We start from the raw sequence: 111,624 nt of genomic DNA on the forward strand, positions 1-111,624 counted from the left end.
TGTTATCAGAATATAGGAGGCCTTTGCCATGGCTTCTCCAGGCTGGAGTTGGTTGTAAGATGTGCCTTCTGCTCCAGTACGTCCCTGGCACCCTCACCTTTGAAGACAACATAAATTTTGCTTTAAATATGCACTGGCAGATCAATCCTCTCTGTATTTCTGATCATATAATGCATGCAATTCGACCTGCAAGATATACGGATTGTAACACTTTTATAAATCAGCCTTTTACAGAGTACATCCTGCTCCTGTGAGCTAACCTTGTCTTCGGAGCTGACAATTCCCAACATCATCGCTTTGAAGCACTGAAACGGTGAGACGGCAGTCTACTGAGCTAGAATATACCTCCGAAAATAAGTATATAAATACTGTACAGTGCAGCTGAAGTTGACTTATGAAATAGTCAGGAGTTAAAATCTTGATATTATTAGCAAAAATAATTAGACCTTTAAAGCCAAGAAGCCCTTAGGCTGTCGTGAAAATCATTGATGTAGATTTCAGTTGGACCAGGAAAAGCATCTGTATTTCCATGATGGTGCAATCATACACAGAAAAAAAAAAAAATCATAAATTCGATTTTCCTTACCTGTAGATAAAAAATAAAAGCGATTTTGCACCAGCTGCATGAAATGCTTCCTAGTGAAGCGTTTGCATTTTAACTTTCAGTTATTAGTGATTCAACTTTATATCGCTACGTAAAAACTCCTGTTTTTTCACATACAAAAAGAAAAAAAAACCCAAACAAACAAAAAAAAACAAACAAAAATCCCCAAAGCAAGTCCTCATCGGGAAGGCTCTGGCAGCCTGCGAGGGTGGCTCCTCTCCCGGGCGGCTCCCGTAATCCGGGAGCACGGATTTATCCCAGCGCCCTCCCCAAATAAAGCCTTTTTTTTTTTTTTTTTTGGTAAATAAAATGACTAACGAGCTTGGTTGCATCATCAAAAATAACATATTTTTTAACGGGAAAAGACTCGCGGGGACTAAAACCCGCAGACGCCGGGAGCAGCACGGCGGCACCGGCGAGCAGCGCCGTCGCTGTCGCGGGCTACCGGGGTGATGTCCGCGGCCATTTGAGCCCCCAGCCCGGCTCAAATAGAGATGTGCGTACATATATATCTGATAGATAGAACGCGGTATGGATATATAACGAGCAAACCTCGCTAGCAGGCTGCGGGGGCACGGCGAGCCGCGCCGGGCGGCCACCCCCGCCCCAGCGCCGAGCAGCGGAGCCGGCGGGAGGAGACGCTCCGCACCCGCTCAGCGGCCGCGGGGCAGGGCCCGGCCGGGCGGGGCGGGCAGGGGGACAGGCAGGGGGACGCGGCTCCCCCCTCCCCCCCCCCCCCCCGCGGTACTTACGCTGCCGCGGCCGGCCCTGCCGAGGGGCGCGGAGCGGGCGCGGAGCCGCCGCCACCGCCGCCGCGCGGGAGCGGCGCCCCCTGGCGGCCGCGGGGGGGAGCGGCCGGTGCCCGGTGAGGCGGGATCGGTGCCGCCGGCCCGAGCCCCGATGTCCTTTCGCTGGCCGCCGCTCACACCGCGCCGTCCGTGGGCTGGAGCGGTCAATTAGCGCCGCGGAGTCAATGGCCTCACGGTGCGGTGAGGGCGGGGGGGCAGCGGGAGGCGCGCCTCCCCCCCGCAGCCGGAGCCGGAGCCACCGCCGCGCCGCACCGGGCCCGCTCCCGTCCCCGGGCGCGGCGCTGCCCGCGCAAGGAGCCGCCCGCCTGCCCCCCCCCGCATCTGGAATCCGCAATCAAGAGCCCAATTTTGTCATTTGGAGACACTAATTATCTAATCACGCCACGCTGCGGAGCGTACTTGTCTGCCCAATTAGCTAGGACAATTATTAAAATTCGGAGGCCTAATTATGTCTCAATTTAATGCTGGCGAACTCGCGTAGAGAGCAGTAATTAAAATCCTCTCCTTGGCTCTGCCTTGAGGGCAGCGGCTGATGAGGACCTGTCAGGGGCTGCGCCGCACCGAACCAGCCAAGCGGAGTGTGCAACATGACCCCGCATTGTTAAGTGTGTCAACATATTAACCTGAATTCCCTTCAGCCCCCGTAATCGCATTTGGTAGGAGGAAGAGAAGGGGCTAAAACATGAAGCATTTTATTAAAAAAACATAAATTCTTTTTAATTAATGCTGTAAGAGATCTGACGCGGCTTGAGCTACCAAATGCTGCGAGTCATATAAGGCTGGTGCTTCTAATTACCGGCAAAGGAAGGTTTGTTCTTCCCTGTTAAAAAGACTTCCCTCTCCCCTCATTTAAAGAAAATGATCTTTCTTTTGGGTAGTGTATTTTTTAAAACCCAGCTAGTTGGCTTCCAGTGATAAAGTTGATTACCAGTTTTTTGTTTGATGATGGAGCACAAGTGAATATTGACTTCTGCGAGAATCAAACAGAAGACCGGAGGCGTAAATAAAACGGTCAGGATTTAACACTTGAAAGAAGTTAATAAAGTTGAAAATTAAAAATCATAATATTGGGATAATTTCTAAATATTTATTTTTGCTCAGCTCTCAAGTTTGATAGGAAGTCAGTGTTAAAACACAGACAGACAAGAACTGGAGTTAACCCCGTCGGCTGCGTTCCCGCCTGGTGTAGCACAACCTCCTGCCATGGACGAGGACCCCCCGAGCCAGGCATCCCACCGCAATGGCCACCGCAGAAAGAGGACTGGCCTCGCCTGCCGAAGCGTTCCCCTTCAGCACGTCCCTTTAGCAAACCTTAATTCCCGGGGCAGGGAAGGCCTGCCTGCTGTGCGGGAGGGAGGGAGGGAGAGGGCCTCTGCTCCCTCTGTGCCTGCCCTACATCTTGGAAACGGCCCCGCTCCCAGCCTCCTCGGATGGCAAACCGAAGTGCAAACCTGTGTTCTGGCTTGTTCCAGTGGCTGTCAGCGTGTTTTCCTCTTGTCAGCAGCAATTGACTGGTCAGGTTCACCCTTGTACAGCGACTGTAACAGCTCATTGACAGACCAGTGACCCAGCCGGACCCGATAATGGAAAACTATTGATTTCTGTGGGCTCAGCAGATCTAAAATGAATGCCCAATATAATGTCATCAGCTGTCTTGGACGCTGATAAAGAGACAAAGTATCAAAGATGTGCTGCCTATCTTGACAATTTACTTGCCAAAAAAAAAAATTCTGGATACAAACAAACAACGAAGTGGCCTTTCTCAGTTTTTCCCCTAATAAGCAACAAGCAATCAATGCCTGGGTCAATGCTGAGAAACCACAGCCCAGATGTGGTGGGGACTCCGCCTGCCCTTTTAACCAAGGCGGCCCGTGACAGCCCCTCCAGGTTTTAAACACTTGCCACAGACGAAAAGCGTGTAGGTGCGTGACACCAAACTCCACACCCATCTACCGGCCTCCCCAGAGCGGGTAACGTAAGAGGCAGAGAGGCTGCCCGGAGACGTAACCCAACGGGAGCCACGGCTAACTCCTACCTACAAGAAAGCAAAAAAGCTTGAACAAGCCCGTGACGCTTGAGCTGATCACACCCCCCTCCTGTGTCACAACAAACGCCTGGGGCTGAGGAGGACGTTAGGTAATAACGATAAATCCTAGTTAACAAAAATCTGATAACGCAAGGTGAAATTTTAAATTCGTACAGCAGCCCTCATACAGTTGAGGTGTTCACGGATAAAAAAGTACGGCAAGTCCAATTGAAATTTTGGGAGATCAATATTTAAGGATTTGCAGAATTGTATGGGCTGCTTGCCATAAGCAATTCTGTGTATATGTTTAGACAGGAAGAGACACTGGTACGGCAGCCTTCGTGGAAAATGTTTAACTCTGGGGGAAAAAGCAATAGCTCAAAGACTGACTTCTTTAGTCTTAGGGAATCAAACCCTGGGCTGTCCTTCCCGAGCAGACCATTCCACCCTTACCAGCACGAGGTCTATGGGAATTAGGATCAGACAGATGCTGGTTTTCTGTGGGATACCAAGCGCTTGCGGGAGATGTTTCACTGTGCCCCAAATCCCTTCTGTAGGGCTTGGAGCCTTCCAGAACTTAACTCCTTCCAGATTAACCAAGTTTCCTACAAGGGGTGGAAGGAAAGAAGAGAGATACTTACCCTGGCAGATGCCAGCACACATTTAATTCAAGATCTAATACCAGTGGAGATGAGAACAGCTCTGTGATCCCGGCGAAAAAATTCAAGTGACCTTGGGGAAATATTTCGTTTAATTATGAACAACTGGTCAGTTTTATCACAAAAATACCAGGCCTTCTTGAATGCGTTTTCATCTTTTGTAGCCTTCTGCTCAGTGGTTTCTCCCCATACGTGCCTCGTACCCCTCGCATCGTTGTTCCGTCCGTGACATGCACACACGTATGTATTGCCTTCACCTTCCCCCGACAGCAGGCCCAGCTCTGTGATGGGCTACATACACTCGTCAAGAGGAACTGACTGCACGGATTACGTTAACATGACTGCGGCTGAATACATTTCAGTTTCCACATACTTTCATTTTCTACACGCTTCCCACTGCGTAGCCTTGGCTCCCCCTCCTGCAGACGGCTCCCGAGCCCACCTACCTCCACTCGAGCTTTTACTTCGTGTTCAATTTCCATATGTTGCTCTCAAGCATTGCTCTTCTTGGTGTCCCCTCAGGGCCTGATCCTGTGAGACTAAGTGTGCCGCACCTGAGAAGTGTTAAGCAAGGCTGTGCGAATTGCTGATTGAGCTTTGGGTTTTGCTTTTTTAATGACAATTTTAAATTAAATGAAATGTGAACTCTGGCAGCTTCTTGTTTTGTTTATCCAAAACAACCCTCCTGAACATTTTCCATTAGCTAGCATGAGGAGCTGAAATCCCTCCTATCCGTCTCGCGGAAGAGTTTTTCAGAGCCCCAGAACCTCGTGGCTGATGCTCAAACCCAGATGTCTTGTCCCTAGAGAGGCAGTTCTCCGCTCCTCTTCCTGCCCGTTTCTCGGAACCCCAAATCTGGTGTTAAGCCAAGCGGAGATAACATCTCCACACTACTCCCTCCCTAAGTACAAAGAACATGTTCAGGCCCTTGGATAGCAAGCTCCTGAGGCAGGGATTATGCTCTGTAGTATTACTGTTGTCATATTTTCCCTGTTGTAATGTTCCATGTACATTTATGTCATTTATAAAATAAAATTAACAGACGTATTGGAATCCACAATGGCCCAAAGAGGGGAATAATAGAAGCAGAGTAACCATGTACATTGGCTTCCTACAACTGTGCTCTCTGGGGTGACCCACTCCCAACTAGCAGATGAATAGTAAAAATGAAACACAATCCTGAATATGTAAAAAGTATGGCAAAGCTGTCCACAGTTCCCTTTCACTTAGCAGAGACTTCACAACGGGGTTCAGCTTCTCTCTGTCTGAAGACGTTGACACCCCCCACCCCCCCCCCCCCCCATCCTCACAGCACATCTCCCTTCCTTCCAGTGAGTACCAATAACGAAGGCTTAGTACTGGTACGACCTGCTGGCTCGTCCAGCCACCAAGAAAGCATCCAAACACAGTCATCCGAAATGAGCCACTGGAAGGCTCGTATCAAGTTGTGATCCTTCCCCGAGAAACACCACACTGACTTGTACTGACTGCACTTCCCAAAGATGCACTAGGGCACTAGCTGCCCCCTCGTTTTCAATGAAAGGCATCAATGGAATATAGACTGCCACTTTTTTACTAAACTGTTTCTAAATCAGTGTAAATATCTATTTTGTAGTGTTCGGTATTTCAGCAGTGTGTTCAGGCACCTGTCTACTCTCAGGTCCGAGCCTGTCGTACCGCTTCGGTGAACTCTGCTGTACTGGGAGTTGTTGTCACTGGCAGGATCACAGCGCGCCGCTATGGCCTGAGATTTTGCCGGCAACTGTCCTCCAACAAAGCTCAAATCGTGGTTTTTAACATTTACAAATAGGTTTGTGCAAATAATTGATTCTGCTGTAAAGCAACTGAATGAAACTAAAATGAGCAAAAAACCCATGTTCAGATCAATCTGAAATAATATTTTCCAGTTTTCTTTGCTGAAACAAAACAAACTCCATACATTTTGCCGTGAGGAAAGTGCTTTGTTTCAGCCAAAATGCTTCACTTCGGGCACTTGCAACAGAAAAAAAAAAAACCAAACCACAAAGGAAATAAGAGGTTGGATTCACCACAGCTGCTGTCATTCCCTTTTTATCCACTAACCCAGTAATTAGGGCAGTGACCCAGGATGTGGGAGATCCATGTTCAATCCCTTCTCTGCCTGGAGGGATTTGAACCTCCATCTCTCATCTTGGAGGAGAGCGTCAGAGCCGCGGTGCCGGAGGGGACCCTTCACTGCTGTCTCCTTTGGGCTCGGTCCCTCCTGGACGGGTGCTTCGTGTCGGCTGGACACCGCGCGGGGCTCAGGTGCCCCATCTCACCCAGGGCCAGCCCAGCTCCCAGGGTCCAGCGTCACTCCTCTACCTCTGCCCCGCGGCTCGGCGAGCGCGGAGATGCTGTGTGCCAGGTGGAGGAGTTTCAGCAGGTTAGACGGCTCTCAGATACACTACACCAACATGTTTTAAGGTATGTCCGTAACCAGATCACCGAGGTGATCCCAGATCTGGGTATCAGTCCCCTAAGGCAGAATGGGAGCCCTCCTCCCTAGATACATATCATAATGCCAGGGCTTTTCCCCAGTAAATAAGCAATATGCTAAAAAAAAAGAAAAAAGAAAAAAGAGAAAAACAAAAAAGAAAAAAGAAAAAAGAAAAAACAAAAAAGAAAAAAAAAAAAAAAAAAAAGAAAAAAGAAAAAAAAAAAAAAGAAAAAAGAGAAAAGAAAAAAGAAGAAAGAAGGAAAAAGAAAAGAGAAAAAAGAAAAAAGAAACAAGAAAAAAAAGAAAAAAGAAAAAAGAAAAAATGTCTAGTTCAGATAAATATCATATTTCTCTAAGCCTAAATCTCTTCCCACTTTCTAACAGCACTTTGCTACAATTTTCAATTACTCCCCTAATCAATTTTTGTCTATTATTGTAAATTGCCTGTGATGTTAGGAAGGATTGACGTTAAGAAGGGTTTCCTAATATGAACTTATTACTTTCTTGCTATCTTTTTTGTACCTTTTAACCATAATTAGTTTCATAAGCAGCTTACACTCGCTCAGGAATTAGTCATACGATCCTGAGTACAGAACTGAGCATGTCAAACGTCCAGCCTTACGCATAGCTTTGCAGAGAACCTTTGCACACGGTAGTTCATGTGCATCATTTCCATATCACCAATGAGATCAGCCAAAGTCCTTTTTTTAGTTAGGAAAATTTGGCACCTCAGTGCTACATTTTTGCCAATTTTTGAATGATCTTCATAATTTTAATAATGCTATTTAAAATTATTTTCTACTACATATTTCTATTGGAAAGAATGTCCTCCTTTATTCAGTTTTTGCTCTATTGTTTCTAGAAGGTAAATAAATTATCTGGCACTTCTTATGAGCAGACTTTGATTACCGAGAAGTCCATAATTTCTCAGTATTTGATAACCTTTTATTAGGGCTGACCTCTGGGGACTCTCCAGACAAGTGGCCACACGAAGTCAGAGTCGGAGAAGAGGATTCACCCTTCCAAGTGTGAGAAGGACTCCTTTGTAATGAACATTAAAAAAAAAAAACCCTCTACTTTCATCTTGCTTTAAGAACCTCTAGCACAGCATATTTACGGAATAATAAAATAGGGCTTCATGCCTTTTCTTCTCATACATCAGTAACAAGATTCTCGTATCACGCCTATATGCTCTGTACACTATAGAATTTACTCTATCTCGCTTCTCATAGCTAATAGTCTCAAATACACTAAATGAAAGAAATCTTCTGATACTCTTCTCACATGAGAATTAAATCATGGCACAAAACTGGCTGAGAATATCCCTGTGACAACTTCTGTCCCCTCCTCCCCGCAAGTAACTCTTAACCAGTCTCACCCTGGCACGCCGCTTGTGGTGCTCATTTATTGTTGCCTAGTATAAACCATCGCTCTCATTATTATTTATTTGTATGACCAAGAAGAAACTTCAAATGAAATCCCTAGTACCAAAAGCTACGCGGATGCAAACCTAAGATGCTTCCCTTCTCAAAGAGCCAATACTCTAAAGAGATGGTACAGCCGGGGGGCGAGAGAAAGGAGCAGGGCGTTTGCCAGCACAGACATCAGAGAGCTGACTGCGTGCACACATAAAAACACTGCTTCCAGAATTAACTTGGTCTCTCCTTTGCACTGATTTTAGAAAGGATAAAAAAAACCTGCACAGTTACTAGAGTTAGCAATTAAAACAGTGAATGAATGGCTCATTCTGGGGAATAACATGAATCACAATCCATCAAGGTAACCTCAGACCTTCATCTCCAAAGTCATCAACATCTGGGATTTTTATACCCACTTAAGTCAGTGGGAAAAGGCTACTGTAAATTATCTGCATTTCATGTGCATGTGTGAATGGGTGTGTAAGTGTGTGTATATATATATATATCATTGTTTCACGTAATTTTTGTATCAAAAATACATTAAAAGGTACAGAAAAAGGAACAGCCTTTCTTCTCACAGTATTTTAATCTGAAGTTGTGCAAGAGATGAGAAAACCAAGGTCCCATGTTATTTTGAATCATGAGAAGGGTTTTTTTTTTTGTAATGAAGGCTCACAGCAGTTGCAAACACTAAAGGAAGCCGCACCAGTCCAGGTGCCCTCAAGCCCAGAGGCGCAGCCCAGTCTGCAGACACCTAAAGCCCAGCCCAAGGAGGGTGCGCACCTGGCTGTGGGCACAAAGCCCGTGGCCCCAGCACGGCCGTCCTCTCTAGTCTGCAACACTAAAACCACAACAAACCCCCATCTGTTCCTCAGGAATCCTCTTCAGTAAGGAGACAACGCGGGTGCTGAAGAGTCACGGCGCAGATTTATCGGCGTCCCGCCGCCCTCGCCAGCCTGCACCCGTCCTTGGTGCAGGGAATGCCGGGCAGCATTCCTGCAGCAGGGCTGGCACTGCATTACAAGCTGCCCTCACAAACAGATCCAGAAAGGAAGGAAATCCCCGCTCGTCCAGCTCCCTTACATCTCTACCAGTTAGCCCAAATGCAATTTTCACCTGATTCAGGATCATGGCCTAGGAGTCCACCCACAGAACCACAGGCAATGCATTAGTGTGATCCTACTAGCATCCTGCTTTGAAGTGAAGTGTAAAACATTAACGCTGTCACTGGCTAGTGACAATCCCTGCTAAGAACTCTCCTATTCCTAACCCCATATGGGGCACTCTTAATTTAGTCTCACTTGGAGCACCAGATGCTCTAATTACATCATCCTGATCTTCTATAAGGTGTATTAGATGAACAAATGCTACATCTGTACCAGTGACAAGTATTATTTTTAATTGCATCCATGATGGTTTCATTTCAAGGTTCAAGAATCTTCTCCAGCAGGCCCATTTTATGTTTTTACATGACCCAAGAGCCTTAGTGAGGAATTCCTGAGATACATTCACTTGTATCTGTTCATGAAAAGTCGCAGGCACATAAGGCCATGAACATTTCTTGCCCATCTGCTCCATAAATTTTTCTGTAAGGCTTATTGCAGAACACAGTAAATGAGTTATACGTGGTCAGCTGTTGCTTTCTGGTTTTGCTGCAGTGATTGCTCAGTATGTTGCAGATAGAGCCCGTATCTGCATCAGCCTGCTTGATACGATCTCTGTCCCAATGAAACTGTTAGGTACAGCATCTGAATTACTGTATCTGCATCATCTCTTAATGATTCATTTACCCCAGTCATACACAAGTGCTGAAAAGAACCTTGAGGTTTGTAAACTATTATATTGTAATATTACAGAAAAAAGATGTTTTTCCCTTAATCCTGATGACATATTTAAACACAGCCCAGGACAAATAGAAATCCAATGCCCTGGAGACTGATTATCCAGCACTGACAATTTTCCAGATTACCCTTTCTCGTTCTCACAGTTGGTATTTGTATCATTGCCTGCCTCCATCCTCTTGGAGTATAAAGAAAACTTCTGAAAAGTAGTTCTCTACCAACTTTCTTGAAGAACAGCAGCTGTAACATCCAACGTGATGAGTGGCTGTTCAGAAATAACTGAACATCTCAGTTGCACTCAGAAGTATGAGACAGAAAGCCAGTATCTCCACCAGCTGAGACACTCAGTGTCAGCCCTCTCATTTACTCCAGATCACAGACAGTAGAACTTAAAGAGCTAATCTGATTCCTCTCTTGATGCTACTCATTTCAGAGTATTCATTATGCTTGAAAATCAACATATAAAACCAGTGAAGTGTAGGTTAAAGGAAAAAGCACAACCTAAAATGAGGAAAACAAGCTCACGTTCTGAGCAGCAGAAGCAGCAGCACGGCCACCCATTAAACTCCACCAGGCTCCACATTTGTTCCAGAATAGTTCATTTCACAAACGGGATTTGGGGCAAAAAAAAGGAGGACAAACAAGATGGTGTACCTTCTGCTCCGCAAGCATCGCCAGTCGTGGAGAATTTCGGGTCCTCGTCTCCGCTCTGCCTACTGTTGCCTTAGCACAAGGGAATACGCAGGCAGCCCTCAGCGTAGGTATCGCTGGGTCTGTTGGCCATTGATCCTCTCTGACCAATTCACTTCCCGAATTTCTTCATCATCAGAATACCATCTGTGACCAAGACTCGTTGCCTTCAGGAATTTCACATGATGAAAGCTTTTGCTGCCTCAGCCAAGTGGGGCAGGAAATCTCTCTTCTTCTTTTCGCCTTGTTTGCGCTGAGCATGAGCAAGCAGAAGACACACGTCAAATGGATTTGGCTGGAATAACTGTTCTCGGTACTGAGTGTTCACAGCAGACCTGAGGAGATCTTTCTAGACAGCTCCAGCAGCAGCTAACATCTGCTTTACTAACATATTTGGGCATTCCTCTCTGTTCAGGTGAAGTACTAAGATTTCTGCAACTCCAGTATCTCGTTTGCCTTTAAATTGTGCCTTGCGTCCCCATAGTTTGTCCTTTACATGGGTGAACAATCTGAAATCCACCTACTTTCTGAAAAAAACCCACTTAATTTAAATATTTACATTTAAATTAAAAATATTTCACTTATAGAAACTGTTTATAGAATTGTGATGTCTTTAAAGTATCCAGTTACTTGTTTATTTCACAGAATAATTTTGACTAACAAAACTGTGCGGCCCAAATAGAGACAAATAGAGGCAATATTGTGGCTATGTATTTATGGCATGCAAGGGAAAAAAGCTAATTTTTTAAATGTGGTACTATCAGAGGGAGGGAGATGTAAGGGGACAATTCCCATCAGAGCCAAGACAAGAGCTGACAAGAAAAGCAGAAAGAGAAGTGACTGAGATCCATTCTCAAAGAAGTTGCTTCCCAGGAGCAGCGCAGGGCGGCTTGGGCTGGGACTTGAGAAGAAGGAGCTGCCCTGCCTGCTGTTAGCGATGGTCTCCGTTTGAGGACCAGCGTAAGGTAAATACATCCCTTATGCTTTAAAGGACAGCCACACACACCCATGCCAGACGCGGGGAACACGTAATAGATGGCATGGGAAGTTTAAAAGCGGAAGCAAATGAATCCCCCCCATCAGTCACACACTGATGAGAAGAAACCAGACAATTACCAAAAAAATAGAGTTCAAATACGGGCAACAGGAAAACTAGTGCCTTTTTAAAGGACTTAAAAGCAGAAGTACTCTGCCAAATGGAAGGTATGGAGAAAGAAAGCCCAGCTCGCGTGTCCTTGCCACCGCTGGGCTTCTGTAAATGCAGATGCATGTGACACCTTTACTGACTTTCTGGAGCAAGAGCGTAATGCTTCTCCACAGCCCACGCTGCCCGGCACATACCTTACCCACGGCGCTTGTGAGCAAAAAAAGTACGTGAAGGAGATTTATAGGTATGTGTCCAAAACACACTATATCTTCGGTTTTAATCTCTTTTAAATGACACACTCCCACACGAGGTAAAATTAGGGCCGTATTCAAGCTTTTGCCATGAGAAGAAGCTGTGCCTACGTTAAAGCGAATTTGGTGTGTCCCACCGGGTTATGTGTCCCTCGCCGGGCCGCGCTCCCGCAGCCCGAGCCAGATGGCCGGTGCAGAAGCCTCTTGCAGGAATACATCCCTACAGAGGAGGACGTTGCACTGTACTGGGTGACCAGGCTGTCACTGAATGCAACTCCGTCACGGTATTTAAATCACATTAAAGCTTTCTTTTATTACATACCCCCTTGTGATTTTGCCTGGCTACATTCTAATTACCAGCCTTGCTGCAGCACACGCGGGTTCCACTGCTCGCCCCCCCTCACGTTTTATGGGAAATGCCTTATTTTGCACAATCCTAATGAAAATGCTGCAGTGAGATAACTCTCTCCTTTTTATCTTGCATTTCCCATTCTATTGCATAAGCGGTTCTTTGTGTGAGAGACAACAAAATATTCAGGTTTACATGCATTTTTAGAAACAGCAGATACACCTGTTAAGGCTCCCCAAAGTGGTTTACTCACTTTTGCTATTTTCTTACATAATACCTGATCTTGAAGTATCAATATGTTTTTCCCTGTCAGATGTCAGCTGCACTTGTTTTTCAAAAATACTACATTTTGCATTTCTTATTCTCCACCTACTAATTCCTCAAATAGAATATCTTAAAGGAGATGTGTTTCACTGGTCCACAGCACCACCGCGGCCCTTGGCCGTGGCTTTGCCATTCTCCATTTTCCAATTACAGCACTAACTGCACTTAGGCGACACATGATGATTTCATACTGCCTTGCTGTTTTCATAGCTTTCCTGTTGAGCCAGATCAAAACCATTTTGACTCTTAACCAAGGCAAAGTACCAACGCGGTGAAAGGCTACACTTATTATTTCATTTGATTTCATTCCTAGGTACAGAACTGGAGACGGGTCTTGATAACCCATGTGGGCAGAGATCACCTTCAGGTGGGAAAGTAGTTCAGATCTGCAGGGTTATGAGGGGTAAGAAATCTCGCCTTTGCAAGTCTTCTAGAATTAACACAGACTTTTAACAAGAACCTTTCTAGTTAGAAATGACACAACTAACACTCTCCTGGGGGCAGGGGAAAGAGACTGAGAGAGAAAATACATGCAGGGAAAGCTCAAAAAAAGCAGGGAAAGTGCTCAGATTTTCTCTGACGATAAACGAGCTCCCTGTGACAGCAGCGAATACTGGCGCTGGCTGCGGGCAGCACGTGCTGCCATTTGCTGGCAGCTGGAATAGGAGGCAGTTGAAGCTCTGAACGCATCTGGTTCAATTTTCAGTAACCGCTCAATTTTTAGTTTGATCCCAAACCGGTCAGAGCTTTCTCTCTGTGCACAGTAATTACAGCAAGAGCAGAACAGATTTTCCAGCTTCGGTCAAATTCCTCAGAGACAGAAAGCTGAAATAAGGCACCTAAATTCAACATCAGCCTTGACTGCTTGAGGACGGGGAGCTCTCCCTGGCCATTCAGGGATCTCTCCGAGACCAGGACACTAGCTAAGTGCCTAGCACTAGACAGTCAGGATTGCCATTTTCAGTCTGCTAAGGTAGTGAAGATGTCTGAAATCTGGAAGTCGAGAGCAAGACAGGCACCTACTGCTTCAAAAAAGAAAAAAAATAAAAGATCTGTTCACTGTAAATCTGAGCGCTACGGTAGTAGGTATCATATACATCTAAACAGCAGATACTCTTGTGTAACATACTCGTTGCTTTCAATTTCTAAGGTAACACGATGAAAACGTAGTCTGGACCATTACACAGCTTCCACAGCCCAGCGCACAGCGCGTGTTACTGCAGGAGCGACTGGAAAGCCGGGCTTCCCGCTCTTCTCCCCACCCTTTATGAAATTCTGTGCCAGCTGCTGCATATTGCAGGAAATTACAGAAACCTGCAGGTTGCCGATTTTGTTTGCTGCTGGCAGTGTGGGGGGTGACTGCTTAGACACTCTTGGTGCATTTCCACTTACAAATCTGAAATCACAGTTTAAGTTCCTAAGAATTTCATGCTAGCTATCTCATTCATCATTTACTAGTAAATGGACTGAGATTCTTGTCTCCAATATGTTTTTACCAGTTTTTAAGAGATATCCCTGTTTCCCCTTGCTCAGAGAAGCTAACCAGCTGCTTATTCACAAAAATCATTCAAGCAAACGCTCCATTTTCTAAATAGAATCATAAAATCATTTAGGTTGGAAAAGACCTTTAAGATCGTCGAGTCCAACCGTTACCCTAGCACTGCCAAGCCCACCACTAAACCATGTCCCTAAGCACCACAGCTACCCAGCTTTTAAATACCTCCAGGGATGGGGACTCAACCACTTCCCTGGGCAGCCTGTTCCAGGGCCTGACTACCCTTTTGGTGAAGAAATTTTTCCTAGTATCCAGTCTAAACTTCCCCTGGCGCAACTTGAGACCGTTTCTTCTTGTTCTGTCGCTTGTTACTTGGGAGAAGAGACCAACCCCCACCTGGCTACAGCCTCCTTTCAGGTAGTTGTAGAGAGCGATGAGGTCTCCCCTCAGCCTCCTCTTCTCCAGGCTAAACAACCCCAGCTCCCTCAGCTGCTCCTCACAAGACTTGCGCTCTAGACCCTTCACCAGCTTTGTTGCCCTTCTTTGGATGTGCAAATAGTTCTACGGTTTCAGAAAGGCTGTCAGGAAAAAAAAAAAAAGAAAACCCAGCAACCCACCTTTATGCGGACAAACCAGAAAGATGGTACAAGATGTTCGCTTTCCCAGATGGGCCCATGCTACGTAAGGTAACTCATGAGGCAAGAGTTCAGCTCCCAACAGCGGAGTCAACTCCAGAGTCCTGGCTTGGTACCAACTGTATAACTTGGGATGTTTGTTCTGTGCAATTTCTTTTCCAAAGTCACTCTAAAATCAAAACACTCCCTCCTCTCCCTACCACTTAGGTACAGACAGCTACTGTCTCCATATAAAATAAATCAGAAATCAGGCCATTAGCTATGCTTTGACGAATACTAAGCAATGCTCTGTGTTCATAGTGATATAGCTTATAGGACTTTCCCAAAAAAGCTTCATCACTGGTAGCCAGCGGTAAAATAAAGTCCTAAAGAAAGAGAAGGATGAAAAATGAAGAAGAAAAAGCAAATGTGGATAGAAGCAAAAACAGAGGAAAGGGAAAACAAACCAAGCTAGGCATGAAGATAATGAAAACGGTCAGGTTAGCAGCCCAGTGAGACGCGGCTAAGTACCATCCCCAGATGGGAACCTGGGCCTGAGGGCAAAGAAATGAGTTTGGGATCCTGGAAGAACACTCACATTCTGGGTCAGGGTCTTCAGTCGTTTATTAGCACTCGTGGTCAGCTGCAGTCAGAGAACACTGGGTTTAGTAGCAGAGGTTATATCAATGAGAAGAGAATGTTATAAAACGACGGATGTCAAATAGTAAAGACGAGAGATTTTTTGGAAGCAGTGGATGGTAATCCCTACATGAACAGAGCCTGGAAAATTCAGATTTCAGTACCAAATTTGTGACTGAGGCCATATGTGGGAAGAGCGGCTCATGCGCCTTCGTGACAGGACCAAGTATCTATGGATTTATACACGGCACTTAAGAAGCATCAGTAAACATACTCCAGATGGCAAAGGGAATGGGTACAGTTGACTTTCAACACAAGAAATGGGATTTAAAACCTCTTTTCCCTGTCACGGCCTATTTCTTTAACAGTTTGGGGTTAAAACTTACTCCTTGGCTGTTCAGCTAAGGACAATATTTGCCCTAACCTCCTCTCCGCCAGGAACCCAAACGCACCCCTGAAGATTTGGAGGCACAGCGAATGTAGCCATCAGCTGGATTTCAGAGACTACAAAACAAGTGTCAACCTCAGGCTTATACTGTCTCCCCCTGTTTGCAGTTTCTGTTTCAACCTATGGGTTTTTGTTTGCTTGCTTGTTTTTAAAAGATTTTTTCCCCTGCTTCTTTCTCCTACTTCCACACAATTGTTTTTTTTTTTTTTTTTTTTCAGGGAAGAGACAGATGAAAGAATTATTTCTTGTCAGTAAGACATGTACCTGGGTGACAGGCGATTCCTTATTTGGTTAAAACACAGGTTAATGGTGTTAGCTTGCATTCTGCTTTATCAGTCGCTTCTTTTCTGAAGCCGTTTCAAAGAGCACAATGGAATTCAGAGCTTCAGTGTTTGTTGCTACAGCAGTGAGGATGGATTTGGATGAGTTTCACAGTTTCACAAACATGATCACAGCTGCTGCTGGCTTAAAGATACATAATCCAATGTTTAAAGATGTGAAGTTTCCAGTTTCCAATAAACAGATCTCTTAAAAGCGGTAGATTGTACTTAGGAACATTCACCGTAAACATCATGTAAGCATGTTTCATGTTGCAGGTCTCTGACACAAAAGCAGAGGGATTATCATCATCACTTGGTACGTAAACCTCGGCTCTTACGAGTTAAAAGTGTACTTTTAAGTGAAAAAATAAGATAGAAAGCCCAACAGTGTTGATTTATGCAACATGTATAGTACAGACACTTCGGAAGCCGTGAGAAGGCTCCAGGGCTCCCTTTGCTCCCCTGACGGACAGTAAGAATCGTCATTTTGAGGTCTCGGGGCTCACAGTTACCAAGGATGCTATTTGCTCGTGTTTCAATGGTAGTAAAAGTGTGCAGAGCCTGCATAAGAAAGGTCTTTCAGGGCTTTTATAACCAACTTTGCCTCCACCTAGAGAAAAGCAACCCTACAGGGATGCATCTATTCCAATTTTTATTTCTAGCCAAAATAATAGCACGTCAGTCTTCAGGCAAAACATGCAAGCCATCTTTGTAACCAGAGCCGCCGTTCTGGCACACTGGAGCTACCGGCGCTTGAGCTAAGGCAGCCAGAATCCCTTCCCCGAAGGGAAAGCGCCGCAGCTGCACCACCGCTGCCAGGCACCAGCCACTTGGTTCTACTTGATGCACTTGAGTATTACGATGAAGTTTTATAAAAAGGCTGTTAGCTGACATGTTCGAATCTTAATAGGGGAATAGGGCACTAAAGTTAGAGGGATTTCTTGCTCTGCTTTTCTAAACGCAAGTTTATCGGTCTATAGTGCAACCAGAAGCGAGCAGTGCTCAAGAGCAGTGCCAAAGTATCGACTCTAGCAAGACAGTGTGGAGGGAACCCCCACTCCAGCCCTTGTTTAAAACAAACAAAAACCCCAACGCTCTTTTACACTAATTTGATCAACTTCTGCATTTTGGTTCTTACAGCGTGCGTGTGTGCGAATGGTTGAGGCACGGCAACGAATCCTTTCAAGCTGCAGCAGGAGACTGCGGGGAACTGCGGAGGGCCAGGTAGACGGGGTTTTGCAGAGTGCTCTGGGTCCCAATACCCTCTTCTCCCTGCCTCACTTCTCTGAGTTTTCAGGCAGCTACAGCCAGCAAAACTGCCCTCTTTGCCTCACCATGCGACCATCCGGGTTAGGGTGGAAGTCCCCAGTTTAAGCGACGCACGCCACGCAGCTCACCTCCGAACAACGGGAAGGACACCAAGAAGCCTGCGGTGTTAAAAAGGAATGTTTTATTGCAAGAGATTACAGATCTGGCACTACAGCCAAAATGTTTCCATTACATCAAAATTGCTACCCATGTTTCAGGCAACAGCACCTACAAAGTATGGTGGATTGAAATATCTGAAATCATAATGCAGCCAGCTTTTTTAAATAAGTACCGCCCTAAAAAGATTTTTTTAAAAACAAAGTCAAAACTATATAAACCGATTTTTTTTTTAATATGAAACTGATGTTTTAAGTATCCAGGCCATTAACTACTGTGATAAAAAGTGGGAAAGTCTGTTAACCATAGCGCTTAACTAAACAGGCTTCTGTCACAGCCCTTATCATTCGGTTAAAAGCAAGTACCTTGTATTCGCTGTTAATTTTTCCACATTTGTTCAGTAAACATTTATCTTCTGTAGATTTTCAGAATCAGACAGATTTAATGAATAGCCCCTCTTTAAAGCACTATTGACATGCAGGATAATCCAGAACCACAACTGGCCCGGAAAAAGCATCGGTGTCAAAATCGCTTTGCAGGAAGAGATCTCCCCATCTCAGTCCCGTGACGCTGACCTTTCGAAACTTTGGATGGACGCACTTCTCGGAGCCCCAATTCACGGCCCGCATTCCCCCTGTGGTCCACTTACCTCAAAGACCTTGGTGATTTCCCTGAGCGCGGCTGAAAAGGTAGGACTTTGAACAGGCACATAGCTCAAACACGAAAAGTCCGGCCAGGACATAAACCCCAACTGTTACAATCCCCATTTTGGCACGCGAGGTGCTTGTTCTCCCTCCCCAGTGGCTCGTGTTAGCTGTTGCCTGGTCTGTGCTTTCTCCCCCACGGAGAAGAGCCAGCAGCTCATTTCCTGACACCTGCGGAAGCAGAAGCTGGATCTGCGGGAAGAGCCGGACCGCCTCAGCTTGTGGGAGAGCAGCCCCCCTAAGACAATTCACACAGCCCATATGAAACAGGACGCGGCAAACAGGAGCCAACGCCCAGGGATCTTTGTGAGCCAACATTTGTTATCCACTTGCCTCCATCTCCCATTTTCCACGCGTACAGCCCAAACACACTACCACTTGGCAGTGGCTACTGCAGGCACCTTAAATTTGCCTTTCCAGCAAAAACTTCTTTTCAAGCAATGCAAACAAGAGTTTTAATTTTTTTAAGATGATTTGGAAATATTACTGGGACTAGGGGATATAGGCAATCATCTTACAAAACGTGGGGGGTGGTCTTCTACAATTTCCCAGGCTTCTCTAAGCATTCTGAAAATGCCTTCGTAATTTTCCAGAGGCTACAACTTAAGAGAGCTTTACCAGAAACTAGGGTCGCTCCAGGAACACATAAGATTGTGATAAGGAACCAAAATCAACGACATGAAAATGACTACGTCACCGCAGCCTTTAGCCCGACGCAATCTAGCCAACGTGAACAGACTAACGCTCGTGTTTGTATGTGCAATTCTGGAAGTCCAGCTCTTTAGCACAGACTGCCATAGAGCCTCCCAAGCCACACATCGCAAAACATGATTCATGTAATAAAGTGGCTGATTTAATTAACTCTCTTCTACCAGATTATTTAGTATCTCTGTAACTCTGGAAAGGGGGGTTTATATTTCCTTGTAAATAGTGACAGGAGATCTGTATTTCCAAACAACAGAAACAAAAAAAACCAAACAGCCCCACGTGAGGACTAGAGGCTAAAGAAAGCTTAAGGGTACTCTATTATTATACATATAAAAAAAAAATCATTTGTCCATATCAACCATATATGCAATTACTTTAATAATCAAAAAAGTTCTAGAATTTCTGTATATATTTCAAACTATATTGTCAAAGGTCCGATGCAAGCAGGGCGCACAGCTCCAGCGCACCCCCAGTCAGAAAGCCTGCCGCTGACAACTGCTGCTCCTGATCAAAAGAATCTCATTTTGGAAACTACTCAGGCCTACAGCTCCCTGCTCTTCAGACACAACCTTGCATTTTAGTGTTACACAAAGCAGCTCACTATTGGGGTTTAACGAGTTAAATAGAACGAACCAGGTTTTTTTATCATTATGAACCTAATAGAGTTTTTTGCTACTGCTAAATTCCGCACGGTATGGCTTCACCTTACAAGCATTCTTAACAACACTAGATAAATGTCATTTGCACTTAATTGATTTTTCCATCTGTTAAACAGCCACAAAATATGGTGCTCTCACAGGCACCTTTTTTTGGTGAGAAGGGTAAACAAGCACTCTATTAAAGCATTATAAACATTCAAGGTGATTTGATCACTTCCCTCTATTCTGTTTCAACACATTGCTGTGAATCTTCCATTTTCACAGCGTATAAAAAACTCCCGCAATCATCTACAAATTTAGAAATGTTAGTCTGCATACACATAATTTGTCTGCAATACACTTCAACATCCCAGTTATCTTCCCTAAAATCTCTGAAGTATTTTTTCTCCAGCCTTTAAACGTACCGATATAGACTTTCCAGTTAAGAAAAAAAAAGGGGGAATAAATTTTGACAATAAAGCTGAAGTTATCTGTAGCAACTTGTACAGTAAACCACCCGACAGCACCAAATTAACGATAGCCTCGACAGAGCTGGGATGGCCTTGTCTCAGGACTGTCCTGCCCAGCTGCGCATTTTTAGCCCATCTATTTTATCAGAACATAACAAGCCTCGTGTGTTAACTCTGAGCTGCGCGCATACAGGAAGACAGACATTTATTCATGTTTTCCACCAATCAAATGTAATGCGTCTGTGAACAAGTCAGTTTATTGCAAGTAAATGTACTTTTACTTAAGATCATGAGAAGATTCTAATCCCAAGCAAGACAAATCAATTTCACAAACTTAATTCACACAATGCAAATAAATGCTTCACATTATAGACATTTAGATTTTCTTTAAACCTTTTTATTTAGAGATTTTTCTGGTAAGGAGATATACCATAGGAAAGCAATTTCACTGGCAGTGAGGTATGTATATACTCTACCAAAATACTCCTCTTGTTTTAACTGCTTTTAACTTTATTTACATATAAAGAAAATATCAATGCATATCCTTGGCTTAACTACAGTATCTGTTACCCTATATGAGTAAAATGAAATGTTACTTGCATACAAAATTGATTTGTAGAGGAATCTGATTCGATTTAAACAAAAATCATGTTCTGAAGACAGTTTAAATGAACAAACACAATTCAGCATGACCAAGACACCTGCACCATATTTCCATCCTCACAGCACATTTATTTCAGTAATTCTGTAAGTAGGTCCTTAGCATGAGCATAGTGTTACAGTTTTCATACATATAATCACATCCAAAACAAGCTCTAAAATTTAAGTTGTAAACATTCTCTTCATATGTAGAAACATTTCAATCTGTGTTCGAATTTTCTAAAATGATCAATCTTTTAAACAGAATTATAAATGAAAAGTCTACTCTAACCGTGTAGTGAGCAATGCTTATTAGTACATTTCTACAGTGTTAAATAAAATAGTAGAGAGGCAAACTTCTGTAAGCAAGTCAGACTTTAAGTAAATCATCATAAAGAAACAAACTTGTTAACAAAAAGATGCTTTGTAATAAAGAAAGTTGGATTGAATCTACTATGATACAAAAACATAAGGGTAAATACCATCTTTGTTGACAAGTAGGAGGTAGCATGGATGCACCGCTTTATTGTCAGTGAGAAATGCAACTGAAGTAAAGAATATTTCCTTACCACAAATTTCCAGTATTATGTACATATTTCTCTTAGAAATTTGTTTAAACAAGTTTCCCTCCACTTTTTAGTACAAAAAGCCTCATGTGATTTAAAAAAAACACTTACACACCTAGATAGAATAGTACTAATTGCCCTATTTGAATGAAACAGTCTCTTGAACTATGAAGTACATGATATTTAATGCCCTAAGTTGAGTAAATTGTATTAGCAGTTCTTGGTATTATACAAAACACTACATACATACAAACAAAATATAATAATATCTTATTTTACTATGTAATTCTTTTTGGAATAAACAGAGCCTTGATTTGGGTAACACTGAAGAGAACATGGTTTCTTTGTTTTATTAAAATCTGTCTTTTAAGTACCCATGTGCAACAATTTAAAAATGGCTGCCATACATGTAATGGTCTTGTATTGATAGTGAACACAGTAACTGACAAAAACGTAATAAACCTTAAAAACACATCTTCCACCCTATATAAAATATAAAGACTACTTACTGTAACTGTTAAGTATTCAATTTATTTTGATGTTACTGTAATCCACTTCCTCTATTTTTCTGTCTTTAGCATTTATAAACATAATTTAGTGTAGCAATTTATTTTAAAAAATGACAAAGTATTTCAAATTTACATCCAATTAAAATTTAAACTGTTTCCTTGTTCTATGATGCTGCTTCTGCCATCAGTAAAGAAAATGAAGTTTCAGTAATTGAAGCAGGCTTTTTAAGTAGTGATGTGACTTCAACCATGCCAGCTCCAGTCCGTGGAAGATTTGCGTTGACAATGTGTCGCTGCAAGTGCTTTATCCAGTCTTCTTGAACAGACAAAGGTCCTCGAAAGACCAGACCACAAAACCTATGCAAATATTAAAATTATTCCATCAAGATATATCTAGCTCTACTGAAAAACTATAAAATAAAGACATTAAGTGGAAAGTCTTAATTTTCTTGACGTTCATTTCTACATATTTTAGCTGAAAACCTTAGTAATTGAGTTAACTTACAGTAACTGCGAGCCCCAAACCCCTGCAGTTTATACAACTTGCACTCTTACATTTTTAACACTAGCAATAATAATCTGTTGTTCTTACATAAGGTTTCTTTTGAAGGACAGAATATTACTCAGACATGACTAATAAGATTTTAGCTAGAGAAACAGTTGGCAACCTAATACCTGAGTATGACTGATTCAAGTCCTCTCATTCAAATTAATGAAAATAGGCAACTGCTTCCCCTCCTTATTATTCAATTTAATCACAAACACATTTACAGGATACAATCTTAAATCTTCTTATGACTAAAATTAGCAAGCTCTTAACAATGTGTTCTTTCAATTAAAATAACCCTATGTACCTGCATCTGAGTATGTAAACTTCATCAGCACTATGAGGTAATGGCAGCATTTTTTTCTTGCTTCCAGATCTTGACCTTGACTTCTTTTGCTTACAGTCTAAAGCTAAGAAGAGAGAAATTTCCATATGTGAAAGTGATACTTCAATAAGTGTTAACCAAACAGAGATATTTAGTAAGCATCCCCTATAGCAGTAGTGAAAAGACATCTACCTCCTTCTTATTCTACATTTAATTATAATGTAAGTCCAAAACAATTACAGTGTGCTCTAAGAAATTTACTGGCAAAACACATTAAGCTATTTTTTTAGTTTAGCACAGTGCTTGCTCTTTAAAAGACTCGATAATTGACATTCAGCATTAAACTGTTGTTTTAGTATCAGCAAGCATCTACTGACCTATTGCAGAATTATACAGAAGCAAAGCACCATTGGAAATTCCCTTTCATGCATAAAACACTGTCAAAATCTTGGAACTTGTTTTGTAGTTCAAGTACCATCATAAGTCCACTCATGTTCAACCAAGTTACAACTTCACAAAGTTGTAGGTAGCTTTCAGCTAATACAATCAAGAATTTCTAGCTTGAATAAAACACCTGCCATTTGTTTTCAACATAATGCAAAAGTTTGTCCTTTTATTCTAAGAATTTCAAATGAAGCTTCCCCCTCACTCCTATCTGAATTCTAATGCATCTTACAAAAATATGTATTAATGCTTGGCAGTGGGAGCTGGTATTAGGACAATCAACAGGGATGGCAAGGCCACTTCTAAAATTCAGTCTAAGCATTTGAAACTATGTATGAAAATAATGTGTGTGAACAGAAAACGCATAGCAAATGGGTTCAGTTAGCATTGAGGTCTGTACCTCCCATAAACAGATGTAACAGGAATCTCTAACAAAACCTGGAGATTCTAAGAAGCAGCCAAAGCTGGGGGATGAGGGGATTAAACTGAGTTAATATTGTTATGATGAAAACAGCTGATAAAGCTCAAGAAAATACCCAAGAAGTTTGGGACTGCTTGAACTGAGAAGTATATCTAGCTACACTCTACTCCAAAACACAAGACACTGACACTAAAACTCCACAGAAACCTTAAAGACAGTAACAAGTGGTATTCTTGATACCAAAAACGCATAATGCTATGCTACTGAAGCATCTTAACAGTAAAATTAAAAAAATTGTTACACTTGTCTAAGTTTTGACTCCTGCAATATAAAACAGAAGAATAAACCTCTTAGTATTCTGAAGCGTAAGACATCATCCGGTGAGGCAAAACATGTTGATTTAAAGAACACACAGTCTTGATTGCATCCTTCATTTTTCTTATGTCCTCCAAATGAGCACCTCTCAAGCTTTTACCCTGTAGCCAAACTTGTAATTTGTAGATACACCAGACATTTCCCAGTTCCAACCCCAGATTTAAAGATTCCTACAGTATCTAGAAAAATTAGAAGGAATTTTTGAGGTTTGAATGTACCAGAGAATGAATCAAACAAGTAGAAAGCAGATACCAACCTAAAGAGACTTCCTTCAAACCCTGGGTCAAGCCATCATTAGGAAGATGAGGCTCAACAGCACTTTTTGATGGCAACAATGAAAGCCTGGATACAAAGGCAGTAACCCAAGGTGGCGGGGGAGAGAGAGAGAAACGGCCAAGATAACTTCCGGAAAAGGTAAGGGGTTCTTAATGCTTTATGCTCTCATCAAAAGCATATTCTTCATATAATTAGGAGGAAAAAAAGGTAACTATCTTTCAAGCTGCAGGAACTACCAGCTAGTATAAATATTTTACATGCCACAACATCAGTAACAACATCACCAGAAATGTAAGCAGATAAAATACTGAAACCCAAACACCCATTCTCTGAAAAGAACTATTTGCACGAGGGGTGACTTATCTGAAGCAGTTATTACAGCAAAAGCTTTGCCATTGCCGATTTTGCAGAATATCATGGGAAGGAGGGAAACAGAAGTCAGTATTGTCCAAATGCAAACACATCCATGAGTTGCATCTGATGTCAGTTAGTTGATATGAGTTAAAAAAAAAAAAAAAAGGCAGTAGACAACAGCCTCCTTCTAGAGAAGCCTACATGCATCAGAAACAATAACTAGCTTATTTCCCTCATTTTGGCAAAATTAAGACATTCATTCCCATCCATAAATTTGATTCTACTCACATACATCCCAAGCATTCCAGAGAGCTTTCACTTTCTTACTAGACCTGAATTGGTCTTCTGCAACAGAGTTCGTGAAACCTAATGGGGGGTGTGGGGGGTGTGTGTGTGGGGGTAATCTTAAAACAACCCAAAAAAACCAAACCCCCTCCGAACTACTGTGCAATCAAATAGACAGCCACACAAACAGAAACTGCCATAATGTACCAGGAGAGAGAGTTTCTACTTCCTTGAAAGGTACCTTTTTCAAGAACAATGAGAAAACAAGGAAAACAAAAGACCGGGCATCTTCTCTGAGCCATTTACAATGGAGGCTCTAGATAGAGAAATTACAAAGAACAGAAAATATCACACTAAAAGACAAAGAAAAACAATCCAAATCACTCAATGCATTCTCAGAGTAACTTAGCTAAGACTGGAAGTAGATCTGCCCAAGCAAGAAGCCGTTACAAAAGATAGAAAATACTAAGAATACTAAACCTGTGTTCTGCAAGGGGTATTTTTTGTTCCCTTTGTCTTTTGACCTAGTGAACATATTTCTTCACATTTTAGGGGGCACAAAGCAGCACAAGTACATTCTGAAGTTACTCCAATGAAGCAGGAAAGTAAGTGGAGAAAGAGTAACATCTGGGTAAAGCAGATTGAAAACCGTAATTCCAGCACCAGTTATCAGAGACATGTACCAGTAACTGCCACATTAATTGAATTTTTGGCTATCCAGAGAGTAACAAGTTTAAATGGAAGTCACATGCACACACTTAAGTACTCTGTTGATCTGACGCGTACAAGCACTTGCAAGCATCAAGTAAGTCACACCATTGCCTCACCCATAAGAAAGCATAGCTATGTTCTGACCAAAACTCAGTTACTGTTTTTTCCAATGCTTTTACTGTAACAAAGCATGACCTCCTCAGAAAGTACATTTTTAGCACTTTCAGGAAGAGACCAAGGATAATTTAGCTCTAGTAAGCTGCATGGAAATTGCAGCAAATTGCCAGAGAGAGGCAGGAACTACCTACTCATTAATGCCCACTTTGTGGCTACCACAGCTCCCAAACTACCAAACTATCATTTGTCATTCTCCATAAAGGCCCAATTCTTTTTGGAAGAAGCCTCCTTCCTTCAAGTTTGGCCACCTGGTGTTTCCTAGTTGCTATTCCAAAAACTTTTTGTGAACAACCAGTTACACCACTTCATCAAACCTCTGATACAGCACGACAGAGAAACAACCCATTTAAAACAAAAGACAATCAAACTTTGGAGGAATCTCCTTGATTGAACTCAAGTTCAATTTCAGAGCACACTATTTAGAAAAAATATATGCTAGGTAAAAAGGGTGCATATAAAAACCTTCTTTACCTCTGTGACCGCTTATCAAGAGCACAAGCAGACGGAGATAGGAGGCTAAAATGAGCTTGCCTAAGACAACATGAATTAGAAAAGTCACAATTAAAGGTCCTTCATGCCATGACATTTGGTCTGAGGTTCAAAATTAAAGTGCATCTATGCTAATTTGCACGCTCCGCTTCTCGACATCCCCCAACATGGAACACTTCTCATTTCAGGAAGACTGAAGCTGGGTCTTTATTCAGACTTCATTACTTTTGTCATAGCGTATATAAGCTAACACAAGTTGAATAATTGCACGCATAAATGGATCTAATTAACCATTTAAAAACACTGCCAATTAAAAAGTAAAAAAAATAAATTATCTTTCTTGTATATTTATTCACTAACTTTTCAAATTCAATCACTTGCTATCTATCCTCATCATTACTGCAGAGTAAAATGCATTAAAAAAAACCCTCCAGTAATTTGCTCCCTGAAGGATTTTATAGGATACTAAAAATTAGCTCATCATGCCAGTTGATGAGTTATGGAAAGCCAGTGGATCTCAGATGTCTGCTATAGTTGCATATGCTTCCACAGTAAACCTCCCGAAGCTACAATTTTGACAAAGCAGTATTAGAAATTATTTGGAAGCATAGTGGCCGCATGAACTGCTACCTCAGTCATATTGTTGGCTCAAAGGCCAGACTCCTTGCTCTGTATTTTATTGTTCTCTCCCAAACTTCTGAAAAAGCAGTCTCCACCTACAGAAGCAAAGACCAAAGAAGAGAGTGGTGATTCCCAGAAGATGACAGCCGGTAAGAAGAGACCGAGTATATGAAAAGAGTCAACAAAGAGAAGATGTAAAAAGCCAGGGTGCAAGAGAGTATCAAGAGACTTTAGCAGGGGAAGAGAGGCCTAGAGAGAAGAAAAGGAAGGAAGCTGGATATACACATGTACCAAGAAGAGCAAGATGCATTTTGAAGATTTTGCGTAGGTCTGTCCAATGCTCTAAAGATAATCAGAAGAACAAAGCAAGTTTGCCACATGCTCTGAGAAACACTAATGTGTTGCTACTCATCAAAATGGGTATAAAAGGAAATTAGCATCTACTCAAGATGAGCAATTAAATCATTACACTGGACTGCATAACAACAACAACAAAAAATTAACGTTCCAGTCAGACATCTGAAGACCATCATGCAAGCACTAATACAAAAGCAAGTAACTATCCAAATGAACCTAGACAGGCATTTGCTATACAGCGGATCCATACTGTATAACTACAGACACAAATTAAGTTTAATAAACACTAACCTCGAACAGCCAACAGCCTAGAACGTTTCACTTCTAGGATGTTCTTCTTGAGTCCATTCTCAAAATTTACCATTATGCTTAACTATGTCTATTACACTGCTAAAACTGCCAAATTGCATTTAAAAAAAAAATAGGGTAAGATTTAACTAAATGTGATCAAACTACTGACTCTGAAGAAGCTGGGCATCTGCTGGAAAAGCATTATGATAATAGTGAATATCAAAAAACATGTGCAGACAAACCAAAAAACTGAGCAGAAGACTAGTGTGTAAGCTAATGTAGCACTAGGAAAGGTCTCACTTTGGCGACACGCAGAAATTACTGTATTTCTCTTACTAAACAGTAGCGCCTAGGTAGCTCCCATAACAATTGCCAAATAAAAGAATTACAGCATTCATGTTTACACACAATTATTTAATTACAGCAAAAAACCGAGACAAATATTCGACCAATGTGATTTCTTTTTGGTAGCTATGTTTACTTTAGAAGATACAAGAAAGGCTTTGTGAGAACAGAAGAAGGAACCCATATAAACGTATCCTCATTGTCTCCATACAGGTTCCAGGCTGAAGCCAAACTGAAGACATCTCAAAATTACTCTCAAGTGCAGCCATTTTTTAATAAGAAAAACCGATTTCTCCCCAAGAGCAACACTCATAGCAAAGTTTAAAACTAGTGTGCACTAGTGAAAGCTTGCATTAAAATCATTCTCTTCACAAAACTTACAATATAAAGTGGAGTATCAAATAAAACCACTGTTTAAAAGCATATTTTTCTGGTCTACAAGCCTTGCATTGAGCTTGCACAAATGAAAAGTCAATAAGCAAAGTTTACAAACTTCTCAGAGTTACAACAGTTTTAGCGGCAATGACTAAATTAATACAAATATACATTGGTTGCATAGTGTTATAGCTAGCACTTAAGTCTCTCTAAGTCACTGGTTTCAGTGAAAGGCCTTTATCCACATGGTACAGGCTATTTATCTGGCTCAGCTCCAGCTTCTGAGATCAAAAGATTTTTTTTGTAAAGTTTTGTTTCTAACCTTTTTTTTAAGCTTTGTTCCTAACCTCATTTTGTTTCTAACCTAATTTTAAACAAACTTCTAGGTCCAATGATACAAGACAGAGTTTTCTTCCAGTTCCTTTAAAGGAAGTGGCAACTGTACTGATGACTATGCTACTGCTTTGCTAGCAAAATACTTTTCGTAAAGAAAACAAACAAAAATCCCTGAAAGCACCTTAACAAGCTACCTTCACTTTTCCCATTTAGCAAAAGGGAAGCTGAGGTACAAAGAGCTTGTCCAGGATCCAACCTGTGTACTATCCTGTTTGCCACAGTGCCTCCTCCACTGAATTTTTGTTAAGATTTCAATGTGCAATTTAAATATATAGCTATTGAAGTATATTTCACCAGTAGGTATATAAGCAAAGTAACTTACCACAGGGCTAATATCAAACCACAGCAGCGGTAAATGAAGTCCACTATCACCATCTGTCTACCGAGTAAATATGAAAACTTTCAGAATCACTACCTAAAGACATACACTCCTACACAATGGATATTACTGCATCTGCTGACTTCCTTCTAAATCTACTTCGTTATAGCATTAACTTAGTATAACACAAGACCTGGCAGCCACGGGCCCAGTTTGTAAAAATATTTCTTTTAGCCTTCTGCAGAGAAAGCCTGAAACTCAGTTTATTTGTCATTCTTAGCATAATGAATTACATCTGCAGATAAAAAAGGATTATGCATTTTTCCAAAGCATTATGTAGAAGTCTGTGCTTGTTGACACAGAAAACTGATGGTTGCCCTTCTTAATTACTGAATATGCCAGACTTCATATCTCCAAATTTTCCTCACTGTATTCCATCTCTGCTCCCCAATTTGCTGTTGATCATACAAAGTCCCACTAATCTCAGCAATAATCCAAGTAAACTCAGAAATTGCCTACAGCCAAGCAAACTGCAGGTCTCTGGAAATGAGTCAAAATATGGAATATTAGAGGAATTTCAAAATGAAGTGTGTTTTAATAAAAAACATTAATAGCAGTGCCAAATGCTGTACTATACTCACTCCATGTCAGACCAAGTAGTTTTTGGGTTGTGAGCCAAACAAGAAATGAAACCAACTACATACAATATGTTGTTAGAAATACACAAACTGTAAAATTACTTGCTTTTCCTATTTTAACTACAGTATTCTTAGTAATTATATGTACTAGATTGTAAAAATTACTTTTTGTTTGTTGTGGGGTTTTTTTCCCCCTCTCATTTTTGAGGTACTTTTAAACATTTCATTAGAAGGCCAATTAGCTGGTTTGGAAGTTGTGATATTGTAGAATGAATTTAAGTGACCACCTTTTAGTTTTGCTTACATACCTTAAGTGTTGGATCCAAAATAAATGAGTAAGAATGAAAATCAGACATGAGAGTGGACAACAGCAACATACCTTTTCTTACAAGTTGCTGAAGTTTTATGGCAAGTAAATTGTTTACCAGCAGAAGCTTCAAAATTATTTTGAATTAACATATGCTTTTGTCCAGTCTGATGAAGAAAATGTATCATAGACAGACTTGCTTTTACATCTGTAACAAAACATACCTGTCCCAGTCAAAAGTCCAGCACTCTTCTTTCGTGCATAAGCGCGTAAGTGGTTGGACAGGCTAACAGCACTTGTAAACGTCGTATTGCAATGCACACACGTTCTAAGCTTCACAGGCATACCTATCATTCAAAAGAAAACTATAATCCAGTTCTCTCTTCAAAAAATGAAATTCTCAAAGCGTTGTAAAAAGTTTTCTGCAATAAAGATGGTTTAAAATATATTCACTGCATTGACGCAATTGTTTAGTATATTAGAAGGATCCAAGTTAACCGTTATTAGTTTTCCATGTAGTGCTTTAAGCCAAACCATGTTATTTGAAAAAGAACAGAAAGGAGGCAACTTGAGCCCATTAGGCTACTCTGCATTTAATACCTACTGTCAAGTTCCTACAGATCTCCACATTATGAAGCTCTAATCCCAAAATGCAATCCTGCAATTTGAATAGCACAATTCTGTTGAGAAATTTCAGAGCTTGCAACATTTCCAATAAAGAGAATTTAAAAAGTCTAGTTGACAAAGTGGTAATAAAAGTGTTTTACCCGTAAGACTGAAGAGCTCAATACTAAATTAGGCTGCCGTTGAAGGCTCAGAGAAAAAGGTGGTAAAACACACGACTGAACAGCTGTTAGACAAAACATTTTGTTCAGTGCATTTTCTATTCATTACTTTAGATGCGCAATCGATAATGAAAGTTAATGATTTGAAGTTTTTTGCTAAAATCTTTGTGCTAAATAAATCATCAACAAAGCAACATGCTATTTATCACAGGAAAACAGTGAAACAATACTGAACTCCTCACTTACCAGACAAAGAAACCATTATAACTTATCCCCTGCTCAACTTCACTGTAATGTTTCTCCCTTCATTTTACCACAGAGGTATTGTTTTGGTCAACTAATATTTCAAGTTCTCTACTAAAAAGTGATTAGAAGAATAAATAAAAAAGCTAGAACTACTCAGCTGGAAAGCCTCTGTTTGCAGGAAAGAAAGAATCCTATTCTCCAGCAGCCCACAGAAGACATGCTGCTTTTTCAGGCAAGTTATAGAAGAAGAACACCTGGTTGGTAAAAACCTTTTTAAAAACTGAAACCAGAATTGGAAATATTTGCCTTTTTAGGAAAAACAGAAGAATTTCAACTCGATGTTAAATAGTTTCTTATTAACTCAACTGGCACAGTGCGTTAGTTGTCAAATTCTGTTACCTCAGCCACAGATAATTATAGGGCCCTATTCGTAACTGTTAGTACTCTGCAAGCATATGTTTATTTTTACCTGGTTGTTCATCACAACCAAACAGATGCTACCTAGTATTCAGCAGTAAGTATTAAACGGAAAGCAATACACAGTGACAGGTTTGGCAAGCTATTCCTTTAGCATTGTTTTCAAAGCATTAAGCCTGTCAAAGATACACTTCCTTTATTAAGCAATCTCCTGTCTTAAAGGACAACCACAGACGTCCAGAAGACATTAAATGTAATTCTGTTCCACCTCTACTATGTCATTTTAGAAAGCCACCTTTGTTAAGAAACTGATTGCCACACTTCTGTAGTCCCCTAAAAGAACATCTGAGCACATCAGATTGTTGTTGTTTTTATTTGTTTAAAGACAGACAAGAATATAGGTGAAAAAGTACTAGGCACTGCCAGTTTTACTAACCTGCACTGGCTAATAACAAGAAAACCAACAGAACCAAAAAAAGTCAGGGGTATAAAAATAAGATCCTGTTCCTCAATCTAAAGAATCCTGTAGCATTATAAGGTGGTGTCCAAACAAGAAACGAGTAAATGCAAGCTCTACATACACATTAAAAAGGATGTTGTAAGAATTCCCCAAGACTAGAAATAACTCTTATGTGACAAGTAGGTTAAAAACATCACTCTAAAAACCTGCTCTATTAGTATACAGAGTATCTAGGAAGTTGATTATAGAATTGTTTCATTAGCACAATTCTCAGTGGAGGGGCCGTATCGGTCAGGGGCTGTGCATTAGAAACCTGCTGGCTACAACTGCATTCCAACAAAGCTTGAACCAGCACGGGTCTTCACTCAGGATAGAGAGGCACTAAGCAAGCATCAGTTTCTCACAACAACCGCAATTTTGAAACCAACAAGAATTAACCTATGTTATAAGAGTATGTTTGCCTGAAACCATCAAAATTAGTTGACAGTGATTCACCAATTTGGAATATTATGCATGTATAATGATATAAACAGTTCTGTTAGTTTGAGCAAATGCTGCTTTGCACAAACCTCAAAGATTTAAATGAAGTAGTTCCCAAACCAGCTGTTCTAATGCCCAGAAACAGGGTTACAAGCCCAAACATTTCAGAACTGTTAGTCTACCAAATATGCATGGACACTTCAACTTGTTATTGCAGGATGTGTCATCTTCCTCACTGAGGCTCATTTTGCGTCCGCTTTGAATTTGTATGCCCAGCCATATGCAGAACAGAACTATGTTCCATGCAAAAACCCCTCAGTGCTGCTGAGGTGCTTGTTCACCTTACGAAAAACATGTCAGAAAAATTTGCTGTGCTACCTCTTGCAGTCAGTGTCCTCTGGAAACAAAACAAGAATTAAATGAACAGAATCCCCAATAAAATACTCTGCACTTGTACATTTTCTATGAATTAAAGGATTCTTTGGAAATGTTGTCAAGACAGCTAGAAACATCTTCTTACCTGACTGCATAGTCAAGTCCATTTTTTGTGGCTGATACATCAATGGACTGTCTTCATTTAATGGAAGAACACATTTCTGAACAAACCTCTTTCTTGCAGTTTGATTATGAATCTTTTGAGGAGAAATATCAGGATTCCTTTCTTCTCCTAGCCTCTTATTTTTCAGGAGTTCTATCAGTGTAAGTGACTGATTTTTTTTTTCATCATGTAGTACTGCTTTTGTTTCATCACATTCATTTAGGAAACTCAGCCCTTCTTCCTCTGACGCAGACACAGATGTATCTTCAGTCTTTAGGCCATTATGGTATGCTTCAAGAGGTATAACATTCCGAGATAAAAAGTCATCATTTGATGCAAATTTCTGAGCAACAAACGGTCTGGGAATAATGCGTCGACTGTTCAAAGCCTTTAGGATTTTTTCATACTTCTCTTCATTCTGCATCATCTCATTCAGAACACAGATTGGAGACTTGTGTGCGTCCCACTTGGTTTTGCCAAGCCTCTTCAGGTGTCCTCGCACATGATTTGACAATCCAATTTTAGTATCAAACCAGCCTCCACAGAGCTGACATGTATGCTCAGAGGAAGTTTCAGATTTCTCAATCGCTAGAAAGAAAATAATTTTTATATTTTTTGACAATTATATGCATTTAAACATTACAATAGCAAATCACAAGGACAAGAGAGGCTTTACAACAAGATAAAGCAAGCCTTGTTTAGTGCTCAGTAAATCTGTTCGTCCCTTCTACTTTATACCCAAATTAAAAAAAACCAAAACAAAATAACCCCACAAAACAACTTACCTTTTCTAACACGTTTAACAGGAGTTCCCGTTCCAGTTCTTTTAAAATGTTGCATTTTGTCACTTGTTGCTATCTGTTCTGGTGAAACAACATGACGGGCTTCGTAGCTTAGTCCAGCTCTGTGAAGATGTCCTCTGACATGATTGGACAACCCAACACCTGTTTCAAAGGTTGCTGGACAGTATGGGCAGGACTTCTTTTCAAGCGACAAATCAGTCCAATGGAAAACTGAATTATGCTTTGGCAATGCTGATCCTACATTTTCTAAATTCTGAGGATCCTGCAAATCATGCAGGAAGTTACTACCCTCAGCATCTTCATAATACTCAAAATAAAAGCCATCATTCTGCTCATAACTAAGTGAAGATTTATCACCAGCTTCATGATCTTCCATTTTACCTTTGAATATGGGGAATAGGTTTACATGCTCCTGATTAATATCACTGTAAGATTCATCCTCCACAGACTGTGTAGTGTAATCACATAGTTCAACATTATCCCATGAACTTTCATCCTCCGTTTCATAGCTGTCTTTTTTTTCAGCAGAGTTAAGTTTCTGTAAAACAACAACAGTCATTTTATGCAGAAAATCTGGATAGCAATCCAAATCATCTCCTGTAACAGAGCCTTCCCTCTTGGATTCTTTAACCACTCTTTTTACAGCTACATGCCTACGATCTTTACAGCCTTCTGCCCTTTCGCAATCAAGATTATTTGAATCCATGACAAAACAATTATTACGGGGACTACTTGATGAAGAAAATAAATGTAAAGAACTGACAGAGTTGGACTCTTCCTTTTTTAAATGCAAAGGATAAGAGTCACTAGATTTTTTAATCATCCTGTAGTTTTCATATTTGCGCCTATATAAATAATTACCGCTTGTTTTGACACTAGCTTTCTGCTTTGCTGCTTGATGAAAACATTTAGGTTTCTGGTCAATGCTATTTCTAATCAAAAAGGTCTTGTTTGTAGAATTTAGATTGCACACACTTACAGATGACTGTGAAACGCTTTTCCGAGCCTTCTGTATCCTGTAGGGTCTCTTGTGAAGTTTTGCGAAGTTACTGGACTGTGAAGTAGAGCCAAATGATCTTTTTACATCCTGTTTTAAAGCAGAGTTCTTTGGAAAAGTAGAAGATTGTTTGATCAACTGTTTTGTCCTGCTACCAAAATCTAAAGATTCTTCTATTATGCTGCCTTTTCTTTTTTCTAGTCTAAGATGGCTACCAAAGGGATCAATGCATGATGCTGGGTGCAAATATTCCATGTGTTTTTTTAAAATGCTTCTAGCTGAAGTAGTAAATGGACACATCTTACACATATATGTCGATGACTTTTTTGAGGATCCTAAATACGGATCTTTCAAGGATGCCTTTTTCTGCGTTTTCCTCTGCGACATGTCGCTACCGATAATTGAACATTTGACTACTGCTCCATGAGCAATCCCTCGATGGCATTCCAGTTCATTTTCTGTCACAGCCATGAAATTGCATTCCTCACAGCAATAATATCTTTTATCTTTTTCATGGGTCTTTGCATGCTGCACAAACGTTTTGGGACAATTGGTACCAAATACACACTGAGGACACTGTAACCGTGCACTCCTACCCTCATCCTGAAGTTCTTTCAGCTCACGGATTTCTTCCATCAGTTTCTGCCTTCTTTCCTGGTGAATTATCATATGTTTTAGAAGTGAATTACGATCTCGAAATGTCCTTCCACATTCCCTACATGCATAGGGCCTGGGGACATTGAGATGTCGGAAATGACTGTTCCCATCTAAATGGTACATCATATGCCTATGCAGATGTTTCTTCTCCCTAAAATTCACATTGCACTTTGTACAGGGATAAAATGATGGTTCATCAGTACTGAAAGTAGATGGCGATTCAGAATCATTCTGTTCACATTTATTTTTTAAAGTATTGGAAAGAAAAGTGCTAGTGTGAACAGGAGAAGTATCTTCTGCACAGTTACTAGTGGGACTATAAATGAGCTGCTGGATAGCATCAACAGCTTCCAGCTCTTCATCTGTGGACTCAGGCTTTACTTTACTCAATGAATATTTTTGTGGTTCTACTATTTGTAGCTCCTCATTCTGCTCTAAGAAGTCAACATTTAATAGTTTTGATTTACTAGGAATACAACTGGTATCACCAAAACAGTCTTCAGTATAGCGTGTTATTTTACTAACATCCATTTTCCTTTTTCGCTTTTTTTCTAAGCCTACTTTACAGTGAATGGGAGACTTCTCTATTGTTTCTTCATTTGTCATAAGAAACTGTATAAACTCCTTTTGTGGATCCCAGCTGGGATCACATCCCGATCTAAAACCACCTGTACCTGAGGAAATGCCTGTTAATGTATCGACACAATCATCTTTTACTAGCAAATTTTTATCATCCTCACAAACTTCTACTTGGCCTACTAAAGTGCTATCTACACTGTTTCCTACTGATTTCTGTGAATCACAACCAATTGAAGCAGAGGTAGGTAGATTTTTAATGGAATGAGTCAGGTTCTTAGCATGTGCTACATCAGGTAACAAAAATAAAACTTGGTGCTGACTTGATTTCTGTGTTGTACTCTTTGCAGGCAGCTGAAGATCATGAACCACTGTCAAAGTTGAGCAGGAATCTGTGTGATGACCTACAGGCTGTCCAGTGGTTAATGAAACACTGCCTTTATTCATAATGGAAGTCTTAGTTGAGGTGGAGTGTGAAACTGGTCCATTAACAGCAGTTCCTCTAGACAAGATAAAGTTTTCGCTAGAAACAGTAGGAGCACCAGTGTGTATAAATAGAGAAGTCTGGCCTCCACTTAAGGCTTTTTCAGATCTGTCCCTCGATAGCTCCTCAGGCAGAGTCAATGTATTGTTCTTCTGAAATGATGTGTCGCTCTCTTGTGGTTTAGGAATGCCACGTTCTTCCTCAGATATGAAATTATCATCACACAGGATTTCTTCTTCTTTAGCACCAGTGACTTCAGTATTTATCTCTAAATCATCCATATTGCTGGTCTAGCCATTAAGTACATTTATACTAAAAAACAAACAAACAAACAAACAAGAAAAGAATCAGGCAATCACAGAAATAAATAATGGTAATCTTAAATTTACAGTTTTTTTTCAGGGTCCCCCTTCTTCACACTGTAATCTAAAAATATGTTTTGAACTTGTTAAAAATGTATTTTTTTATTTAGGATATTCAAGACATGTTTAAAATTAATCAATGAAGCATTTAAAAAAAATTATACTTCTTTGCTATGCTGTATTAATAACCATACAGAAAACCAGTCACTGCCCAGTATCCCAGTTCAAAAAAGCCTGAACACATACACGCAAGCAAGATGGGGGAAATGAGATTGTCAAAAACTGTGCAAATAAATACATTCTATGTATACATTAATATAAACACAGAGTTTATCTTAAGTTGTTTCCTAGAAGTAAAACAAGTTAGGAGTAAAGGCTACTCAGACATCTGCTAGTCATTTCAGTGATTTTTTTTTTTTTTTAAACCATACTTCCCTTTAGCACCTAGGAAACTAAAAGAATCTTTGTGTATTTTGAAGTATGACTTTTTTCAAAGCGCTTGAGTACAACTGACCTGATGCTACACAGAAGCCTGAAGAAGCGTTTACTTTGGTATTAAAGGAGAAAACACAACTAAGTTGATTTTGAACACCTGATTACTGATAGAGACATAGCAAAGGATCAACTCACTGAAGAAATTAAATGTCTTCCCATTCCGTTCTTATAAAAGGACTCTCCTTACTTTAAAATAAATAAATAAATCAGGTCCTGCTTATGTTATAAGACCATTTTAAATGATAAACAAATAAAATAGCATCTTCTCGAAAAAACCCCAAATTAGAAAGAAACATTTAATTAGGATTTACCTACCAGACAAAATCACTATGTTGAATCCAGAGCATGACAACAGTAGCGTCTATTAGTACAGAGAACTACTACATATTAATTCCCTCTGAGAGGCCTTATGTATATAAATATGCCTTTCTACAAGTGACTTTCATTCATACACAAAACCATGTACCCAATGCTTAGTGTGTGCAAAGGAGTTGCCTACATATGGAAATCAGTGTGTAATCAACAGGAGTGTGAACTTAAGTCTACCCTGGCATTTACCTCTTGTATGGGTCCTCAGAACACAGTAACCATAAGGCATTAAAACACGCATCTAGGAGCCAGAAACATCTACCTATATTTTACAGAAATCACATATTTTACCCTTAAAGAGTACTATTCGCTTTGATCTTTTGGGGAATTTGATTCCTGCCATCACATACTTAGTTTCAGTTACTAATTAACATTTTGAATAGAGCTCAGTTAAAAGGAGTCATTACCTAGACTCTTTGAATTAAGCTGTTATAACTCACAAGTAATATCCATGGCTCCGTGCAATGGTCCTTCATCGAAATCAAGGAAGACCACGCTTGACATCCTTTTTTCCTAAGGAGAGAAAACAACCTGGTTAAACACCACCACTTTCATCTTTATACATCACACTCTAAAATGAGTCCAGCATTTCTATTAGTTTTTCAATTTAACATTATGATAGGTATCCACACAAGTCAAACCTAGCTACGGCCTCGTGGAAATTCTCTGTTATTGTGCTTGTTTTGTTTCAAATGGGCAAAAGGACTAAACAAATACTTTAACCTCCTTTAAGTTTGTAAAAAACAAAGCTTAGTGTAATACAACTTGTTTAGTATTTTGAAGATAAAAATAACTATATTTGGAGTAGAAATAAAATGAAAAAATTCTGCCACTAAATAAATGTTTCCTTTGCTACTCAATCATTGAACTAGCCAATTTAAAAATACAGCAACTCTCATGTCAGATGCATAATAAACGCTTAAAGTGTATGAACTATTTTATTGTATTATTTATCTGTAATATATCTTTATGCAAATGTTCTACTAGACACCCTAGTTTCTCATCTTCCCACTTCTTAAGATTTTTGCATTTCTTTGCTGTTTTGAGATGGGTCATTTTCCACCATAATAAAGACTTCCAATAAGATCACATTCAAAGCTATCACCCTAAAATGGTGATAATGCACCACCCAGCAGGAGTCTTTACATCACGTACACAAGTTAGAAACGGGCACTGCAAACATGCACTAAGAATCAGTAATGCAAAAAGTCAATTAAAAGAAGTGAAACCTCCAAGGATGCACAACGGCTCCAACAGTTTTGCAACTGAATAGTGTAAGCTTCATACAGTATCAGGCAGCAGAGTATAAAAATGTTCACAAAAAGTTTAGAAGAAATTTAGTAAGTCAGTTTTGCCTGAAAGATGTGCGTTTTCCTCATTTTATTACTGCAGAGGTAGACAAATGTACGCTCAGTCAATTTGAGAGCCTGTATTAGCTTTTCTCAACAGGAAGCAACGTTGCTAACGAAGTGGTAAATTCAGTGTTAATGAGTGGCTTCACTGTTACCACCTCTGAGGTAAAACCTTCCATGTTCCAAGTTCCACCCATCTGTTCTGGTGTGAGGGGTTCAGAGGAAGAACAGACGCTTCCCACTTCAAGCAACTTCATCGGTACCCCCCGAACAGCGGGGAGGCAAACTGAGAATATCGTGCCTGCTTGGAGATCGCAATCCTCATTATCAGAATGGCTCCTGAAAACTTTTCACAGGTTTACGTGATGAAGCCAAAACCATGTTGCTCTACATACAAAACCATACTGACACTAAATACTAGTGTTAAAGCTTAAGTTAAAAAAGGTGGCTCAGGCACCTTTAAACTGCGGCTCTTCAGAATTATCATGAGCAATATCTAAAACATGACACTGAGCAATCTTGTAAGAGACTCCTTTCCATATTGTGTATTTATGGTGATTGTGAACTATTCCATATGGATCTGATTAGAAGTCTTCTATGGTAATACAGTTGTCCCTACAGATTTCAGTCTTTGTATCAAGCCTGAAATGCTTACTGTATCAATAGTATCGCTGTTACATTTTAATAATTTTCTGCTAATTACCACATTTTTTCCAGCTATCAGGGTGGTACAATTCACTATTTTACGTGCAGGAAAACAACAAGAAAGTTAGCAGTTTTAACAGCATGGTATTAAAGAAAATATATAAAATATCTTTTTAAATTACAGTAATTTAGAGTCTTGTGATGACACTGAGCCAAGATGCAATACTTCATTTCCATTATTTACTCCATGTGTAGAAATTTATGCAGTAACAATGATAGGTGTAACTAGACACGTGCAAAAAAACATTCCACATAATGCCATCGTTTTTGAGGAAATGTTATCATCTAACTCGTACCATTCAGGAAACACAACACCCAAACTGAAACACTACCTAATCTGAACACTCGGGGGGAAAAAAGAAAAATCAATCAATCAATTGCAACAACTAAGATGTAACCAAAGGTATGCAATATTCTTTGTGTATTTCCATCAAGTTTTAAAATTATCTTCTCTATACCATATCAGAAATACACAAATTATGAATTCTGTCAAAATACATACTAATTAATCCTTAGTTAGTGTATCTGAAAAATTAAACATTGAGATAAAACTTTAAATTTCCTGCAAATAGTGCTTGTTATAGCCTCTACCACGGCAAGTACTATACAGTTGAGGTAATTTTTATTTAAACACATTGTGCAATATACCTAGGAGATACAGAAGTGTAAAAATGGCAATGCTCAAAAAGCCTACACAAACGGACACAACCCCAAGCTCATACCTTTGAAACATACTTTAGATAAAAGGCTAGGTCAAATTCAATTCAATTATTACAGGTAAGCCTAGAATGACTGTAATGCAGTTAACAGTGTTATTCCTGGTTTACATGATACACTATTATATAGAAACTATTTCATATTCAAAAGTAGAAAACAATCAATTATTTAGCCAACTAAGCTACATTCCACCCCATTTAATTAACTACTTTAAAATTTACATAATATTTAATATTGTTTTTTCTTCATAAAATATCAGTTTTAAAAATCATAATGAGTTCTGCAGATATGACTGCCTGTGGCCAGATAGTCTAAGCATTAAAAAAGTGTAAGGTCAGATTTATCTTCAAGCTGACAAATCGTAATTTAAATGCCTTAAGCTAATCTTATTGTCTCAAAAATCTTGAACATCAGTATTTTTGCAAACTATCAGCACTTGCTATAACACCCTTACTACACTACATCTTGAGGTTACTACAGAAAAAATGAGGTGATAATTGCATATTAACATAATTATTCAGTAATCCCTCTGAGCAAGCTTCCTAGGTCACTCAGTAATTCAGATTAGATGCAACCTTCCCGTCATCAGATCTATGCTGTCCACTTTCTGTTCATTACCAATTCTTTTTAATAGGAATGTACTTAATTCCATTGTTCTATGTACATTATTAATTGTATTTATTATCAGTAGCTTTACGACATTTCCAAGTTCTTATTTCATAATGACAACCTTCACTATGTAATAGGGTCACACACCAAATTAAGAGTATTGCCTTCATGCAATGCTCATTCATTAAAGCCTATGCTCCAGTGCTATATGTACTACACTGTTGCCTATTAGCAGTTGGAGTTAGAGATTTGACAGTTTCTGTTAGAAAACTCACATTATTTTACAAGGATTTACAATAGGTTTGAAAACACATGGAGCTGAAAAATTAAGATGCAAGAATTTGGTCAATTTTGTGAAAAGCAAGAAGTGCTTTTATGTGTTTTGATATCAAGTTTCTCATTAAATTCATAAATATAAGCCAATGTGCTAAAAGCACAGAGTGACTATTAAGTGGCACAAAAACTTAGAAGCCATCTCCTAAATGGATGGAATTTAATCAGCCTAGTTATAAAGTAACTGAAGAAACATAGTGTCTTTCAGCAGTGCTGTAACGAAGGCAAAAATATACTTGTCCTGTGCTAAGTAACTCGTCATAAGTCAAGTTCTTTAAGCAGATATGTGAATAACCAGGACACTCAAGGGATTATTCAAGTATTCAAGAGATAGGAAAGGTGTTTCAGGTGTGCACTGTTCCCATTTAGATTTTTCTTCAAGACTTTGTTATGTAAATAGAGAAAACTAACAAACCCCATCATTTTATCCACAAGCATTCCTGTAATAAAGCTTTCTCAAATGACAGATTATATTAAAGATGATGGAACCAGTGTCACAGATTTTTAGGCAACAAGCAGCAGACCAGAGAGAGCTTAAGTACACCATGGCACAGGACTAGAGAGGCATCTCCCTCCATTTTGCCCCATTAAACAGTCTATTCCTTTAACAACTTAATCACGCCTAGCATGGAGCTTCTATCAAAAGTGAAATGTTTAAGAACCTTTGGAAAATGAAGGTTTGTACAGAGTAATAGAGGAACTAATAGTGTATAAGCATAAACCAGCGACATCTTGAGGAAAAAAAGTCAAGTTATTTAGAGGATAGTTGTGCAGTATTTTTGCCTCCTTCACACAGTAATGCACACAGTTCACACCTCCTGAGTTTTGAGTGTTATCTAGCAATACGAATACCCAAAGTCAATAAAATCACAATACTTTGATCGTTAGAAGAATACCTATTACTTGTTTTCCACTTTATATCTTCTTAAAAAGCTATCCAGATCCAGATGGAAACAGAACCACAAAGCCTGACAACCAGAGGATGAGTCCGTGACTCACCGTACCTTCCTCAAGCTTCTATTTGTGTTTGCAAATTAAGTTGTTGAAAATACATTCCCTTCTGCACAGCAGAGACACTGACTATTTGTAGACTGCCTTACTTAGCTTTGAATCCTACAAATCACCTGAACACTTCTGGATTTTTTTTTTTTAAACTTCGCTAGTGAAGAGACAGTTTGTTTAATACGCACAGCACCACGAATATTGCCCTCCCACATCTACTTCACATACAAGTATATGGTTATTAATATAACTACGGTCTAAGGAGTTCCACTGAAAACTAGTTATCTTCAATTCCGATCCATAGCTGTTCATATGAAAACACAAACATAGAAAACTCTCATAGCTAATCAGACTCCCATATTAAAAACTATTTTTAAAGCGGCAAGAAAAATTACTGATACAACACTAAGAAGTTGTATTATGACTAAATAAAGAAATGGAAAGTTATTGCCACCCACAGTATAACCTTTTGTTATACTGTTGAAAGATTCACTGAGTTGTCGTATCTCTGTGGAAAAAGTTGACGAAAGAGAAACTCGGAGTCATCACACGAAAGCAACCTGCCTTTTCAGTAATATTATACTCATGAACATCAAACCTGAAGCACACTTTTTCAAAAAGTTTATCACCTGAAACTTTGTTTCTAATGAAGCAATTTCTTCAAAAGCTGTGTGTCAGGTAGTAAGGAAAAAAGATGTTTCCTTAAAAATGTCAAAATTTCGGAAATTTGATTTCTGGTCTAAAATGTTTGAGTGACATTTTAACATCTCACATGTGAAAGGAAACAATACACAACTGAAGCATCACCGTCTTACAATTCAGAAATCATAGAAAAGAATACCATTACTGCCACCGACCATTGTTAATCTTATTTCTCTAATATTGATTTGCTTGGGAAAATAAACCAGTCTGTCACAATGGGGTGCATCATGCTAAAATTCAATACTGAAATCAATGATATAAATGACAATACAATTCAAGTGTCACAAGAATCAGATGTATGACTTCAAAAAATTACTCTTGTAGTCCTAAGTGCTAATGCAGCAGTTTAGGATGGTTTCATTGGTAGAGACTTTTCAAATTGAATTAGGTATTTCTAAAAGATGCCTAGCCAGTACAAAAAACCAAGACTTTGAATCTGGTAACTTAAGAACAGTCACACATTGTTTGGCAACTCCACAGGCTTCCATAACTCCCCCCAGCACTCCACAACCCTGTCCAGAGAGGACAGCCAAGTACTTAAGTCTCCACATTCTTGCAGCTCTTTGTCTAGTTTGGATTTTTAGTAGTACGATCTAGTTTGATTTGCACTGCCATTAGTTTCTACTAAAGATGAGAACTACAATCAAATATTCAATTTTCCTGAATGCAGACATACATGGTAATGACTAGCAGCATTCCAGTAAGACACGTAAGTTTGAAGAATACAGACTTAATGCTCTGTAATAATACACACTATTTCTCTCAAAAACTGTTCCCTTACGTACATTTACATGCATAGATAAATTCTTCTCCTTTATGTCAATCTCACATGCTCACACCTTTTTTCTCTCTGAAGAAACTAAACGTTTGAGAAAACACTTTTCATCTTTCATCACCATTACCCGTGTTTTTCAGTCAAATGTATTCTTAAGCCTCAAGTATGGTACCAACAATTGCTTTTATTTAGACACAATGCAATGAATAGTTTCATAGAATCACAGAATGTCCTGAGTTGGAAGGGACCCACAAGGATCATAGAGTCCAACTCCTGTCCCAGCATAGGACAACCCCAAAATTCACACCATATGTCCGAGGGTGTTGTCCAAATGCTTCTTGAATATTGTCAGGCTTGGCGCCGTGACTAGCTCCCAGGGGAGCCTGTTCGAGTGCTCCACCCCCACCCTCTGGGTGAAGAACCTTTTCCTAATGTCCAACCTAAACCTCCCCTGGCATATCTTCCTGCCGTTCCCTCGGGTCCTATCATTGGTCGTCAGGAAGAAGAGATCAGCGCCTGCCCCTCCTCTTCCACTTGTGAGGAAGCTGTAGACCACGATGAGGTCTCCCTTCAGTCTTCTCTTCTCCAGGCTGAACAGACCAAGTGACTTCAGCCGGTCCTCATATGGCTTCCTCTCTAAACCCTTCACCATTTTCGTGGTTCTCGTTTATTTTGTTAACGACTAGCATTACAGAACAAGGAAGTTTTTCCTCATTACAGTCTATAAATAAAAGCTCTGCTCCCATCCTTGTTGTGAGACAATATTTTTATCAAGCTGCCAAATAATTAAGGGTTGTGATCATTGGTAAAAAGTGTAATTGGTTGCCAGTAACTAGCGCTGTATCCTGGGGTCAAGACTGGGTCCAACACTGTTCAACATCTTCATTAATGACCTGGATGATAGGGTAGAAGGTACCCTCAGCAAGTTTGCTGATGATATGAGACTGAGTAGAGTGGTTAATACACCAGCAGGTTGTGCTGCCATTCAGATGGACCTCAACGGGCTGGAGAAATGTGCTGACAGAAACCTCATGCAAGTTCAGCAAAGGAAAGTATGAAGTCCTGCACCATGAATAAGCCCATGCACCAGTACATGCTGGGAAGTAGCTTTGCAGAGAAGTACCTGGGGGTCCTGTTGGACAGCAAGCTGAATGTAAGCCAACAATGTGCCCTTGTGGCAAAGAAGGTCAACAGTATCCTGGGCTGCATTAGGAGTGTTGCCAGCACACTGAGGGAGGTGATCCTTCCCCTGTACTCAGCACTGGTAAGGCTACATCTGGAGTAGTGTGTCCAGTTCTGGCCTGCTCAGTCCAAGGGAAATATGGAGCTATTGGAGAGAGTCCAGCAAAGGGCCACTAAGACAATTAAGAGACTGGAGCATCTCCTGTGAGGAAAGGTTGGTAAGAGTTAGGACTGTTCAGCCTGGAGAAGAGAAGACTTGGTAGGATCTCATCAATGTGTACAAACATCTGAAGGGATGGTACAAAAAGACAGAGTCAGAATCTTTGCAGTGGTGTTCAGTGATAGGACAAGAAGCAATGGATGCAAACTAAAATATGTGAGCTTCCATCTGAAAACAAGGAAAACTTTTTTACTGCGAGAGTGACTGGCACAGGTTGCTCAGAGAGGTTGTAGAGCCTCCATCCTTGGAGACATTCAAAAGCTGTCCAGACATGGTCCTGGGCAAGCTGCTCTAGGTGACCCTGCTTAAGGCAGAGGACTGGACAAGATCTTCACAGGGCCCTTCCAACCTCAACTATTCTGTGATTCTGTTTTAGTACACTTTGCCACACAGTATCCCAATTCTCGCTTATTTTACTCCTCTTTAGAGTGCTCCGTATGCTCAGATTATCCACTTTTTTCTTTCATTTCAAAATATCAGCAATATAGGCACAAGAGTAATTTAATTAAAAAAAAAAAGTTTCCAACCACTAACTTCAGATTTATCATTCTGACAGCTTAAGAAAATTACACAAAAATAATTAGGTATACAGCAAAAGTGCTTTCTCTTTACCCCAAATTATGTAGAACATATTCACAGCAAAACTATGATTTGATGTCCCTCTCTCTCCTATCTCTCTTCCCATGTTCCTGTTTTCCAGAGTTCTCTCACTAAATAAAATAATATTATCACTAAGTAAAGTTATTTTATCACACTCAAATTTATAAACATGCCTTTCCCAAGTCCCACCTCTTTTTCTATTAGTATTTCAGGACTTTCCACAGGATGAATCCCTCTTCTATGTCACAATTTACTTAGAAGCCTTCTTGATATGTCACACCTCAGAGGGGCCTAAGGATGCTGGATTCTCAATGTCAGCTTTTCAGGCAATACAATAAAAATACCTCCTCCTCATAGAAGCCACTCCCACCAGCAATGCTCTGTTATTAACTCCAGTCACAGTGAGCGAGATGTTTCACAAAGAGCATGTGTTTAGGAAAGTACCTGCATTCTTCCACGCTTTAGTCTCATCACTACAGTCCTTACATGGGGGATAATACTAAAATGAAAGACCTGCTGTCATTGCAGAAGATTTTGGCTAGCAGAGACGAGGAAGTAGTCTCAACATGGAGATATATGCTGTCAAATTACTGTGCTATACGTTGGAATTATGCTTTTCTTTGCTGCAAAGCCAATTTAAATAACTCCTGCCTTCCTCCACTCCCCCACATTCCTTCTTTCACGCTTTATCAACAATTTCATTACCCAGTTTAAAAGGCTGGGACCCTACTGCTGAATCAGCACAACCAAGATGCAACAACTATGAGTTAAGGGCACAAACTTTTACTAGCTTTGTTGACAGAAAAATCTACTGGGAAATCTATTCCTAAAATTTATATCAATAAATAAAAAAGTGAAAATGCAGAGAACATTTCAGAAAGCAAAAAGCAGCTTTGGCAGTCCTCTGTTTAACTGCAAAACACAACATTATGAATAACACTACCATGAAGCAAATTTTATATTCTAAAATTACTTGAAGTACACTACTCAATTGAAGTAAAATGCTAGAAGTAAATGCTAAAATAATTCAACTGGGGAACATTAAATACATCTTTGGAGAATACTATTAACACAAGAAATACTCTTAAATTACATATTAGATATGATAGCTAGATTTTCCATAGAGACATACTAATGCAAATTCTTCCAGTAGGTTAAATACATTTCTAAAACACATCACTAACTTTTCGAAATTTTAAAACAAATCTACTCCCCCTTAACCTATAGTTTTACAGAATCAAAGCCACTTTATCTCTCAGAAACAAGTCCTTTTGAAGCCAGGTACTGCCACCAAGTGGTGGTGAAATTCTGTATGCTAATCTAATTATTCCCCATGTGTAGAGCACACAGAACTGAAAACGTTCCCCAGTTGCCAAATATGAGCAATGGTGTACTAACACAAAGACATTTAGAATTAATCAAAGTAGAACCTACAGAACTTTCATATCTAAATCTAAAACTGACTTTCAATTTAAAACAAAGGTTTTTCCTACAATTCAGTCTTTTTGTTCAGACACTTTTCATGAGCAGTTGGGTAAAGAACCCTTTCTTCCAATACAAATCCAATACATACCAATGAACTGACTCTAATAATTAGCTGTTTTCTGTAACTCTATACAAATCCACAGTGATGGCCACAGAAGTCTTATTTTCACCATAATCCCAAATTTCAGAGAAAGGTGAATTCAGTAACTAAAGCTGAAGATGTCTTAAGGTATAAACCTCCAGCTTGTTATTTGGGTAAGCTACTCAGTGTACTTTTGTTAGTATGCAAAGATCACAACCAGAGTGGGAAGGATTTTTAGAAGTCAGGTATATTTGACTGTTTTTACAGGAATATTTCTCAAGTTCATTAAACTATATTATTAGTTACCTGCACAAAGTAGTCCTGAAGTGTCAGTCCTACAGATCATAGATGAGGAGAACTTGCATGACAACAACACGATGCTGCATAATGGATTTACAGTGTGACTTTCTTAAAGACGGCATTAGAAACAGTTCAACCCAATTTTATTGAGACAGATCTTTGAAGATGACACACCTTTCAACTTCGGAGAAATTCTGACCTTATTTCTTATTATATTAAATAAAAGTTGTAATTCTTTTTATCCAGCATGACCTGAAACACATCTAGTAATTTCTCATGCTTTTTACTTTTTTGGCTGATAACTATTTGCTGTACATTTTTCATAGTATCATAAATTTTAAGATTGTCTCTCCTACTAATGTAGAGACTTAACTCCTAAAGCATGCTATCTTTCCCAATTATAAAAAGACTATCTTAAATGAACAGTCTGCCTTTACTCATTTAATTTAGAATCTTAGTGTAACAAATTATATTAGTGATATTCACTCATCCTTACCAGCAAACTGGCTCTCATCATCCTCTATATTCTTTCAGTGATCAATGGTTAAAAAGCTAATAAGATTGTAAGTAACAGTGCCAGGTAATGCCAAAAAAAATCTTGCACCTTTTCAGAAAAATTCTGCCAACTTGGAGAAAGCTGTCATCCTTACTGATGAGCAGGCAAGAGTTTTTAAAAGACCTGAAGCTATATAACTCTGTACATGACCAGATAAACAGACAAAACTCATAATTCCAATTGACACAAAAAGATAAGGTCGCTCCCCTAATAATTGTTGTTTGTTTGTCTGTTTGTTTTAAAAAGTCATCACCATAAGTGATTTAATGGCAGAAAGCTCAACATCATGTTACCAGGGAAATACGAACAGGATGACAATTGTATGAGATTCCTGTCTGAGCCAGAGAAACACAAATCCCACATACTCACATTTATCCTGTGCAGAATTCTGTATATAACCTATCCTTCTTCGACATCTGTGGTGGTATTATTCATTTATTACATCCTCTACTTTTAGGTAAAGCAATACTGAATACATTAAAGACAGTTTCTGGAAGCAAGTATGTTTTTGCCTGATATCTCAAATGCATAAAATCTGACCTCACTCTACACACTGTTACAGGGAAATTCAGCACAAGCATCTACCTTCTGTAACCCTTCCTGTTACATAGAAGTGTGACCCAGTATACTGTTAACACATTGAGACCAAGATTATTTTTTCCTAACTTTCCCCCACATTTGAAACAAGATAGGTCCTCCTATGGAGCTCAGAAGATGCAGTCTGGAAGTCAGAAAACCTACGAACAAAGACTACAGTTACCCCAATAAAGTACATTCACTACTTGTAAATACTATCTTACACCTGTGTGTTTTTAACTGGCAATAGATTTTTTTTTTTTAAATTTCCAAAAGTCAGGATATCATACCTTTTATATTTCCATTAGGAAAGAGAATGATTTGCAATTAGAAAAACAAAAACCCTAAATCCTTTACTCAAATAAAACCTACATAGAAAGCACACTATCAGAGTCACTAAGAAATGCATTCTGGTCAAGAGTACAAGAAAAATGTTTGAACAAATCATTAAATCACATTTTCAGCTATTGTTTTAAATGACATAAGCTTACACAAAAGGACAAGTCTGCGCTGAGTTGTGGGAGTTACATTCATTGTTCAGAAGTCTACAAGATGCTGCAGTCACTACACTGATGAGTGGAGACAGAAGACAGAGGCAGTTGGGAAATACAGGTTGTCCTTTAAAAAGAAGTCTTTCAGTCATCCTTGCTGCCCTTCTCTGAACCCTCTTCAGCTCTGCTGTGTCATTTTTCAGTCACAGGAGTAGACTAGTACTCAAGAAGCAACACACATTGCAATGCAATGCATCTAGGGTACACCACAAATCTGTATAACCGGATCTGGTTTTTGTTTTGTTCTGGTTTTTGTTTTGTTCCCTGATAATGCGTAATATTTTCATTGATTTACTGACTATTCAGTTGTCATTTTCACAGAATTGTCAGAACCTCAAGATCTCCTCCAAGCAATAACAATAATGATCAAACGTCATTACACTGTTTCCATGTATTCTTTTACACATTTTTCTGTCCTCTTGTTATGTATGCAAGAGTACAGACTTTCTCCTCAGAGACCAGCTTTTTTCTATTATACACAGCTAACCACCATTAAGACGAAAGGTCTTTGGAGTTTCATTCAGAAGATTTCATGCTTAAAGAACACACTCAGTTACTTATATATTACGGACTTCTCAACTAATTTCTGTATTTAAACCGGTAATGAGATAACACATAAATTAAGAAGAGACAGAACATAAACTGTAAGCATTAAGTACTGAAAGCATTAGAAGGCATAGGGAACAATCTAAATCTTACTGTTAATTCAAGTCCCCTCCCTAGCCACGATTCTTGTTTTACACTTGTACTCAGATAAAGAAAAGTATTTCCTTTTACAGAGTTATATTTATTCCTTTTCTCAAACAGCACATTCTAGAAACCTGCAAAGTCAGGCTAAGGCAGTAAACATTCCTCTACACGTAAATATATGCATACCAGAGCAGTAAGTACAGCTTACTTTTAATTGTTCATAGTTCAGAAGACAATTCATAATCTAAGTCCTGAATCAGTTATACCTTATACAAAGGAACAACACTGAACAGAAGTTATTTTAAATTCCCCACAAAGCATTCTGCTATAATCAGTATTTTAAAGCTGACAGCAGTAGGTCTAAAAAAGTCTTAGCAGAGCAGAAGATACAAACAAAGCAGGTCATGTCTATTTTAAAATGCACATGTTACATTTTTAAAGCTACATTAAGTCTACATATTAATCGGAGACTAGAAATGAAGAACAAGCTCATTTGAGCAAATAGGATCTCCCTCTCACCTCTTCAAAATATCAAGTCACCACAAGCAGCTGCATTCTGAGATGGCATATTAGTCAAACAGCAAGGAGGAAACTTGAGAAGCCAGTTTTTGTCTGTTACGGAAGCCTACGTACACGAGTCCATCATGCCCTGTCTCCACAGCAGAGAATTTACCAAACTGTGGGGCCTTACCTAAAGATACTCTTGAAAAATCAAGCTACAACAGATGAAAGCAAATTGCTCTTTGTTAAGTATTTCACATAATTTAATGGAGAAGAGATTAATTTCATAGTTCAAAATCTTCCTGAAGTAGAATACCAAATAACTTGAAGAGAAACAAAATCTGTGCTTAGTTAAATTATTTTTCTCAAAATAAGGGGGGGCGGGGGGGGGGAGGAATGCCAAAGTTACAGAAAACATTACCTAGATGGACACTTTGCAATTGCATATGGACAACTAAGTTCTACAGCTCATGAGTACCAGCAGTAAATCTTCATACACTTTGTCTTTCAAATAGCTCCCAAAAGGGTTCCTGAGGACAGGAAAGGGAAAAAAAACCCAACAGAATTTCATTATTAAAAATCTGAAACTCTATGCTCATAGCTGGTCAAATTTCCCACAGAGTTATTTATTAACAGAATAAGTGCAAATTTAACACGCTGCTTTGACAATGCAAAGTACACTTTCAGTACTTTGAAACCAGGTGGCTAATATGCAGAGGATGAAATTCATTTGAAGTACTCATAATTTTGGCTCTCAACAGCTAGCAGAATGCCTTGGTATCTTTTTTACTATAATAGTTTATGGAAGAAAAGCATAATTATCATCATAATCTTAAATATTAGAGCTGTGTGGGTTTTGTTCCTATTTTGGTATCATAGAAGTAATACTATGTCCATAAATTACAGTAATCAAGATACAAGTTTCAATACAATTTTCACTCACCGCTTTTTCTGAGTGTTTAGCAGTATATGCTACAGGATCCAAGGAATTTGGAAAAACAAACAACAACACAACAAAAAAAAACAACAAAAAACTTCTCACCTTTGTTTGTTTGATTTGCATTAAGCTGAGAGATCCACTTCCACATTAAAACAAACCTGCAAAATAAAACAAGAACTTACTGTACAGCTGTCATTGTTTTCTACTTGTGTCCTAGACTATGAGACAAGACAGGCAAAGCACAGAGATGAGAAATTCACAGCTACAAATGTAGTCTATCAGTTTTGTTTCAGGGTAGGAATACCAAAATTCCAGTGGCCTTCTCTCAAATACACATGTAATTTTCACATAACATAGATGTTGGTACTTTAATTAAAAAATCCACCAAGAAATCATATCAAATGTAGACACATTAAACTAAGTGGGCAGAACAGGGGGAAAAAAGTTCCATGGCAAGAAAAGCTCTACTGCATTTTCTGCTAGTGCCTTCAAAGTCACCTATCTTGAGTTCCCTGAATGGGGAACAGCACAGAAAAGGAAATTGTTACAAATGAAAGCTTTTTAAAAAATCTTTTTAGCAAAAATCATCAACATATCTGAGATTAAGTGTTAGAGGGTTTTAAACCTGGGCCTCACTAATTCCTTGCCTTTCCTCGGAAAGTTATGTTTATTATTTTAAGGCTAGCTGGCCCATTTTAAAATCATAACTTACTTTGCCTTCATGAAGGCTGATTAATCTCAGATTAAATGCTCTATTTTCAGTTTTCCTCATGGATCTTTACAGAACTAACTATTCAAGTAAATTTTTCACTTCCTAGTGGGAGGTATCAGACTATATAAGATTTGGAAGAGACTCTGAAAGTCACCGAAGCTGCACAAAACCAAGAATGGATTTGGGTACAGCATCTCTACAGAACTGGATCTACTTCTAATGAAGACACAACAACTAGCATACAGCTTTACAGAGAGGGTTAGTCATATCTAGACTAAACTAATGTATCCATCACCAGAACTAACTCTGAAAGAGACACCTATCCTCACATACTGCCTAAGATTCCTCCCCTCAATTTGTTCACACACAGCTTTTTGATTCTGAGTTCCCCAGTCAGCCTGTAACTGTCTCAAAGCCACCTGCCTAAATTACAGAGAGTAAGGAAAGACAGACCTTTCAAAAAAGTCTTGCTGGGCAATACAAAGCAACAGAAAATAAGTCTCCAAGATACTTTCCCTAGCCCCACGATCATTTCCTAGTTATCACATTAAACCGTAGCCTTTATGCATTAATGTTATTCAAAAGATACGCTCATTTCTCAAGTTTTATTACAGAAAAAAAAATTAGTCAGGTTTTAGAGTAATATTCATGCATCCAGAGAAGCAAAAGTTTTATTTTCAAGCAGCAGTGGAGCTGTTTTTTTACAGAAAGTAAATGTAAAGGTATAGTTAAAAAAGCCCACAAAATACACGCTGCATGTATGAAGAGCCAAAACACCTTTCAAAAAATGGGAAAGAAGGTGTATGCAGGCTTTACATTATCAAACACTAAGATCAGCACTAAACCAGACATCTCAGTAAACCTGTGCACTTTGGCTGGGCAGAGTCAATCCCAGTCTAACATTTTTCTCACTGCAAGTAAGAAGTACATCAATGACTCTGCCCCTGTGCAAAACGGCTTCGCAACACCACTACAGCAATTCTCATCTTCTGAACATTGCAATTAGCTAAACGTTAGCAATAACTGTTCTCAACATAGTTTTCATGGTTTGTGATCCAAGTGCAGACAGAATCGTTGCATCAAAGGATTGAGCCCAGACAACTGTAGATCACTGTGGTAATACAGCAGGCTGTCATACAACCCGAACTGCTGTTAACAGCTTTTTCATGGAAACACATTACTTCGCGACCATTCAATTTCCTCTGTTGACATAAAATGAGAAGTCTTACCCTACACTGCCTATCTGGAGGGCCTGTACTCTTGTACTCATTGAATGTGCTCTTTGGAGAAAACTTAAATGTAAGTACTCTTGAATGTAAGAATTCTCTGGTTCGCAAGGAGCTCACAGACCACTTTGAGGGATAAATTTGGGGTTACTCTATATCTACATCTGGCACAGACAGAAAGCGAAGGGAATAGAGAAGATGGGCCATCATGATTTGGATATTGTCCAGCTGAAGGAAAGACGACAGAAGTTTCACAAAGAGATCATCAGCAAGCAAACTGCTGAAGGACCTAAGGGCTGGCCACTGCAGTCCTGTGTTACAAACTTCAAAGGGCTCTGCAGAATTAACTCCCCTTTTTGGGATTTCAAACCCACTGGTGTTCAAACCTCCACCCAATGGGAGACTGTACGTGCAGTGGCACGCAAACATCTTGATGAAGGCAGTGCAATCTGCATCGACACACCACATTTTAGCCCAGACTACTGACAGCATTGAGACTCTCACTGTTTAAAGCGACCCAACCTACAGTACTTAACCAACACTCACCTCTCAAAGGTCTTTCTGCTGTCAAGAAAGATTCCTCTCTCTCCAGCACAAACAATCAAACTCTAACACCTACTATTCTTTCCTAGGGTGTTGACATTTGGAATAACTGAGCACCTGAAGTTCTTTAGCAGGCAGATCCAAGAAAGGTAGTTCTCCAAGACTCCTTATGGAAAGGCAAAGATTTCAAAATCACAAATGTTTTGGCTCCGATGCTCCTGTCTTAATTCTCATTATCAGGAAAGGAAGTGAGAATGAAAGCCACTCTCCCTCACCAGTTAATAAAGACAACATCAAAAGGGACTCAGAAGCAGGTAGGAAATGCAGTTACAGAGCATTCACCTTGAGGCCTCGCCATTCAAAGAGTGAAAAGGGGCCCACAGCAGGTACAAGGACCACTCTAAAATGGTTAGGCTTCTGATCACGGATAAGCAGCTGCCTGTTCTGATAAGGGCAGAGAACAGGAAGTGGAAGAAAACTGCAACGGTGGAGATGGGCGATATCTCACACGTACCCCCGGTGATACTGAAGAAACATAAACGGACTGAAAGTGCTTAAAAGGACAAGCATTTCTCACTGATCGGTAAATGGGAACCAAGGCTGGTTCAGTGCTAGCAATGATCACCTTGCCCAGTGACAAAACAAAAAAGCAGCATACCAGTGAGGCTTCTTTTCACGCAACACACAGAAAAGGCCCAAGTAGGCACAAGAAGTTCTCCAGTCTGTGCGCAGTGACAAAGTCACATCTGTGGCTATTGCTCAGAGACAGAAGTACAACCCCTCAAGTGTATCTGAGCTACAGAGACACACACAGAGATTCTCAAAGAGCATTTGACAATAATTTAAAAGGCTGTATGTACAGGCTGTAAAATAATTGTTACAATTGCTACGCTATATTAGTTAAAATTTTTCATCTTTCTGGTTAGCTAGAGAATAGCTACAAAAGCTTCCATAATACTGCTTTCCCAAGTAAACAAAAGTTACAGCTGCTTCTTCAAAATTCAGGTTCATAAAGAACAACTAAGATAATTACTTTCACATCTATAAAGATCGTATCCATGAATCTTGAATCAAGCTCATAACCATTCACAATACAAGGTTTACATAAAGACAATTAATCTGAGTTCAAATATAAGTTACTACACAAAACTTGCTTAACTACTCCTCTTGTCATTAGAGCTGGATCTTATGTCAAGACTAAATTTACTTTTATTTACCTTCTATTTACATTATTAGAGCCCTGTTTGCTGTAATTAAATATCTCCTATAACATGCCCCTTTCTGGGGAAAAAGTTTGAGAAACACTAGAATGTAAAGGTGTACAATGAGTAAATAAAATCTGCAGTAATCCTGACAAGAGTTTTGATCTATTTATCTACTATTTAGCCCTTATATCCTAACAGACCTGTGATAACTGACATTTCTACATCTATCTGGGAAAAGACTCTTAACCATCTTTAACCACCACCTTCTCCTGAAACGGCTGCAGTCAGGAACATAATTCATAGAGAATTTTTTTGGTGGCATTTTTTGTTTGTTTGTCTGTGGTTGGTTTTTTGTTGTCTTTTTTTTTTTTTTTTTTTTTTTTTTAATAGAGTTATAACATAACACAAAACTAGCTTTTGCCCCCATAGCTGATGATGCTTGTGGGGGAAAGAAAGAAGAAACAAAGGCTAGAATAAACTATACTATACGAGCTACTTTTGTTGGTATAAACTGTGGCTAAACAGTCCATGTCATTAGCTTAACATAAAACCACAGCAAAAGGCTTACAACTGTCATCTTGACTTCAAGTACTTTCTGGGACTTACAAAATGTGATTCCTTGGTTGAAACTGGCATTTACATTTATCAGGATACTGGTGTCACAGCATTAAAATGTGCTAAATCCAAAAGCCAGGAATGGGGAGAAATTTCCTTCTACTATCTGATCCAGCTCTGGAAAACGTCCATAGAAATCTAATAATCCTAAGAATCAATGCTGGAAAAAACAGCCAGTAGAAAACAGAGATTACTCTAAGAAAAGGCTATTACAAGAATCCCAGAAGAAGCTCCAGCTAAAATTGTACACACAACTACCAAGGATAAAGTAATTTCAGAAGAAGACTGAAAAAGCAAAAACTTAGCTGACAATAGTCTCCTAAATCAGTTATTACAGCTGAAAAGCTCTTTAAATACAAGCCTATACTGCCATTTTCCCAACGACTAGTCAACGATGACCTTGTCTGTACAAAATGTAGTTTCCTGCTTTCTGTTTGTACAAGGAACTTTGATGCGCTTTGATTTCTATTAAAAAGTATAAAAATAACTTAATCTACATTCAGTACCCACAAATATCTAGAACTAACATTCAGCGTAGATTAATTTAAATAATCACTCGAACTTAAACATGAGGTTTTCTAAAAACACAAAATTAATTCCCTTGGAGAATTTGTAAGACTTCTCTCAATCTGTGCTATTCCAACTGTAGTTTAACCAACTGAATTATAAATGCCACAATCAAATTTACCAAAATTAAATTTGCAAAGGAAAAATAACAATCACGCTTCTTACAACAGTTAAAGCAAAGCAATATTTAAGTGAAGGTACCCTACTGAAGCCTGACTTACCCAGAACTCAAATTAAGCAAAAACTTAACACTTCACAACATGAAGAGACAAAATTTAAGTCCTTTTACTGGAGATGCTTCTGACTTCAAAGAATCTGCAGTGACTGAACAAGAGTGAGCAAGCAAGGGACTGCAAGAGAGAAGGCTGCCTCCTGCATTTTGAATCTCCTGCTAGATTTTGAGAGTTACCTGAAAAACAGTTCAAAGAAGTTACAGTTCTTCCTTTGTCTGTTCATCACAGTAAGAGTCACATGCACAGTTCCCAAAGCTGTGGTAGGGCTTTCACGTGGAATTGTTGAAATCTCTCATTTTTCTACTCAGAGAAAGTTTTGCTTTTCGACAACACCCCGTACAGGATGGTGAAGCACTTCAAGGAAAAGTATGACAGCATAGGAAATGAACACAACTGATCATACCTCAGACTGTGAAGCTGTTTCAGTCCAAACAAGAAGATTACAAGTAGATGAATGCAACATTAATAGGAGTATCACAGTAGGGAAAGAAGTAGTCAAAGAGAGTAGCCTGTACAGAAAAAAAGAACTTGTGTTTTTACCATCAATTAAGTCAAACAACAGATTTAATTATTATTTCAAAAATCTGTATTACATAAATTAAAAAAATGGAAAAGCTGTCAGAGGGAAAAATATTCTAGGTAGACTGGGGTTTGGACTAACAAAACATATTGGTCAAAAAGGTTACTTTTCCTCTCCATCACTAAACAGATAAAGAAGTAAGCATTTAAAGATGTACACAATAGGCACACAATAAAGATGGAAAGATGCCTACAGAGAAGCAAGGGGAAACGAACATAATTTAAGAGCTGTTTACTTTGAGAGTACGTTATCCAGTAACCAAATATGTAGCAATCAACACACAAATGAAAGCATCATAAAAGCACTAAACTGAAGCATCAGTTTAAAGATGGAGTTTTGAAAACATTTAGAACTTCAAGGCCTTAAGAGACAATATGAATATATTGTTTCTGAAGGTTACTTATCAATGCAGTTTCCCCCTCAGCTAAGATCAGTTGTAACATTCTAAGTATCACTGATATTTAATAAATAAGTTTACAGTCCATCAATATCCAACTAAATCAAATCGCATTCTTCACACTGAGAATTACCATAACATAAGCAATAAACTGCAGAGAAATAATTTACCTTCTTTCTTTATCATTTCTCTACCAGTTTAAGCTACAGATCAACATACCACTTTTATAATAAACACCTGGATGTTTTCAGTCACCCTTCAGCCTATTTACCTTGACCACATGAACTAGCTCTTCATTTGCTGCATTTATGTACCTTAAATGTAACAGCTTCTCCCAAATAGGAAAAGCTTAAAGCACAGAATGACATCATCTCTCCATTCCATTCCAAACTACTAATGGCACTGTACATAACCTTGGCATCATCTTTGACATTGAACACTTCTCCTTTCGTTATGCTGTCAGCAAAATCTCGTCAATACATTACCTGTGCAGGAACTGCCTCTACCCTTCACCTACGGAATCACTCTCTCGTCCAGTCTGAGTTACTATATATTTCTTCACCATATTATCACATAAGCTTTACATACAGCACCCCAAAATACAGTGACATACCCTCTGGCTATAAGCACTGCACAAATGCACTGCAAAAAACAGAGTTACATGAGATCTTGCCTACCTCATAGCAATTGATTATGGTTCCTCACAAATTTCGACTCCAAGTTTGCACACCCAGTTTCTCAGCTGGAACTAAGTAATCAGAAATCCAAAAGAGAAAGCTGCTTCACTAAAGTGCTTCTCTAAGGAACCAACAGCCTTAATTCAAAAACATGCATTTTGTGTCTTTAAATTAAAAAAAAAAAAAAAAAAATCTGAGGCAGCACCTTCCATGTGTTCATTTTATGAAAGCAGCCTGTTACATTTCAAGGTTCATTTTAAAGATACCAAACTGTACAGTGGTGTTAGACATTTGTAGTGTCATCCTCTCCTTTCTACAAAACCCACAGAATTTTAATAAAAACATGAAGGAGGCAAAGCTAAGCATAAGAATAAAAAAAGCTCAAGTTAAGGTTGTGCACATCAAATTAGTGCATCCCCTTTTGTGTACCACCAAGCAGCAACATTCTATTGTCCAAATGACTGTCTTTACACACTATGCATTTTTCTACAACTTGAAAGTTGCATTGTATGTATTTGGCACATATGCCTGTAAATGAGGCAGGATTCCACTGAAATCAGTCAGACGACTGTTTCATACAAGATACTGAAGAAAGGTGTGAAAAAAGATTGTACAATAAAAATAATACATATGTACAATCAAAGTAAATAAAGCATGTGTGCTACTTGAGAAATACCATGTTTAAGTACAGATACTTGCATTCCAAGTCATAGGCAACTGTGTATTTTAGATGGGTACTTTAAAGCCTTCTTCATTTTTACCAATGACCACTGCATAATCTTCCGTAGTCCCTGAATAGAGAATAGTTTATAAGCTCCATCTCTACTGAATGAATCCAGTGCCTTTTCAGTCAGGAAGTCTGACAGAGAACTTCACCAACACCCACCCCACCCCCCAAAACCAAAAGAACTACAGAAAAATGGTATCTGCTATAGGTGTACAGGACACATCACACATACAGGACTTTGATGAAGAGCAGGTACGGTTTATCGTCAGTCCATACCTGCCACCAAGTCTGCCACCTGTGGAATCCTGACACACAGAGGAGTATCAATTAATCCTCACACATTCACTGCATTTCACGTATCCCTTTCCTGACATACTGCATCACACACCTCTGAAATTCTAAAGCATAACTGCACTCTTCCCCATTCATAAAAAAAACTGCAAAAAGTTTACTCCACAAAACATACACTTACATCCTTGTGAAATAAAATACAATGCAGATCCTGAGTAGATTCCACTTTAGAATCTCCTCCTTATTTCTAAATCTTCGAACAGGATTTAGGTTGGCCATATTTTTTTTATTTTGAACTCAAAATATAAAAATATCTTAAACAAAAGCTTTGCTGCATGAAAAAAAACCCAAACCTTAAGGGCCTAATTTCTGAAAGCTAGAAGTATGTTACCAGATACCACATACTTTGTGAAATAGTATCAGGTTTTTTTTTTTAAATTATTACCATAAAATATCAATACTCTGTACTGTTTTTTTTCCTGCAAGTTGTTTTGTAAGGACATTATGTTTATTAATACAATTTAAAACAATTAAGCAGTTTTTGGGGGTAGAAAAAGCAGTAATTATGTTTAAAAAATATTTACTAGAAATTAGTTTTTCCAATAAATAGATTGGTATTCTAAATCAAGAAGCCTGATGATATCCATTAATATCTAAATGGATTTAAATCTCTGTTCCCATTAAGGACACTTTTACCTAAAAGCAGTATCTCGCACAACATTTCTAATAGTAGTTAAAGCAGCACATTAATAGTCAAGCCATGTTGTTACTGTAGCAACAATGATTTCTGGTAGCCATTTTCTTTTCGGCTTTAACACTGTTCCAAAGCCAACAGTCCCTACTGCAATCTCTGTTTAAACCCAAAGGCGGCAAACTGCTCAGCAGTTTTCTCTCTGGCTACATACTTCAGATACCTCCCTCTAGACTGTCTTCTTCAGTGTAATGTACTTACCTAACAGCATTCTCTAATGCTGGACACAACATCATTTCAGTTTACACTAATGAAAATATAACAGTATGGCAGTCCGCTTTAAAAAAAAAACAAAACAAACAGCCTACATTTAGGAGACAAAACAGTTTGCAGGACACTGGAAGAGAAGACCTGCAGGCTCTAAGAATACAGACAAGAGGTAGCAGGCTTATAGCCTTGGCCATTACGCTGACAGCAGCCACAGAGAACCCCCTTCTCAGATCACAGATTACAAAATCAAAGCAGGTGCTGCAGCCAAAAGCAATTTCTTAGTAGACTGACATCTCTCTGAATTTTCTGTATTTAGAAAACCGTTTTAAGACAAAACTAGCGTACACATTCATTTCCAACTCCTCCTCTACATTTCTACAGTCTTAAAAATGACAACACCTGAAACACTTTCCTGGCTTTCTTAAGACGTCAGTGCAGTTTTTAAAAAAGGTTGAACCTAAAATCCTACAGCTCAAAATTAGTGATAAATGACGCTATTTTCACTTCTTTATTTTAAAAAAATCCCCCTTTCTTGTACCATGACAGTTCGAAAGAAAGCAGTGGCGGGAGGGTACTAATAAGAAATACATAACCTTTTGTAAGAGCAATGGGAGGAAACAGCAAACTGGTATTAGTGCATAAGTACCCCTTACAAAACAGGATCCGAAGTCCAAATTCAGCTTCTCACAAGTTTGCTCCAGTTGAACGGGTAGCTACGCTGGGATCACAAGCTCTAACGCCTGCTCTTGTCTGTCTAGACAGCGTTTCTGACACTTCCCGTAGACCACAGCACGAAAGGCATCTCCTGTTCACAGCCTCAGAGGAAGCGTATTTTCCATGCACGTGAAAATGTAAAATCCAACAACAATTTCCTAGAGATTTCATGCACACTTAGATTTCCAAAAGTATTTGTAAACCTCTGCTTATAAACCAGTAATAAATATCTCATATCTAAGGGCTTAACCTTAAAATGAAGGTAGGTTTAAGCTGAACTCTGAATTGGTGTGGCTGAGACACTTTATTCTGATATCCCTATGACAGTAACCTCCAGCAGAGGACAGAGTAGACACTCTGGAGTATTAGCGTCTTTAAACACCACTGCTAACCTCCAAAGAGCCTGCTTGCTTATCAGAGGACTAAGCTGTCACTACAATTAATGTTCCAGCATGAAGAAAATAACCATATAAAATAATCGCCTAAAAATATAAATTCCAGTACCGGCATTCTTCCTGCAATAGCTTTGTCCAAATAAAATATACATATATTTTATACAATAGGATTCAACTACTGCTTATCAGATTTGAAGTGAAACTACAAAATACTTTGCTTTCTAATTGCATTTGTATACATGCTATTACTTATAACCTATGAAAGATCACTTTGGGGAGTCACATACGCACAACCAGTAATGTAAAGCCTTTCCTTCATTTTGCAGGAGTCCACTTCTTGATGACAGAGGATTGGTTTCGGTGAAGGAGTAAAGTTAGAATATGCTGTCAACACTATCACCTTAATAGCTATTGAAAATGGGTTTTAAAATAAGTAAAAATCCATTACTCACTGAGCTACTCAGTGTTCACTCTTGGTTTGGTGGGACTTCAAGCTTCCAACATTGTCCATCACCTACATAAATAGGGAAAAACTATTTCCTACTTTAGATGAGCTGTAGCAATGTGACATAATTAAACCAATTGTGTTTTATTTTTACATCTTTATGCTAGACAGCTGCATTAGGTCTTTTTTGGTTTGTTTGTTTTTTTTTTAAATAGGAACAACCCACATCTTACAACCCAGGTTATACTACCACACCTTGCAAGCAAACCGGTTCAAATGCCTCCACACACCTTTTTGAAATGTAGTTTGAGACCACTAGTTACCATTTTGAACACTCCATTGTACCAGCCACACATCACCAGCACCACAACCACAGATCAGCTCTGACACAACATCCATGTCTCATTAGCAAGCTCCTATTCGTGGGCCCTGTGTTCAATCAGACAGCGTCCACAACTTTTATTACTACCACACTTAATTCATCACCATACAGAACTGTTTCCTATAGCATAACTTCCAAGTGTTTGTAAAGTTACTAAGCCTTTGCTCAAAAATTATTATCTGAAAAGCATTTTGCTATGAAGCAGATATTCTCAAGATCTATCCCAAGGTCTCTCTACCCAAGTTATGCTGTACCTTGAAGTCTACTTTCTACGCTATTATAAACTTCTATGGAGTCTTCATGTCAGATTGCAAGAAGGTATAGCAGGTCCTAGGCAGGCTTCACTTCAAGGTTAGGGCTTCATTAATCCTTTTCTCTTTAAACTTGAACCCTTTAAATGCTTGTGGACTTTGTTCCACCATTCACTTCCTTTTGCTTAGCCATCAATCAGGCAAAAGCTTTCTATCTTTTGTTCTCTTACTATTTGAATTAATTCTTCCAAACACATGACAGCCAATGGACAAACTGAGTCCTTCCAACTTGTATTTTTTTAGTAGTAAGATAGCTGGGATTTCAGGTGTAAGCGCGCGTTTCATGCAGAGACTTACCTCTGTTCATTTGCATACACATACTAAAGTATACAGTATTTTACTGCCTTTTCACATCTGCAAATTATCTTCTGGCCTAGTTTCCATTACCTAGCTATAATGATACACAACCAATAAACTAAGTCAGAGGCATAGAGGTTCTAACAAATATATTTAAGGGTCAAAACATACCTGTCACACCACAAAACAGAAAACCCATTACATCACATGTGTTTAGCCACTTCATTGCCACCATCTTGGTCATGTGGCATACACTGCTACTTATACAAAATACTGATCTCATGATAAGAGTGCCAATGTCTCCATCATATGATGAATTACAGCAGTGAATACCCTTGTTCTGGCTACAGGAAAGCATTCTTCTGGCATGCTCCCAAAGAAGTAGTAAGATTTCATGAAAGACAACAGCAAAAAGCATGCCACATCAATTATCCTCACCTGTGCATATCCATCCCATTGGCTGTCCTTAGGCACCTAATCTGGTTGGGGCTAAAAAAAATATATACACTTGATTTGCCAATTTTCCTGACCAAACCAGATTTCCCAATCAAACTTTCAAAAGTAGCCCAAGAAACAGAAGAGGCAAGACATATACTCTAAGCCTGTTTCATATGCTTTACATTGGATTACAGCGATAGTGCAAAAGAACGGGATCTGCATGGGCTAAGGTTGTATAAAATCAAGAGTATGAAATAAATCTACATGCAGTTGGCACAAACCATTCACATAATGACTCCGTTTCAAAATCATAGAATCGTCAAGGTTGGAAAAGACCCTTAAGATCATCGAGTCCAACCGTTAACCTATCACTGCCAGGTCCATCTATAACATGTCCTTGAGCACCACATCTATCCGTTCTTTAAATACCTCCAGGGATGGAGACTCAACCACTTCCCTGGGCAGCCTGTTCCAATGCTTGACCACCCTCTCGGTGAAGAAGTTTTTCCTAATGTCTAACCTAAACCTCCCCTGGTGCAGCTTGAGGCCGTTTCTTCTCGTCCTATCACTCATTACTAGGGACAAGATATATAGATATAGACACAAATTACAGTTATATAGATATAGACACAAATGACAGTTATATAGATATACATAGGTGGATATATAGATATAGACACAAATGACAGTTTTTTAACTGAGACAAAGAAACCTGTATGTTTCCCACGCCTCCCTTATGCCTTAAAAAGCACATAACCCTGAAACAGAAATATTTTCTTCTAGCAACTAAACTGCTTATGTTATTTGCACTAATAACAAAGCTTCTTAAAACAAATGAAAGTGAGCACCCAAGATAAAGGAAACTTTGCCATTGTCTTGGACACCCACAGTTAAAACAAAACAACCACCAGAATACCCCCTGCAAAGGCTTCATTAATCCACATAGATATTGAATAATATGTCCCCAAAACTTCATCACCTAAGTCAACAGAGTTCTGTGCCTATTTTTAGGCCCATAAATAGGGTTGACTATTTGCCCACTGACTGGCCCCAGAGCTACTATCATATCTTATTATTGAGAATTTTGTAAACATACAAGTTAGATTTTCAAGGTTAGCTCCAGTATTTCATGTTTGTTTTCAGCTGGAACACTGAAGAAACCATAAGCAACACTAAATGCTTAGGGAATATCTATGAATGTGAAATCTTCTGGTTTAAATGGATTAAAGGAGAGAGAGGAACTTTTCCTTACATTCATGAACAACATATAGAAGCATACTTAATTAGAGCAATTCTGATAAAAATGCTCAGAACTTATTCAATTCCTACTTCATCAACTTTAAACAGATTCAGAGAAAACAGGAGCCATGAGCTACTCTCCAGAACTCTGTTAAAAGTACAGAAATACATAAGATATTACTACAAATTTAATTTAAGAAATAACCTGTCTATCCCCAGACTCACAAAACTGAAGAAAATTCAGAGAATGAATAAAACAGAAAACAAAGGAAGTTACAGCATGAAACAGGCCAACTTATCCAAAATTAGATTTCAGAATACCCTAACCAAAGCTATTCCTTAACTAAATTTAAGCCTATCAGAAAATTGCTGGGAATTTACAATATTTAGAGGAAAAGAATGTGATATTTGTGTCTTTAATTTTTTATGAGGTATATGCAGCCATAAAACACTCAGATTTGTACTGAAGGTGAGACTAAAGAAAAGGCAAGGGGGTTTTCGGGTGGGTTTTTTGTTGTTTTCTGGGTTTTTTTTGGTTTGTGTGGGTTTTTTTTGTTTTTTGGGTTTTTTTTTTGTTTTGGTTTTTTTTTACACTAATAGGGCTGTCCTATTAAAAACAAAGTGTGAATTCCGAATAGAAAAGTATTGGTATCAAAAGGTAACACTTTAATACTTTTGCATTCTTTCTAATAAGCTGTTGATTAACATCACACAGCTTTGGTTTTCATTTCTGAATGCTAAAATCTCCTTTAAGGTCAGGAAGACATGCTAATGAACCTACAGCAGAAAACCTGAAGAAAAAGGACAACCTCAAGAATGTGAAAAACAGCGCACTTCCTCCTGCTGAAAACAGCATTCCAGAAGATAACTTAAAAAAATGAAAGAAAAGTTAAGGTAGAACTGTTTGGCGAAATGAAAGTGAAGTCAGAGAGAGAGTACTTGGAATAAAATCACCCTGGGTCCTAGTATTAATATAAGTTGGAAGAAGACTTTGTTTTAAGATCATGAAAACCACAACACAAGGGATCACTAATTAACCTTCCTTCCTTTATATTTACATCCTTTGAAAACAGTATGCATCAGCATGCTTCAGGGCCAGCTTACTAGATGGACCTAAAGCCAAGCTATTTGAAATGCATTAAATACAACTTCATCTACAACAGCACCCAACATCCTAAACATCAAAATCATCACTTTGCAGAAGTCAAACCCACTTTTCTCTGAATGGCCTAATAGACAAAAAAAAAAAACAACTCGCCATTAATGCTCCAAATGACATGAAGAAATGTTCTGCTGGGATACTGCAATACTTTTTATGCAGAAGTATCAACCCATCTCTCAAATTCCTTAATGGACATTGCCGGACTTCTGAAGACGCTACAAAACCTGGATGTCTTCATAGTTTTACTAAATGTCAATACATTACCCTAAATATAGCCTTAATTTAGAACTTCGTATTTTGTTCTCTAACACAATACTCTTACTTCGGAAAACAATTAAAATATTTTGTTTGTCTCTATATAAATGTTTATAAAGATCTGTCTCGATAAATAGGCAAAGGAACACAAGTAAACTCTGCGCGCACACACACAAAACTCCTGCAATGACTACGAAAAAGAAACCTCCCACTATAACATCACAATTTTTTTGTCTGTTTGTTTTTGACATAAATGCTTGCTAGACTACCTCTTGCACATCACCTTCTCTGCTCACCTCTGCTAGAACTTCACTGGACTGAAAAATGGAAGGCAAATTCCCAAACTGTTGCTTTTGGTGTCTACAAGACATTTCCAAAAATAAATTCTCACAGTACCTATATGGTATTTTTAGAAAAAGTGTGACAATTTGGTTATATAGGAACCTGAATGGTTTCTCCCAAGTATCATTTCTATTTTTGGTTCTCTCCCTTGTGCAGAAATACGTTATGCCTGTAAATGCGCATTACTGCTGGTAAAATTGTGAAAAGCAACAGCAGCCTTACAATCACAGTAGATAGACAGACCTGGGTAACAATTTTTTTTCTGGACAAGCTGTTCCTCTTCCTCTCCAACCCTTGCACAGGCCAGGAAAGGAACTAGACCACTCTCATCCACCACCACTTTCCGCCACCTGTATAGCAGTGAGAATCACAGTGAACTTAGCCAGTAAGTCTCACCACCTAGAAAGTCTGGGAACAAGGGCTTGTCATTTACAGGAACATGGCACTGAATACTAGTGATGTACCTACCTTACTTCAAAACACTAACGAAAGGTCTGTGAGAATCCGTGCTAAAGCAGCTAACCAGCAAGCCTACCACAAAAAGACAATCACTATCCCAAAGCACTTACAAGAAAGCAAGTTGGACAAAACAAACCGTCAGAGGTTTCCCCAAAGCAAAGACATAGAAAGAATACACAACAGTTATCTACAGTCGTCTTTGGTTTATGTACCACACAAGCAACCTTTCCACCTCAGTTTCATCAGCATTTCAGTTCAGTTTGCATACTAGACATGCAAACTCCCTCACATTCTGTAACTGCTCCAAAGCCTCCAAATTTTTTCATCGCAGCTTATCTAGGTTAATTCACCATCACATGTCCCCCCAACTTATCTTCCCCCTTCTTCTCCAGAAGAAAACTGCCACAACATAATATATTTTTTTTTGTTAATAAGTACCGGAGTAGGGAGCACTAACTGCTATTTTGTTCTCAACTTCCCGGAAGATGAGAAACTGTTTTTAAAGTAACCTCAGAGTTCCAACATTCATTATAATTTGTATACACTGCAGTTATGTTCATTACATGCCACAGGTTCTCGGTTTTTAAATGTTGCTCAAGAACAGAAAAGATTAGGTGATTTCACCAATGTCAATATATACATTAAAAAAAAGAGGGAAGCAGAAGACAACAGAGTGCCCACTTCACTGTGGGAGAGAGCTGGGAAAAGCCAGCTGCAGAACTGTCACTTCCCACTCCCCCACTTCACTGTGATAGCACACACCATCAAGACTTTCTCACGGAAGATACACTCATAACAACTATGGTATTAAAACAACAAAAACCAGCACTTCTGTGTGAAGAAAAAAAGTTATTTATATTGGAACTTTTCAGGCAAAGGCTGTCCTCTGTTGAAAATACTGTTTCTAATACCAAGCCAACTTATAGTAACAACAAAAAAAAGCTTTCGGAAAAAATATTCCCCTTCCTCCTCCTCCCCACCAATTACCACAGGGGAACACAGAATCTAGGGTCTTTGGTGAAGGCTCCTAAGAATATGCATAAGAATACACACTTCAATAACTGTTTTAGTGGTTGGGAGCCTAATTTTAGGATATAAATTCTATAAAGTTCCTACCTCTTCTGACTGAAAAAGATAAATTTGGAAAATTAAGTTAATATTAGAGAGAGTTTCTGAAACTCTACAGCCACACAACTGTTGTATGTGCCAACATTTGAGGATGAAGAAAGACATCAGCAACAAACATTAGAAACATTAAGGGCTTTTTCAAAAAGAAGCCATCAAGAATTATAGATCATGCTCTGTGTGGAATCAGAAGCAAACAGCAGAAATATTCAGAGGACAGCCACTCCAGAAGACAAAAACTGAAGTTAAAAAAAAAAAAAAAGGCAACCAACCAACCAGAACACCCTACCAAGAGCAGCAAAACAAAACAGAAAACCAAACAACAACAACAAAAAAAAACCAAACCATAACCACCACCCATCACTCCACTGACTGCAGCCAGACAAAAACCAGATACCCACCACTTCCTACCAGCAGCAGCAAGGAGCAGTTTCAGAGCTGCCATACTTCAGAAGCAGACTAAGTAACAGTTTTCCAAAAGCAGTTCCCTGACCTCCTGTTGTATGCCTTTGCTGGAAAGAAATCTTGGGTGGAAAACCCATCCCTGTCCCCATGAAACAGACAAACTGGGAAGGCAGATGGGATAAAGCACAACTCATGCTATCAATGCACCAAACCATTATTCTGTGAAGAGGCAGGCAGAAGGGATTCATTACTACTTTTCAACATTACAATGATTACATTTGTTAAGGAATTCCTCATTTCTTTCACTCAAAGTAAAAAAGGACACATCAGGTAAAAGCCTGTAGATAATGGTAAATTATACAAGACATACACCTTGCACCTTGTTTTGCTTGTGTTCTATCACTTTGTTGTGGAAAGTATTTTTACAAGGGACTGCTAACAGTTGGCCCAGAAAACAGGAAAGTTAAAATGATCTCGATCCCTGCCTTCAGCTACAATTGGACAGATCAATAAGGCACATGTAATTCCTTCCATCCTGATTCCCAAGATGCATCCCTCCCCCCCTTCAGCTGCTTTGTAAAGATTATAACATTATCAAGTACTCATTTAAGGCAAGCAAAAAATATAACCTTTCAAAATAATGTCCCTTTATAAAAAAAAAAAATCTGATTGCAAATATCTCAGACTGCAATTTCTACCTTTTTTATTTTCACTTAGAAAAGAATAAGACTGTACTCCAAAGAGTCTCCAAAACTCCAAAGCTTTTATAAGTATGGTGAGTATCTAACTTGCAACGTTAAGCATACTGAAAATAGTTACTACACACTAACAATAGGTCTGAAATATTCCAAAGCCCAGCAATCTGGCCTTTATTCTGATTTGAGCACAAACTTCGCATCCTCTGGATTAAGTTTCAAGAAATACTGCATTACTAAATATCCCATCATCCTTCAACTAGTCAATTATATGTAAGATTAAGTACTCACTATCAATCAATAAATGTCAACTAGAGATTTACCATTTCCAGTAGCTGGGTTTAGGCACATCTGAAACCAGCAATTCCCATACCAAGAGTATCACAATTACATCTACTGGAGTGAGAGTTTGCTCAGAAATATTAAGTCCGTTAATATTTAGTGTAACCAAAACCAAAAACTGCCTACTCACTGTTAAGCCACTGCCCCCTTTAACCTCACTGGCAACGTAAGGGCATTGCTGCAACATTTTACCAACATAACAGCTGCTGTGTACAGCTGAACAGTGACAGAAATGCAGCACAACTGGATACTAATTTTTGTTCGGATTATTGTATTTCCTCACTTTTAAATTTAAAAAAGCTTGCTCTCCTTCAATTAAGCAACACCACTTATGAGTAAATATCACAGAATTCAGGGTAGACTTTGTACCAAGACGAAATACTCATTCCATGACAGTGCATCACATACTAGGTAACATGACTGATCCCAGGGCTACCATGCTCTTTTCAATTTTTTGAAAAAACACATTTTAGAAGTTTATGCAAACTCATTACATGGTCCTTCTTGACAGACAGCTGTGATTTAAGCATTAAATTGCATCTCGCAGTATTACAGTATTACTGTACTGTAGAGATGCACTGTATTCGTGTCCGGTTTTAGGTAACCGGGGAAGTCAGAGTGACCACTTCACACCCTCGCCTATCAAAGAGCCTTTCTACAGTTCTGTGAACAACACGGGAATGGCTTTTCTACCATCACTGCTTGTGTGAACTATTAACTGACACGAGTTTTGATTTAAGGGACACAATTTTACAGGCATGCAAGTGTATTTGCCTTTTTTTTTTTTTTAAATTAAGCATGAAAAGGCTATTTTTTCATTATACTACAAACTACATGAAATCCTTTCCTCCAGATAGCCCAGCAGTATCTTTATGCATATGAGCCAGAATGACCAACATTCACAATTTCCTTGGGTAACTCAATCTCTTTTTCCAGTAGCTATATGAAGTGTGCATCTACATTGGGAAAAAAAAAAAAAAAGGCAGCAAGGAAAAATGTTAATTATCAAAAATCAGCTTATATTTAGAGTGCTCAGGAAGATAAAGGAACATATTTTTAGAGAAGACAGACTAGTTTGGTTTATTTCACCAGGGATTTCTTTAGACTCTGAAGCTGGGTGGACACTAGTTTCATCTGAAGGAATCGGGCTTTGGAGGCTATGCCAACTTAAACCAGTCTCAGAGTCAATTTAAGTGAGTGCAATATTGTTCAGATATAACCTAATTTTATTAAATGATTTTCCTCCCAAACTCTGAATACATAATACACTATAGCCACAATCCAGAGCACAGAGGTAACTAATTCAATTTAGCTTAAAATAACTGTAACAGAGTAGTGCATTTGGTATTAAAATAACAGAGGGAATACAACAAGTATCTCAAGGCAGTCCTCTAACAGCCGCATCACTTGGACTCTGTTGAAGACAAAAAGTTGTTGGAAAATGTAAAAACATGAGGAAAGCGAGTTATCAACTAGCCAAACACAGTCAATCAGCAACTGTTCAAAGACCTTTAATTCAAACCAACTTCAGGTGAAACTGCACAGCAAGCGACACAACTATTCTGCATTTTTTCCAGTTTTAAGTTCTCATATCTTTTGCAAGCTGGTAAAAAGTCTGAAAATGTTTGAAATTAATAACTGTGTGTGAGCATGTGTGTGTTTTATTGCTGCAGAGAATTTTATTCCCTTTTCAGTTCTGTTTTCTCCAGAAGCGACTTCAAAAGGCTTGAATAAAAAAAAAGTATACATGCTAGCAGGTTCTGCTAATACTTGCAAGTATAAACACAAACTATTCCACTGACAACCCTTGAATTCAGTGTCCATATTGAAATTCAGCCTACACTGTTATTTTAAAGTGGAAGGCATTGCCACTATTGTTTAACATCCTGTTTATTCAATTGCTGATGCTCCTATTTCAATCAATTGTTGCTGTACTAAATAACCTCACAAGGATGCTCTAAGTGATCAGTGCCTGTTCCTCCCACTAGCCGGGTCACCTGTTGAGATTTCAAGAAAGTAGTATTCTCTTTTGGCATTCACTCAAGAACTTCCAGACACGTTTTCCTAGGCGTATTCCTTCTAGTGCTACTCAGTATGTACTAGATGCTGGACTTCATGAAACTTAAAAAACCAAACAAAAACGTCAGGGTAGTACACCTTTGCTCTGATTTTGTTACAATGATATTTGCCAAGGACTTCTTTTACTATGAAAAATACCATACAGATTAGAGAAAACAAAAGAAAAAATACATCTATAAGAAGTTGTTTCTTCGGTGACACTAACTTTTTTTTTTCTTTGTGAAACTCATGTTCCTTGGGTAATTTTTTTTTTATTAAAAAATTCAATTTGAATGAATGCTAGACATCAGAAGAAACTATTTTAAGACAATATTTTGAAGATTATTAATTTCAAATCTGGTTGTAATTCTTGTATAACTCTGCACCACATTCCTCTGCAGGTACATTAGACAGGTTTGCAACATCAGCTTTGATTATAAGTCAGTGTAATAGGATTGTCACACTACACTGCTCCTCCATGCACTCGACTTAAACTCCTCTCCAATAAGAAAATCGCTGCATTTTCTCTGCATCTAAGTGACCCACTAAAAGCTTCTCCAGATCTATTTTGCATTGCCTAGTCAGTCCATTTATTCAGCCCTCAGGTCACCTGCCTTGCACAAGTCAGGTAGTGAAGAATTCTACGCAGAAGAATCACATTAAGTTACCAAAACTCTGAAGCACTTCACTCTTAACTGTGAGGAATCTTCTCTTTAGAGATTTGTTTTATAATTTGAATGAAAAATTATTTTGCACCTTGCATAAAAAAAATAACGTATTGCACAAACTTCTGAGTAAAAGGTACAATTCTGTGGTGGAATTCCAGAGATGCTTATGAGCCTCTTAAGAGTGTTTGTCCCATGTGTCAATTCATTAATCTACACAACATGAAATGGCTTCTTACTCTAAAATCTGGTGCACATTCATTCCCCATATGCGTCTGAAAGCTAAGTTCTATGACACAATCTTCATAATTAAATTATGTGCTAGAAGGGAGGGGGGGGCAGGAATCAGAGTATCACTGCAAATGAGATTTTGCTTAAAGGGCCAGAGTTGTACACCACTGACGGGATCCTATTTTGATACACCATGCTTGTTTTTCATTACCACCGTGACTTGTCAGTTTATGGCCCACACTATCCCAGCCTAAGTATTTCAAATAGAGTAAAGGTTACATATAAGCCACAAGAAGAAAGAAAACTTTCTAGATTTCAGATAAATTACATTGGTCAAGACGATGCTCATCACTGCAACCTGATACAACGCAAACTTTGTCAGAGAAACCGCCAGAGCCCGAAGCAGCTGGGAGCCCGAACACACGACTTTGATACCCGAGCTGTTAACTTTTCCTTCGCTGCTGTGGAACACCTCGGCCCCGGGAGCCCTGCGCGCTGCAGACAGCGGCGCTGCCCGCGGCACACAGGGCACGCCGGGAGTCCCCCGGCGGGCCAGGGACCTGCCAGCCCTTTGTGCCACCACCGTGCCTCTCAGAGCCGCCCTGCTTCACGCCGAGAAGGAAGGGAACGCAGGGGAGGGAGGGGGTGCCACCATACCCCCGCTCCGGGACAGCCGCAGGCAGCCTTGCCCGGCCGGGCAGCCTGTGTGGCGGCCCGCACCGGGGAGGCGAGCGGCAGGGCGCGGGTCGGCCCAGAGGACCCGCCGCGCCGCCCTGGCACGCCGGGAGGGGACCGACGGCTGCCGGAGCCCCCCAGGGTGACCCCAGCCACCCGCGACCGACGGCACCCTCCTGCCCCGGCCGCTCCCCGGCATTACCTGACTCCCCGCGGCCCCGCGCTGCCGGCGGCCCGGCCCCGGGCGGCTCTGCCCGCGCCCTAGGCCCCGCCGCGGCGGCACCGGGCTGCCCAGCTCCTCCGCGCCTGGCAATGGCGGCGGCCCCGCTCCCCCCTCCCAGCTCCGCGCTCACTGGCTGCGCCGCTTCATGTGACCGAACAAAACCCTCCTCGGCACGGCCCTTTGTGTCCGGCCCGGCCGGGGCACCGGGGAGGCCGCTCGCCGGCTCGGGGAGGGGGCGAGGGGCGACGGGCGGGGAGGGAGGGAGGCGACGAGGCGGGCCGGGGAGGGCAGCGCCTCGCCCACCCTCTCTCCGCCGCGCCGCCGCCGCCACCGCCTCGGCCCGGCCACTTACCGCGGCGCGGGCGGCTGCGGCCGAGTCGCGGTGCCGCACCAGGTCGGAGGCGGCCGCCATGTTCCCCGATGCGGCAGGATGGAGGCAGAGACGCCCTCCCCGCCAACCGCCGCTAGGGTGGCCGGCTCGCCGCGCCTCACCTCACCTCGCCGCGCCCGGCCCGGCCCGGCCCGCCCCGCCGCGCGGAGCGGCGCGCGCCCCCTCCCCTCCCGGCTGCCAGCGGGGGGGTGGGGGGGGGGCGGGAGAGAGACCATTAAAAAAAAAAAAAAAAAAAGGCATAACGGGAAACTCACGGGCTCGCCGGGGTGTGCGTCACGCCGGGGTTACGTCCTGCGCGCGGCGTCATGACGTCACCGCGCAAGCTTCCCGACCCCCCGCCAGTCGGCGCGCGGCTACACACACACACGCGCGCGCCCGCGAGCGCACGCACACGCGTCCCGGGGGGCGGAGCGCGCATGCGTGCGGCCTTCCCGCGCCGGCGCTCCCCAGCCCCCTCCCGCCGCCAGCCGCTCGGCCGGGGGGGCGCGCGCGCCCCGCTTCCCGCCGGCGGCAGGTGTGCGACCGTTACCGCCGCGCGCGGCTCCCCCCAGGCGGGCGGCTCCCGGCGGGGCTCCCGGGGCACGGCGGAGAGGCCGCCCGCAGGCGGGAGGGCGGCTTCCTCCAAGACCTTTCTTCGGCAGGCGGACGGGCAGCGCGGCTGCCGGCCGCCCGCCCGGCGCGGCCTCCCCTCACCTGCGCCCAGCGCGCTCGGGAGCGGGCAGCGGGAGCGTCGGTTGCTTGGCGGTGCCTTTCCCACGGAAAGTGGGAAACTAGGTCAGGAGCTGCAGGAGCTGTGCACAGGAGCTGCGCACAGGCGCTGGCCGTGCCCGTCGGGGAGGCAGGCGGCTGGCGCGCGACGCGAGAGGGGAACAGGAAACCTGAGAGGAGAGAGGAGAGGACCCGGGGACTGTCGGTCCGCTCGGGGGGGCGGGAAGCCATGAGGGGACACCGAGAAAGCAGAAGCATGCGGTGCCGTTTTTTCTTCAGGTTAATGTTTCTGATGGCAAACCCCGATTCAAGAGGGCCGGGATTCAGGGGAGAACAGTAAATGCGTAAAGTAGGGACTGCTTTGATAAATTACATTTTTTTCCTTCAGATTTGCTAGGCCCAGAGGATTTCACACTAGAGTGAGAAGTTGGTTAAGGCAACGTCAGAGGTGTGAGCAGTCGTCACCGCGAGCTCACGAAGACAACTGAGATTTCAGGAGAGAGGAAGAGGAAAAACACAGCACATACAATTCAAAAGGGGGGAACAGATAGAGCCAAGAACTGTCAATCATTCCAGCCTCTATTCCCAGAAAAGCATGGAAGCAAATAATAACGTATCTCTAAGTACACGGCAGCTAATGAAGTGGTAAGTTACAGCCAACGTGGATTTGTCAAGAAAATCATATCAAGCCAAACCCATCCCATGCTGTGACAGTGTAACGGGCCTTGGATGGGAGTAGTGATAGATCTGTTATGGCTTGACTTAAGCAAGGTTTTTGACACCATCTCAGGGAACTCTTTAATTGAGCAAGCAAAAGACATATAATGACATGACTCTGCAGTGGTGCAAAGTAACATCAGCAGTGCTTCACTGTGAGAAAAATCAGGATATAGCAAATATGGTTCCTTGGAGGTGGGTATGTCCCAAGTCTGGTACCAAGTCTAATTACGTGAATGACAGAGTGCAGTTTACCTCGATTGGATTTGCCAACAGTGCCAGACTGGCAGAGCTGGAAGCATGTTGCAGGATGAGAAAAGAATTCAAAACGTTCTTTACAAACTGGCCGCAGAAATAGGATGCAGTTGAATAAAGACAAGTGCCAACTTCAACATTTCAGTAGGAAAATAACAATTGCACAATTACAAGACGGGGAACAGATGAATAAACACCAGGTCTTCAGAAAAGGGGCTGCGGATCGGAGTAGATCACAAACCAAACATGCATCAACAATGTCACACCACTGTGAAAAAAGCTGCAGTACAGAGAGATGTGTAAACAGAACTGTCATATCTAGGACATATGAAAAAATTCTCCTCATATTTAATGCTGGTAAAGCCTCAGCTGTCGTACTGTGTTCAGATTTGGGCTCTGCATTTCAAGAAAAAATTCTTTCAAAAAAGTCCAATAGAAGGGAGTACAGGGAAAGGCAAAAAAAAAGAAAAATTTAAAAGCCATGACCCTAATTGAAAATAGGAATGCTTGAGATTTTTTAGTCTAGAGAAGAAAAGACTATGGGGAGAAAAATACATTGTTCACTGAATCCACTGCAGAGAGGGCAAACATTAACAGTTTCAAACTGCACTGAAAGAGTTAGACATTAGGAAAAGTTTTACTATGATACGGATAAATAAAACTGGCATTATTCTCTAGAGGGTTCTGGAAACTTCATTAATATTTTTTAAGACTAACTTAAATATCCATAAGAAAATATTAGAAGCATTTGACTCTGCTGTGAAGCCATGGAGGCAGACTAGGCAATCAGTGTTTTCAGCATCATCTTCTAATAACTGCAGTTACTATCCAGATATCTGTTCTGATCCTATTTTTTTCTGATAGAAATGAATCCCAGAGATATTTAAACATTTAATGGGTTGGTGTGATCTTATGCACAGGTGTAGATATCCCCTTTGGGAGTCTTTGTCATGTTACATTCTGTATAGCTGTGTGGCAACGTATGTCACATGCTCAGCTAATTTGCTAATTTACAAACTTCACATGTCACTCCGAATTCCACATTTAAAAATAACGTGTGTGTTAGCGCTCATGTAACTAGTGTGAATCAAGGCTTTTACTTTTCTTTGGTTTTTTCATGGTACCAGAGATTAATTTTTCCCAGAATCCATTAAATTTTGGGGGTTCTCTGGAGCTTGCCAGTTAGGAGAAGGCAGTGTGACCGGTTTATGTTATGGGACTGAGACCCACCAAACTCATCTCATTGGAGATGACTAAAAGGCCATTAAATAGGCCAATTTTTAATCTCCACTGAGTTAGACTGAATTCAAACTGATAGCCCACAGGCAAAAGGCTATGAATTTCATTAACGGTACCCTAAAGCACTTAGTCCCCTAATGAGTGCTAATGTTATTCTTCTGAGAATTAAGCTTGTTTTCTGAAAAGATACATTTATAAAATAAAGTTCTGATATTGTGGAGCATGTATGGACAGTTTTCCACTGCTCTTAAACACAAGAAACATCATCTTTTGCAGTCCACAGATTTCTTGGTCATATCTGCTCCATGCTAACCACAATACAAACAATAAAAACACGAAAAAGCAAATATTAATACTACCCCTACACTTCTTGCGGAATATAATGTATTTTATTGTACCCAATTATTTTAAGGTCATCACATTTGCATATATTTTTCCCCTAGTAGATAATTTTTAAGCAACAGCAATTCCTGCTTCAATTCTGCAATTAACAGTTGAAGGAAAACACCAAATTCTACAAAAGCATTAACTTATAGAAGAAAATTCAGTGTTTTATTATGTTTCACATCTATTTGTGAACAAGTAAAATGGTTAGCATAAGGAAATCTGAACTTTAGTTCTAATGCTGCCAAATCTAACGATTTTATTAAGAGTTCAAAGATACGCAGCACTTTGTTTAATGCCTCAACTTGCAGCTTGAGCTAAAAGGCCCAATGCCATAAGCAGGAGCGGACTCTCTGAAAAATGCTTATGACCCACACAGTCTGTGGATCCAAAGAAAAAACCACATTTGGCGTGAATTCATGGAGCACATAACTGCAACATTTCATCAAAATGGCAGTGCGGCAAAAAGATTATGTCCAGTTGTGTCAGAACTCTTGGTTTGATTTCTAACTCCACCAGCTTTGCCACTTATGCTTATAGTTCGTGAAAAGTAGTAGACGATCTTAAAGGTTGCATGTTGGATTAAGAAGACTCGAGGAATATATATAATGATGCAAAATTGGGATCGCATGTGTGCATGAAATAGAAATTTTAGGACCACCCTCCAGTGAGGCACTCTTAAGATCAGTGAAAGAACGTGTGCGGCCAGTAAAGGACCATACGATACGATTCTTGAAAATTAAGCCAGGTATTGCACAGCTGGCTTTTTGTTTCCAGGAATTCTGGCTGCGTCCCGTATTATTTCTCCACCAATGCAGACGAGGCCTAATAATGGTTAAAACAGTATTTGAAAACCTCTTGAGAGAAGGTAGCTACCTTCTTCCTCTTGGTCTTCAAAATTGTTATAAAAAGCTTAAACCAAGGCACGCTCTTTCATGTTAGCAGCAAAAGATGATTAACTGAAACCAATTCAGAAACTGTTTCTTCATATAAACGTTTTCGTAGCTGAAGCTGCAGAGGGAGAGTTGGAGCAGGTCTAAGCTGAAGCATTTTGAATGAAAGAAGATTGCAAATGCCTCCTTGTAACACACATAGCAAAATCCCAAATGCCTGGAGGGAAAAACTTTTTAATGATAATTTCTTACATTTATATAGCACCTTTTATTCCCTAGGACCCCAAGCACTTCATTAACTCTATGCAAAAAGCTTCACCATGGAAATATAGCCACTATATGCATCATTCTTTGAAAATTTCGTTTTCAGTTGACACATTTCTTTCATTAACAAAATATTCTGCTTATCCTGTATATAGCAACCAAAACAACAACAGATGAAAGATTAAATTACATAGTTTTGAGTTGCAGAACAATTTAAGCCTATATGATTTTGGAAATAGTAATGCACTAATGTAATGGATACATTGCATTTATCCTATCCATTTCCCCTCTCCATTTACTACTTTGATCTCATCTTTATACTGTAGCCTTTGGTATTTTGTCTTCCATAACATTTTCAGAATTGAAATGATCCTTGATGTCTGAATTTCAGACAAAAATTGGGTTTATAGGAAAAAGCAGCATCTTTTATTAAATCCACTACTACAAACTGAAAAAGTAGAGAAGTTTTTGAGTACCCAAGACCTAATGCTTTTTGTTTCAGCTAAGATGGTTGTTTTAATAAAATATCTTACCTTTACCTATAAAGTTTGCCTTGTCTTTGCCCTTAGACCCTCATAACTACAAAAACAAGGGCCCAGGAACATGATATGAAAGATCTCTCTGTGTTATTGCTCAACTTGCCACAGAGTTTTCTTTTCATCCTACAGAGATGTTTCCAGTTTCTTGGCCTTTTTTACAAAGATATCGTACTCGTTTCACCAATATCAATGAATTTAGGAACTCAATGTACTGGTCGTTTCAACAAACAGTAATTAACATTATTTCCATTGAAATTTTAGAAGAACTAATAACAGAATGAATTGGAGCAGTTTGATTTATTTCAACATTGTAAGAATTGAAAGAGGAAAAATTACTTTTCCTAACTTTTTTTTTGCTGTTTGAGCTGTTGATTCATGTTTTGTTGGCTTGCTTGTTTCACAGGCTTTTTTGAAATACAGTTGTCAACGTTAATTAAAGAGGATTGCCTAGTCTCATCTATTTTTCAGACAGAACAAAAAATGTAATTTATTTATAATATAGATTTAGTCTCTGCTATAAATCAAGATATTCTAGTCAGCTTTGTCAGTATCAATTAAACTTTTAGAATTGCCAGTAAAACAGTAAGAGGGCAGTAAGAATGTATAGGTAAAATTATACGCCATTAAAACCTATGGCTCTCTTAACAGTAATTCCAAGGTAAGGTTAGTCCTGAAATAAAATATTTTGCAATGGAAGGATATTTAGAAACTCTACCTAGGGAAATATTACTGCTCGCCACCGTTCATTGCCTTTAGAACTGTCGTACTGTTACAAGTGTTTTAAATCTCCCAGCTAGGAAAAGATTTCCCACGTGACATCATAAAGACAACTGGCACTCTGTTGCCCCATCGCTCGGCTTCTGTCCGCAGGCAGCCACAGGAGAATACCGCGCCTGTTGCTCGGACCTGCTCCCCTTGGCTGGGCCTGCGCGAGCGGTCACAGACCAGCGTCTGTCAGGAGGGCGGCAGCTCCGTGCCCAGCCTCCCACGCTTCTCTCCTGCTTCCAGTCTCCCCACGAAGGAGCGTCGTTGTCATCTGCCGCTGCTCAGAGGGGAGCGGCTGCTGGGGCAGCACTGTCTGCCTGGCACGCGAGGCTCCAGGTACCACCGTAATAAACATGATCAGTTAACAAATCCTGGATTAATTATCAGTAGTAATTAATTAACCTTGGTCTTTATGCTTATTTTTTTTATCTTGCGTTATTCTAACTCAGCCCATGTTAAAAAGGTGATAGTTAAGCCTACATCTTTGTTCCCTTCAGGAGGATCTGACATCTCTCTTCTCACGCCTGAGTTACTGAGCTCAAGTCTCACAGAATTCAGAGATCGCAAGAAAGCAGGTTAGTGTAGGAAAATACCACCATGTATTATAGCACCGACCTTCTTAAAAACAACAATGTATTGCCTTGGAGGGTTGCCATTTGCATCATGCACAGGAAGTATTAATATATGAAAATATGCTATGAGCAACAAAACCATAACAAATTTTTTCCCGAGTCTCTTGATGAATTATAATTTAGTGGGAGAGGAAGAAAGCTGTGGCAATAAACTGGCCTTCAACAGATGATAGAAAGGGCCTAGATGTAATAGGTATAAATTACAAGAGCTCTGCCTAACCCAGCCTGATGATTCAGTTCACATCATAGTGCCGAAATGACAGACAGAGAGAAGACAGAGATAGTAATTTCGAGTTCCCTGTTTCAGGTGTCACACTGGTAACCTTAGCATATCCCCGTAGAGGACAGGGCATAAGAGAGTCCAGCTCCGACCACTATCGACCACATGCCTGACCTTCACCATGACTGTCCTATGTCATGAAGAAGCGTTACCGATGAGAAGGAAATTGCACTAGACCTGTAGAGTGCCATGTTCTGGTCTCCTTCTAGTTGTGTCACACCCCGCTTCTCCCTACACCCACCTCTGTGACGAGCATTAGGGTCACACCACCCACGTCTACAGCACATATTAGAGACCCGAGCAATGTTGATGCGGGGAATTAGTCCAGTTCCAAATTTGTGACTTCTACATGTCCCAGCGAGGGACACGGGTAGCACAACATAGCGAAAGTCACGTCCCTCAGCCAAACACCATTTCAACACCCTCACAAAAAGGAAAAGGTTTTGGCAGCCAATCCCCACCACTTCTGTACTTCGAAGTCCTCTGGCCAGATGGAAGCCAGGACAAAGGTCCCAGTGAAGACACCTTCACCAAAAACCTTTGCCTTTAGAAGCAAGTGCCGTATGTTTTAGCAGCACTTGAAAGATGAACAGCATCTCTCAGCTGTCAACGTCATTGCCAGTGTATCAGTATAACTACATACCAGGCAGGATTTCAAACCGCCTTCTTTTCCCCACAACTTCCTACTGTTCTGCCCGGTAGGCAATTGCTACGTCAGCAACCGTGATTTCTTTCATTAAGCCGGGTGGACATACACCCTCTTGTCCTTACGCTTGACACAAACAATTATGTAAATCTTTATTATTGTTTGTAAAGCACCAGAGGTTTGCGTATGGGAAGACATAATAATCATATTTAAAGAAGAAGTAAAGAAAGCAAAAAAGCGCGTTATTACTATTAATGTGGAAGTACTGAGGAGCTTATTTTGTGTTTAGGTAAGATCACAGCAGCCGAAAGTCTGTTTGATATGCCATACCTTCTGTTTGTTTCTTAATTGTAAGGAGTTTGGTTTTGATCAAGACAATTAATTATGAATATAGCTGAGTTTGCTAACATCAGAGATAAAGCTCAAAAAAAACTACAAAAGCTTTTTTAGAGTATATTATACCATATAGATAAGTACATATCTTCAGGGCATGAAAACAGACATCTTTGTAATTGAATCCTGAAAAGGAGGGGAAACAAAACTATATAAAACTGTGATAGTTTTACACAGTCTTAGAGTTAATATGCAATTTTGAAATATTATTTATCAGATTCTGTGGTTGCACAGAACCAGTATATGGCACAGTAGGTTGACAAAAATGAGAAGAGCAAGTTACAATCTCGGGTTATTACAATGCGAGTTTTGTTACCCAATAACTTTCTTTCCAGTCTTCCTGCCGGTCCCTCTCTATGCCAACAGAGGAGAAGCATCTCCTAGCTCCTCAGCTTGGCCACGTCCATTGCCACTCATCTGCCAAAAAGTGTCTTCAGTGCAATGTTAAAGCTATATTAAAACGTTTGCATCTGTCTTGTTCATCCAGTATTTCCAGATCACATCCCGCCTAAACTCTCAGCTGAATTATTTTGAACAGCAGCTCATTTGCCATTATCCCGTTCAGGAAATACTGTCTTAGGTTTGGGATTTGCAGGCAGATCTTGTATTATAATACTACTGCTTTTAGTGTGAAGCTCATAGGAACTAAAAATGTCTCATTATAAGCTCAGTGAAATAGCTGCAAAGACTTTAATGAGCTTTCAACCAGGCTCAAAGAAAGAAAATTCTAGCACTAATTTTCCTAGTAATAGAAATCTACATATTTAAAATAACTGTAAAATAGTTATTTCAGTATCCTGGAATGCATGCTGAGTAGAGGTTTCTCAGACGAAAGAAAGAATGAAGAAATGTAGAACAGTCATGTTCACTTTTAAAATTTGTCCCAGTTTCACAGCCCTTGGCTCTGGTTTCCAACAATGTGTTCATAGGTCAGTGTGTGGAAATGGGCTCAGGTAAGACTTTGGAAGTGTATTTTTAGTTGGACCATGCAGATAATTCATGGAGTAAAAATGGGTTATCTGTAAAAGCAGAAACAGTCAGCAGAGTAGTTTCATTCTGGGAATTTCAGCAAAAGAAGCTATGTCTGAACACTCTCAGGAAGCACTCAAATCTATCTACTAGAGTATCAGATGTGTCTCTCTAATTCCATCCCAAGCATACTAAAATTCCTTTTTAAGAAATTATGTGTGAATTGTCATTCAAATATACCTCTGGCTTTGAGTTACAATGTTTATATTCTGCTTTAAAACAGCAAAACAGTTTTTACTTACTCTGCGCAAAAGAGAATCCTGATTTTTAATCTTAACAGGAGCCAGATAATGGTGGTTTAATATTTCATGTAGACCTCTTAATCAGCAAGTCATTTAACCCAATCAATGTAAGACTGAGAGTACTTTTAAAAGTATCCCATTTACGAATAAGCAATAACCGTGTTTTTGTCACATTTTATCAATTATGCTTTCTAGAAGAGGAGGGTGTCATCACATTTGTGATAGTACATTAGGAAGCACAGCTTTTCACAATGACTGTTAAAATGGCACATGCTGGGGAAAACAGTGCTTATTAGGATTAATTTAAGACAATGGCTACTCTCTAAGCATGAATTGTATATGATCACTTCCATCATTAATGCATTATAGTTTATCTCATCCTTTAAAAAGAAATAATTACATATTGAGAACTCTTTTTTTTCCTGACAGAATTTAAATCCCAGGCCCAAGGAAGGAGAGCCGTGGCTCGAGGCATGCAGCGCTCCTGTGCTGCAGCAGGCCAGTGCAGCAGGCAGCTCAGGCCAGCAAGGGCTATGAGGAACAGTGACAGCCCGTCCTTTCAGGAGTTTCAAGTAGTAGGCTGTGGAAAATTAATGATGCCCAGCTGTCAAAGCTTGTGTTGATCAAACAGCTCTCCAGCACGCTGAGAGCAGAGAGGCTGAAAACACCATCTGAGAGGACATACTGCTTTTGCGTGTAGGACCCACCAGCAGAAGATCGTAGTGCTTCATAGCAGTTCAGGGGGGTGATACCTGATGTTAGCAAGAGTGCAGGGCTGGAAATGATGGTGAACCTTCAGGACACGGAGCTGCCATTTCTAACCCCAGGCATATGCTAGCCTTGGCCTTGGCTGTGAAGTACAGCTTGGGGGGAACAGCTAGTGGAAGAACCCTTGAATGCAGAGATGCTGGGAATCAAGGTATCTGCACAGGGGCTGCCCCTACATGCTGTGTCAGGTCTCCAGGTCTCTTAGGCACATCTGCATGCCACAGCAAATGAGGCACATCTATCCCACAACATCAGCAGAATACCATGTGAGGCCTTTCTAGTACTCGGGTGACATCAGCACATTTTTACCACATACAACCCGCAACCTACACACCCCTACCTTTCTGTGAAAAGCCTCACCGATGACCACCCTTCCGATCTTGCTGTGGCAGCCTTCTGCTGTTCATCCCTTCCATGGGATAGCCAGAACCTCTCTGGTCTCTCAGTCCATTCTGGGATGACCCACTCAGGCCTTCACTTCAGAAACAGACTCTGCCGTGCTCTCCTTTTGCTTTGCAGACAATATGGAGAAGGGTGTCGCTCTTCCTTCTGGGAAGGCAGGTGGCTGCTCCTCCCCTGGGTTAACAGGAGCAAGAAGGGCTTGGTTTGTAGCTGTCACCTCTCAAGTGTGGAGGAAGACTGTCTGTGAGAAGGCCAAAGTGTTTGCAGATGGCAGCCCAGGGCCAGGTGGAGGGGGCTGGGCTGGGGAGATGATGGGGGCACGTCACCGTAAACCAGAGGGCGGCATGGCCAGATGGTGCTGAACAGGTCTGGGCAGGTATGGCATACGTACAGGTGCAGAGCTGTAGTGTAAGGGCCACGCCATATGGCTCTGTTGGACAGGTATGGGGGTGCTCCAGGGAAAGGCACTGAGGAGTTGAAATGGCCCAGACTATCTGGGGCAGGGGGCGGGGAACAGAGAAGGCTTCTGAGGAATTTCCCCCCAGCATCCCAGCTGGAGCACTCCCAGGGAGCCCCAGAGGGCACAGGATGCTCAGGCAACAGAGCCTTAACGGTAGCACAGGAGCACTTCTGCTGGACAGAAGGACAAAGCTAGCTGGCCTCTCTACATTTGGCAGTTCTTTTGTTCTGAGTGGGATGAGAGTATTTTTACTTGCAGGGAGGCTGACTGAACAAATCCCATTTCCCAGTATGAGCAGGAAAATTAAATGGCTTGGGGAGTTCCCCACTGCTTCTTTGGAAATGCCATGTGAGTGATTACCTGTGCATCTAAAAGGAAAAATAACCTAATATAAAATGTAATATGTATCAATGTCAACTGCAATGCATCCTAACCATGGGATCCTTTCTTCCAAAGGTTATATGGTTTTCAAAAATATGCCTTTGAGGCAGTGAATGAAAAAAAAAAAATCTCAAGTCCTGTGTTTCATTTAATTTAGAAATTAGAAATTTCTTTTTTCGTTGGTTTTTTTTTTTTTTTTTTTTTTTTAACACTGGGCTGGGTTTGAAAAGAGACTGCGGAAATAGAAACTATCACGAAAGAGCTTGTAGAAGAATCCAAAATTTCTCCTTATTTTTTATTTTACTTCAATGGAACTATAAATGTAAGAGGGCTGGCTTGGTCCAGATTTGATCATTCTTTTCTAGAGCCTGGGAGACTTGCAGAAGGAGACCCTGTGCTTTACATTCTGCTTTACGGTAATATTATTTCAATTTTCATTTTACTACTATTTAAAAGCACTAGAAGTTCCTGCAGCTGTTTGGACACATAATAACAGACAGACTCTAATTTCTCATGCATGGCACCCAGCATGGTGTATCAGAAAAAAGGCCCCAAACCTGCTCCTGCATTCTAATAAGTATGTGTGTCACTTTGTAGGAGATCAGAATCCTGTCCAAATTCTGCAAAGTCTAATAGAATAACAGTTGCCAAATGACAAAACCTATCAGAAGAAACACAGTATAAAGGCACGTCTTTGTTTCTGATCTTCACAGCTTCAGTACTGGCAAGAGAAATGTCAAGGTTTCCAAAATAAAGCCAGTTAACCACTGTAACTGCTATTCAATATAAACAAGGACATAAAAATAGAGAGGATGGAAGCCAGGATATGAACATTTGAAACAGTAGCTATGTATACAATTACAGTTTTGTTAATATCGTCGGCTCCCTGGGCTGTGCAGCTCCACTGGCTGCAGCTGTGCTGGGAACAGAGGCATAGACCTCTGGGGCCTACAGCATCCAGCCAGCAACGGGGAATCCCAAAAGGAAAACGGTTGTGCAGTGATGCTGTGATGTGGTGGGAGGAGAAGAGGGACCACAGAGAGGTGCAGCTTCTTCCCCTTTACTGTCATGCAGGACACACATTACAGAAGGAAGCAGCAAGAGTACCTTCACTGTCCTTCTCCCCAGTAACTCTCCTCATCTTAGGAAAGGCAAGCAAGCTAAATTCATGACAGCAGCTAGTTGTTTTAAAGACTCATAGCCAGAAAAGAATGGATTGGATCTATTCTGCCACTGGGGCAATAAGACAACATGCACTGGCATCTAAAACCAGGTAAAACCACTTGGAAGATAATATAAAAGTGAGAACTTTATGGGCATTAGTTAGTGTGTTAAAAATATCACGATTTTTCTTGCATAGACACAGCTGTTGAATAAATGCTCTGCTCAGCATTGATCATCCATATGACATGGTAAATGAAGATGACATATTCCTAAGTAAGAATTATGGTCTTGTCTGTACACAAAACCTGCATCCATTTAACTTAATCAGTAAAGAAATGGATGCAGCACAGCCAACATGCAGACAAAATGCAGGGGGTAAAATGACATTGTATGCATCTATTCAAGACTTAGAATTTTAGCAACCTTGTTTTCTGCAGCTACAATGCTGGCATTTTTTGTCTGAGCACAACATATAATGATCAAGATTCTGGATGTGAGGAAGAAGGGGAACAAGACTGTGATCCATGACCCGCCGGTGTCCATGCTGGTCTTTCAGGGAGCTGCTAAAAGAAGCTAAACAGGATCTGCAGAATTGCACTGAACTGCTGTCCGAGACGTGACCATTATTGGACTATTCCTGGTGCTTCAGTTATACAAAAGAAAAACACTAAAATAATTAATTGATGTCATTAAACTACTGTGGTGTTGAACATATATTGCACTTGAACAAAATGAATGTTGACAATTCATTATTTCAGGTTTTATGACAATACCTCTGTGATAAATATTTTTACAAATTCTAGAAGTCAGATGCAAGAAGGAGAAGTCTGCACACTATGAACTGCCACAAAACTGAAGACTTGTCAAAACAAAAAGAGCTATAAAAACAATAATATTCAGGCAACATCACTCTCATTAAACACCTAATGATGCCACAGGCATATTAGTGGGGAAATGCTCATGAGGATCAGGGGGAATTAGGAGAAAAAAAAATAAATAAAAACCCTGCCCCTAAAACCACTTGCCAAGCTGTTTGTACATTCTGCCGCAGGCAGTTTCTTGAAAAAGATGGAGACGTGAATGGAGACAGTCAGCGACTATTAGATGCTGATGATGGTGAGGGCAAGCAGGAGAACTGATGCTAGAGATTAAGGGCTGCATTTTGCTTTCAGTTATGTCTTGCATGTCTCAACATTTCACAGTATTTAAATGAATCTGTTACATAAGGCATTTCTCCTGTCTACGCTGCTCGGCAGCCATATTCTCCTTTCTGGTATGGATTGTCTTGGGAAACTTGCCAAGCTGTGACAGAGCAGTGCATAAAAGGAAATCATGCTCATAAGCTGGGGGTGGGGAGAGCTGCAGGTGAACAGATTCAGTACAGCAACATATATAGTCTCCTGTCTCAAAAACTCAGGGTTTAAATGAAATGAGAGCCAGAATACTTCTTTTAAAAAGTGCATAGAGTGCTACAGACCCCAAACCAACCCGTTCATTTGCTCCAGGGAGGCTGTGAGCACAGTGCAGTAGAGTTGCTCAACACTGCACTGGCTGCTGCTTTAGCAGATTGGAAGAACAAACAAGTATTTCCCCTTAAAACGCTACAAGTTTTGGAGCCCATTCCTGCCAGATGATGAACACCTCCTTTACACTTAGGAAGGATCTGGGCCTTTTAATTAACGACAGAGGGAAACAAGGGTGGACCCAGCTTCTTCTAGGAGTAAGCTATTACCTGCCTGCCAGGGCCTGCCCGAAAGGTCTGGCATTTCCTACAGAATTCAGTGAATGCACTCATTGTTAATATTCATTATTTTATTTATTAATAGCCAAGCTCTCAGGTAGTTGTTGGCTTTTCATCTCTAGACCTCAAAGTGCTTTACAAAGGAGATCATTATCAACAAAGGAACACAGACATCTACATTTGGGCTTTGGCACGTAAAGAGCATCTCAGTTCACGTGTAAAGTAGATTTGCCAGTTGCGCTTTACTCTGGCCACCTGCCCTGGAAACAATCTCCAAATCTTAAAATGATTGGGGGCAGGCAGGAGGATTTTCAGCTGAAGTTCAGTAACACAAACATCTACAGGGGATTAGGCAATCCTGCACAACGCTGCATCTGGCTGGAAGGTGTGGAGGTCAAGGAGACTCTCCACTTGAAGTCTACGACACTGGAGCAACCTCCAGGCGTCTCCAGATCAGACCGGGATTCATTACTACAAGGTACTGCTGTGAATTACAGCACTGAGCACTTTTAATTGCTCCATCCCTGAAGACAAGATTTACTGCCCTTTTGCCATCTTCAGTTGTTATAGTAAAAGACAGGTGAAGAAATGTGCTTGGGCTGATAAATTTTTTGGCAGTTTTGCACTGCACACAGACTAGGATTTTTCATCTTAATGACCTGCAGCTGAAACAGATGTTTTGCTTTAGTGTTTTAAAGCACTTCACAAAACTTAACACTAATTTATTCTTTCACAGTGCAGGAAAAAAAAGATGTTTGATATCGTTACTCACATAACAGAACAATGTGAAAAATGGAAACAGATGTTTCTCATTTAAGCATGAATAAGAAGGAAGTGAAAGAAAAAAGATGATGTAGTGGTGGTAATTAAGAGAAATATGATGGCTTGGTTAAGTCAAGACAATTTCTTATGGATCTCCAGTCAGTCCTGAAAGATCTTTCTAACAACTTGGTCCCTGATTCAGCAAGCACGTGGAAGTGCTTAACTCCAGCTGTGGAGGTTGTCTCACATGCTTCATTTATAATATTTTTAAAAGCTGTATAGCCAAATGAATGCTTTACAGTTAGGAGCTGAGGGATCAACGGCATTGTTCCTGTAGACAGTAAAGCACTGACTGTTTTCACAAACTACAGACATTTACATTTGAATATCAGAATAGAAATAAAGTCAAACTGAAAATACATTGTTTCCTGAAACACGAAGAAGTGCTTTCATTTTACTACAGCACAGACAGGGCATTGTGAGACCCAGAAGCAGCAACCAGGGACCCATTACGTGCTCCCCACTGAGAGCCCTGGCTTCCCCCCCGGGGTGCGGCACCTGGCAGGAGGGACCTGCTCCGCTTTCGCAACCTCCTCTCACCTCTCCCTACCCAGCAGAAGGAAAGGTCCGACTTCAGCTGCAGGGCCTTCCCCAGTAAAAAGCCTTCGGAAACTTCCAGTGACGCAGGTTTTACTGAAGGAAACTCAACCCTTTACCAATCCACCACTGAGAACAAAATTACTTGCTGGGGAGTGAACTGAACCTGGGGAAGGGATGTATGTAATGTGCCCTGATATTTCTGTGTCTGGTGGGATTTGGGTGTAGACCAAAGAACCCATCTTTCATTGTTGGTACTACTTTTTGTCTTAAGCCTGCCTTGGAAGGTGAAGGATCCAAGCAGGCCGGCGCAGACCATCAGGCTCAGACAAGATTGTTCCTCTTCTTCCTTCCTTCCCTCCCTCCAGAGTAAAGCCTAGGCTAGATGTGTCCCTGCTCCAGAGCCACCCCCTCAGCTTCCATGGGCCTCCAAGGTGCCCTAGAGCTCGCCTCTGTGGAAGGCAGGACCGCCCTACCCTGCCAATGCTCACAGCCAGGAAAGAGGTGCAGAGATTTTCCCCACCACAGGAGAATCCTCCTGGCCATTCCATCTCATCGAGCGCCTGCTCAGAAAGTTTTTGCTCTGTTACCCCTGAGAAAATGATGCTCTCTCCAGCCTCACCAAATTATTTTTGGTCCATCTGCACCAGCACGTTCTGCCCTTTCCAGGGCAACCTAACCCCAACTGGCAGAAGTGTAGCTACTGATGTTCCCAACAAGGAGGAAAGGCAAAAGAAATGTTCAGATTCCCCATGGATTACAGCACTGTTAAAAAAAAAAAAATCCCTTTGTTTCCAGACTGTACTAATCTATTAGGAACCATTGGGCAGAAATACAGAGCAGAGGAATTCTTAGAAGGAAAAACTGAAAACTAAGCTTCAAATCCTCTTGTTTGAGTTTTAAGGACAATACTTCAGTTCTAAGAAACTGTCACTTTCCACTCAGCATTTTTAATATGAAAATAACATTTCTGAAATTGTCACTGATTTCAGCATAGTTGCTGAGAGAGATTTGGCCCTGTATGCAGTCCACAGACCGTGCATGCAGAATTAATAATCTCGTTAACATTACTATATGCAAATGCTCCCAGGATGCAAAAAGAGATTTGTATTTCAGATTAATATTTTATGGGAATTTTGTGTGTACATGATAAATGAATAAATGGAGGGACACAAGGGGACATGCAGAACATGTGCATCATGTGTGAGAACTGCATTAATTCTTAAATGCTTGCAATGGCCACAAGGTGGTTAAGGAACAAAAAGATATATTATTGTAATTACAAAGGAGGAGAGAATAAGAGAAGAAAAATGAGAGATCAAGGGAGCCGTTTCATGTTACAGTTTCTCCAGCTGCAGAGCTGGCTTGAGAGGTTCTCCGCACCCTCCTGCCCCCATCCTTTCCACCCTATGCACCTTCCCCTGGCTGCAGATTACCATCCCTTTAATTCTGCCAATTCAACCATTTGCATGTTCAAGCTTTAAACCAGCTCTTAATTACAACATGGAATCACACCCTTAGTCTACTTGGTCTCTCATTCATTTTCAGCTGCTGTATAACAAGGGGCAATACCATATAAAAGCTCAGCACTAATACAGTGCTGCGGATACAAAAAAAGAGGCACATCAGGGAGACTGAGAACAGGCCTCAGAATTTGGGGGTTAAAAAGTAGAGTTACTTGGAAAAAAAGGTCACCGGTTGCCCACTGTTTCAGCTTCTGGGTCACCCCCTTCCCCACCTCTCCAGTTGTCCTTACTCCATTGAAGTTTTATTGCTACTCCAGAATGACATGAAGCTCTCTCACACTTTAACTGTAAAAAATGTAATATTGTATTTGTCCAAAAACCTACAGGAGTAAAAGAAGATCCCTGAGGGGATATTATTAACTGCCTGCTACTTATCATTGATGGTTATTCTCTGAGACAACTCTCCTGTTTAATCTTTATGCTCTCGACAATAACCCTTCTCTCTTTTCGATCAAGTGTTTAATTTTCTTGAAAGATTTTCTCCGACTTTAGTTATTATTGAAGGGGATTTTAATTTTACCCCAACTCTTTAATGGCTAAATCTTGCATATCCACTATTTCAAACAGGGGTATTTCAGTTACTCTAAGTAAATAGTTCAAGGATTTGGTCTTGATAGGTAGCTGGAAAATTTCAAATCAAAACAAAATTGAAATTGCAGTTTCTTTTCCACTTCAGAATAGAGTTTTTAGTCTCCCTGAGTGACCTGCCAGTGTACTGGAATAAGAAATGGATACTGCTAGACTGCTACAGAGCATACTCCCATGTCAGCAGAGTTTCATCAGTATGAGTGGCAGCCCTGTATGTGAAATCAGTTAGCTGGTTATTTCATCTGCAGCTGATCAAAGATAAACAAGACAAAAAAGACAAACAAAGGGAAGTGGTGATGTAGAATGTATTCTTACTTTCCTAGTCTCCACAGGCAATATTATTGCTAAATTTCCTCTAATTCTTTGTAGTAAAACTTTAAAGCATAACAGGAGAGAAAAATAAAGAAAAAAACAGTAGAGGTTCAGCAGAGAGCAAAGCCCAGAAGCCCCTGAAACCTGCTTGCTTTCCCTTCTCACAAGCATCCTCAGTCCTTCCACTTGTCACTGTATCTCCACGCCCTGTGGAACTCCAGATCATGGGTAAATATCTAATAATATAATAGTTACATTTAGGGCAGCCCATGGAGCAGGGAAAGATTGCACCACAGGACTGAGAGGTCTTTTTGGGAGGCTTGTTTTGTTTTGGCATACTGGGCACTCCCGTTTCCAACGACCTTGTTGTCCATGATAATTACAACAGTTTACAACAGTCTCCTGTTCCTGGAGCCAAGAAATTATTAGATTGGGCCCATGATTTTGCAACTCTAGTCTGTATTCCCAATATTGGCTTATTGTCTTTGCTTGCCCAATCTGAACGTGTGAGAGTGGAAGCAGAGATCCTTGGTCTGCTCCCTCCCGTGCAGCCGCTCTCCTTCCCTGGTTCCCAGGTTCAAAATGGGAGCTTGGCACATCTTTGTCATAGCCTGAAGCAAGACAGTCGTTCACTCATCTTCCTTGCCCCTTTTCCACAATAACCCATCCTCACAGCTGCCCTCCCTCCCAGCATGCAATTGCTCACAGGATGCAATCCGAGAGGTGCCAGGAGCTGCATTGGACACAGCTGCTCCATGATCAGGAATTCAGGTGAGGACAAGACTTGAGTGAAAAGTGAGCAGGGCCAAATGCCTAGTTAGCAGACACTGGAATATGCAGATCTAAATCTATACATCTGAGCCTTAAGTTTTCCCATCTGCAAAACCAATGTTGAAATACTTCCCTATTTCTCAAGAAAGTTACTAGGGTTAATAAATTAATGCTTACATAACAACATATTGTCAGAAAAATTTTTCCCTAAATCAACATATTTTCAAATATTTCAGTTGATGACAGAAATTAATTTCACAAACAGGTGCAACACAGACTACAAACAGTGACTAACAACCTCAAGATGATCCCCTTAAGATTAATCTAATATTACAAAATCTTCCAGAGTGGGTATTTATTTCCCCTGTTGCATTTCTGTTGAGGCAGTTGGACTCAGCAGCCCCATTTGCTTTCTCAGCATCTGATGCCAGAGTACACAAGCAGTACGGGTGGGAAGAACGCAGCGAGAGAGAGAGATGTAATCACCAAAGAAATGGAGCAACAGACTTAAAAAGAGCATGATTCTCACAGCAGGTCAGCTGAAGTGGCAGCTGTGCATTTCTGGGCTAGTACCAAGTGTCCACTACCACCTTACAAGAGCCTTGTGGCTTTAGATTTTATCCCTGTTGACTGAAATACATAAATATTTTCTAACAGTATCGTTGCTTTTCAGAAAGTACTGGTTCAGCCCCAGCACAGGACAAACTTTCTCCAATACTTCATTTTTCTAATCTCCAAGGCTCAAACAAGAGATGTGTGGAGAATCTTTGTGTGCTGCCCTTCACACTTGCATTCAAATCTTCCCTGCTTAATGAGCCATGGGCTGTTGCTCTGAAACAGAGGACATTAACAGTTCAGAAAAAATACACCCCTGCAGATTAATCACCTGGCTGCTTTGTGGGCCCAATTCCAATCAGCAGACAGTGTGAAAGCAGAATATCTCCATATACACTGCCTGACTGATAGGCGTATTAGCTGATCACTATGCTTTGCTTTGACAAGCATATAGCTTGAGTCTTATTTCGTGTTTATTTCAGATGAATACTGGAGGTCTCCAAATGTCACTATATTCACAGAAACTAACAACTGTGCAGCCATCACATGATTCTCTTAGCATTCCCTCCTTCTCTGTGCCAGTGAAATAATACCTATTTCATGCTTCTTGATTTTGAAACTGAATGTTTTATTGTTTTCTGAACAGCACTTAACTGCTAGGTATCACTTCTGAGTCCACCATGCAAAGACAAGGATCTCAATTCATCTTGAGAACTACACTTTGCTAGAAACTGGCCACTGACTGATGGTATTCCTGCTCCTTGGTAAACCGCTAACAGCTTTATTGTTACTTAGCCTGACCACTCCATTTTAGTACAGGAGGGATAATATGAAAAGGAAACAGGATTAAGCGTTGGCCAAAAGGATGGCAAACCCATCAAAAGCCCTTTGCCAAACCTTGAACATAGCATAGGCAGGACACAGCACTTAATTTTCCGGAAACACAGAGAAAGGAAACAGCCAAACAACCAGTTTTGCTGTCAGCACGATTTCCCCCATCCCACAGCAAAGTAAGCTCAGAAAAGACAAATGGGATACAGCATTAAACAGTTAAACAGACCCGAACTGCTCCAATTTATGTAATGACAATACCCTCCCATCACCATAACCCACCTCTTCACCCCTGCCCGCCCCAGCTCTCCATGGTTCGAGAGACTTTTTGAACAGAGTGATTCTAGCATAACATGAAGGAAATACCAGCTCTATCTTTTGATCATTTTTTATTCATCTCCTTTCTCTTGCTGGGTCAAACCTCAGTCCCACTGAACTCCTGATTTAGCCTATTAGCAGGGAACAGTGAACCCCCGTCCTCGTTTCTTTCCTTCACATATCTACTAGCTTGTTTCCCATGTTTCCATTTTTATAGCCCTTAGAGGCTACAGGAGTATGCTGCTTTGATTGCCTTTACCTTATCCTTCCTATAGGTCATGCAGGTCAGTGGCATACCTGGAATAAACTGGGACTGTTATTTCAACCATCAGTCAAGCTTCAGCTGGAAGGCAGAGTCCCGTTAGCAGGGAGATTGAAGCGCTGCAGAGCAAAGCAGAGGACAGTAGCGTCTTTGATGGCAACTGTGTGCTTCAGCTCCCACCTGTTAACAGGTATCCATGGGCACCGCTGTTCCCCTGGCTCCGTCTCCCTTTGATCGTGTTGTGTTGCTATTGGAGCATTTCAGTAAACAGGGCCCGGAGCTGGGTGTGTGTGACCCTGCGACCATGCACCACGGGGCAGATCCTCCACAGATTAAAAGTCAAAAAAAGTTGTGGTGTTTTCCTGAGCTGAGGATTTGGCCCTATATTCTTAATGTTCCTCTGCCACCAAGCAGGGCCTCAGCAGGCAAGACGCTGAGCAGCGTTCGATTAAGACCAGTGTGAATGGAGTACACACAGCACCACAGATTCCCCAGAAACAGTCCTTTACAAAGATCCACCTGGATGCTACAAACTGAGCCACGTGCAGAAACCCCATAAATACAACGGCGCTTCAAACTGGACGTCTTCGTAGACCTTCACAGCCTGTGCTGGGGTTGCAAGTCCTGGATTTGGGCACGTTAATTCATCACTTCTTCAAAGAGGCAAAAACATTGTTGAGAGGGATGCAAACATGTTTGCTTTATGATGACGCATAAAGATTCTGCCTGGAGTCTCCCAAACAAGCCTTCCCTTTCCTTTAGTGGCATGCGAACAGTGCACACTACATGCTTTAAATGGGATTCAAGTCACTTTTTTCATTGCTACTAGAGCAGGTACTGCTGGAGATAAAAGCAACTGTCTCAGAAGAGCAGGTATGACATCTGGTACATAGCACCAGAAATAAATCTTTAACTTCCTCTCATACCTGCCAAACCTGCTCCAAGGAAATAAACCTGGGAAATATTACAAATACACACTTCTCTCTGATTTCAAAGGAAGAACTGACCTATTTTTTCTTTGCCCGTTTTAAACATTTCCTGTGACAAGATCAGTTTGCTAAAACAATGGGCTATGTTTGGAATAACCACAATCATAAAAGAAAATTGCATGCATATGAAAAAGGCAAGTGGTCTGATGTTTGCATTGGAGGTAATTCACACTAATACCGCTATTTATAGTGCAGCAGCACCTTAGGGACCCAGTCATGCTCAGCACACCTACTTGGTAAGCACTATACAAACATGAAATCTGATAGCCTCTCCCCTGTAGTGCACTCGTACTTGTGATTTATGGAAACTGGTTGTGTAACGCCATATAATTTGGGAGCGGTCCCGTGTTAAATTATTTTCTCTGGCCGTATTTGTGTAGTAAGTATTTTCCATATCCTTTCAATAGCTGACCTGGCTTACAAGAAGACAAGAGATTCGTGTATTGGCGAAGATGACCTACTTAAATCAGGAACAATTGAAGACCCAGTTTCTATTTACAAGCTTGACTGAGGAACCACACACACACACAAAAAAATCAAACTGAAGAAGCCAGGAAATGTTTCTCAGTGCTACAATTCTGGTCATACGGGAGGGTCTATGGGGGGAATTGAAAAAGGAAGTGCTTGTGATTCATTATTAGCAATGTAAATAGGACACATTTGGAGGCTGTCACCATCCTGATCGCTCATCTGCTTTTATTAGTCCTCATTCTTTATTCTTATTGTCTTTGGTTTTCTGCGCTTGTCGTTAAAGTTAGTTATGTTATAGGCATCTGTTTAGCATATTCTATATGAAAATGCAAATGGAGATGAAAAACAGTAAAATAAATATATGCAGCTTCCATGTCATGTATATATTTGACTGTAGCATGTCAAATACAAAAGAATTGTTTATTACTTCGAAAGTCTGCTTGTTCATTATGTGCATTACTTTTTTACCAGCAGATGGCAGTTTACCATTATTTTAAATAGGTTCTTTTGTTAATATCAGATGTTTTAAAGTTCCGAGTGGTCGGTAAAAAGCCTTGAGCTCATTTCACGTTTAATTTTTAATTCAATTTCCTTCTGCATCATCCCCTCCAGAAAAAGGAATCAAGACTGAGCTATTTGTTTCAGCTTACAGCCCTGCTGTTGACCGAGGCTAAACATTATCTATATAGTTACCTGACAGCAAGTTCATCCAGCACCAGCGGGTATTATATCCAGCCTCAAACACTCACTGCTGCTACCAGCCCCCGAGGCACACTTTACACTCCCCAATCCCCAGTCTGTGCGTGGAGAATTGCACACAACATTATTAACACTAGTAGCAGGGGCAACACGAAGGATGTGACTCTGTACAAAGGGGACAGTGGTTTATTTACTGCTGTGTTGCTTGGACACCGTCTGAATTTTAGGTAACAAAGAGTTAAAACTACCATCCGGGCAACGCTGTGCTGCTTCCTGCACCGAAGCCAAGGAGGACCAAGGGCGCAGGCAGTCTGTGCCAGGAGATGCAGCCTGCAGGGTGCTTTCAGAAATCCTGCTGCTACCCAAGGCCATCCTTTAACCCAGTCAGAGGCGCAACTACGAAACCACCTCCCCTGGCCTAACGCAGGGCTGAGAACGAGAGCTTTCCTAGCGACAAACCCCAGCAGGGAGCACAAGCAAAATGAAGGGATGGGTCTGTCAGTCCAATGCTGCTTTAACGCCTGGGCACAGATTTACCCCACCCTGGGCATCACCTGACATGCGCAGCCCTCACAGGCACAGCAGTGCCATCCACATCCTAAAACCAGGCACCAGGGAGAGACTCGTGCACCAAGAGTCTCACTCTCCCCTGACCCTGTGGTGACATTGCTCAGCCCGTGTCAGCCCATCTTCCCTTCCTGCCCCAACAACCCCCTCCTTTGTGTCAATACCAGCATTCAGGCTGACCTGATGAGGCAACGCGGCAGCTCGCAGTTGGATTTGTTCCCTCATCCAACTCTGCCACCCACCACAGCACACAAATGCTCCTTTTGGCAGCATCAGCCACAGAGATTTTTGCTGGATTGAAGCAATCACGTGACCCCCGGCTTCTCGCAGGAGCAGCACCAAAATGGCAACAAAGAGCAGAACTCCTCTCACCTTGCGCCACAGGCACACCAGCTTGGCCTTTCACTGTGCGATGGTATTTCAGGCACACATCTGTTTCTGCCAGCTCTCCAGCTACTGAGCATGATGGTGGGTTGAAACAGACTGTACAGGGCGCAGGAAGGAGGAAAGGGTTTCCCTCACCTGCCCGCAGGCTGGGGACAGACTGGTTTTGTGGCTGGGCTGGGATTTTGTTCATTTGGGTTTTTGTTTTGCTTACATGGCAAACTGCCCTTTCCCTAGGGCTGCACAGGTCCTTTCAAGTCCTGCAACTTTTGAATTTGTGTTCCTTGTATTCTCACACTGAAGTGGCAAACAAGAGATCCAGAGACCATTTTGCATCTGTTAAAGAACTAAACAAAGCTAAACGTTCCAAAACAAAGAGTACTGACACACACCAGTCTGTAACCTATCTTGGGAATGCAGCGTTTTCTTTTACAAGCAGTCCCACATAGCCTCTTTTTAATGATCTGCAGAGAGACTGAGAAATTCACCAGTGGTATTAAATTAGAAGCTGAAAACAACAGAGAGAGCAGATGCGTTATACAAACGGGCAAAGAAAGATGAAAAACACGGCAAGGAGAAAGGAAATGTGACAGCATTTGGGAAAAACAGGAGAGTATTACAGTCTGGGGAACAGTAGGACACATGTATACACGGTATCAGGTGCAGATTGACCAGGGGAGATCAAAAATGTGCCAAGGGGAATAGTTCAGCAGTAGAGAGGAGAGACTGACTAACAGGTCTTTTCTCTCTAACGCTGAAGATTCCTGAAGATGTGGACACTGGTACCCATCCAGGTGAAGTCCTCATGAGCAGAGCTGTGCCTATAAAGTAACACTGATGCAGTTCCAACAGCCTTTTGTTGCAACAAATAGCAAATGGAAGTATTTATGAATCACATAATGACTTTTTAGCCTTTGATAGTTCCCAAACAATCACATAGCCAGAAAATACATGCTGATCAACTTCTCTTCCTTGCATGGGCAACTGCATAAGCAAAGCAGATGTCCAAGTGAACTTGACACCATCCTATCAACTTTTGTTTCCATCTGAGAAGTACTTTAAATAACATTCAAAGTAGGCTTAACATCAGTTATTACTCTGTTTGATTACTGCATTCCTAAGGTAATGGATTTCAAAATTGTATTTTCCAGTTGAAGATTAAAGAGCTACTTCTAGGCTTCCTACCTTCTTTAATAAAAGAAGATTCAATCTAGTCTCAAAAGTTGAACATTAATATAGAGGAGATTTGCTGTCATCTTACTAAGTGTTAGCAGCAATCATTTAGCATTCCCATTACTTTCCCACCCAAACCTCACCTACTTACGTTGAGAAGCAAACTGGATTTCTTATATCCACATGCCACCTTCATCTTGCAGATACTCGGGGATACCTACCACTGTTGGACCCCAGCTCTTCTGCTCCACAGAGTGAAAGCAGGTTTGTGCCTCCGGGCAGAAAGAGGGCAGCTTTTCACACCTGTGATGCACAGGTACCCCCCAACCTTCTGAGCAGCCTGCTCCCCCTCCAGGGAGGTTGCTGCGAACAGAGCAGAAGGCCACTGGCTCACTGCGTGGCCGATGTGCAAGTAGCATCTAGGCACACTTGATGCTGCGGTATATACTTGCCATTGGAAAGTAACACAGGTTCCTTCAGAGGGCAAGGCAAGAAGGGATTCTTTTAATTGTCAGATCATGCACATCGGCAAGCAGCAGAAGTCCATTTAGCTAGCCCTGCATTTCTTGCGTACACATTGCCACCTTCATATTGCAGACACAGAGCTCCAGCACTTGCCTATGACGACAGCATACATCCCCAGAAACAGGGGTGGAGGGAAGAAGGAAGAGAAGAGATGCACCTCTTGGCAAGGTGCAGAGCTGTACCCTCTCGATCTCACCTTGCAGTGCCAAGAACAGGTTAGCTCCTGGCTCTGCTGCTGGAGAAAACAGAGGGAAAATCCCACATCCTGATGAGAATCTGGAGCAAAACTATGCCCCGTGGATTTTGTCTGAGATACGGCATTGCCTAAATCAGGTCTAGTTGCCACATGATACAGGATAGAGAATCTCTTAATTCCCCCAGAATCTGCCCCAAAGGCTGAGCACTCTTAGCCGCTTCATAATCTTGTGTAAAAGTTAAATCAGCAGCAGGACTCAGCCTAGGTTTGCCACTCTATGAATGTGCACCGCACTGGGAGGAAGGAAGAGTTGCAATCTGAGCCTAAAAGCCAGGGTGTGCATTTCCTCCCCTCGCTTTATGCCAAAAGCAGAGCAGCAACCAGGTGACTTATCTGCTGTCAGCACCTTCTATTTTTCTAAGTTTCCTATCAGGGCACAGAGAAGCCATGATGTTGAAGAACTGCATTACCTCACTTTGCACCACATCTTCCACCTCCCTCTGTGACTTACCATGCCAAAAATCTTTGCCATTTGAGTGATGTGGAAAGCAGGAGATGAAGGCTCAAAACCTGCAATTTTGTCTAGAATATGCAGCAATTCTCTAATTAGAAATTAATATTTATGAGCTATGTTCCTCTACTATAATTTGTTCTGCCCCAAAGTATCACTACAGTGTCACTTAGAAGACAAGAAGGGTTGAGGTGAAGTCTCTTAACAGAGAAACACAGCAGAGTACCATGTGGGGAGCAGAAGCAGACTGGAGGCTGACAGTGCTTGGCTCTACAGAGACGCCGGCCTGCAGAACAGGGACAGAGGAGCCCACGGACAGGAGAGCTTCGAGACATTAAATACCTGGTGGCTGAGAGCTGGTGCAGCTGCAGCAACCAAGAAGGGTTTGTCTTCATCTGCTGAGCAGGGCTGTGGGCTCCTTCCCGGTGGAGGCGGACGTGGGTGGGTCACGTGCAGCCGTGTCCCTGGAGTCCAGCTTCCTGCAGCGTGCTCTGCAGAGGGCAGCAGCTCAGTCAGCGCAGGAACTGAAGCCAGCAAAAAAACCCCGCCTGTCTCACGATGCGTCTTACCATAAGGATGTCCCTGATCAACATCTCTGCCTGTTGGTTTCTGGGTTGAACTAAGTCCTAAAAAGGAGTGTCTCGAACCTGGCACCATGCAAGGGAGCTTCCAAATAACTGGATGCTTAAAAAAATTGCACTACAACGTGTGTAACAAAGCTGGGAATTAAACGTATGGCAGAAATTCAGGATTTGACTGTGTGTGTAAAGGAGGCCATGTCCCGTCAGAAGCCAGCCAATGATTAAAACCGGGAACAAAACAAGGCCTGAGCACCTACAGAATGGAGAATACCCTCAAACGAAGCAAACAGCCGAAACAAAACGAACCATTAGAGTCAAATCCCCTTTCACCTCCTCGCAGTATGCAAACACGTGAAGGCCAAACTTAGGCAGAACTGTTGGTTTTGTGGCAGGCTTCCTCTGACTAAGAACTTGTGTTTTTAGTCCAGCATCTGAGGAGATCTTTGGACAAGCTGCACACTGCTACATACTCTGCAGTTCTTCTGCTTGGCTGGAGTGTGGGACAAACACAAGACTAACTCTTAGCCAAGACTCATCTACTGTGGCAAATACAATGAATTAAGAATACACTCACTAGGTCAGTGGGTCCTATAAATTACAAGTGTTGCAAGGGTTACTGACAAAAGAAATTGCAGGATATACCGAGTTTCATTTACAGCTTGTATACTCAACGTAAGGATCCTTACCCAGGAGTGAATTTTGCTCAGTCAAACTCAAAGATTAAGTAAATGCAAATAGCCTACACTGAAAATGTGAAAAATAAACAAAATATCATTTAATTTAATTTGAGCGCCCAAGCAAGTCATTCGCAAGTCTGTTTAATGTTTAGGAAGAAAAAGCCTTAGTTCAGTCTCTACAAATGGTTTTAGTTACTTCTGTGACTTTCCATCTCTTGAGGATAATCTACTCCTAATAAGGACAATTGCTTAGATTTATTACCCCACTGAGGTCTTGTTAAAGATCTAACAAAAATCCTATTTAAATGAAAAGGACAATAGAATCTTTAAAGTCAGTGTAGAGTTTAATTAAAACCTGAAACAGAATCCATGTCTTTATGCATAAGAAAAGCAAAAACAGATTTCAAAGCTGTTAAAACTACATGTAATTGGCATAAACTATCCATTGAGCCAAAGTAAAAAAACAAAGTAGGCTATCATATGGAAATTGGAGTCTATTAATAAATAACAAACCTGATACATGCGCATAGCGCCATATTTTTGCATGCATTTTTTAATTTGCCTAATTTGCCAGGCATATCTTAGAGCAAACATGAGACACGCTAGCTGTTAAGTTGAACAAATCCAAAAGGGACAAAAAAAAGACTGATTGAAATCAATGCATTAACATGCACCACCATTTAAAAACGTTTCGTAACGTTCCCAAAGACAGCATGTAAACTGCAGCAGTCTCAGTGCAAAACTGCTGTAATCTGTGTTCCCATGTAGTCATTAGTCACACATGGGAGTATACAGTTCCTACAGTCATTTTTCATGCATGAATAGTTTAAAACCCAAAATCACTGACATAAACACACAAGGGGGACCTCCCTTTCGAAAGTTAACATCTTATGAACTCTGAAAGGGAATGGGAAGACAGATACCAGTCCACGTGCTGACACAGCTCTGCTGTAGGGAAGGGGGTGTGTGCAGCCCCCCTGCAACCGCAGGCGCACCCAAGCCTTCCCCAGGCTGAAAGTCACCACTGTCCACTCGGCCCCCAGCTGCAGAGCCAAATCCAGCAAGGTCAGGACAGGACAGAGCAGAACAACTTCTTCCCTTCCCACTTCTCCCTTCCCCCCACCAGCATGCAACAGGGGCCGCACATGTAGGGAAGGGAGGTCAGCCCAACAGCTGCTTTGGGCATGCAGTTTCCTTTTCAGGAGATAATAAATTCTGAGGGGAAAAAAAAAAAAACAACAACAAAAACCAAACAAACAAAAAAAACAACAAAAAACAAAAAACATAACCTATTTCTGTATTAAAGTAAAGGCACTTTTTTTTCCTCTGCTTTTTCACGATAAAGGATGATCGGCTGGCTGGGGGCAGGCAGACACACACAGATGGGCTCTGCACAGAGAGGAAACGCGCATGAAGCGAGTGTAACACAGCGGCTGGAAAAGGAGCTGACAAAATGGTGGCCCTCCCCTCCTGGCTGGCTCAGTTTGCACCCGATCGGTGAGAATGACAAAGCAGAACAGTCATCAGGGAACTCCAGCGCTGAGGTGGGTCACGCGACTCCCTCGTATGGAAAAATCCAGAGAGGATGGTATGTTAACCTTCCCCCTGCAGCATGGCAGTCCCTTGTTTAATCAATTTTGTTAGAACACATGGCAAGCCCACAGTAAGTGGCCATCTTGCTACTTAGGCTTTTCCCCATTTAAAATTACAGCTCTTGCCAGTGCTGTAGTATAGTCAGCACCTTTGCGTTTAAATTGCATTTTTGTACGAGTGACCCCTGGCACTATGTCTGACTCGGGCAGCAGTTGCTGAACATATCAGAAGGGCTAAAAGCCATCTCAAGCCAACAGCCACCTGCATTAACCGATTCCCAGCTTCCCTCTCACAGGCTTCTGTGACTGAATTGGTGGGATGGTGTCCTTTTCAGCATTTAGGCCTGCTAAAGTCCAGAAAAACACGCCGAAGGCCAGCTGCGTGCCCAGCCAGCAGGTCCCGCAGAGGCCTGGGAGGCAGCGGTGGCGGGCCAGGGCCCCTGCCCGTGAGCCTCTGCGGCACCCCTTCCCACCGACAGCTCCGCCGTCTCGTACTGCAGCGACTTGAGAGGTCTTTGGATAAACACAGTGAAATACACCACGGTTCGGTTACAACGTAAGCTTTGCAATACCTCAAACTCACCTTGCACCCGGTGCTACTAACACCAAGGTGGAGGGCACGGTTAACACGCGAGCGCCACCGGCTAACGCAACCCACCGGCGGGACCGAGCCAGGCGGCCCGCTGCGGGCCCAGGGCCCGCTGGCGGCCGGCGGGGAAGATGGCTGCCGCCCCGCGCCGGGCCCCGCCCGCCGAGCCCACCCGTCTCCATGGCGACGGCCGCCAGAAAGGCGGCGGGGGGGCGGGGGAGAAGGAAAGGGGGCGCGGCGCCAGCGGCCTGCGCCGGCCGCGGGGAGACCCAAGGCGGCGGGGAACCAACCCCGAAACGTGTCCCCGGGCCCGGCCCCCCGCAGCGAGGCCGGCGCCGGGGCGCGGTACCCGGGCGCAGGGAGCGGGTTGCCTGGCAGCGGCCTCGAACAGCCGTTTGTATGCAGGAAGGGAAGGGAGCGGCGCGGCGCGGCCCTGATAAATGGCGGCTCGTTTCCGCGTACGGTGTTGGCGGGGCAGATGGGCGATCCCTCAGTGCGCCTCAGGCCGGCGATTCTCAGCGTAATTACGAAGGGGAAATGCCCACTGTGAGGCCCGTGTGAAAGCCATATTAAAACACTTAGCATGCGGTGCATCCTGGGGGTTGTATTCCTCAATGACCTCTTTAAAGAAATATGTTCTGAAATCTCTTGTCAGAGTCTGTGGGAAGGCACAGATGTTTACAGATGTTAGCCAGGACTTGAAATTATATTACCGATTCCACTTGGTGGCAAAGAGCTCATTTCCCATTCCATCCGCATAGCGATGTAAATTTAATGCTCCTCTTTTTTTTTTTTTTTTTTTTTTTCCCCTGCTCTTTCACTAGAGATGCAAACCCCAGCACAGTTCCAAGGCGATGCAGAAGGCTGTGAAGCTGGGGTGAAATCTTGGAGCATCCCAAGCACTTTCAACCTCCTCTAAAGCTAACAAGCAGAACTACCTAAGTTATTACTAAGCTACAAATAAAAAATACAATTGAAAAGACATTAATATAGCTGCCAATGGCAATTCCAAGCAGGATTTAGGATCTCTGTTTTATTAATGTTATGTAGTTCACTCGTCATATTCATGAAGCAAAGGCTATTTTCCAATTTAAGGATGAGTGAAACAGAACTGTGAAAGATAACATCGTAGTCTGCTTTGGTCTTTGCGCGCGTGCACTTTTTTCTAGCAATAACAGCATTGCCAAGAGATAAGAGACATGCTTCTCAAGGGGGGGGGGGGGGCAATGGAGGTTACTCACAGAGTTGTTTTAACTAATTTCACACAACAACCCTACAGAACAACTGGATTGGCAGAACAGCGGGGTGGCACAGGGCAGGAGCAGAGCTCAGCAGCCAGCAGCATCAACAAGTTTTTCCACCAGAACACGCTTCACACAGAATTACATTCTCCGCGAGTACTTTCATTGCTGGTTAGGTTCCTGTGTCTTCACAAGCACGCTCCAGTCATACTAACTTCCAAAAACGTCTGGCCAGTCAGCATAACCTTGTCTAGCAGTAGACAACATGGCATCTCCACAAAGCTTGTCCATAGGAGAGACAGGGCAAAACACAGGCAATGAAGGTGAGGAATATCCCTAACTTCACATCTACATTGCTCCAGCAGCCTCGATGCTTCGTGTAAGCAAGAGATGATTTCTAAAGCGGTGCCTCTGAAGGAGGCAATGCTTTGTCCAGTATTTTTTTCCTCCTGTTTTTATCTTAGTTACGAGATTAATTGAATTAAAAGCGTTAGGCTAGATGCCCCACTCCCACGTTAAAAGTTGTGGGAGGAACTTTTTCATAAAAACACTTCTATGAGAGGCTTCCTTAGTAATCTTACCTTGTCGGGGGAATGGATTGCTGTCCTCGTCCCGGGGAAAGCTGCTCTGAGGAGGCGGACGCTGGACACGTCGCTGCTCTGTGTGCCTCCCCTGATCCAGAGCCCGGCGACTCTCCTTACAGGCCTGTATCATGATGTTTCCATGTCTGACACCAGCTCTTCCTATGGCTGCAGTCACAGGTTTTGCAGTGAATACTTAGGGAGCTCCGGCACCTGACACTGTCTCAGCCTAGCACTTCCAGAACACACGAAGGGGATGGAGGAACACAGATGAAGTACTTCCTTCTGTGCATCATCCCACCCCAGGAAAGGAAACAGTTTCTCACAGGGCTTCAAGTAATTAAAAGGTGTGGCCTACAATTAACTGGGCCCACAAATACAAACATTTTGACAATTACCTCAATGGATAGGTAAATGTTTCAGTGCTAACACCTGAAACCTTGAAATTGGATGACACATTTTACAATCAGCCTCAGAGTGACAAACAACCCAAAGAAGAATATACAGCTACTTTAGAAAGCGTTAACGCAGATTAAATTCAGTCAATAGCAGAAGTCAGAGTTACTCTCAAACTCTGCTGGTCCTCAGATCTGCTCTTCCAGAAGAAAAGCACTTTAAGAACGTGACAGATGCTTCGCTTTTGAGCACCCTCCAGCAGACCTCAGTAGAGCTCATATATACCTGAGTGAGCAGGAATTCACTCAAGGGAGTGAACAGGCCTGTCCCACATCAGTTACAACTTGGCCACCTGCAGGACCAGCACCCAATTATTGCTGTAAAGCTAAAACCAACCAGACAAAACCAGAAAAAGGCAAGGTTTAAGAGTAGTTAGCTCTTTTTGATCCTATCCGCAGGGACCCTGAATTAGCAATTGTCTCTAGGTAGAAGCTTTTCCTTCTGATAAGCACACCCACAGAATCCAGACTTCTAAGAGCAGATGTTATTAGATTGTCAGGACAGAATTATTCTTTAAAGCATGAGAAGTCTGATCTGTTGGAGAGCTAGATTAAATAGAAAAGCTTGAAAATTAATCTCCCCGTTGTGTCACTGCAGGATAAATCTTTCTTTCCAGTCTTACTTCCAATCTGAAAATTTCCAAGTGGTTCACAGAGCACCACAGACACCACTCAGCCTGGGGTAGGGAATTCTCCTTTCTCCTGTCACTTCTAAAGCTTGGCTCTGTCCCACAAGCAAAATCCCAGCTCTTCCATGACTCTGCCTACAAGATCTTGGGTCACTGAATTTCCCTTCTCTACCCCACCTGGGAGTGCCAGGTGTCCCCACCCCTGAGCACTGCTCAGTTCCCCTCCGAGTAGGAGACATCTGCCTCTTCCCCCAGTCACCCAGAACCCAGGAGGTAAACAGGCGCCCTCCTTGCGGCCTTTTTCATGCCCTGCGAAACTCCCAGCAAGAGAGTCCCAGCAGTCCTTCGCAGCGAACTAAATGTTCATCACAGACACAAGCAGGGAAAATCCAGGACAGTGATTAACATGAGGAACAACTGAAGAGGGACTTGGGTTTTTCTTTGAGACAATCCTTTTGTTTACACAGACTGTAGAAAAGTCAAGTTTTCTTAAGCACAGTTGTTTCTAAAAAGCAGGAGGTATTTTCTTTGCTCAAAATAGAAAAGGGACACTCAACTGCACTAAACATAAACATTTTATTAGGCAAGCTTCTTCCACTGTCACTATCACTAGTCCTACCATACTGTCACCTTCCCGCCCTGTTACCTACTAATGCTGCACTTCGTATGGATGTACATGCAGATACACCCATCTACTACAACAAAACGCAACAAAGCCTCTGCCCAACTTTGGATCAGTTTATGACAGTGAAGCCACATGGTACACTAGGAACTACCTATAAAAGTATTCTCAAGAAAGTACAATTAAATAAACCACCAAAACTAGAAAAAAATTTACAGCAGGTTTTGTAAGAGCGTTCAGAACTTAAAGTAATACCTCGTTTCTTTTCAGGTTACCATTTGTTTTGCGCTACATTTAAATACTGAAGAATGCTGGCAGGAAAAATGTTCATGTTGCTATTGTTCCAGGGTTTCTCTAGGCACCATGAGACAGTTATTAGCCAGCAAAACTTCTGCAGAGGTAGGCTCTGGTGATAGAATGCATTTAAAAATGATGGCCAGATGGTGGCACAGTAAACGCCCTTCTTTTGAAGAGCTGTACATGTCTATTAGAAATATTCTTTGTTCCATATGCATATCACAGAGGATTAGACACATACATTCCTCACACAGAACCACCACCTCCCAAAACACATGTCAGCAGAGTATTTACTACCAAATCCAGGAGGAGTTTGTGATTCTAACATTGTCCCCATTAATGAGAAAAATGTCACTATACAAAAGCTCTTTTTTTTTTCCTCCTTCTTATCAAATCCTTCAAACAGCTGATAACTAGCTTTTATAGATTGGAGAGTCAGATAGAATTCTGAATCTATTATTTTACTAAAACCCCAGGGGTCAACTTATCACCTGAAAACCATTTTACATGGACAATTTGACTTTCATGTGGAGTGTCAGAACATACCCTAGATGGAAATCTAAAATAAATTATATGGAATACTGCCTTCTTTATGCTGAAATTTATCAGCCCCACACTACAATAATTTTGAAAATTGTATCCCTTAAGCTACAGTGCTGAGATATTATTAACTGCTTGACTGAAAGAGCAGTTCTGATTGGCTGCTATAAAGTCTATGGACAGAGACTAATTTCTGTTGAAGCACATCCTTATCCAAAGCTGTTTTCCACCATTCCAAGATGCCAACTTTATTTTCTTCCAGAACGCACTGCCCATGTTATTACCGTCATCCTCAGTATGTGCTGTCATTTTGGTAAATCTGTTCCAGAAGCTAAGAATGCATCTAAGCTTCTGCTAATATGGTTGCCTGAGACAATCACACCCAAGAGAGGGGGAGGGAGAGAGCGCCACTTGTACCTCTTATCTTCCTAATACAGGTTATTTTCCTCACTAAGCAAGCCTCCTGTCTCTGAAATGCATCTCTGTGATATATCACAAGATAAGCAAGTCTATTTGATTGCCCACACTTTCTTAATCACTTCTACTGCCATACTTTTGAAATAAAATTATTTGATAATGTGTTGATGCTTTGGTGAAGGCTCCTTTTACATCTATCAGTACAATTTTTAGAAACCACCCAACTGACCTCAGAGCCTAAAATCTTTATAATTGAGGAGATACTGAAAATGTTAATTATCCAGCTGCTGGGTAACTATTCTTTGAGCAGAAATTCCCAACTAGGCAGAAAAACCTCCTCTAGGCATAACACATAAGACACAAGAATGGAGCCCTGAGATAAAAGAAATTTATTTCCTGCACCCAGTAACCTAAGAAGTCTGGACTACAACAGCTAAAATATTACACCACAACCAGAAAAAAATAAATTGGAATCCTAGTAATTAACTCCACTGCCTCATTTTCATTGAGATAAATTAATAGCCTTTATAAATCAAAAGAAATGGCTAAAAAGGAAGTTCTGACCTGCACATCCAAGTTTCTAGACAGCATTACTTTAACTTTTTCTTCACTAAACAGTGTCAAGCCTCTCTCTTCAAGAGGCATTCAGACTAATGACAATTCACTGTGGCCAGTCAATCCCTCCGAGTAGACAACCTGCTGCTTCTGGCAACAGCATTCAGCTCAGTAAGGCCTTTGCCAAGCAGGGATTTGAAAACCAAGGTTTGGCAGGTCTCGTCCAAACCCTTTACTGCCTGGCTCGCCAACATCTTTCTTTTGTGTTAGGATACATCCGAGAAGCAGCAGGAGCCCGTCAGTAAATGAACACTGCATCGCAAAGCCATGGTCACAGCCTTTCAGGGAGGGAAGTGGCTAGTTGTTGACTGGAACCCTGTGTTCACTTTCTCTCACACTAGCTGACTTCCCAAGGGTGTTCCTCAAGGATCTGGGGGAGCTCTGCCAGCTTGCCTGGGAGTGGCAGGGGTGTCTTCTGCAGAGCTGGGCTTTGCTTGGTGCCTAAGCTCCATATGAGCACTGGTGTAACATCCGCGTTCAGCAATTAGAGGACTACTACATTGAAGGCCGTTCATCATTAAAATCATCTGGACTTACACTTCTACTAAAATAAATATAATATTTCAGAGAATTTGTGCAGTGAGCTGGAACAACTGGGATCAAATGGCATATATAGCTCTGAAGCACTTGCTTTTCGTTTTGGCCAAGCATCTCAATTGGTCAGTGGTGGCCTATGTCAGGCAGAAATTTTTAGAAGCATGAACTTATCTTTAATAGAAAAGATAACCTGAGGAAACGATTTGGGACAGTAAAAATAAAATCCTCGTATCTGCTTTAATTACATCCTACCATTTATTAAAGTGACTAGAGCAAGTTAGCGGAACTTTTTCTGTCTTATCCAAACAATAGGAATTCCCTTGCACCACAAATTCACGGTACTGAAGATAAGGAAAAGTGCCAGGTCTGGAGTTGTCCACTTGCATTGACAAATATTCTGAGCAATTTTAAGTGCTTAAGTTGTTTTGGAATCTATTGCTACAAATGATAGCTTAATTAGCTCAAAAGAAGACATTCACAATTTCATAGTGGGCACAACTGACAGAGCCTGAATCTAGCTGGAAGTGTGATCAGGTATCAACATGCAGCAGCTTAAAAAAAGTTACACAACCTGACCTTAATATGTGTGGCTATCAGGTTTTCACTGTAGAAATATATATTTTTCAATATCCTTTTCTGAGCAGAAATCATGTCATTTATATGCAAATCAGACTATATTCTGCAACTGTTTCTTCTGTGCTGAAGCCATGGGAATTATTTGCACTTAATAAAGCCTCATAAATAGGTTTTGCCTCTAAATGGGTGGGGGAGCAGCAAATATATCATAGCCATTTACAGTTACAAGCATCTTTTTATTTTGAAAGTTATACACATCCTTTAATAGGAAGTTTCACAGTTACAAAAGAAACATTGTTTCATTTATATAAACAAAATACCCTTACAGCCTTCAAAACAAGATGTTTTGCATTTTTCCCTACGCTCAGCTATCTAAAATGTAGAAATTGGCATGTAGCATCAATCAAAAGGACAGTCTGTATCACCATTACATGCTAGCTCCATGTAATATATGTTAAATACAGGAAGAAATTCTTTGCTATTCTATCTAGGCACTTTTTATTACATTTGAAAGAACATATACCTTCTTTATACAAAGTATGTCCACCCAGTATAATCTACTACATTTCTGCAAAATGTGTAACATTTTCACACACCACCAATCAGATGTGCCGCCCAAGTCCTGGCACATGGAAACAATCCATTCAAAAGCCACAGGAGGACAGACTCAGGAACACGCAAAGCACATCCCACAAGACCATAATGACAGTGTAACGTTTTAGTGCGGTAGGCAGCATACTAAAGGGAACTGGGAAACAACCCCCTCTAACTGGTATACACTGTCTGGATTGGGACCTCTTGTTAATAACAGGACTGCAGGTTAAGAGTAGCACAGCTTTTCCAGCCACTTCACAACCACAGGGAAGACCAACCGTCATCAGCACGGCCTAGAGAAAGTCAGGAGACAGAAGGGCCCCAACGGCCCCTATCACTTAGAAGGACGCAGTCCTTACCCCAGCCCACTCCATCACAAATACCTGTCAAGAGCACATGGAGACCATGAGTGACAACACTGGGAGAAAAGCGAGGGCTTGGACAGGTCCAGTTTTCTCTCATACAGGTTTAAAGAACAAATACAGAAACATGGTTCAGCCAGGGTGGCCCTTACCTCAGCTGAACAGTGGCAGCTGTCTGATTTTTTTCAAGCTGAACTTCATCACAGCAAACTATCAGCACACTGTATGTGCCTCAGTTTGTTCTCATGTAAGCCTTCAATAAATTCAATGTGTTGTTAGTCCCCCGCAGGAAGTGAATTTTACCCTGACTAGTACCTCCTTCTCTATTTCCTTGTTAAGCGAAGGAGCTAGGAAAAAAAAAAACAAAACAGGCATTCATGGATCTCATTTCATGGATATCATTTAAAGATTGTCAGTAAAACAAATGACATGATACTGCTCTCGTGCTTCTACATAAAAAGCAGACGGGGGGCGACATAAAGAGGTAACACAAGATTTAGAAGATATACCACTGATTCCGTCATAATTTCCATCATAATTTCTAACATTCTTTTAGAAGAGATACCACTGATTCTGTCATAATGCCTTAGAGAGGTATCGTTTGTGCTCTACAAAATGACTGATTTTAACTATTAACTATTAATAACTATTAATTAACTAATTAATTAACTATTTTTCAGGTTCCATATGGCGACTTATGTTCACTCTCTATCATCATGCTGACTGCCTTTAAGAGCACCAACTTTTATACCTCACGTAACTATTCTGTGAAGGTATAGCTACATAAAAATACACCCAAATAACAGGAGTCTGACTTGTTGCAGCTGCCGCTATTATTTTAACAATTACTGTAATGTTTAACCCATTAAAGTCTTCAAATACATTAATAAAGTCTACGTAATTAAAATTATCATGAGACATGCTGCATACAATTAGAATGATGTCACAATACACTTACAGTATTCTACATGCTATAAACGTACCTTATACACAAACGTGTCTGGCAACATGTTTAAACACTATACTTATTTTTCTGCTAACAATTTTTGAACATCATGGTTTTTGAGTGCATATTGCATTTTCTTCAAGCACAGATATGGTTGACCTCAGTTTATATTCTGAAACCAATATATGTGATAGGACAAGGAAGTATATAAGGAAGTTGAAGTTAAATTAAAAACAGGTATGAGCATGTATTTTATTACAGAGAATCAGACAAGTAAGATAGTAAAACCTGACTTCTTGTCACATTGAATTTTCTTTCACTACTCCATTATGGGAAACAGTATTTTTATAATGTAAATTTTATAGAATCATCCCCAGACTAAACTCTGTGGCATTCTGCTGTATCCCCAAAGAATTACTTATACAATCCCACTGATTCAAACTCAAGCCACTGATTTAATGTTACAACTCTATGCAGAATTAGAAACAAGGATCCTTTCA

The 111,624-nt window shown here is 40.9% G+C and overlaps 1 protein-coding gene and 1 long non-coding RNA gene across 18 annotated transcripts; one reads left to right on the forward strand and one right to left on the reverse strand.

Annotated features, from left to right (window-relative positions):
• Positions 1-17,566: 17,566 nt before the first annotated feature.
• On the reverse strand, positions 17,567-102,848 carry ZNF644 (zinc finger protein 644). Of its 17 annotated transcripts, none has more exons than XM_087731327.1 (9): positions 73,296-73,395; positions 56,856-56,961; positions 51,454-51,509; positions 50,833-50,941; positions 37,914-37,986; positions 33,516-36,559; positions 32,713-33,318; positions 22,606-22,708; positions 17,568-22,108 (listed from the first exon to the last, which is right to left on the reverse strand). In XM_087731327.1, the coding sequence occupies exons 6-9, from the start codon at positions 36,526-36,528 to the stop codon at positions 21,916-21,918; spliced, it is 3,915 nt and encodes a 1,304-aa protein (XP_087587453.1). In that variant the 5' UTR covers positions 36,529-36,559; positions 37,914-37,986; positions 50,833-50,941; positions 51,454-51,509; positions 56,856-56,961; positions 73,296-73,395; the 3' UTR covers positions 17,568-21,915. The 17 variants fall into 17 exon arrangements, with proteins under 17 accessions (XP_087587450.1, XP_087587455.1, XP_087587453.1 ...); XM_087731332.1 differs by lacking the exons at positions 50,833-50,941; positions 56,856-56,961 and adding an exon at positions 30,029-30,151 and having other exon boundaries at positions 17,573-22,108; positions 33,516-34,071; positions 34,513-36,559; positions 73,296-73,427; XM_087731319.1 differs by lacking the exons at positions 50,833-50,941; positions 56,856-56,961; positions 73,296-73,395 and adding exons at positions 99,616-99,764; positions 102,707-102,848.
• LOC148052139 (uncharacterized) lies at positions 73,801-79,651 on the forward strand. The gene is made up of 3 exons (XR_015698706.1): positions 73,801-74,108; positions 74,431-74,687; positions 79,127-79,651. It is a non-coding gene; the product is annotated as an uncharacterized LOC148052139 (long non-coding RNA).
• Positions 102,849-111,624: the final 8,776 nt, after the last annotated feature.

This window comes from Nipponia nippon, unplaced genomic scaffold (genome assembly GCF_047370975.1).
Source record: "Nipponia nippon isolate SJK-2023a ecotype South Korea unplaced genomic scaffold, ASM4737097v1 scaffold_5, whole genome shotgun sequence".
NCBI lineage: Eukaryota > Metazoa > Chordata > Aves > Pelecaniformes > Threskiornithidae > Nipponia > Nipponia nippon.

Excerpts from the sequence above, each read along its gene's own strand:
- ZNF644 (XM_087731324.1), bottom strand. The coding sequence starts at position 36,528 with ATGGATGATTTAGAGATAAATACTGAAGTCACTGGTGCTAAAGAAGAA. Across the intron at positions 33,319-33,515 it reads TGTTAAACGTGTTAGAAAAG|CGATTGAGAAATCTGAAACT; the intron begins GTAAGTTGTTTT and ends TTTTCTTTCTAG. Across the intron at positions 22,709-32,712 it reads GGACTTGACTATGCAGTCAG|CTTTAGACTGTAAGCAAAAG; the intron begins GTAAGAAGATGT and ends CTCTCTTCTTAG.